General features: G+C 41.6%; 8 protein-coding genes across 8 annotated transcripts in view; 2 read left to right on the plus strand and 6 right to left on the minus strand.

The window, feature by feature from the left end:
• Positions 1 to 25,882: 25,882 nt before the first annotated feature.
• On the minus strand, positions 25,883 to 27,273 carry LOC136678570 (protein FEV-like). The gene is made up of 4 exons (XM_066656612.1): positions 27,176 to 27,273; positions 26,953 to 27,067; positions 26,418 to 26,496; positions 25,883 to 26,172 (listed from the first exon to the last, which is right to left on the minus strand). Exons 1-4 carry the CDS (start codon positions 27,205 to 27,207, stop codon positions 25,883 to 25,885), a joined length of 516 nt encoding a protein of 171 aa, XP_066512709.1. The 5' UTR covers positions 27,208 to 27,273.
• A 13,315-nt stretch (positions 27,274 to 40,588) lies between these two features.
• On the minus strand, positions 40,589 to 50,824 carry LOC136679632 (type I phosphatidylinositol 4,5-bisphosphate 4-phosphatase-A). The gene is made up of 7 exons (XM_066658274.1): positions 50,587 to 50,824; positions 48,465 to 48,658; positions 44,279 to 44,385; positions 43,302 to 43,407; positions 42,465 to 42,517; positions 42,162 to 42,252; positions 40,589 to 40,732 (listed from the first exon to the last, which is right to left on the minus strand). The coding sequence occupies exons 1-7, from the start codon at positions 50,705 to 50,707 to the stop codon at positions 40,589 to 40,591; spliced, it is 816 nt and encodes a 271-aa protein (XP_066514371.1). The 5' UTR covers positions 50,708 to 50,824.
• Positions 50,825 to 52,700: 1,876 nt separating this feature from the next.
• LOC136679295 (dynein axonemal assembly factor 6-like) lies at positions 52,701 to 57,850 on the minus strand. Its single transcript, XM_066657742.1, has 6 exons — positions 57,677 to 57,850; positions 56,158 to 56,236; positions 55,876 to 55,981; positions 53,630 to 53,726; positions 53,435 to 53,520; positions 52,701 to 53,246 (listed from the first exon to the last, which is right to left on the minus strand). The coding sequence occupies exons 1-6, from the start codon at positions 57,767 to 57,769 to the stop codon at positions 53,117 to 53,119; spliced, it is 591 nt and encodes a 196-aa protein (XP_066513839.1). The 5' UTR covers positions 57,770 to 57,850; the 3' UTR covers positions 52,701 to 53,116.
• A 1,566-nt stretch (positions 57,851 to 59,416) lies between these two features.
• LOC136678609 (EEIG family member 2-like) lies at positions 59,417 to 73,499 on the plus strand. The gene is made up of 11 exons (XM_066656660.1): positions 59,417 to 59,677; positions 63,306 to 63,426; positions 63,687 to 63,716; positions 65,860 to 65,976; positions 66,863 to 66,909; positions 68,366 to 68,460; positions 69,070 to 69,171; positions 69,408 to 69,621; positions 69,971 to 70,104; positions 72,625 to 72,688; positions 72,924 to 73,499. Exons 1-11 carry the CDS (start codon positions 59,532 to 59,534, stop codon positions 72,964 to 72,966), a joined length of 1,113 nt encoding a protein of 370 aa, XP_066512757.1. The 5' UTR covers positions 59,417 to 59,531; the 3' UTR covers positions 72,967 to 73,499.
• Positions 73,500 to 74,959: 1,460 nt separating this feature from the next.
• On the plus strand, positions 74,960 to 84,758 carry LOC136677652 (pre-mRNA-splicing factor 38B-like). Its single transcript, XM_066655241.1, has 6 exons — positions 74,960 to 75,442; positions 77,319 to 77,387; positions 78,204 to 78,355; positions 79,206 to 79,266; positions 82,965 to 83,179; positions 83,540 to 84,758. The coding sequence occupies exons 1-6, from the start codon at positions 75,239 to 75,241 to the stop codon at positions 84,303 to 84,305; spliced, it is 1,467 nt and encodes a 488-aa protein (XP_066511338.1). The 5' UTR covers positions 74,960 to 75,238; the 3' UTR covers positions 84,306 to 84,758.
• A 2,091-nt stretch (positions 84,759 to 86,849) lies between these two features.
• Positions 86,850 to 98,567, minus strand: LOC136678571 (fibronectin type III domain-containing protein 7-like). The gene is made up of 13 exons (XM_066656613.1): positions 98,510 to 98,567; positions 98,099 to 98,362; positions 97,012 to 97,272; positions 96,510 to 96,770; positions 94,398 to 94,655; positions 93,822 to 94,085; positions 92,613 to 92,873; positions 92,052 to 92,309; positions 91,022 to 91,282; positions 89,411 to 89,701; positions 88,812 to 89,048; positions 88,450 to 88,494; positions 86,850 to 87,274 (listed from the first exon to the last, which is right to left on the minus strand). The coding sequence occupies exons 1-13, from the start codon at positions 98,565 to 98,567 to the stop codon at positions 86,994 to 86,996; spliced, it is 3,000 nt and encodes a 999-aa protein (XP_066512710.1). The 3' UTR covers positions 86,850 to 86,993.
• A 3,816-nt stretch (positions 98,568 to 102,383) lies between these two features.
• Positions 102,384 to 121,221, minus strand: LOC136678572 (mucin-22-like). The gene is made up of 28 exons (XM_066656614.1): positions 121,152 to 121,221; positions 120,682 to 121,007; positions 120,024 to 120,249; positions 119,539 to 119,796; positions 118,908 to 119,165; positions 118,271 to 118,531; positions 117,639 to 117,896; positions 115,997 to 116,257; positions 114,337 to 114,600; positions 113,412 to 113,675; positions 112,985 to 113,248; positions 112,130 to 112,396; positions 111,568 to 111,831; positions 111,011 to 111,271; positions 110,621 to 110,881; positions 110,210 to 110,473; positions 109,625 to 109,885; positions 109,130 to 109,390; positions 108,719 to 108,982; positions 107,661 to 107,921; positions 107,159 to 107,419; positions 106,748 to 107,011; positions 105,309 to 105,569; positions 104,807 to 105,067; positions 104,396 to 104,659; positions 103,338 to 103,598; positions 102,836 to 103,096; positions 102,384 to 102,688 (listed from the first exon to the last, which is right to left on the minus strand). Exons 1-28 carry the CDS (start codon positions 121,219 to 121,221, stop codon positions 102,384 to 102,386), a joined length of 7,212 nt encoding a protein of 2,403 aa, XP_066512711.1.
• A 16,970-nt stretch (positions 121,222 to 138,191) lies between these two features.
• LOC136677591 (fibronectin type III domain-containing protein 7-like) overlaps positions 138,192 to 143,267 on the minus strand; it is a 23,488-nt gene continuing 18,412 nt past the window's right edge. Inside the window, exons 10-13 of the mRNA XM_066655153.1 lie at positions 141,773 to 142,027; positions 140,189 to 140,449; positions 138,388 to 138,417; positions 138,192 to 138,223 (exon numbers count right to left, since the gene is read on the minus strand). Coding sequence (XP_066511250.1) covers positions 138,192 to 138,223; positions 138,388 to 138,417; positions 140,189 to 140,449; positions 141,773 to 142,027 — 578 coding nt within the window. The remainder of the gene's footprint in view (positions 138,224 to 138,387; positions 138,418 to 140,188; positions 140,450 to 141,772; positions 142,028 to 143,267) is intronic.

A 143,267-nucleotide genomic window follows, 5' to 3' on the forward strand; every position in this document is an offset into this window, starting at 1 on the left:
AGGCTAAAAGCCCCTAACCTTAACCCCCCCAAAAAAATTTCCCCGGACCTGAGGGGGTAATCGACCATCGAGGGGGTGACTCCAGCATGTTTCTTTCGGCGATTCCTTCGACTCGCGCTGGCGCAATCACTCGATTCACGAGCTGCCTCTTCTTGTAGGCACTGAGTGACACTGGTGTGTATCTGCCTGAGCCGGCTACTCCATATCACGGCCCTGTCAAACATTTTTTCTGTGCTAGCTGCGTCCAGATATGGGTCGTACATTCTGTCACGGATCACGGAGCGGACTGATTGAGGCGGACGCACTCGCTAAAACACAGGATATTTTAATAAACTGAAGTAGACTAGACAGACAGACTTGGACAGAGATAATCAAACGGAAACCTAGACTAAAGAGACAGATACTAACTAAATATAAACAGAGGGAACTAGACAGACAGAGATAAACCTAGACATAGTAAGCAAAACAACGAGACAGGGAACTGGAATCTAACGAGAACGAGAATGACACAAAATGACAGGACCTGACAGAGAACACGACAAAACAAAGGTGAAATGAGAAACTAACACATAGACAGACTAGACTGGGGAACGAAACGGTGAAAGGAAACGAAACAACTGGATTTGAAACAACTAAAGTCAAACTGCAGAGACAGACAGACAAACTAAATAACACGACTGATACGACTAAGGACAAAGGAGAAATGTACGACAAACAGGACGTGAAACAAGAGGGCTTAAATACTGACACAAACGAGACACACCTGGACAGATAACGAGGAGGACGGGTTAACACATGACACGGACGAGGAGGCGGAACAAAGGCGGGACGAGGGCGGAGACAAGGACATAAACAAAACATAGCCATGTGCTAAAAAGAGCACATGACCAGGGACAACAGACTTGACAGGACGACGGCGTGACAGATGCCCCCCCCATGAACGCGCAACTCCCAGGGCGCGTACTCCTAAACCTCCCAGGAGTTGGCACAGGAGAGGGCACGGAAAACAAGAATCAAGACTAGACAGGAACAGACACAGGAACTGGGGGCACGACAGGACCGGATAAATGAGATGGGACATGGGACATGACAGGAGACTGACAAAGGGGGGCAACAAGAGACTGAAAAAGAGACGAGAACGGACTGGACAGGACGGGAGTGGACACATGAAACTTGACGGGAGACTGGGGTTGCACATTAGACAGGAACTGTGACAAGACAGGGGACTGAACAGGTTTGGGGACAGAAGACTGGACATGGACAGGTGACAGGACATGGGACTGGAGTGGGGACAAGACATGTGAGTGAACATTGGACTGATACGGGGACTGGACAGATGACAGGACTGGGTACTGGGAATGGACAGGAGCAGAGACTGGTGACAAGACACTGGACCGGACAGAAACGTTAGACTGTAAAGGGGTCTGTGACTGGACAGAAGACAGGACAGGTGACTGCAACGGGGACTGGACTGGAGACGGGACAGAGGGTTGAAACAGGGACTGGACAGAAGACAGGACAGGTGACTGCAACGGGGACTGGACTGGAGACGGGACAGAGGGTTGAAACAGGGACTGGACAGGACTAACAGGGGACTGGACATGAGACAAGACAGAGGGTTGAAACGGGGACTTGACCGGAAACGGGACTTGAGACTGGACAGGGGTTTGAAACAGAGACTGGACAGGGTTGACAGGGGACTGGACAGGACTCACAGGAGACTGGACTGGACTTGACAGGGGAACAGGGACCAAGACATTCACAGGGACTGACACAAACACAGTGACCGGGACTGGGACAGAGACAAAAGCAGACACGGGCACAGGGACAAGGATAGAGACAGGAACCAAGACAGGGACAGACAGGGGAACCAATATAACAGGGGGATGCCCAGGACTGACAAATGTTTGAGGGGAAGTCTGAGAAGCCAGCCTGGGCATAGTTCTAGGGATCGACCCCGAGGTCCTTGGGGCCGTCCCACGGACACGACCAGGAGCGGCCGTAGCCACAGTCACAGGGGCAGAAACGGCCGGAGCCACAGTCACGGGGGCAGAAACGGCCGGAGCCACAGTCACGGGGACAGGAGCGGCCGGAGCCACAGTCACGGGGACAGGAGCGGCCGTAGCCACAGTCACGGGGACAGGAGCGGCCATAGCCACAGTCACGGGGACAGGAGCGGCTGAAGGAGCCGCCATCACGGAGACAGGAGCGGCGGGTGCCGCCCTCACGGAGACAGGAGCGGCGGGTGCCGCCCTCACGGAGACAGGAGCGGCGGGTGCCGCCCTCACGGAGACAGGAGGCCCTGCAGTGACGTCCACGGAGACAGGGGAACCTGCAGTGACGTCGTCCACGGAGACAGGGGAACCTGCAGTGACGTCGTCCACGGAGACAGGGGAACCTGCAGTGACGTCGTCCACGGAGACAGGGGAACCTGCAGTGACGTCGTCCACGGAGACAGGGGAACCTGCAGTGACGTCGTCCACGGAGACAGGGGAACCTGCAGTGACGTCGTCCACGGAGGCAGGAGAAACTGCGATGACGTCCACGGAGGCAGAGGAATCTGCGACGTCGTCCACGGAGACAGGAAAAACTGCGACGACGTCCACGGAGGCAGAGGAATCTGCGAAGTCCACGGAGACAGGGGAAATTGCGACGTCGTCCACGGAGACAGGAGAAGCGGGCGCCGCGCTATCGGAGACAGTAGCGGCCGTAGGCGCTGCTTTCACGGAGACATGAGAGGCGCACGCAGTGCTCACGAAGACAGGACAGGCGCGCGCCGCGCTCACGAAGACAGGACAGGCGCGCGCCGCGCTCACGAAGACAGGCGCGGCTGGAGGCGCCGCGCTCACGAAGACAGGCGTGGCCGGAAGTGCCGCGCTCACGGAAACTGAAGCGGCAGGAGGCGCCGTGTTCACGAAGACAGGAGCGGCCGTTGGCGCCGCACTCTCGGAGAAAGGGGCGGCCGTTGGCGCCGCTCTCACAGAGACTGGAGCAGAGGCTTCCACCGAGGCAGGGGCTCGTGCTGCTCGTCGGGCTCGCGCTGGAGCTGTAGAGGGTTTAGGGGGTTTCACAGGCGCACCCATTAGATCCCTCAGAGGTGCGCCCCTGTTAGCCCCACCTCCGTAGTCCTGAGGTTGGAGGCTAAAAGCCCCTAACCTTAACCCCCCCAAAAAAATTTCCCCGGACCTGAGGGGGTAATCGACCATCGAGGGGGTGACTCCAGCATGTTTCTTTCGGCGATTCCTTCGACTCGCGCTGGCGCAATCACTCGATTCACGAGCTGCCTCTTCTTGTAGGCACTGAGTGACACTGGTGTGTATCTGCCTGAGCCGGCTACTCCATATCACGGCCCTGTCAAACATTTTTTCTGTGCTAGCTGCGTCCAGATATGGGTCGTACATTCTGTCACGGATCACGGAGCGGACTGATTGAGGCGGACGCACTCGCTAAAACACAGGATATTTTAATAAACTGAAGTAGACTAGACAGACAGACTTGGACAGAGATAATCAAACGGAAACCTAGACTAAAGAGACAGATACTAACTAAATATAAACAGAGGGAACTAGACAGACAGAGATAAACCTAGACATAGTAAGCAAAACAACGAGACAGGGAACTGGAATCTAACGAGAACGAGAATGACACAAAATGACAGGACCTGACAGAGAACACGACAAAACAAAGGTGAAATGAGAAACTAACACATAGACAGACTAGACTGGGGAACGAAACGGTGAAAGGAAACGAAACAACTGGATTTGAAACAACTAAAGTCAAACTGCAGAGACAGACAGACAAACTAAATAACACGACTGATACGACTAAGGACAAAGGAGAAATGTACGACAAACAGGACGTGAAACAAGAGGGCTTAAATACTGACACAAACGAGACACACCTGGACAGATAACGAGGAGGACGGGTTAACACATGACACGGACGAGGAGGCGGAACAAAGGCGGGACGAGGGCGGAGACAAGGACATAAACAAAACATAGCCATGTGCTAAAAAGAGCACATGACCAGGGACAACAGACTTGACAGGACGAAGGCGTGACAGATTTAAAGAATGTCAGAGCCCAGTGGGAGGATAAATGTGCTGAGAGAAATAAGACGTTCTGAAACCTTTCACTGATGCTTAGACCAGTGATAACACTCTGTAGTCGGTTCTGTGCTAAATGTAAATATAAACAGAACACAATGATGAGAAAATCATTTAAACCCTATATTTAATAGAAAATAAAATAAAAACAATATTTCACACATTGAGAAATTTCATTGTTTTATTTTTTTTAAACATTTACCTATTTTTAGTTACCAGCATCACGGTCCGAAAAGGTTGTGATGGGGAACAAAAGACTGGTAAAGCTGTGTAATGCTAAAATAAATTAGGTTAAATGTCAACAGGTCAGAGATGTGACTGCACTGTAAGCCCAGATAAGTTGATTGTACTTAAATAGTTTGAAAGTGATTGCCATAAAATATTTAAGTAAGAAATTTATGGAGAAAATTAATTGATTTGAGTAAAATTAACTTTAATTACAAATGAATTTGAAGTGAATATTTGAGTTGAATAAAGAAAAATCTGAAAAGTTTATACTGAAATCTGCTGTATAATCAACAAAACTGGCAGGTTCATTCAGATACATATATTACATTTTCTGTAATTAAACTTATTTAAACAAGTTTTTTAAAAACAATGACCTGTATATAACATTTTCAAAGATGAACTCAAAGTGCATTAAAAATGTTTTATTTAAAATTACATCACAGAAACAAAACAGTATTTTGCATAAAATAACTAACCACATCTAAAATGTGACAAATGTATGAAATCAACACAATTTAAATATCTACAATTATAATAAAATAACTTACAATTATGTTCCCGAACTAAAGGGAAGTGAACATATACCCTTGAGAGTACCATTACAGTGACAGCAAAAGTTAGCACCATGTTGAGTTTACCAACAGTGTAGCAGCAGAACAGTCTAAAAGTGATACAAAATAAAACAAGCACTTTACGTGCACTTTTGCAATGTTCAGAAATGTTTCCTACACAAGAACATTCTTCAGCTTTTGAAACTTGGGTGTATCTCATGCTCTATATTTCAGACCAAACAAAGGGCACCTTGCCTGAGGTAGGTTGGTAAGTTCATCCATTTCAAGACTGCCTTCTAGGATGATCGTGACACTTGAAGGGTTCAGTAGAGGTGATGCCTGGTTTTGGACCAATGACCTGGAAATCTGCATCATCCAGATTCTATAGAGAGCGAGAGACAAACAACAGTGTTGAGTGTCAATTACAAGTTATCTAAATATAGACAGAAAGACAGAGAACTACAGATAAATAGTTAGCTGTAGAGGAACAGATAGATAGACAGGTGTATCTAGACAGTCAGGTGAAAAGAAACAGACAGATAAAGAAAAGATACTCACAGAGCTACTTATGAAGAGCCTTGAGGGGACTTCCAATGATGTATCTATGGCTGTTAGCTCAGGGTTCTGGAAGAGCATGACATGCATGAGATAATTTGTGATTTATTTCTCCAGGTTTTAAGAAATTTGTCTCTGACATTTTTGCCTTAAGTTATGGTCATATTTCAATATTTTTTTCACAAACAGTATAATGTACAAAGTTTAAATAATTTAATATTAATATTTAATGTTCCTGATGCTACCAAGGACAAGGCTCAATCCTTGTGCTCTCTTCACACAGAGAAAAGGACAGTATTTGCATTTCCAATAACTTCATCTGTGAGGCTGGTAATGTCTGATATTAACTCTGAGGCCCAGAACATTTAACGAAGTAAAGGAAACTGTTAACCTCAGCCAAACCATTAGGACCAGCACAGATTAAGAATATAAAAGTTCATTTGTCTAGTTAGAAAACTGTGTTTGGTTTACAGTTGAACACAAACCACCTTTACACTTTGTAACGACTCTAAAATTCACACACTGTAATTAATTTTCTAACATAAGATAAGCATAAAATCATTTTTCTTTTCAGTCACTTATTTATGGAAAACAACTCACCAATTTCCAGAATGTGAAAAAGAGCTTGAGGGAAAAAAGACATCTAGTCAACTGTAATTTGTAACTGTAATTAGCTCTTCTCTGAAGAAAAGAAGAAATGAAAACTATGTCCTAAAAAGGTATTTGCCCAAGGAAAGAAGTAAAATGCAGAAAACACCAAATCTTATTGTGTAAAAATGAGAAAAAGACTTCTAAACTTGTACAGGGTCTTCCACAAAACAAGCCAAGACTAGGCTCATTGGAACTGACCAATGGAAATCTGACAAAGTGCTATAGGGTGTGGTCCCGGCTACAAATTGATATTTTAAGTTCGTTCAAATTAAAAATTCTAGTGCACTCAGTCATTCTCTCAAAATAGGAAGACATAATTAAAACATTTTAATTAATGCAATAAAATATTTTCTTTGGAGTAGTGGTTACTCAAACTGTTTCCATAGAAACAAACTACGGGTTAATAGTGTGGATTTAAAAAGAGTGTCACAGAGAGGCAGAGTCTTGCTGGGCTTTTGCTCCACTGTAGGTTCTTGAAGCTGTTCCTTTCTTTCCACTCTGTGGTCCATCAGTGTCCCTGAGATTACACACTCACTTTTTTATTTTTTATTACCATCCAACAAATATTATAAATATGATTTTTTATAAATTCAAAGATAACATGTATATATTTAAACATTACTTTAAAATGGATCATTTCAATCTATTCAAGGTCTCAGGACAATGTAAATTAGTCTCATCAGCAAACTACACACACACACACAGCAAAGATTTTAAAGATGTTTCTTTTCCTCTGAAAATAAAAATAAAGAAATCTTTTCTGCACAGAAATTATTTAAAATGAAGAAATCAAGTATTTTTCCAAACATCTGGAGGAACAGGTTTCACAGGAAAATGAGGCAAGGCTCTTATTATTGCCTCAGGGAGTGGTTTAATTTCTGATTGGTTCCTGTGCTGAGAGATGAAGGTGATAGTGATGAAGATGCAGGTAGAAATACAGCAGCTTTACAGCAGTTTGAACTCACTCTCAGAACTATACTCCACTCACTCAGAGGTGTCAATTCTCCTGAAAGACTCTCCTCAGCACCATGGCGTCTCGCTTCTGTCTCCTGCTCGTGGTTGTCTTGTTCGCGATCGCAGAGTCTGCTCCAACAACTCCACAACTTGGAGGATGGTCAGAGTGGAAGAACACTGACAACAGCGTGAATGAGATCTGCAGGAAGGTGAATATTGTTCTTCTCTGTAATTTATTCTTCTGTAAGTGCTCCGTCCTGCTCAGGGTCAGAATTAAAACCCACTGCTGTGTTCCAGTGTGTTATTCATTTCACTGACGGAAAACTGTTCATACCTTGTGTCTAATAACACTTCTTCTAAAGCTCATGAGAGTTTATAAACAGCTTACAGCACAATATCTGGTTGTTTATAAACTGTTGTAATTGCATGAAAAACCTTCTTAATGCACAGTTCATAAGCTGGATTAGGTCAAAACAGTTCCACATAGACCCCTCCAGCCCACACTTGGCATTGAGAACAGTGACTTTAAGCTGAAGCTGTATCATCATCATCATCAGTACTATTATTATAGTGAAGGTGGTCTGTTAGTATTATTATTATTAAAAGTGAAGACAGTCTGTGGAGATATTATTCTGATTTACTGTTGTTTGTGCTGTAGTTGTAAAATGTTTTTTTTTTTTATCATTTCAGCTACAGCCTGAAGTCCAAAAGCAGCTTGGAGAGGAGTTTTCTGGTTTCGAGGCTCTGACGTACCAAACCCAAGTTGCTGGAGGAGTGAACTACAGAATCAAGGTACATTTAACTTTTTATACGTGACTATGGTTTGTCTGTTGGTAATAAATGTGTAATCCCCAGAAAAACATGAACAAGCTGAAAGGAGGTTCTAGATAAAGGTTCTAGTTAAGATTGTGCTGTTTGAGTGGGAATAATAAAGTTATATTTAAGAAACACAAACCCAAACTGAACATGAACACAAACGCCCCCTTGTGGAAGCTTTACATTACGCTGTAACCCAGACTATAGTTACCCCAGCTGCTGCAGTACTCACTTTAGGGTGAATCCCATTCCTCATTCCCCCCTCCCCCTTGTTTCTGAGTGTCCTCTCTCCCCTTGGGGTTGAGTTACAGGGTGCAGTGGTTAAATCTCCCCCTACGACGACCCTTCAAGACCCTGATACATCATCAGAACAGAGCAGTGCTTCATTCTCCTTCAGAAGACTTCCACAATCAGATATTATCACTAAATGTATTGGGTGTCGCCTCAAAACCCAGTCTCTAGCAGGAACAGTGGGCTTTGGAGAACACAGCAATGGCAGCAGTGACCATAAACGTTGTTTACTCGTTGTGTTTACTCGTTGAATAAGGTCCATACAGTGGAAAAGTGCCATATGTGGTAGGGGCAAGTGGGGAATACTGCATTCACCCTAATTCTGAACATTATTAACAGTGGTGTTGAGAAACAAAGAGGCCAGAGTTCATTATGTTTAATTAAATAATGTAGTAAATGTTCAGTGTGTGTTTCCTGAGTTGAGATATGAATCAAGGAATAATATGTGGGTCTCCTGAGAATAGCACACTCAATTAGCACAGACACAGAAACACAAAAATAAATGTAGAAATGTGGAAATATATAAAAATGAATAAATAATGGAAATTTACATTTATTCATATCCTTCTCATTTTATGAATATATTTATTAATTTCTTACAGCATTTATTTGGAAATTCATTTATTTTCAATCGTTGATTTCTTTATTACACCATATATTTATGTATGTAATATTTTTTATTTATTTGCAGTAATGACATATTTATTCCTCCACAGTAAACAGATGTAGAGTAAAACACTTCTCTAACACTGTACCATCCTTCTCCCTCTCTCTCCCTCTCTCTATCTGTCTCTCTCTCTCTCAGGTTGATGTAGGAGTGAATAAGCTTGTCATCATAGAGGTGCATCAGGTCGACACTCTAACGAAGGTTGAAGAGGTTTCCTCAAAGAATTTTGGAGTTGTTCCTGTGAATTATGCTATAATTCGTCCAGCGTCCTAAACATTCTAAAATTAACCCTGTGTGTGTGTGTGTGTGTGTGTGTGTGTGTGTGTGTGTGTGTGTCCCTGATCAGATGAAGGTTGGGTTGATGTTGTAGAGGTAGTGAACCCCTCCTCTACACAGAGTGTGTATTAAAGTTTCTGATGAAAAAGTCTGTGTTTTGTTAAATTTGTCAGTAATTAGGAGACATTAGTAGGTTTCTATGGACTTGAACATGGCAGTGTTTTGAAGGCTGAAAACAGGAGAACTCCACTGCCTTTTCTGAACACTGCTTCTGATTGTATCCACTTGTTGGTACTAAGTTACAGTAGATTCAGCCCTGTCCTACAGCTGGGGGGTAGCCTGCTGTTCTTTTAATAATGTATTTGCAGTAAGCTCCAGGACTTCTCTTTACAAAGTGATGCATAAACCCCATTTCCAGAAAAGTTGTGGTGCTGTGCAAAATGTAAATTAATACAGAACGCAGTGGTGTTAATTATTAATCCTCTAATATAAAGTAGTACAGATTTCAGACGTTGAAACAAACATTTATTAATAGTTTTAGTTTCAGAGGCCTACTACACTACCTTTCTACATAAACACCCTGTTCCCTTATTGAGAATATAGTAATTCTGATTAATACAGTGTAAAGGCCCTGGATCACTGTCAAATGCCTGTAACATGCTCAGAATCCTTAGATCATGTCCCAGAATGAAGTTTCTATGTCAATGAACATGTCAGTGTCATCAGAACAAGACCTTGTGTGGTTGATTATGAACAGGACGGTCAACACGTTTAGCCACGTTGTCAGTACATCAGTAATTCTGTAAGTCATTTCTGAATGTCTTTGATGGCATTGAAAATGCACAGGTTGCATTTTTACTGTGAGGGGCATATAAACAATACACACTTTCATTACTGTGTGTGGGAGATTTACTGAAAGAGACTGGACCAAATTCACATTCATGCTCTTTCCTGTTGGTCAATGACAGAGCCTGTCGTTATGATACAGAGGAGAAAGACAAGACCGTTTAGCACTAATTCATTCATTCATTGTCTGTAACCGCTTTTCCAGGTCAGGGTTGTGTAGCACAAATGATTACAGTTTTTCTCAGTGAATTTGGCTCATTTCTCAGATCAGAATTGAAATTCTCAAAATTGTTCATTCAATCTTCACATCTCCTTGTCACTTGTGCACATCATAATAGCATTTCTCATTGTGTTTCTCATTTTGCAAATGCTTTTGTACATTCATGCATATGGTCATGTTCAATTGTCGGCTGTGTTTATCAATTGCTTATGTCATGTTCATCAAAATGTGTTCTACTGATTGTCTGTTGAATTGTCTTACCCTCCAACACATTTAGGCTTTAGGTCATTGCCTGGGTCATTACCTGCAAAAGTGCTGAACATCTCTCTTAGGCATTATTTGTACATTTCTATGAAACCTTTTTGGTAAGTTTTTCCTAAACTGATTAAATTGCTCTCAGGTGAATCTTGGCTTTCATTGAAGAAGGGGAATTTGTGAAGGTTTAGATCAAACAAAGATCAAACAGCTCTCAACAATAGCTCAGAGGTGCATCTCATGAACCTTCAATTGACAAATACATATAGACACCAAACACTGCAGTGTCTCAAAGACTCACAGTGGAAAGACAAGGCCGTGAACAGGATGAACAGTTGAGAAGAGGGGTAAGGCTGGGTGGTGGAAGACTGAGGGGACAAGACAGAGGAAGAGGTAGGAGAGTCCATGCCCATAGGTTTGTCCCAGATGAAATGAGGGCAACAATTGTGGACATTCTTATGATCACAGTCTTATGATGGCTGAAGCTGGTCTCCGGGGGCAGCTGAATATTGGAAGAACAACTTCAATCGTCTTCAATCGTTCAAACGTTTCGTAGAGAGAACAGGTGTGTAATTCAGAAAAGTGCACTCTGCTGTAATGCTGAACATTGACATCAATTCTGAAATGTTATTCAATCCTATGTTTTTTTAAAGAGATGTAGCTGTTTTGTTAATCACTGAACTAAAATTTGATTGTTTTACCTTTATTCCTGATAACTGTCTGTTTGCCTGTTGGTAGTCAATTAACATCTGACACCTTCAAACTGATATTCCAGCCCAACCTGATTAGAATACATTATACAGTTCTCCATTCTTCACATCAAAAAAGTAATGGATATTACACTCTCAATCATTGTATCTACGTAAGGTTTTCACAGTACGTACTGAATTAGAAAAACAAGCTTTTGGTTAGGCTGCACCATCAGACTTATATTTGGTAAAGAAAGTATTTAAATTACATGACTTAGTGCCAATGTTTTAAAAAGCATTCTTCAGACATTAGAATTGATTAAAATGGTTTGTAAAAGTCTTAAATATCTTATTAGAGATTTTGTGGTTTGTGGAAACATTGTATGTGCTGCTGCCTGTCTTGGTCAGGACTCTCCTGTAAGAGAGATTCTTAATCTCAGTGAGATTCTTTCCTGGTTAAATGAAGGAAAATGAATGAAATTCTTCAGCATTTTTTGATGTCACTCCATAAGTGATCAATTGGATTTAACGATCTCAAAGCTCTTTAAACACCCTATCAGCATTGTAGCCCCTTCTTGAACTCTGTGACTCTTTTCGTAAGTTCTTTGAACATAAAATAACTCAAATTAATGACTCACTCACCACTCCTGCATCCTATACATTCTCTTTCTGGTAGTCAGCCCTTCTCCCTCTGGAACCCCCTCTTTTCTTCTCTGCTTTTGAGCCGGTTACTGATTCAGTCATTCTTGAAATTATTTCTAAATCTAAAACCACAACCTATTTTCTTGTTCCCCTCCCTACACCCCTAACCAAAGCCTGTATACTTACTCTGGCCCCCCACCTCACAGCCATTATTAATCAGTCATTGCTCAATAGCCACGTCCCCTCAATCTACAAAGTTGCAGCAGTAACTCCAATTCTCAAAAAACCTGGTCTTGATCAGAATAACAAACAATTTTCGCCCTATCTCTAAGCTCCCATTCCTTTCAAAAGTTCTAGAAAGAGTAGTGGCTAATCAACTTAAAACCTTTCTTGAATCAAATAACCGTTTTGATCTACTTCAGTCTGCTTTCCGTCCATGTCACAGTACCGAAACTGCACTGGTTAAAGTAGTCAGTTACTTGCTGGTAACTGCAGATAATGGCGGCTTTAGTGTACTCGATCTATTAGATCTAAGTGCTGCCTTTGATACAGTAAGCCACTCTATCCTCCTCCAGAATGAGTGCTCCCCAGCAACCCCTCTAGGGTCCCCAAGAAGGCCTGGTACTCTGAACTGCTGTTCGGTGCATAAGCACAAACAACAACCAGAGCCCTTTCCCCAGCCCGAAGGCGCAGGGAGAGAACACACTCCTACACGGTTTAAAAACATTGGTAAATGATTTAATTCATTAAACATTAATTAAATTAATTAAACATGCCCACCCATGTTATTCCTCTTCTTCTTTTTTTAAACCGCTATTTTACAGAGAAGGTCCTACCTTAAAGCCCAAATAAAATCACTCGAGATTAAATCCTTATAATAATTTTCCAGAGGAAATAAATAGGTTTTGTTTGTTTTATGATGTTCAGTAATATTTGTACGTGTTCTAATGTTAGACAGTGTTTTTCCAGGCGATAAAGCAGTTATGCCCAGAGAAAGGGTTTCAAACCATGCGTTAGGCTCCAATAAAAACCTCAGTAAAAGCCCGGGTTCACACTGAACCTGTTTCTGAAATAAACTGCCGCTCTCTAGTGACAATTCACTGTAATGTAGATTTATTCCCACATCTTTACAGGAAAATAAATGTGTTCTCAGTATCTAGAGCCCGTGTTCTCCTGCAGGGGAACACAGAGTGTGTTGTGTGTGATTATTACAATTAAGAGTAACACAGTCATTGTGTGTTCTACAAACCCGTTTTATTAATGCATTCATTCTACTGAAGCTTTATTTAAGAACAGAATCAAAACAATTAAGAATAAAATCAAATGAAATAAGAGTTTATAGAATGTTCCAGTTCCTCCGTTTAGAAGAATCCACAAAAGAATATCAGAGGGGGGTGGCACGGTGGAGCAGCAGGTGGTGTCTCTGTCACAGCTCCAGGGACAGGTTGTGGGTTTGAGTCCCGCTCCGGGAAATCTCCCCGTGTTCTCCCCGTGTCTGCATGGGTTTCCTCCGGGTGACTGTCTGTGAGGAGTGTGGTGTGTTCTCCCTGTGTCTGCGTGGGTTTCCTCCGGGTGACTGTCTGTGAGGAGTGTGGTGTGTTCTCCATGTGTCTGCGTGGGTTTCCTCCGGGTGACTGTCTGTGAGGAGTGTGGTGTGTTCTCCCTGTGTCTGCGTGGGTTTCCTCCGGGTGACTGTCTGTGAGGAGTGTGGTGTGTTCTCCCTGTGTCTGCGTGGGTTTCCTCCGGGTGACTGTCTGTGAGGAGTGTGGTGTGTTCTCCCAGTGTCTGCGTGGGTTTCCTCCGGGTGACTGTCTGTGAGGAGTGTGGTGTGTTCTCCCTGTGTCTGTGTGGGTTTCCTCCGGGTGACTGTCTGTGAGGAGTGTGGTGTGTTCTCCCTCCCTACAACAAAGTCCTCATACGTAATCAAAGTGCACACTTCACGAAAGGGATTAGGGATTTTTCTAAGAACTGGGACGGTTGGAAGACTGTGGACGGCAGTATCCCAGACAGTTTTGGAATCCCGCCTGGACGCTTGTTTTAGGTCCCGAAAAGAGGACATGTCCGGCGAAAAGAGGATGTCTGGTCACCCTAGTTTTATCCACTGTTAACTATACGCTTATATACTGTTTAAACTACTGACTCTGAACATCGTGTTAGCCCAGAATCTGAAAGCTGCATTGCAGCTTCCTTCCAACTGATGGAGAAATATTGGCAGGGCCCCTGTTGGCAGATTTTTCAAGGCTGTATTTCTCTTTTTGGACAGTAGGTGTCGCAAAGGTTCGCTTGCTGTAATGTTCTGTTATCCAGACATGGGATCATTTTGACACCTACTGTTAGAAAAGAGAAATACATCCTTGAAATATCTGCCGAAAGTAGCCCTGCCATTATTTCTCCATCTCTAATGTCCATGTGTTTCATTTTAATGTGCATTAAAACTTCTATATATATATGTGTGTGTGTGTGTGTGTGTGTGTGTGTGTGTGTGTGTGTTTCTGAGTCTATGTTTGTGTGCATCAGTTCTCTGTTCTTGATCATCCAGAAAATGTTTGGGATTCAGTCACAATCTTCAAATCTAGGCTGAAAACTAGTTTATCTTTTGGTAGTTAATGCTCCCCCATAGATAAAGGCGGCAGATCCGGGGTTCCATGGACTCAGGGAGTTATAGTAAACTGAGACGCTGGTGTTTTCCTCCGTATCACGCGATCACTCAGGTTTGTTGATGGTGGAGCGGACCTTTTAGTTAAAACTGTCATAGTCATTAGCCACACTCTGGAAATGTTCACATCTTCTGCTTCACAAACACCAAACAGATTCCTACCTACATTTTCCAGAGTAAATGACCGCCCACCTGTCCATCTGGACACTAATGGATGACTGTCGAGATCCTGCTCCATGCTTCAGACCAGCTGCCCAGGCTCCAGCCACCACCACTGACCTCGGAGCTGCCCCTACACTGAAGTTCTCACTGACTCCTAACTGTTATCAAAATTACTATTACCAGTATTATTATTATTATTATTATTGTTATTATTATTATTACCACCACCATCATTACTTTCATTATTTACTATTAATACTGCTATGATTGTATCAGGACACATGAGCATAACAGCAGACCTATGTGATGGTACTGTGACCTTTTGTAAGTAATGTGTAAGTAGATTGACCAGAGGAGGGTACGTCCCCCGTGTGAGCCTTGGTTCCTCCCAAGGTTTCTTCCTCAGCTCTGAAGGAGATTCTCTGTGTCACTGTTGCCCCTGGCTTCTCTCTCCTGGGAGGTTTATTATTATTAATAGTTACACTTATATAGTGCCTTTTACATACCCAAGGACACTTTATAATTGAGAGGGAAAAATCATAGGGAGATAAATTGTTCTGAGAAAAGACAGGATTTGAGCTGACTTTTGAAAATGGACAGAGAAGAGGAAAAGCAAATGGAAGTAGTTCCAAAGTGTGAGGGCAGTAAACAGTGAAACACCTGTCGCCTATAGGAGAGTGTATTAGAAGGTAAGCCAAAGAATAGAGAATTACAGTAGTCTAGCTGTGATGTAATGAAACTGAGAGCTTTACAGAAAAGCAGAGGGCGGAGTCTAGCTATACCATGCAGATGGAAAATGCAGACTTAGAGATTTGATATGTGAATCAAAGCTGAGAGTACAATCAAACAGGACCCAGAGGGTTTGTAAAGAGGATGATTGGCTGACAGGGATATCATCGGTAATGAGGGAACAATCTGAATAAGAAGAAATGGCTGACTTGGTACCAACAAACAGAAATTCAACTATTTAGGGTTAGCTTTAACCAGTATGTTAACTCCTGAATAAATGGTAACAGTGGGGATGGAGGGGATGATGGAGGGCAGGTGAAAGCCTGTTCTCCATTTATCTGTCCTCTTATCACCAAGGTAATCAATGCTTCACTTAGTTCAGGAATGGTCCCAGCTTCTTTGAAACTGACAGCTATTTCTCCAGTTCTCAAGAGGCCTGGGTTAGATCTTGAGAATCTCATAAATTATAGGCCCATCTCTAATCTCCCATTCCTTGCTAAACTGTTGGAGTGAACAACTGCTGTAAGTGTAGTGTTTCAGGTCATAGGTCATGTATAAATACTGCACTTGAATTATTAGTTAATATTTGCAGGGGCTGCTGCAAGATATACTGCTATGTAAATCTCTGTTACTGCTCACAGGGCAACTACTCACATTTATTTTGTGTGTTTGTGTGTGTGTGTGTGTGTGTGTGTGTGTGTGTGTGTGTGTGTTCAGCCACCATCATGGAAAACTGAAGTAAATATGATGTCTACCTTTGCATGCAATCAGACAGAAACTGCTTTAGAGCTTGGCATCTTTTGCAGAATAGACTCATACATATATACACACAAGGACATATAGTACGACTATCTTTACATGTGAGTTCAGTGAAAGCTTTCATTTATGCCAGATATTTTTGTTGATTTTGCTTGTTTAGATATGTTTTGTTCATTTTTTTTCCCAATAAACTGTGATGAGACGACTTCTGCCTCTGGTCTCTTCTCTTTTGACAGCTAGTGGGGGGATGACAGGTAATGGGACTTTACCTTGACAGTGGGGAGGGGACCTCTCACCTGAGTTTTCACACTTATCTCATGCATACTCAATGTTGGAACCAGTGACTGAGAAAAACATTGTAGTAATTCGGGTGTGTAGGAGTGGTCAAGGAGCAAGGGGATGAGGTATATGCAGGAGACTTTAATAACAATAAACAAAAGGTAACTAGACAGAGGTAAGCTAACACTAAACAAGACTAGATACTAAATACAAAACACAGGTAAACACAAAACAAAGCAAAACTCCAAACAAAGCTAAAGCTAAAATTCGGTGAAAGCGTATTCGCGGTAAACGTGGCGGTCGGCTAGTGAAACTAAAGGTCTAATCGTCATCCATTTCTCGGCCAGGACGTGGATTATCCCCTCAATTCCTTGTGTCCTGGCATTTCCTGGAGCCCATCGGCATCTCCCTGTCATCGGCCTGGATGAGGGATCCCGTCCCCGCCGCCCCTGCTTTTCCCGGCGAGCGTGGGGTGAATCCCCGCAACCTGAGGATGCCGCTTCGTACTCCTAATTTGACTAAAGCACAGGCCTCAACTCCTGCCAGGATCGGCCTTGTGAACGGCAGATCACTGGCAAATGAAACTTTTATCCTGAGGGACTTCTCCTGTTCCCAAAGCCTGGATTTTGTTTTTGTGACAGAGACTTGGATTGGTGCTGGTGAGTACAGTGCTCTCGTTGAACTTCTGCCAGCTGGCTGTGGTTATTTTAATACCCCGCGGACGTCAGGCCGGGGAGGAGGAACGGCGACTGTATTTGAAAATAATTTTAAATGTAAATAGCGTGCTGTATCAACCTCATTTTCCAGTTTTAAAGTCACTTTATTTGAGGTGGGCCGCTCTGACCCGGTGCTGTGAGCTGTCATCTATCGACCCCCTAAATACAGTGAGGGTGGGTAAACACATGAGTAGTGTTTACATGAGTAGTGACTGTGGTTTCCTCCCACAGTCCAAACAACACACGTTAGTAGGTGGATTGGTGACTCAAAAGTGTCTGTAGATGTGAGTGAATGTGTGTGTGTGTGTGTGTGTGTGTGTGTGATTAAACTTTTGATCTGTCATCTATGTTCTATTACGAATAAATTATTGACTTTTGCCATCTCCACATCATTGCATTCAGTTTTTATTCACAATTCCAGTGTCCCAACTTTTTTGGAATCCGGTTTGTACATGTCATGAAGAATTCCTATGTTTCCTGTTATCCCTCCACATCTCATATATTCCCACTATGTCTGGTAAGTCTTTGTTCATGTCCTAAAAACTACCTATGTCTCATATGTCATCACTACTTTTATGTTACCTCTACATCTCCTATCATCCCACTATGTCTGCAAGGTTTTCCTTCATATCCAAAAGACACCTTATGTCTCAAATGTCCTCACTTATTCACCTTTGTTGCCTGTAAATGTCATATCTTCCCTCTATGTCTATAAGATCTTCCTACATGTCCCAATGACTGCCTGAATGCCACACATCACACATTGGAACCCTATTGCCCCCTCAGGCCGCTGCCGAAGGCCCTGTGACCTTGTGAAATTTAAAAAGAATAAAATGAATTAAAAAAAAATAAAAACACCTCAGAGGTATCACATCACTCTTACAGACACACAAATAATTTGACTAGCCACTCTTGGCCAGAGAGCAACCTCTATTGGCCATTTGAATTCGGTGTCTTAAAAAGGACCACACGTGTCTGTTCTCTTCATTCATGGCGAATAAAAAAAAAGGCAGGATTTAGAGCTTACACCTTTTCTTCACCATCTTTGAGAACTTTAGTCTTCTGATAGGAAATGTTATCATATTAAACCTGGCTGAAATACAATCTGCCTCTTTCTCTGATTGTGGCTTGGGAGAGTTTTCTAACTTGAATGGTTTAAGCTCCAGTGTGGGCACAACCCACTGTTGACACGTTCTGTTCTTCTGAGCGGGTGAGGCAAACTGGACAGCCCTATTTTATCTAGTTCTCTGCTGCTTTGAGGCCAGAGTGCATTGCACCAATCCCCTGAAAGAAGAGTCACCATTTTTAAGAAACCTAGTTGGTTCTTCGAAGCCAAGAGCACCCTGAGCGAGCCAAAGGCAAGTGGAGTGAAGTCAGACTAGGAGTGGCACTGCTGAAGACCCACTTAAATAGGACCACAGATGTCTATACTCCTCATTTATGGTGACTTTATTAAAAAAAAAAAAAACTTTGTTTTCGGTCAGCGCGAGGCAGACGAGACCACCTCTGTAGGCCATTTGCATTCAGTGTCTTAAACAGGACCACAGATGTCTATACTCTCCATCCATGGTGACTTTAAAAACCATGCAGCTGTTATCAAAACTGTTTATATTACGATATAAATTCATACTGAATTATTGTCAAGCCCTACAGTAAGATAATACAATACCTCTAAAGGAGAAAACGACCGCTGTGTCCTTATTAGATTGTGCCGCCATCTTGCAGGTGATTCACAAGTCATTCATAGTCCTTCATTTGTCCTTCAAGTGTGCCCTGAAAAATATCAGCCTCAAGGGGTGTATAGCCCTAGCAATAATATTTTTGTTATTATTGTGGTGGAAAAATATGACAGAAATAAGAAAGCTGAGTCTCAGAGTCGGCATCAAATAAAAGAACAATTTATTAACTTGAGAGAGGACGCTGCGCGCAACACTGTTCCTCTCTGTCTGACCTTTCCTCAGCTAGCGTCTCTTATACCTGGGACTCCTTTTGAAGTTGCTCTTTTACATTTCAATCACCTTTCAATGTATCCTGCTCCCATGACTCCAAGTCTCCCACCATTTGTTTTCCACTCTCTCCTGTATTTCTAGTGGTGTTTTTAACTTTTTCCAAGGGAAGGGGTTTCCTACGGAGCCCCTAAAGGGACTGGGGGAAAAATAAAAAGGACCATTGATTTTGCGTTTCCTCGCAAATACATTGCGCTCCTTTGCAAATGTTTTATGATACACAATTGTCTTTGAGGCTCAGTCAACACATCAGGACACTGCAGTTTCCAGGGAAATCCAGCCACTTGAAACAGAGATTATATATTTATTTATTTATCTCTACTAACACACAGTTTCGTTGCCAGTGCAAATCGTTCATACATCTCTGTAAGGAACTGCCTAACATCAGAGGAAGTTGTGAACAACAAGTTTATATACGTTCGGTAGCATCCTGATAGTGCAAGTCAGAACGCCGTAGCTCCACGTATCTCCATAGTAACAGGTGTATGAGACGTAGGCGGCTTCGTGAAAGAAAGTAAAAGTGTGGACGGCTGGGTTTTTTTATTGTTATTGACTGGGGTAGGGGTCAAGCTGAGAATCTTAATGAAAAACCTTTAAAAGGCAAAGTCTCTCACAAGAATCCGGTCATTCAGTAACAAGATGGAGGGTGTAAGGCAGTGGCGCAACACACAGAGATCTCAGGGCACGCTGCGGACTGATTTTTACAGAGACATGGCTCAGCGCGCTGACTCCAGACACGGCTGTGGAGCTAGAGCCGGTCGCTACACCATGCACTTCATTTTATCTGGGAATTTTATCTGGAAAACAGTATACCATTTTCTGCCAGAAGTGACTTTTACACACATTACTCCAATACACTACCAATAGCTACACATTTATTCAGGTGTTCACTCTCCATTCTCTCCCACTGATTGGAAACTGTGTTCATTGTCTGTATCTCTGAACTGTTCACATAACCTTTGTCCATGCGCTTGCACTTTAAATTCTCTCATCCTCATTTCATAGCAATTAACAACACAGCAACAAACGTTTCAGTTGGCGCTCCCCAGTAACACATCCATGTTTTCTGCTCAGAAGAGATGCTATGTCTTTATATTTCAGTCCAAGATCAAAGTAAAATTTAACGAGCTGCTCCATAGTTCACCTGACACGCACAGCAAGCACATAATCAACAGCAAGCACAGTACTACGGAGCCCAAAAAGTATTTGCAAGGGAACGCCAAACTATTTGCGAGGGAATGCAAAATCAATAGTCGACTTGGCTTGGGATTGGGAATCGTCACAGGTACGTCACTTCCGGCTGACTACTCGCGTGCTTGATTTGAAATTGTTTGCTGTTTGTCGCTGTTTTAGTCCTCTAGACGTTTATTTACAATCTCTATTGCATATTCTTTGGCATTGCTTATCCTAGTGTGCTGTCTTCATCATTCCTAACCCACCGTGCTTCTTAACTTCATTTTTTTCGTACATATTATTTCTCATTGTTTATTTTTCTCTCTTCATGGCGCCTGCCGAGGAACGAGCCCTTTCTGAGCTCGGCGCGGAGCTCGAGCAGCTCGGTCGCCGGATTCAGCGTCTCTTGGAGAAGCAGACGGAGCTCCAGCGGGAGAAGACGAGACTCGAGGCAGCCCGCGACGCCTCCTACGTGGCCGTCGCCTCTCCGGCTCCTCTGCCGCGGCGGTTTGCGGGGGTACCCATCTACACGCCTGCACCGGGATGGGAGCGCCAGCGTGGGCGTGGGAAGCCGAGGCCGTCCCCCCCTCCACCGCAGCCAGTCTTCACTTCTGCCAACCGGTTTGAGGTGCTCAGCTCCTGGCCTTCACCTGCTCCAGCGCCGAAGACTAAACAGGACGGTGTTCTTATTATTGGTGACTCAATAGTTAGACATTTAAAAGTGCCGGGGATAAAGAGTAATGCAACCGTGTCTTGTCTCCCAGGCGCACGTGTCCTGGACGTTGCCAGGCGTCTTCCGTCGGCGCTTCGGCAGCGCGAGGACTTCGGCACCGTCGTTCTCCACGTGGGAACGAACGACATCTCCGCCCGCCGCAGCGAGGTCCTGAAGGAGCACTACCGTTCGCTTCTGGATACCGCTCGGAAGAAGACGGATGCTAGGATCATCGTCTCTGGCCCCCTGCCCACCTACCGTCGAGGATGCGAGGCGTTTAGCAGGCTCTTCGGGCTCCACTCCTGGCTCCTGGATTGGTGCGGCACTGTCGGCGTGGACTACGTCGACAACTGGGAGTGCTTTCGTGAGCGTCCGGCCCTGTATCGTTGGGATGGGCTTCATCCGAGCCGTCTAGGATCCGCAGTTCTCTCTGAGAACATTGAGGTGGTTCTGCGCCGGAACTGACTGGTCATTCCCAGTCACATCAGTCAGGTAGGTGGAATGGATAGCGAGCAGGTAAGTAATATTAAAATTCCTAATGTTCCTCCTGACCATCTCTCTACTGCTAGTATGATGAGTAGCATGTCCATGTCACCCACTCTGATTAACGCTAATAAATTTTTCAGCATTGAGACTGTGTCGGTTCCCCGCAAAGCTTGTTATCACAAACGCCCAAAAATCAGTTTTAACAACCTAATTAGAATTAACACCAAGGCACTGCAGCGAACGCAATATTTCAGCACTTCCAGCATTAAATTAGGGCTTTTAAATATACGATCTCTAACATCCAAAGCACTCACTGTCTGTGATATTATTACTGATAACAAACTCTATGCATTATGTCTCTGCGAAACATGGGCTAAAGCCAATGAATACATTGCCCTAAATGAGTCCACTCCCCCTGGCTTCAGCTATTACAGTTGCCCACGAACATCTGGTCGTGGTGGTGGTGTAGCCACAATTTATGACCCTACCATTGACACAACACAAAAATCTAGTTATGATACTAAATCCTTTGAAGTACTTACTCTTAAAGTCACTGCATCAAAAAGGCAGCACTCGTTTATGCTCATCACAATCTATCGTCCTCCTGGCCCTTATACAGAATTTCTTTGTGAATTTGCTGATTTCCTCTCAAGTGTAGTTATCGTATCAGAAAAGGCCTTAATTGTTGGTGATTTCAATATTCACTTTGAGAAGGACCATGATCCACTTAAAATTGCATTTGAATCAATTTTGGATGCGCTAGGGTTCACTCAGAATGTTACTGGGCCCACTCATCAATGCAAACACACATTGGACCTAGTGTTAACACGGGGCATTGAGATAAAGAATCTATCCAATCTCTCGCTACATGAGACCATCTCTGATCACCATCTAATCACATATGAAATTGCGTTAAACTTTGATATTTGTCCACAACCACGCTATATTAGAAAGCGCACTATAACATCCTCAACAGTTAGTGATTTTATCAACAACCTTCCAGACCTTACCACCATTTCTTTTCCAACTCACCCAAATGACCTGGAGCTCATTACAAACAAACTACACCACTTATTGTGTACAAACCTAGATAGTGTTGCACCAGTCAAGACCAAACAATTTAGAGAGAAAAGGCTTGCTCCATGGTACAGTGACAGCACGCGTGCATTAAAACTGGCTGCTCGTAACCATGAACGTAAATGGAGACACACAAAACTAGAATGTTTCCGAATTGCATGGCAGCACAGCCTCACCGACTACAAACATGCCTTATCTAAAGCCAAATCACAGTACATCTCTTCCCTTATAGAAAACAACAAAGACAACCCTAGATTCCTTTTTAGCACTGTATCAAATCTAATTGGAAACAAAAAGGAAATCAACCCCATTGTTCCCTCTGATTTCTGTAGCAATGACTTTATGAGGTTTTTTAATGATAAAATTGCTTGCATTCGCCTCAAAATCCAAAATCAGTCCAAAGTCACATCGGCTCTCGTAGATGAACCCCCTGCCAGCTCTGAGGTGCACTTAGACTACTTGAATTCTGTCGATGAAAATGACTTGCTTAGTTTAATTAGCTCATCTAAATCAACTACATGCTTACTGGATCCTGTACCAACACAATTATTTAAACAAATTTTACCTAAAGTCATTAGACCATTGCTCACAATAATAAACTCATCCCTCAACATTGGATATGTACCAAAACCTCTGAAACTAGCGGTAATCAAACCAATTATTAAAAAACCCAATCTTGACCCTCTTGTACTCGCAAACTACAGGCCAATATCAAACCTCCCTTTTATTGCTAAGATTCTAGAAAAAGTCGTGTCACAGCAGTTGTGCTCTTACCTACAAAACAATGACATTCATGACATTTTTCAATCTGGATTTAGACCAAATCACAGCACAGAAACGGCTCTAACAAGAGTAACTAATGACTTACTCCTTTCACATGATAAGGGCTATATCTCTATTCTGGTGCTGCTTGACCTTAGTGCAGCATTTGATACCATAGATCATGTGATGCTTCTTGATAGGCTGGAAAATCTGGTAGGAATAAAAGGATCTGCCCTCTCTTGGTTCAGATCTTATTTATCCGATCGTTACCAATTTGTTTATCTGAATAATAAATCCTCTAATCATACTTTAGTTAAATATGGTGTCCCACAAGGATCAGTGCTTGGCCCTGTATTGTTCACACTCTACATGCTGCCACTGGGTAGACTAATCCGTAAGCATGGGATTCAATTCCACTGTTATGCTGATGACACACAACTGTATATATCAGCCAAACCCAATGATGTTGCTTGTCTACGTAAAATAACAGAATGTCTAACTGAAATTAAAGACTGGATGATGCAAAACTTTCTCATGTTAAATTCTGATAAAACTGAGGTCTTGTTACTAGGTACAGATACTCAGATACATTCACTCAGAAATGCTGCTATTAATCTTGATAATTCAACAGTAAAACACAATGCCATCATTAAAAACTTAGGTGTAGCCTTTGATTCGACTCTCACATTTGATACCCACATATCCAATACAGTCAAAACCGCCTTCTTCCACCTACGCAATATTGCCAAAATTCGGCATATTTTATCATTAAAAGATGCAGAGAAACTAGTGCATGCTTTTATAACTTCACGTCTAGACTACTGCAATGCGCTCCTGGCAGGGAGCTCGTGCAAAGCGTTACACAAGCTTCAGTTAGTTCAAAATGCAGCAGCCAGGGTGCTCACTAGAGCTAGAAAATTTGAACATATCACCCCAGTTCTCTCGTCCCTACACTGGCTACCTGTAAAATTTCGCATTGACTATAAAATACTCCTCTTAGCTTATAAATCTCTAAACAGTTTAGGCCCGCAGTATCTTACTGAACTTCTCATACCTTATCGCCCGTCACGTACACTTCGTTCACAGGATGCCCATCTACTCTTTGTTCCTCGCATTAAGAAAAACACAGCAGGAGGAAGAGCCTTTTCTCACAAAGCTCCTCAACTCTGGAATAGCCTTCCGGTTACTGTTCGGGGCTCAGACACACTCTCAATCTTTAAATCTAGATTAAAAACCTACCTTTTCAAACAAGCTTTTGGTTAATCACTCACCTTCAGGTTACTCCTTCTATATTGGTGTTCGGGCTGGTTTTCATATTATCACTGTTCTGTATTAATCCTGTCATATCACCATAGCTACAGCATTCTTAGTTAGCTTTGTAGTACCTGCCAACAACGCTGTCTGTCGCTGGGTTCTCTTGCCTGACCAGTGGAAGCTTTTTTCGCAGGACAAATTTCCCCGTTCTTTACCATGACCCTACTAACCTTTTGTATTTTTATTTGTTCCCTTTGTCTGGCTTTCTTTCTCCTGTCTCTCTCTCATGCTTTGAGATGTCCTGCTGCTCTCCAGGTTTTGCCCTGATCCAGCCCGTGTCCTGTACAAGATCCTGGCCTTGCTAAGACTCATACATCACTAATATCATCATCCTCACCATTTTCATTTCTACTTCTCCATCATCACTAATATACTACATTTATATTACTATAACCCCTTCACTTTTACTTCTGTTCTCTATTGTGTCTCCGGTGTCGACCCGAGGAGGATGGGTTCCCCGTATGAGTCTTGGTTCCTTCCAAGGTTTCTTCCTCGTGTGCTGAGGGAGTTTTTCCTTGCCACTGTTGCCCCTGGCTTGCTCATAGGAGGCTTGGACCCGGATCTCTGTAAAGCTGCTTTGTGACGACTTTTTGTTGTGAAAAGCGCTATATAAATAAAATTTGATTGATTGATTGATCTTTTTTTATTTTCCCCCCAGTCCCTTTAGGGCTCCGTAGTTTCCTACCTTCCTCCAAAAGTTACACAGAGAAACTGGAGAGCACAGAGAATATGAAGAAGAGAAACAAAGCAATTCAACAACAACAAATTCATGCACACACACACACACACACACACACAATATTGAATAAACAAAGCATTAATAAAAAGCTAAATCCTCTGAAATGTCTTTATTAAAGCACCTTCCATCCATTTATCTGTTTGAATCAGAGGGGAACAAACTTCAGCTTCAGTTTGTGGTGAAAGGAATGAAATCATTCTAAAACCAACAAGTTTAACACACTGCGGGGGGTCATTCTTTACACACTGAGGTATAAGTTTATTCATCAGCTCTGCAGACACACAGATTTGTCCCTGCTTTCTCGTGTTGTCACACTGGTCTTAAGGTTTTAATGATGGATTTCCTGTTTCTTCCTCCTGTTTAGTGTAGCCCCAAAATATTCTAATCTACATGCGCATCCGTTCACTTCAGGTGAATTTAACATTTGTCATATCACATAAACTCACTGTATCTTTTGTAGCTATACCTTCCAGAAAGAGTGCTACTGTCGCTTTAAAGCCTCTGTTGTGAAACTAGCAACTGCCCTATGAACTGTAACAATCAATTAAATGGGTAGAGCTTTTCTTTCAGTCAGTCATTTTTTCTTGCTCTCTGTTGGTCTCCCTCTCTCGTGGAGTCATGGCTCTGTTCAAACCCCAGTCGGTGCTGCTCTTTGATGCCCAGCCATGTAAAGTCTGTCCGAGGTGCAGAGCGGTGCTGAAGGGAGGCAGGTGGGACAGCTCTGATAGTTTAGTCACTAAAGAGGGTGGTGCAGAAAAGAGAGGGAGTTGTCCTTGGATGGGATGGGCTTGTGGAAAGGGTAAGGGCTTTGGAAAGCAGTAAGGGAGAAGCAGCGGGTGAGAGAAGGAAGACAGCGCTGTGGAGAGGGAAAAAAAACATTAGCCATAACATTATAACCACATCCTTGTTTCTACACTCATTGTTCATTCTCTCAGCTCCACTGACTACACAGGAACACTTTGTAGATCTACAATTACACACTGTAGTCCTCCTGTTGCTCTGCATACTTTCTTTCTCTACTTTCTACTGCACAGGAAAGATCATTTAAGTTGAAAATCTTGGTGTGTAATTTTAGTTGTTATATAGGACTTGTTTTAATACCCTTATCCAGAGATGAGGTGTAGAGAGAACGCTCAGAAGAAAGGAGAGGGAATGGAAGTGAGGATCCAGACTGGATTATCTGGTGATGAGAGACATAGAGTGAGAGAGAGAGAGAGAGAATGAGAGAATATGAAAATTGTCCTATGCTTTTCCCAGGTACATGTTTGAAGGGTTTTGTAAAGAAGAACCAAAAATTATGTATAAAACTACCGGCATGGTGAAATGATTCATAAAGAATATAGTGTATATGGTTCTATACAGCACTAAAAATGTCAGTCTTCACAACAGTGGAACACTTTTTAGTGCGATACAGAATCATCTTCAAAAAGGTGAGGTGCTACACCAAACCATATTCACATTTTTTCTTCAATCTTCATTCTGAAGAACCATTTCATCAGGAAAAGATCCTTTTCGGGTCTGTATAGAACACCTGGTTCTAACTAAAACAATCACATTTACTAAAGGACACTACAAGAACCCTCTTTTTTAAGAGTGTATACTTAAAAATGATGTGGTAATAATGGCATACACACACCTGCTGGCAGGTAGGAAGACTGGGGTAGTTCACCAGGATCAGTTTGCTGAAGTTAAACTTGTACGTGAATCTTTTTCCTTTGGTCTTATGCAGAATCCGCTTATTATAGTAATACCTGTAAAAATACAATGTACTGTAACATTTATAATGTAGTGTAATTATGTTCCATTAGTGGGTAGCATTTTCTCCCCTACTACATTAAGCACTATGTGTATTAATGTACCTCAGTGCTCTGCTGAGTTTGTCGTAGTTCATATGAGGCTTGCCCTTCCTCTCCCCCCACAGCTTGGCCAACCTCTCAGGGTCTCTGATCACAAATTCTCCCCACTCTCCACCCCAGCTGATTGCCCCACCCTCATCTTGCCCCAACAACTCCAACAGGAAGTGCCACAGCTGCACTTGCCGAGATCCAGGTGACCAGGCGGGTTTGTAGGCCCAGTCTGGATACAACACTGCTGGAGAAAGAAAGAGATGTAGCCTGAATCTCCAGCACACCCATTCCCTAAATAATGCAATATATTATATAGTATATACAATAAAGGCTTAATGGCTTCTACACCAAAACAAGGTTTTATATATGTAAAATATGTATATTAAATAAATAAATCTATATTCACCCATACCCAGTAGAACATTGTTTCATGACCTACAGGTACATAGTGCAGTTCATAAATAATAAGGAATCATTTCAGATTTTCCAAAGACAGAAATCAAAGCCAGTTTATGCTGTACTTTCTTGAGTGACTGTAAATATGCACAAAAAAATGTGTATGATCAGAAATGTAGACAATCTAGTGCATGCACAGCCTGGTATAGGAAACAGATCTGTCCCAGACTCACAGAAGTATGACTTTAAATATAGCAATGTCAAAATAAAAAAAACACCATGACCCAGAACAGGACGAAATTAATGAATTAATTTTAAAGTTAATCTTAAATTATGAATAAAATAAACTTGGTCTAAGGATCAAGAAAGACTTTTTTTTCCAATTCAAAATGGTTTTTGTAGCCCTCTTTTATATACCGCATGGAACTATTCATCTAATTCACAAAGAACTGGTGGCACTGAGCTTACATTAACGGTGCCAGTGGGGTCCAGTAAGGTCTTATTCACCAGGGAGGCCATTGTGAATTTTACAGTCATTGATATAATGCAGACGGCTGATGTAGTGAATAAAATTCACGTAGAACTGGTAACACAGCGAATGCATAAACAGTACCAGTAGGGCTAGGGGCAGCCATAGTCACCGGGGGAGGCTGATGTGGACATACATTCAAGAGGCTGGTTAAATGATTTTGTAAATGGTTTTGTAAAGCTGGCTTAGAGGGGGGTGTTGAGCCTTATGGTGGTGTCACTTATAATCAACGGCTGCATAAACCACATCACCTTCAAAAATAAACACACACACACACACTTACTTACATCTGCTCCAGTAAGGTGAACTGAGAGTTCCCATAGTGGAAGTGCAGCCACAGTGCATCTATAAAACATTATAATCTCTGTTTAAATGCAGTCTACATACAAAAAGCTCATTACAAAAACAGAAATCAGTGATTACCAAAAACAAACACACAGAGAGAGAGAGAGTGAGAGGCAGAAGTAGTGCTGCCAACCGTCTTGAAAAAAATCCCGTATTCGGACTCTACAAGTGGTGTTCCATTTTGAATCGATACGCTATGCATTTTGCTCTGTATTTTTGAGAAAGAAACATGCAGCTCTGCTTCAGCCAGACTTTTTTTTTTATCCAATCAGCAGACAGAGTCATCTGTCCATCATTTAGGGCTGCAGCCAATGGAGTCACAGTCCCTCCTACAGGGGGCGCTGAGAGCAGCAGGTTAGCGCTGAAACACTGGGAACTACAGCTCTGCTTTCACAGAACTAGCGTTAGCACCGTGTCTTGGAGAAACTGCTGTTCATTCTCCCTCAGCACATTACAGATTTTTTTTTTAATTAATTCTTTAAACAAAAATCACATTAGATATTTTAATATAGATTAACAATAACAAAATCAACAAACTATTATAAAAGTGTAAGACAAATATGAGTCCTAAATAAGCAATAAATTCTATGATATTTTGACTGAGCGTATGCCTTTTAAATTCTTAGACCAATAAGAATGGTTAATGAATAATTTCAAATATTTAGTTATTTTAAGCTGCTTTACAGTATTTGCCAAATTAATAGACAGATTCTGTTTTGCCATTGTTCAAAAGGCTACTGACAGACACTGACCGTCCTGATTGGCTTAATACATTTCTGACAACAAAAATGTTTCATCTGAGTGACAACAATCGAAAATGATTTACAACTTCATACTGGTCCCTGGGCCCTGTGTTACTTATTTTGATTTCAGAAAGTTACAAATGGTTTAAAATGTAAAATACAAATAGCTATGTGCATGATTGACCTCCAGCCAGTGTCACTCAAAAGGCATCAGTGAATTTCTCTACAGTAAATCAATTCACATCAAAACACTGAAAGATTACAAAACAAACACTAGGTTATGAAGCAATTATGACAAAAAATGTAATTGTTCATTGTTGTCTGACTGTTTATCTCCATCGTCTACTGATATCTATCCTGTGCTAAATCATCTGACTGAAAAACCTTGATATACTGAAGAACTAATTTGGTAAGATTTTTTCTTGTATTTCAGAGAATATTTAGCAAATTTGTGGTAATAATTATATTGTGAATAAATGTAAAATCAATCAAACTAACTGTGTTACCAATATTTTGAGTATTATTAATTACCAATGTTTCATATTAAAAATCTTGCTGCCATTTTAAAACAATACATAAGCAAGTAAATACAAGCCTATAGCACAATATGAGCATTTGAACACATTAGTTTATACAGTAGAATTCCATCTGTAAACAGTGTGTATAAAACAACAGGTTTGTTGTTATATATTTGACTCAGAAGCAGTGAATCATCTCTTTCTTTACCCAAATAGTGATGGAGTGAGCGAACACCTCTGATGAAATGATAACGTGAGAGAGTGAGTGGTGGAGTGATGGAGTGAGTGAGTGAGTACCTCAGAGGAATGATGCGCTGCTCCAGCTTTCTTCAACAACAGTGAAAAGACTGATGAAGAGACAGGAGAAGGACACCTGTCATCCCTCCCTCTCCCAATCTCTCTCTCTCTCTCTCTCTCTCTCAACTACAGCTATAGGGCCCAAAATAAACCAAATGTAATTAATGAAAAGTGGCAGTAGTAAAGAGGACTCCACAGGAGTTTTTAAATGTATAAAAGTAGAATCAGATTTCTGTTACATAATATGAAATTATTATGTTTTATTTCTTACTAATTAATGCAAATGAACACAGTGTTCTCACTGACCAAATATCCATCATTAAAGAACTTCTCTAAATATTAGAGTTAATCATAAGCTTTTCTTCATTATGGAAAACACCATAAATCATGATGGTGATGATGAATATGATAATAATTACTATTAATAGTATTATACTGATGTCTTGTAGTACTATCTTTACTATTATTATTATTATTATTATTATTATTCATAGAATAAAGTTTTTTATTTAATGTGATACAGAGGAATCATTTACCATTTCTAAACTTACTGTGGACAGTAATAATAGCAAGAGTCTCTTCTGATGAAGTTATAACTCTCTCTCTCTCTGTGTGTGTGTGTGTGTGTGTGTGTATGAGAGAGAGAGAGAGAGAGAGAGAGAGAGAGAGAGAGAGATAAGTGACACCGGAGGCTTTTAATTCCAGTATAAAAACAAGTTCAGCTCCAGACAGATATCAATAATTCATGCTCCTAATTGAGTTGAACGTGTGCTTTTAGCAATGCTGAGACCATACAGACACACACACACACACACACACACCACATGCATGCACTGGGTAGTGACAATATACGTAAAATAACCCTCTTCAGTCTGAAAGCTTTTGCTTAAGCACTGACACAATTTCTAAACAGTTTTTCACACAGAAAGTGTTTCTTTGTCCCCTGCATGTGCAGTGTTTTGATTAATTACACAATAACAGAAAATGAAAGACACACAAATGTTATACTACTCAGTGAGCACCTACTTGTGACTTTTGATTTTTAATTGAACTGGCACCCGTCAAAAGACGTTTTGTAGATTTTAATAAATCTATTTCCATAGAAAACATTTAAATGTAGAATTATTGTGTACGTGCTTGGTTTAACACACTGGGAAAATATATAAATGTAAAAAAAGTGGCCTGTAACACATTTACATTTTTTATTTTTGTCCTTTATTTTTTAAATTAACAAGAAAGTAGAGAGAAATCTTTCATTTGTGTTTGTTCTTTTCTAAAATGTGTGTTAACTTAATTTCACATTAAATTTAATTTGTGTATCCAAGTTAGCTCATGACTGTAAGTGCTAATAACACGTATTTCATTCACTAAGAAAGTCAAGAAAAATATTGATCTGATAAATTTATTGTGTGCAACAAGAAATTCAATTAATAAAGTGGAATTCTATTAAAATGCATTTGAAGATATTTATACAAAGCTGTACTTTATTAAACCAGGATTAAAACCTGTGTTTACAAGGAGATCAATTGCTATAAAAGATCTGTTTGTTTTGAGGCTGAGCTACTTAACCCTCCACCTCATTCTCTCTCCTCTGCCCTCATGCTTCAGCAGATCTGTCCATCCCTTTTTCTCTGCACTGCTCTCATCCTCTTTCCGTCCTCCATCCTCTACATCTGCTAATTCTTCTTCACGCTGAGAACACATAGCAGATTTAAAGATTGGGCAATGTGTGTGTGTGTTTCTAAAAGTTGATTAATAAAAGTAGTGTTACTTTTATTATTATTTATTAGAACTTAATATTACAAAAAAAGGTACATGCATATTTATAATAGAAGTAGGAAATACTAGAAATAGATATCTACATACGGCATTTCTATAAAAGAAACCCGGTGTAAATGAAATCAGCTGAATTCAGTTCCGTTAAAGTGCTCTCAGTGTGGACACATTCCAACAGCGCATGCAGATTTTAATGGAGACACATTATAGCCATTTTCCAAAGGTGAAAACAGTTCTGGAGACTTAAAGAAATGTGACACAATTTGGACAAATCACCACAAGGACCCAACAACACAGCATCTTTCTCACCCTGTTCCACAGCTCATTTCAACACAAGAGTCCAGGAGTGAGGAGCAATCGAACACAAGCTCAGCATTTTTTTTTATCCATTTTAGTTTGTTTTTCTTTCTTCTCTGTTCTTGCTTTTGTCATATTTCACATTCACCCTTACTTCTCAGTCTTTGCACTCTCACATAAACACAGATTCAGCGCTGGGATTGGAGAGGCTCAAACAACAAGGAAGGACAATTCGAGACTGTCTGCACTCTACATGAGACGCAGCACAAAATCATAATTTAATTTCTCTGATTTAGACAGAACACACTAATGGAATGAGTCTCATTTCAAAACCTTTAATTTAAGCTTTGGGCTTTGCCACAACAATGACAGTGGTAACATTTAGCGCTGCTTGTTCATTGGGATTGAAAACAACTCCATCATCAGTTCAGACAGATCCGTAGAGATTATTCATTCCATCTTGCACTGTCCAGCTCTCGCTGGAATCTTTTGTCAGCCACCGATACAAGGAATGCTTGCAACTTTTTAGAGGACCACGGCGTAGTTCTACGAGCAGCTGTTGTGAGTCGGATAAAAACAAGTGCGGTTGCCACTGAAGCTTGGAGATTTTACAGATGGTGAGTTGGTGCTGGATGTCTGCATTTTGTAGTGATCAAAAAGTCTCTTTGGCCAAACAGTCCCTTGGAACCACGTGCGAGCAGGTACCAAATAGTACCCAGTTCCAGGTACAAAATTTACCAGATGGAAAAGCCAAAAAGCTGACACTCCTCGTCTGGTTTCATTGCATCAAGATAATGTTTTTCACTGCAGTTGTCAATGGTTTTAATGTTGTATCTGATCAGTGGAAATAAAATACATATGAGGCATATTATCACCACATTTAGGCAAGATATGTAATATGGTACATGTATGTGACACTGGGTTCCAACGTTATATGCCAACAAGAGCGTGTGTGTGTGCGTGTGAGGTCACACTGCTCGTCTTAAGCATGGAATCCGGTTAGTGATGAAGAGGATAAAGTGGTCAGTGTGTTTGTGCATGGTCAGTAATCCTTCACTGGGATTGCAGTGGGAACCAACTTGTTCCCTGATATGAGAGAGAGAGAGAGAGAGAGTTTGTAGGGCACATAAAGCTTTGAAAGGTTTATGTGAGAGATTTTGAGTTGAAGAAGGATATAGGGATGTGATACTAATCACCATCTCTCTTCTCTTTGTGTGTTTAGGGCAGTGATATTAGCACTGGTTCAACCAAAGCCACCTAAACACACACACACACACACACACACACACATACAGACAGAGAGAGAATAAGTATTCTGAAACATATATCCACTTTTCATTTTAGAGCAGGAGAAACACAGAGAACAATGAGCACTGAATTCCACTGTGATCATCACTGTTTGTCACTCAACACACAACTCCACTGCTAAAATAAATAGGCACAGAAATGCTCAGACAATTCAAAACTTTTGGAAAAATAATGTTCTCTGTTCATTGCTGGTGAAAAAAGGGCTCTCATGGGGAGGTTGGGGCACAGTGATATAGAGCAGTTAGGGGCAGCCGTGGCCTGATGGTGAGGAACTGGGCGTGTAACAGGAAGGTCGCTGGTTCCATCCCCAGAGTCGGCAGGTCATGACTGAAGTGCCCTTGAACAAGGCACCTAACCCCCAACTGCACCCCGCACTGCTTCGGGCACCGCACACTGCCCCCTAGTGTTCACTAATGTGTGTGTAAATGTGTGTTTCACTGCACGGATTGGGTTAAATGCGGAGAACAAATTCCTCTGTGTGCAGCTCAGTGGCCAATAACATGATTCTAATTCTTATTTAAATTGTTAAATAAGGACAGGGACAGGGACAAGTAGAAATAAGTAAATATGATGAAAGAAATAACATTTTAGGAAAGTATTGTAGCAGTTAATGTTTCCTCACTTAGAAAATCAACAGAAGACGTATTGCATAAGTGTTCAAATGTTTACAGGCTCTATGTATTTGCTCTTATTAATACAAACCTGAAGTTGATTCAAGTCTGAAAACATGTATCTGTAACATTCTCCCTTTCTCCTTACTGTCCTTTTACTTCCCTCCTTCCCCTTCTTTCCCCCCCCCCAAAGTTGTTTCTTTTTCTCCCATCTTTACTAATTTCTTCTCTTTTTTCTACCATTCCACCTTCGTCTTTTGTTCGCTCTTTCTCAGGGGGATTGTGGTTTCTGAAAGCTTTTTGTATGTTTCCCATTCCATCTTACTCTCTTTGTCCAGGAAAAAATACATCCGCATGAAACAAGAGACAGATGGAGAGAGTCAGCAGGAATTTGTGTGAGAGAGAGATCTGAGAGAAAAAGAGAGAAAGAGAAAGCAAAGAAGATAATAGAGGAAGAAAGAAGGAAAAAGAGGAGAAAAGTGAGAGAAAAAGGAAGAAAATAGAGAAAAGAATAAGATGGAAGAGAAAAAATAGAGAGAGGGAGAGAAAGGAACAGAGAGAAAAGAGAGTTTGTGATCAATTCGTCCCCAAATGGTAAGTGTGAAAATGGACAACTCTGTGTGTGTGTGTTAAAAAAAAGTCATCAACAATTTTGTTTTGCATTTTGTTTTCTTCTTTATCGCTATCGCCATCATCATCATGCCTTCATTTGTAAACAATTTCAGAGAAAAGCTTCATCCTGGCCGTTTTGTTCTTGGCGGATATAGGATCAGTATCAGGTGCTCGAGACCTAAAAGCAGCATAGTTCAGGACACTAGGTGCCTCTTGGCCTGCGTTCACGTGAATCAACACCAATCTGCTCAGCTAGGGACTGTTTGTTCGGTCTAAATTTATAGAAACTCATTTTAAATCAACACTGCGTATTTAAAATGCACACTTTTACCATTTGACTCAGTACTCTCTCATCAATCAATCAGAATGAGTCCAAAAGTCTGTGTGTCTCTGGCTTGACCACTTATTTAACCATGTCAGCTCAACAAAAGACAAGAAATAATGATTCAAGCGATTCAGTCATCGTAATAAAATGATAAAATCTTATTCCACACAGTTACAAACAGACCTTTTAAAGGTTTCCTGTTTTAAATTGTTTGTTATTCTTCCACTAAGTCTAAATTAATGTTGGATTAGTAAAATATGTAGAGAACTCCTTTACTAATCTAATAATCAGTAACAGTGCTGGAGTCAAAAAAACAGCATTCTGAATTTTTAATTTCTAGCTCATAAGTCTTTCTCAGGTACGAGGTTCTAGCTAACAAAGCATTCATTCATTGTCTGTAACCCTTATCCAGTTCAGGGCGGCGGTGGGTCCGGAGCCTACCTGGAATCATTGAGCACAAGGAACCAACCCTGGAGGGGGGCGCCAGTCTTCACAGAGCAACACACACTCACACCTACGGACACTTTTGAGTCTCCAAACCACCTACCAACGTGTTTTTGGTGCGTGGGATGAAACCAGAGCACCTGGAGGAAACCCACGGAGCCACAGGGAGAACACACCACACTCCTCACAGACAGTCACCCGGAGGAAACCCACGCAGACACAGGGAGAACACACCACACTCCTCACAGACAGTCACCCGGAGGAAACCCACGCAGACATAGGGAGAACACACCACACTCCTCACAGACAGTCACCCGGAGGAAACCAGTGGTCAAGCCAGAACCTTAGCTACTTTGTGTCCTGTTCATAAGCAGAAACATGTTGGGATCAAATAAAGGCAATTTTCCACTGCATGGAACCTACTCAGCTCTGCTTTTTTTTTGCTTTTCCACCAGGCAAATCTGGCACCTGGTACACAGAACTGGGGAATGTTTAAGTCCCTGCTCGCTCACCGTTACAACTGAGCTGAGTAGGGACTAAACTGTGACGTTTAAACATTGTAGAGCGCTGACTGGCTAGAGACACTTCAATCAACACAAAAAAGCAGACCTCCACAAACTAACTAACTCTGTAAAATTACAGCAGAGATCACATTTGTTTTTATCCGATTCCCAAAGGCAGCTCGTAAAATTACACTGTGATCTTTAGAAGAGGTTCAAATGACCTTTGGATCAGTGCCTAAAGGAAAAACTCCAGTGAGAGCTGGATGTGCAACAAGGGACAAAAAAATGTCTACTAATCTGTGAGAACTGGGGTAAAAAATAAATAATCTAAGTCAAATACACGACGTGTAACTTAACATTACTGTCAGATCTGTGATGGTTTTCCAAGCCTGCAATTCCCGTCAGGGATGGGTTTTTGCGACATCACTAACTACATATTGCGAGGGAGCTGTGTTAACGGAAAAGCACCAGTGACCAGGACCATAAAGTGTGTAGAGCCGTGCAGAGCCAAGTAAGTATTATGCAATGGAAAGTGGCAGAAACCTTCGTTACTCATGTCAGCCCTGTAAATGTGTTACAGCACCAGTCAGAGGCTAGAATAAGACGTCCACCATGGCTCCTTCATTTACTTAATGTTAATTGTATTGCATAAACTTTTAACAACAAAAGGAAGCCTGCAAATAATGTAGTGGATTTCAACTGATTCAGTTACACAAGTTAGACAGGCTCCAACATATGGAACAGTGCTTTTAAGCCCCAAGCCCTGGACATTTTCATCTCCTCCACTTCAGCAGACCCGAATCCTGAATGAATAATGCAATCTAAACACCTTGATAACACAACAAAACAGGTTTAAGGAGACTGAATGCAGCACAATCATGCTTATTGATTACATCAGGGTTTTAAGTGGAATACAGAGAGAGAAAGAGATGAAAATGTTCCAGTTTGTCAGTGTATTATCAAGGCCTTGTTCAGCTGAAGGTTTGCTGAAGCACAAACTATTAAAGGAATATTCCAGCAGTTTTCAGCTTAATCAGTATTTATCACGTCTATATTGTAATGATTACCGCAAACAATAACAGGCACACGTCCTTGTACTGTGAATGAGAACCACTGACAAAAGCCTCTGTATAATGAACATTCACAGATTACAGTAACAATGTACTGTGTAAGAATGAAGCCAAATATTTAGGGCTTTAATAGTTTTTAAAACCCAAGAGCAGAGTCCGAAATCAAGGAAATACAATTTGTAAATAATAGTGCTGTCGCTCAGCTGAACTTTAACCAACTGTAATTAACAAATGCATATATTTAAACTATTGACTGGTTCAGATAAACTGGATAACAGCTTATTGCAATAACTTCATTTCAACAGGTTTGTTTGAGACGAACTGCGCCTCCTGTTGGTAGTCAGCAATAAAAGTAGCCGGAGTCTTTAAGAGAAATCATTCTGATATAAATTTTAGACCTAAAAGAATCAAACGTCATTGGTTTCAGCGGAGCTTCTAGCCAATGAGAATCTCTCGTCTCACGCAGCTCCTGAGGAGCAACTGCAGTGGCTGGTTCTGGAGCCTGCATCCATCACGCACTTGCGAGCTAACAATGCCATGTGTCATTGTGATGTATAGCAGGCACAGACGCAAGTCGGACAAAAAAAAAAAAAAAAACTAACCGGCATGCACCGCGCCGAACCAGACGGCGATAGGTCTGTGCAGCCTGAAGTTAACAAGTCTATAGTCTGTGTTACGAACTCAAGAATTTACAACCGCTCCAGATGAGCATTATGAAGAACAAGCTATACGCAGCTTTCAGTACCTCTCCAACAGCTGCTATGACAGTGCATTTGGAGTCAGCAGGAAAGGCACATGGAGTGGTAAATTAGTGCCTACGGGAATCGATGGTACCACATAGGTGTCAGAATGTACACTGAAAATCACTGGGGTATTCCCTTTATCTGTCCAGCATTTGGAAATCTGAGAATGATAAACTAGAAAGAAATTGCATCCTGTTTTTTCACATCAACACTGGAACGCAGGCAAGAGTGAGGTGCCTAGGGACCTGAACTAAGCTTTCAACACATAGCAGTTAAACACAGAAACCCATACACCTGTGAATAGCACATTTCATTTATCGCAACTCTTTACAGGTTGAAGTTAATAACATGGCAAATTTCATATAATCATAAATAAAACATTAAGATCATCCTTCGGGTCATAAATAGTAAGAGGATCCCTCTGACAGTCACCCTAACGCAGCTTTTTCCTTTCGTCAGTCATGATGAGGGAGTGTGTGTGTGTGTGTGTGTGTGTGTCACCTCGATGCTTCACCTTGTTAGTACAAGTAAATAAATCAAAATCCATTACACAGTAGTGATTTCACATTCAAAATTAAGAGAAAACATTAAAAACAAATAAATCTTCAGGAATAAATGTGTTAGATCTCAATAGTGCAACAGAGCAGTCAGTATTCTTTAAAATAATAATTATTTACATACGGAAACAAAAAAAAAAAAATGAAAACACTTCCTCAGAACAGAAAGCCGAACTGGAATGAACGCTGTGTGTTTGATTCATGAAGCTGGACATCAACATACTGCAGATTAATGCATTAACTGAGAGGGTGTTCTGCTGTTAATGTGACTTTATTGTGCTGCACAGAGAGCGACATATAAATTAAAGATCAGTAACAGCACCTCCTAGCGGACGAAATGTATGATTGTATGTGTGTAGTTGTGTGTGTGTGTGTGTGTACACATGTTTTACCCTAAGGACTGGAGTATGATCATTTGTTCACACTGATGATCATATGTTTACAAATGATCTCACAATTTTAACCGACACACACCTGAAGATAATTCCAAACAAATAAGCTTCTGAATACAATCAAAAACAAAGACATACTTTCCTTTTTCAAACTTGATTAATTATCAAGATTCAACGGCCCAATCTGTCATAATGTATGACAAAAATATATTTATATATATTTGGATTTAACACTATCCATGCCATCATTTAATATAACAATATATATTTGCGCCAATATTCAGTCACAGCCCTAGTGTGTGTGTGTGTGTGGGAGTATTCTGCAGTAAATCAAGCTGTCAGTTACTTCATTGCAAATTTTCAGTCAAAATGTCCATGTGCACATGATTACTTCGTCAGAGGACATTGGATACTAGATAAAGACAGGGAAAAATGAAGGCAATTTCTTTCCCTATTTTTTAAACAACAGAGACAATGGAACCCCTACTAACTGTGAAAGACCTGGTAGATCAAGTAAACTTCACTTTCAACCTTTAACTTGCCCCAGAGGTGTTTTAGGTAGTCAGTGGAAAGCTTAGTGTTGTGGGTCTGAAAGGATGTGGCTGTGAAGACACTGTTACTGAGAATGAGAATGTATTTAAGTAAACGAATGGTGGTCTATTACTTTTACAGGGTTCAGGACGCAGTCTTATGAAAGTGGAACTGAAGTGTGTGTGTGTGTGTGTGTGTGTGTGTGTGTGTGTGTGAAGCAGAGCCCCCTTGTGGTGAAGAGACTGCATCGTCTCTCTGTAAGGCCTCTTTACACTTTGGACAGCAGATGTGCGGATTAATGGCTGCATTCACAACAACGCTTCTACCAACATTGTTGACTGTACATTACTTTACATAAATGATCAAAACACAACTAACTGATCGAGACTACACGCTACTCAACACCTCCAGTCTGCTCCTGACCATCCACCTCCAGTTCTGAGCGAAAGGGTTATAAAGGTTTGAGGGTGTTTGTTTGTCTGTCTGCATTGTGGAAAGGTTTGGGGACACTTTGCCTTCTTTTGAAAAAATCACCGTTAGGTTTAAATAACAAAGTAAGAAAGAAGTCTGCAAAATCTTTGCAAAACAACCGTTTCTTCCTTGGTGTGAAGATCAGGTTTTGTTAAACTTTTAGAAAAAGCCCTTGTGGAAATTCTTTTGGCCCACAGGGGCATTCCAGCCTAGAACACTCATTATGTACGTTAATGTGAGAAAAAGATGCATCCCTTTGTCCAGTGTCCCTTAGAAATGACAGAACTGACATCACAACAAAGGGGAAAAACGTGGGCTTTGTCAGTATCTTATTAAGATGTCACTGTTGTCAGATGCGCCTGGTCTAAACAGATGTTTTATTTAAAATGACCAAGACCAATCAGGGCTGACCAATCATCTCTGGAATTGGAGAGATGCTTTGTTCTTAGCAATGAATGTAACAGGTGTTTTTATTTTAAATAGAAATAAAATCTCTAAATCTGTGCCAAAACAGCTAATTAACTACTGCAACCACAAACGTCATAAAAATGTATTTGGGTTTTGGACTATTAGTGTGTGTGTGTGTGTGTGTATTTTTGAATTCAGGGGATTAAAATGCTTGGGGCGACTGGAGATTAGTTGCGTAACGTGTCAGTAAATTTGGGCACAGTCATCGGTAACACCGCACAATGCTCGAAAACATTTCAACTAAATAAATAATTCTTTAAAACTGCTGCCTAGATTCATCAGACCCCATCCATCCATCAACTCATCTGTCCCCTTCTTCAGCCAAATTTTCCCTCGCTTCCACCTCTCCAAAGATTTCCTTTCTCTTTCCCCTCACAAACATATCTCTTTCTCCCACACACACCCCACCACTGCTCTCCAATCCCTCTCATACCTTGGTCTCTATCCACCCCCCGTCATTCTCCCTCCCCCCCTTCTCTTTCTTTGTCTCTATGTGAAATTCTGTAGGGGCTGGCTGACCCGAAGGCAGCTCCAGTAGAGTGCTCTGGCCAGCGTCGCCACGACCAGCAGCAGTACAACCGCCCAGGCAGCGTAGATCCCTCCATACACCTGCGCCTGAGACCACGTCCCCGCCTAGAGACAGACAGAGAGGAATGTCAAGAGAGGACAAACATCAATTCGCTTGATAACAAGTAGTTATTTACCCCTTAAATTCTAATGACCCTACATGAAAAGCCTGCGCTTCCTTTCATACGGTGTCCAGGAAAGGCCAAACACACTGCAAATTACAAAAAACACATTCATCAATGACAATGACACCTAGACTTTGTTTCAAAAACTCGATGCAGGTTCAGAAATGCTGCAAATCCAGTCACAACACAACTGAGGTTTATTGGAGGACCCTGAAAGCTGCTGTGATGTTTGTACACAGGACAAAAAAATTACAGGAACGTTTGTAGCCTGACAACTTTTTAAACTGTTGTTAAAAAATATTGTCCCTGAGATTTTTAGGAATCCCCTTCATCTTTAAGCATCAAATCTCCCACCGAATGGCAACAGCTTTTAGAATGTCATCAGGTGCAATCTGAAGCACTTCAAACCACTAGAATTAACAGTTCCCATCCTGTAACTATAATGAAACTAAAACACCACTTCTACAGGCTTTTAAAGGGGAATTCTTGGATGTTACACACAGTCATGCCCATTAGTCCACCCAATCATTAGCCATATCCAATATAGACTCCATTGCTGGCACCATGTAATGCGTGGAGGGGACACAGGGGGTCATCCTACCCACTAAAAAAGAACAAGGCCAACTGTGCTCTCTCAGGACTCCCATCCTCAGATGGCTGAGGTATTACAGTGTATAGATGGGATGGTCCAAACTTAGACAGCTGGACCACATGAGACATTGCTTCATGCATGTGTAAATAAAGTACTTAATGACTTGTCTTGTAGTTGCAGTTAACTTTACTACTTTTCCATGAGCACCGTTCTTATTGGCTCTTAATGCTGGAGGGCGGGACTTTATCCGTAAACAGAATCCATGTTCAGCTTTATGAGAATTTTAACCCGTAATCATTCCCTTCTTATTAAAGTTTCTGGTTTTAACTCACACAACACCGTGGTCCTGAAAGTGTCCCAAAAGGGGTTTTATCTCGTCCTTCGGGCTGTTTTTACTGGCCCCAGGACAGCAGTGTCTGGACCCTGCCCTGTGCGTGTCACTCAGATCTGATTGGCTGAGGAGCCTCCCGTGGGATATGGAGAAACACATGTGATTGGTCTGTGAGTTTCCTGGAGCGCTAAACCTGAACCGTAACGACTAGAAGAGTCACACCACTTCAAACACACACTCTGTTCACAATTAAACAGCTCTGAATAGTTTATCAGTTACAGGTCTAGGTCCGGATCGGACAGCGTCTGGACCGGGACCGTGGTCCGCATATTCTTGACCCCTGCTCTACAGTTTGTGTAAAAGTGTAGGAATAGTACAGAAAAACGCGTGCATAATATTTCAGCTGCCTCTTTAGCACTGCCTTCATTTCTGTCTGTTCACACTTACGATCAGTCCAGCCGCTGAGATGCTGAAGAGCAGGCAGAGCAAGAAACACCACAGGCTACGCCTCCTAGGGTACCTCTGGCCAATAGAAGAGCTGCAGAGGGAGGAAATAGGTTTTAGAACAGGATAAGATGTTTCCAATGATAAATGGAGATTTTCCACATAGATATGTATTATGAAGATGTCATAAAAACTAACAAAAACTTTTCAGAGACATCTGTTCTCCCTCGTAAACAGACACGAAGAACAAAGAAAGACAAATAATAATGAGAGGTTGTCCGACTTTGCGGTTGATTGAACACTCACACTTTTCTGCAGTGGGGACATCTGGCCAGTGTCCTGTCGGTGAACTCTGTCCACTGAAATGTTAAGAAATAAATAACAGTGTTAGCAGGAAAGCAGGCTAAATCAGTCTCAGTTAATTCACCAATGACATAACCGTCCACAGACGCACCATTTCAAATATCAAACGGGTGATTTGTTTATTGAAAAGTTTATGAATAACGGATCCCCCCTGTACTGCTTCTCTACAGTACTGAATGACAGTGGGTCTTCGTTGCATGATACAAAATAATAATTGCATCCGCGTGTAAAGTCGTATTGTAAGACTTATTGACCTTGTGAAACGTCACATCCGGGTCACAACCGCTGCTCAGTGTCCAGTGATTTTGCTGCTAGATTTAGCCACTTTTCAGACCTTCTGATGAGTTAGTAAACGACAAAAACAGACTAGCAACAAATCTAGCTTTCTGTAGAAACCTTAGCTACATTCTCTCTCTCTCTCTCTATTCAGCTGTCAGAGAAAGTTAAAGATCTCAATCAATTCAGATCTCAGTTCAGAACAAACAATAAATTACACGTAAAAGAAGCCAACAGTAAACACAGGTCTTATGAATGTATGACAAGGGACCAAAGGCGCCACGGGACCCGGAAATGTCGAAACCTAATGTACGATCAAACTGGAGCTTCCACCACACCATACAGGCAGAAGCATTTAATACATTGCATTTTTTGTAAATATTAAGTGTGGGCATGTATAAGCTAATAAAGGCATTACTGAAGAAGCTTTGCAATCACATATAACAGGTATCTGTGTTTCTGCATATTGTAGGATGATTACAATTGTAACAACAAAGACAGTACCAAGAAGGTGTTGCTGCAGTGGCCACATGACACCCGTGCTCCAGTAGGCTGTGGGTCTGGACTTGCAGGACCAGGGTGTACTGGCCCCAAGTTGATAATCCTCTTACTGCAAAACACACAAAGCAAATTTGTTAAGCTGTGCACTTGTGCTGGTTCAAACAGTTCTGCAATTGCCATAATTTCCATATAAACTTTCCTATATATTTTAAAAACCTTCCTTTAAAGTATGATTTGATATGATTTGTTATTTTTGCCAGGCTCCCCCTACAGACACAGAGTGTAATTCACATTTACGGCACTGTCCTGAAATTAGGGTGGAGGGGGAAGGTTGGCTGCAGTTTTCTACCCTCCTCCAAAAGTTACACAGTGCCGTTTCTGCAGTGTTGAGCCTGGCAAAGGCTCTATTCTCCCTGTTACCGGTCACTGAAGCATCACAATGATATTGAAGCTGCAATTGTAAAGTAAAAATACCACCTACTGGTACTTTCAATTGTTTATAACTCTCCTTCCATTTCTTAGAAAGACAAGGCTTCTTTTTTGAGTTTGATCTCTCCCTAGATTTTCTAAGAACTGTTGTTATACTGGGGAACATCTTTAGGGCAACATAGGTTTGGGATTTCAGATCATAAGCAACTCTTAGAGCTATGAGAGCCAAGACTCCTACATTTCCTTCTCTAAATGTGGTTGATAATCCTAGACACGTTGCTAGCTGCAGTTTGCTGCTTTAATCTTACAACAGAACTATGAGGCTAATGTTAGTTAAACAACAGGTAGAATGCTCTGAATTGTTATGTCATCGCAAACCAATTTTCTGGTTAGTATTTTCTGCAAATGCAAATGTATGTCTAAATTTCTTCACAAAAACAGTAACAGCAGCTTTTCTAAAGCCTGTATTTTGACAGCACAACCGTCCAGTTGTGCTGCACTAGTCCTTCGATGTTATCCAAATTGGACACATGTTTTTATCCCTGTCTCACCAGTATGGCCGCGGGCAGGCGATCCGCTGAGACGTGACCTTGCAGATGAGCAGACAGTTACAGGGACAGCGTACATACTTCTTCCCTGCTGGGGCATTCTTTATGGGCTACAAGGAGAGAATAAGAGAAAGAACAAGAGTAAGAGAAGAAAGGCAATATAAGTTGAGGGGAGTGGAAAGAAAGAATGACTAACAGATTGAGGCATTAGACGAGAGGCAGTGTGTGGGACCAGTGCAGAGAGAGAAAGAGAAACTTGGAGTAATTTTAGCTGCTCTACAATAAAGATGCCGTTTGATTCCTATCTGCGGCGCTCCTATTCTGTTTCACCACAACCGAAAGTCACATGACTCAGATAATTCATTTTTAAGATGACACACTGTTATGGCAAGTCTGGCACTGAAAGGAGAAACAAAGCATGACTCGCTGCATTTTCACTTCTTTCACTTCTGTTTTATTACAGTAGCATCTCTAAAATGGCCAGCACTGCCACATGCGTGTGACTCATACCCAAGTTTATTCTGTGGTATTCTGTTCTTGGACCCATCTTACAGTTGTGGGTAATAATGTGCACCCATGACTAGCTAAACAGCAGAGAAGTGTAAGGGGCCGCCTGCACCGTGGTCCTCCCACCAACAGGGGACGACCACACCTCAGGACTCAATTGTTAATCAGCCGGATTGACAACAGCTGGGGCTTACCCTTTATTAAGCCTTCAGTCTGTGCCTTCAGCTCAGAGTCTTAAGTTTGTAAAAGCCAGACCTTGCTGGTAATTGGTATTTCCTTCTGCTTTGCTTACTTTTGTGCTGTTTAAACATTGGGTTTAATCTCCTGCGATACACTTTTCTCTGTTCTCCCGTTGTCTGCAGATCACTGCCCTGTTGGGACTTCTATATCCCACTGTACCCCCTTTTTCTCTTTAATAATAATAAAAAAATCCTATTTTTCTCTCTTCTCTCCTTTTGATTTACACATGTAATCCTTCTCTTTTGGTCCCCTGGTAGTCACAAGCACTTTCACTTCCTGATAGCTCTTTGTGAAAATATATTACCTCTCACCACATCAAACCTGGTTAAGCCCCAATAAGTTAAGTTAAGTTAATTTATTTGTGTTTGGGTTTATCACAATCAGTGCAACAACAGATATGTCCCATTACAGCAAGTCTCTAGAAGTATTATTTTAGCATTTTCTATTTTTTGGCTCAGATTTCTCCACCAATTTAGATGCTGCCAATAGAGTGAAGTGAAGACTAGTACATGTTTCCTCAAAGAATGTGAAACCAGTCATCACTCCGTATCAAATTGCTGCTAACACAATGACATTTTACGGCTTAATGCATTTGGAGCAGGAAGCTAAATGCACGCTTGCATCTCTCTGTGACAGGGAAAGAGGGAGGGCCATCCACTGCCAATTCTGCTCTCTAGGACTACAAGCAATAAGTATTATAATAAGAGATGTGTTCTCTCCGTGTCCGCTTGGCTTTCCTCCAAGTGACTGTCTGTGAGGAGTGTGGTGTGTTCTCCCTGTGTCTGCGTGGGTTTCCTACGAGTGACTGTCTGTGAGGAGTGTGGTGTGTTCTCTGTGTCTGCGTGGGTTTCCTCCGAGTGACTGTCTGTGAGGAGTGTGGTGTGTTCTCCCTGTGTCTGCGTGGGTTTCCTACGGGTGACTGTCTGTGAGGAATGTGGTGTGTTCTCCCTGTGTCTGCGTGGGTTTCCTCAGGGTGCTCCGGTTACTTCCCACAGTCCAAAAACAAATGTTAGGTGGATAGGTGACTCAAATGTCTGTAGGTGTGAGTGAATATGTGTCGACCCTGTTAAGGATTAAGAATGCAGGAAAGGATGTATGAAGGTCAAATATCCCAGAGACGGGGAGGGAACACTGAATAACCCGCCACCCATAGTGCACAGCTTGAAGCTGGGGTCTGCTAGACGACCCGAGGAACTTAGTTTGGAAATGCGACATATGGATGGGGTATTCCTGACAGATAAGCAAGGGCAAGGCCATGCAGCGCTTTGATGCTTAATGGCAGAATTTTATAGTGGACATGTTTATTACCGGTCACCAGCGTAGCTGGTGAAGGATGGCGTGATGTGTGCAGAATTCTTGGTGGGTCCCAAGACTCCAACTGCAGAATTTTGGATAAGTCAGGCAGTATGAATCAAATCTGAGGTACAACTATAAAGCAAGGGATTACAGTACTCTAACCAAAAGGCATGTAGCAGGATCTCAGCATAAGGGCAGAGTTCAGCAATACTGTGCTGATGCTTCAACGTGAACACAAAGGTCTCGTGTAGTGAAAGAAGGTGTACCAAGATTGTTCTCAAAAACGAGTATGAAAATAGAACAGGCAGAGATATCTGAAGAGTTTTCTTAGTATTTAGACTATGTGAATTCATTTGAGATCATGACAAGGAATAACAACTCCAAGGGGCAAGATTCAGATGATAAAAAGCAGGGGGCCAAAATCAGAGCCCTGGGGAATACCCAGAGTAACAGCAGCAGTATTTGATTTATGCCTCCCTAAAGAAATAAATTGGCAACCATCTGTTTAGTAGAATTTGAACCAGGACAGGACAGTGCTGTTACCATTCAAGTGTCCACAAGTGTGAGTGCCCTATGATGGACTGGCATGCTGTCCTGGATGTGGTGTTGCCTTGTGCCCAGGGATCCTGAGTAGGATGTGGATCCAAAACGACTCCTGAATAAGTGGTTACAGACAATGAATGAATAGTCAAAATCTAGTTTCTTGATAATGGGTGACAGCAGCTGCTTTCACAGTAGGGGGCATACAACCAGATAAAAGTGAAACATTGATAAGACAGCAGATAGGAATGACGATGTCAGAGAAACCGACAGTGCATTCACAGAGAGGTGGGGGCAGGGTCAAGCTGACATTACAAAGATTTAGATTTGAATATTATGTCAGAGGTGGGATCAGTCTAAATGACTGAATTCGTTCGAGCAGATTAACTGTTTTTTGAAGATTTTTATGGAGATGGTGGACTCATTCGGACTTGAGTTTGTGAAGAGTTTACACTACGTGATTATGTCCAGTCGGGTCTAAAGAAATGGAATGTTTGGTATTCTACAACTGCTCTACAACACAATCTTGAGGCCCATTACACACTACGCTACTTTCCCTCCAACTGCACCAGAGTCTACAGACTAGATCCAACTAGCCCAAATGGAAACTGGACTTAAAAATCTGTCTAAAAGTTTGCTAGTTTAACCCTGACTTTAGAAAAGAGTAAGAAGGAGGAATATTAAGACAATTATGATGAAAAGTGTCAAGTTTGTCTAGAAGAAGGTTGAGAAAAGCAGTGGATTTGTCAGTGGTGCTAGCAAGTGCTTCAGTGGGAAGTTGAAGGAGTTTGCCAATAGTGAAAAAATCCAAGACTTTTTAGGAAAAGGCATCACCATTGGTTAAACTCGTTATTTCCCAAGAATATTGTAAATACTTGGACTGTAGAGCCACAGATTAAAACAAATTACTTTTAATCATTTTATATTCCGTTATAAACAGTTGCTTACTGTTTATAAAATTATTCTTCCTGAAAGCAGAGAGAGCGGTTAACCTGACAATCACAAGAGGTCTCCCGATTTTAGGGTGATCGCAACAATTATCTTCTTTAATCCAGTCTTTCTCCCAGAGCAGTCAGGGCCCAGATTTTGAATCGTAAATATGAAACATGTTCAATATTTACAACTAAGAGTCCTGTACTGTGAAGTTTTGAGGAGCAGAGCTGTCTGTTGGTGTGTGTGATCGGAAAGTGTGTGGTGGTTCATTCAGGGTGGATGGTGTAGTGTGGAGACTTTGAGGACTAACAACTATCAAGCACTGAAAAATCTGTTAGGATTATTAAAATCCTGTAGTGTGGGCCAGACTTTTTCACAGAATAGCAATGAGGAAAATGTGCATTTCAAGATGTTCCACTGATCAAATAACTGCTTTTTACACAGGCATCTTGGATTATTTTCAATTTCAGTAATTTTATGTTACTGTAAACTTAGTCTGAATGTGGTAGAAGCTACAGAACTTGGATTGTTTTCATTCCACCCTTATATTGAACACACATGCCAAACCCTCACTTATTAAACTTAGGGTAAGAGAGAGTTGGTAATGGACGTTAGGTCATCTGCGAAAGTGCACTGACACTCTGAGTAGGTGTATTTTGGCTCTCAAACTTACTGTAGCTTCATTGCAGACCCCACACTTCACCACATGCTGATGGATCTTGCCCTCGACGCTGATGAGCGACTGGCAAACCCGGCAGCTGATCACAGGAGCACTGCCACTCTCAGGAGATGTCAGAGGGGAGTAAGGTGGAGGATCCTCACCCAACAGCACAGAGGGCTGAGAGGGACTTGGAAAAGGAGGAAAACCTGAGAGGGAGAGCAAGAGCAGAAAAGAGAAAGAGAGATAAGAGGAATGCACTCACTGTTAAAAGCTTTTTATTCAATCCCATTTGGCTGAAAGAAGACCACTAGCATGATGATAAGCAAATCAATCATTATATAAAACCCAAACACAGCACTGTGTACTGTGTTTCTCTACTCAACTAAAACAAAAAAGTAGTATTCCCACACTTCTCCATTTTCAAAAGCTGGTTAAACTCAATATAAATGTGATAAAAAAGTAAAGGAAAAATCAAACACGCTGATATTATGGTCAAAATCACAAAGCCATTTTCAAATTGACGTCTACAAGCCTTTCAGGATCAATTACAATTTGTTCTGAAAGGCCTACCTTGTTAAATGTTAAAAATTATTATATTTTAAGACATGTAAATCACTAACAAAGTCTGCAAAGCTTCTCGTTTGTCTTTGACACTAGTACAATATTAAATAACACTGAATTTTTTCTTCAACTCCAGCTGCAGCTCACAATTTATTAATTGAATTATGGCTTTCACAAAGCATTGAATTCAACTTTATCTGAAAGTACATTTTACAGCAAAGCAGATCAAAATGTGTTGCTCTGGTGTATGTACAGAATCATACTTTATCCGACTGACGAGACCAGCATAGGCAATACTTTGGGAAAGTCTGAACAGGCCATTGTTCCCAAAGTCATTTTGCTAAACTCTTGAATTAGAATCAGAAAATGAGATTTGGTCTTGGGTTTAGCTGAAAGGCGCCTTATGAGGTGACTACTGGAATGCAGCCATTTGTTCCAGCGTGTGTAATGAGTTAAGGCCAACTTGACGTGTTTTGTGCTGCATTTAACTATAAATTTACCCTCACATAAATACAACACACGAGAACTACATTAACCGTCTTTTTCAAAGCAACACCACTCACTTTAACCCTAAATACATCCGCCGAGTATCATTCCGAGATAACCCCGCCCCCAAGGACAGGGATTGGTCGACTGTAATCATCCGGCTGTGACTCGACGCCTCAGGAGTGGCCGGACCCACCTGTCGATCAAATTAGCATGTGATGTTTGTGAACGTCATCCCCATAAACACTGATACAGCGTCTCAAACGGCTCCCTACTCCCTACCTAGTGCACTACCTAGCACATAAAACTGTGATTCGTATATTGAAACTAGGTGCTAAATTGGGTTTCCCAACCTAGGACCGAACACAAATGCCGTTAATTGGGAACTTTAAGGCACAAATTCATTCTTTAGCATACTACATTGTCTCTTATGAAAGGGAACTACATGAATACTGTAGGGAGGAGGGAGCCGCTTAAGTTTTAATTCAATTAAATGTTTTATTTCTATCGCTACCTAGCATGACAAAAATGTATAACGAGTCTACAATTTCTTTCAGATACGTTTTGACAAACGTAGAATAAACACACAACCTCCGTCAGTTGTATCTGTAAAGAGGAGGATATGTTAGCTGTCTCCTGAATAATTAACCTTAAATCAGGCGCGTATTCAGCATCAAGGAAACGTTAGTTGGCCGCTGAAAACAATGAGTGTGCACTTGGCTGGCGAAAGCAGTAAGGGCTCACACACTGAGTAGTATCTAAACAAATAGGATACAATTAATTATCCTCTTATATTTGTTAAATCAGTTAATCCATCAGGGCAGATAATCGCTGCGAGAGCGCCAGCTATAACAGCGTAGAGACCGGCTCTAAAGCCGGATTCCTCCCTCTTGCCTGCCTCCCCTGTGCTGAGCGAGAAATATCCGAGTCACCGCTCGCCCAACAAAACCACGCGTGACCACCGCATCACTGCACAAGCAGCTAAATGCAAACAGCATGACACTAACGCGTGGCCCTTATCTGTAGCGCTGTACCGCGGTCGGTCCGGAGCTGCAGAGCACTCTCATTTTCTCTAGCCGTTACTCACTCTGCGGTTTGTTGTGCTGATTGTATGGGCCTGGGCCCGGAGACACGCCGCTGTTTCCGCCGTTGCCTGGGGCTCCGTCGCTGAGCTCAGAGAGCAGCGGGGAGCGCTCTCCGTCCGCCATACCGATCAGCGCCCGATCAAACCTACAAACGCAGCACGAAGCGCCGCGCTATTGTCCTGTGGACGGGCGGCCGCAGCCGAAGAGCCGAGTGAGCCAGCTGCGCCTGCGTCACATGCTCTCTCCGGCTGCTGTGGCAACGTATGCAACGCGTGCGCGCGTGCACGACTCAGTGCCCGCGCAGGGGAAAAGATCTCTGTTTATAATTATTACACTCAAATGTGTAACGGTTACTTTTTATTATTCCGTTGACATTGAGAGCCCTCTCAACCATTTAAGACAATTTTTAGTTATTTCCACACACTTTACAATGACCTCATTATAAATATTTCAATATTTATGCAACATTTCTGCATAATTATATATTTAAACATGTAAACAAAATACTGTATGAGGGGAAGAAACACCTTTATTGATCCCCTTGGGGAAATTACTTAGACCCATCCGTACCAGTGAGCACACAGGAATTTGTTCTCCGCATTTAACCCAATATGTGTAGTGAAACACACATTTACACACACTAGTGAACACTAGGGGGCAGGAGCACACACTCTGTGAGACACTCCTCCCTCGTTGGTCCACCTTGTAGATGTAGAGTCAGAGACGGTAGCTCATCTGTCGCTGCACAGTGTGTGTCGCTCGTCCTCTAGTCCTTCATCAGTGACACAGGACGCTGTCGGCTGGACGTTAATGGTTGTTAGTGACACAGAGGGGTTTAAAAACTCCAACACGGCACCAGGGCAACACATACAAACATGGCACTGCCACATCATCAGAGCAACAGATGAACTACAATCTGTAGTTATGACTCAGGATACATTTCCCTCCTTGCAACCCATATGACTTCAAAAATCTAAATCTGAGCAAAATACAGACACAATGTACATATTGCCTCTGAAAAATTAGCATGAGTTTGCTTGTAGAGATGCAGACTCCACTGCTGAAATGTCAACTGTAACTCACTATGAAACTTAAGTGGTGGGTGAAAAATGTTCTTGGGTGATCTTTAAAGCCTTGTGCTTCTGTTTGTATGACATGTTTGAAATTAACTTTGCTATGAAATACAATGAGTGTGACATTTTTAAATGTTTAAAAAATTCAGCTAATTGTAAGGGCTGGTCAGGGTGCTGGTCCAGCTGCAGCCACCAGGGGCAGGCAAACCACCAATCAGCCCTGACACCTTGCACCTGTGGAGCCACCTATAAAGGCTCCAGGAACACAGCAGAATTTGCTGGTTCTTTTGTGTGCTATTGGCATGTATTAGATATCAGCTGGTATTGGGACATATCTACTCATCTTTTCCTTGTTCCTTTTTCAGAAGGCTGAGAGGTCTTGCCCTCCCCTTCTCTCTTTGTTTGGTCTCAAATTGCTGAGGTCTCACACTCCTTCCTCTGTTTTTGAGTTCTTTTCAGTAGGGAGTTACTCACCAAACCTCAGCTTTTTGAAGGTAGCCAGTCTCCCCTGGTATCCATTGATTTGTTTACCCTTTCCCACTGCTACTCAGGTTTTCAGCAGGTTGCTGTTGGTAGAGTGGTAGTGTGTTGGGCTCTCAGCGTGGTGATCTGGGTACAAATCTCACCTGGGATGAGATCACAAAACCCTTTTAGGAGAGGTTTCCTCCCATGGTCCAAATGGCTTGGTGACTGTAAAGTGTCCATCAGTGTGAGTGAATGTGTCACCCTCCAGGGTGCGTTCCACTGATTCTGGGTAGGCTCCGCACCCACCATGACCCTGAACTGGATAAGGTTTACAGATAAATGACTGAATTAATGTTTACAGTTTGACAAGAGATGTAGTGGAAGTGTTTAAAGCAGACAAATCTTTGCATGTAACCAACAGATACACATCTTTATTGTGAAGACACCTCTGCCCTACAAAAAGCACTAATTGCAGAAAGCTGTTGGACACTGGAGGTTGGAGGTTTGACCTTCATTTATTAACTTAAAATATCATATCCTTAAAATAAATCTGCATCACGAACAACACATTATCTCACTTTATACCCATCCGTGTGCTTTGTGAGGTGTTTCTCATTAAGCTCATGCCAAAAGCTGCTCAGGTCGGGGGGAAAGGAGAACATGGCCATATCACTGCCTCGGTCTGTGCACCTCAAGGCTTGGCTTTGACCTACAGGGCATGGCAGGCAGTGAGGTTGTGTCGGACTCGGGAGACATTCTTTATAAAGAAAAGCTATTTATTAAATGAACCAAAAATATACTTAAAACAACCTGCACACTTTACAGGTCCAAACAGAATACCTGTGATTCCAAATAACTATGAGCTGCTCGTGAATGCACCATGGATAAGTTTCTGTTCCTCAATCTGAACCTCACTCTCTGTTGCTGCTGTAAATGAACTCTTTTCATCTTTTCCATTCCTATCTAATGCTTCTGGATTCTCCCGTCCCTCTTTTCACACCAGATTGATGACATCCAGGGGTCTGTTCATAGGGAGTGTGATCTCAAGTTCCGACTTCTCTGTAACGAACCGGGCTGTCCCTTCCCCACTATGCACAGGGTGAGGAAGATGCAGGCCTAGCTTGCTGCAGAGAAAGAGAGGGAGCTCATATACATTACAATCATTTTGTACGAGATGCATTTAGATTCAAGTAATTTATACTTATTTTAATGATTGCTAAAAAATGTCTGGACAATAGTGTAACTGCATTGTAAAGCTAAAGAGCCTATTCAGTCTTCCCTGTGTAGATATTAAGAACAGTTAGAAACATACTACTTCGGTGTTCTGAGATCAAGAAACGTTTCCCTCACGTCCAGCATTACATCAGAGGTTTTAGTGTCTGGAAGCTTCACCTTAATCTATGGGAGAAAGAGAGCGGTGGAGAGAGAATACACACTTCACTACTACAAATAAATATTATATTTGAGGCACGTTGTTGAGAGTCTGAAAGGGAAGAAGAGAATTTACCAGCATGCTTTCGCAGCACATGGAGGATGGATCCTTTCTGCTCATTCCCAGAAACAGATCCTCAGTACCCACACTCTGTTTCAAAATAATGTCATACCTACACACACAGAGAGAGAATATAACTAGTCATGGCTCAAGGAACAGATACAAATGCTCATGTTGAGTATCATTATTTAGTAACATTTTTCTGATCCCTCTCTGATTAAATTTAATGGAACTCTTGTATTTAAAAACCATACATGAAATTTTGTATACACCACTTTAGCTGGAAATGCCCTCTATTTTAAATGAAGCTGTCGCTAAACTATCTCTTCTCTTTATTTATAACGCTGAGGGAGTTACGAAGAAACAAGGAGGCGGATTCACCTCTCGAGATGGTTTTTAATAAAACAAAATAAAACTGGATCTAACACTTAGAAAGAAAATGGAACAGATAATTGCAATGCAAACACTCAACGAATGTCATTTTAATTAATGCTTGTACAGTATGTGCCCACTGATTTGGAGTGAAATAAATGTATATGATCTTATTAAGTTTAAGTTCACCACTCATACATTCCATGACTTTGATGACCTTATGATAAAGACCAACTATAAAATTTAGCTGAAAATGATAACAGAACTTATATTTGGAAGGTGTTTTCCTCCCTTCTGTTTGAGTAAAACTGAGTGCTCACTCGCTGCTGAAGGGTTTCATATCCCACTCCCCATCAGACTAATCAATTTGGGACAGCCCTCAGTATGGGGAGCCTTCCAAAGGACTGAAATGGAGTAGGACTGAGACGGAGGGAGATCGAAAACAAAAATATGTGACCACACAGAAAAAGTGCACATGACAGAAACAGAGCGAGACTAAATGCTACAAACACATGACAGGAACACACTCTGAAACCTGATTATCTTCACTGACAAAACAAGTGAGGAGTACTAAAAAATGGAAATGCTGTTATGGTTATTTGTTGGAAGGAATCATTTAATGAAGCCTTAGTTTAATGAGCTAGTAATTAGATTGAAAATATAAATTTATACCTCAGTGACACTTAAGCTGCACAAAAAAAATGGTCAAAGGCATGATGGCATGTGACAGTTCATTGCTTTTTCTGAAGAGCTCATTGACTCTCAGGTGGCATCCATCAAAAGGGCCAGACTTTTTCCAACAAATCAGAAAATCAAATATTTACTAGAGCTGCATCACTGAACTGTAAGTGCTATTTTTTGAGAAGTGGAAATGTCAAGGAGAAGCGACTGCTCAGCTGAAAAGCAGCAGGTCACACTTCCTCTAGAATCTCTGTCAGGACATGGAGCGCTGGGTGGGTTTCCTTTTCTGTGCAGTGGCACAACTGTGAACATTACACCAGTGGTAATGCCAAGTCTTGGCTCTAGCTGTGTAAATACCAGATACACACACACACACACACACACACACACACACACACAACCAGACTTAATGTGCATGATTTAAAAAAAAAAAGTTCAGGAATGTCTATAATGTATAATAATGTGCTTTGACAAAGAAATTAAAGGCTAATTCAAAGCATAAGTTGTGATTAACAGCTTTAAATTAAATGTTTTTAAATAAAATAGACTTTCTGAACATCAAGTCTGATGTTTCCTCATTATTTGCTGCTCTCCAGTCTGTTTGTGTGCTCAAAACCAGTCCCCAGTCTCTCGCGCGCTCCCTCTCTCGCCTCACTGCAGAGAGAAGGCATCCGGAGTTGTTTAGATGGCCAAGAGACCTCCAAACATTGAAAAACATGACACTGACTGCTGTTACAGTTACATTACTTAAGGTGGAACTGACTCTAAATTCAGGAGAGCGCTAACTGCATGAAAGTAAACACAGAGCGAAAGTGCTACAAAACTAAACAGCTCGAGTTACACATGAGTTTCTGTGGGAATTCAAACAGTGAATAAACACCTACAGATAAATTACTTTTGTGTACTACTCTACCTCAAAACATTGAGCTTCTGTATGTAAACAAACCAGAGAGCTGTGTTTCTCCACATAGATGTTCCCTGTTTAAATGTAGTTGGATTTCCATATGTTAACATGACCATTGTTACACACAGGTTCTTGAAATGTTTTTAAACTAATAGACAGTACAATTTTATAGCACAAATGATGGACAACACCTTTTACTTTTCACTATGTAGTCTATGACCATTGTTACACATACAGTATGTTTGTATCCCTCTAATGTTTTTGAAATGATTTAAGACTAATATATGGACAGTACAGGACTTACTCAGGCTGAGGACGAGGGTCTGTGAGGTCATCAAGGTGCGTCCCTTCTGTCACCTCCTCCACATCCCATATGTCTGTTGTGTTCTTCTTCAAATATACACTGCTGACTTTACGTGTGTGTGTGTGTGTGTGGTGGAGGGGTGATAGAAAGAGAGGTATTCAAATTTGGTCTTTCATATGGACCTGAAGTCCCATTCAGTCTTTATTATTTGGACTGTTAGTATGTCGTTGAATTACTGATCTCTGTAAAATACTGATTTGTAAATATGGTGGAGGAATTCACCTGCTTTCTTCTCTTTTCCAGAAGTAGAAGATGAAGCACCAATGTGACCTGGGCCCATTTTTGCCATGGGTTTCACATTCTGCAAAGAGAATGGGGGAGGCATTCTCAAAACTTGTTAAGTCTATGTCCCCTGTTTTAAAAACAGATACTCATTTAGTTGCTGGCTCTGGCCCCCACCCCCACCCTGAACTGTATAAGCGCCTATAGACAATGAATGAAGAATGTAAAAGGTCATTTTGTAATTGTCCGCGTGGGTTTCCTCCGAGTGCTCCGGTTTCCTCCCACAGTCCAAAAACACACGTTGCAGGTGGATTGGCACCTTAAGTGTCCGAAGGTGTGAGTGAATGTGAGTGTGTGTGTTGCCCTGTGAAGGACTGGCGTCCCCTCCAGGGTGTATTCCCGCCTTGCGCCCAATGATTCCAGGTAGGCTCTGGAACCCCCCGCGACCCTAAATTGGATAAGTGGTTACAGATAATGGATGGATGGATGGATGGATTTTGTAATTGTTTAATGAGCAAACCTTTTTTAAATACTTGTGGAAAGTGTGATTACAATATTAATACTCCAAGCAATGTTTTACTGAGGTCCATTGCGTGAGCAGTTGGTGGCCATTTTGTGGGTGACCTACAAATGATATTGATGACACCTGTGTATATACCTCCTTGTATCTATACTCTGTCCAATTTAAAGAAACACTAGTTAGGATTTGGTATTTTGGGCTCCCCCCCTAAAGCTGCAGAGTGTAATACACTTTTACAGCACTGTCTTGAAATCATTGTGAAGGGGGTGGTTTCCTACCTTCCTCCAAAGTTACATAGTGCAATTTCTACAGTGCTGAGCCTGGAATAACGACAACCGAGGTTCTATTCTCCCTATTACAGGTCAGCAGAGCATCACAATGATTGTGAAGCGGTAATTTGTAAATAAATGATCTGGTGTTCCTTTAAGAGGTTCTGTCTAAATCCCAGCAACCGGCCCAAAAAGATTCAACCCCTACTGCACTGGACAGGGCACCGGTATCAGTGATTTATATATAATCCAGGACTAGAAACTACAGTCTAGCTGTGGATCTGAAGCCAACTAAACTGTTTACTAATTCAGTTTGCTCTTTAACAGAAGTAGAATTTAACATGGATACTGTCTCAGATTTAACTGCCACTATTTAAACTAAAAAACAGGTACAGTTTCATTAAGTAATTAGACCTCAAACTAAATTAAAAACATGACCAAGTCTGCACTTTGAGTCATATTCTCCGGGCTGAAGTAACTGTACATTGTTACCATGTTTAAGTGTTATTTTGAAAGATTTTTACTGTAGTAATGTTGAAACTGAATATTTACTTTGCTTAATTAGACAAGCAGTAGTTCAAGAATTTATACGAATCAATGTATAGAAGTACTTTAGCCAACTAAGTGGAGAGACGTTTTCTGGGGAGGTAAAGACGCTATGCTAGTAGCTTGTGTACGTTTGAGTGGTGTGTGTGTGTGTGTGTGTGTGTGTTGTTCTGGCTGGTTTTACCTTGGTGTCCTCCTCGTCGCTTTCCTCGTCCGCTGCTGTGGAGAGCAAAGCGGAAAGCGCCTGCAGACTCTGAAAGGAAGAAAGTTCCTCCATCTCTGTAACAGAAATATGAAACTCTTCAGTGTGATTCAGTGACGGTGTGTGTCTTCCTACGGGACGTGTTTACGGTTTCCATGGAGGTCATGGCGTCTAAGTTGCCTTAGCAACTGCTACTGGTGGGCGGTTCTGTGAATACCAGAGCCGTAGAGTGGTAATTCAATTATTGAATTAATTAATTAAAATATAATTATAAAATAATATGGATTATAAAAAATAAGGATAAAATAGTTAATAATTACTCACTCTGGTAAATAAAAACAAAACAAAAAAATGTAGAGTGTGTATAAAAAAAAAGGCAACGATTTAATTCAGCTAGCTACATGTTTTGTTTTTAAGAGAAAATTGGCTGTTCTATGTTCATATGTGCCGAAGTGCGGCTTTGTGTAGAGTGTGAACTAAAGTCATTCGTTTATTTTCTGTAACTACTTCATTCGGTTCCGGGTCACGGTTCGTCCAGAGCCCACAAAGAATCACCCATTCACCCAAGTGGACAAATTCACACAGACAACTGACCCACCAACATGTGTATTTCGACTGTGCGAGGAAACCAAAACACCTGGGGAAACCCAAGCGCACACAGGGAAAACACACGTTACTCTTCAGTGTTTTACATGTTGTCACTTATTCTCAATTGATACAAATTAAAATAGGAATAAGGCAACAGAAAATAATGTTGACCTCCACAAGTCTGGTTCCTCCTTGGGAGCAATGTCCATCAACTAAATTTAACACAACCCACTGTGCAAACAATTGTATGTGTATATAAAAAAAAAAACAGTGATGACAAAAACAGTACATCATTCAGGAAGGTTGTGCAAATAATGTCCAAATTCGAATGGTTCAAATGAAAATAAAGAGAACAACAAATAACTTGAAAGAACTGGAGGCTTAAAGTACCAAAGCCAGCAGTAAATCCAGCGCAAAACTGCTCAATACAGAGATATACCAACATTTTTCGGATTATAATACTTAGGACCTTTTAGACTACTTTAGTGAGATTTTTATACTTTGGCATGAGGTAATTAAAGCTATTTCTGATTTTACTTTCTCCACAGTTACAGTATAGAGAGGTCTATCTCTAAAAATATTACATTTACATTCCACAAGATGGCGCTATCAGTAGCCGAAAATCCCAAATCCCTCCACAAAAAATAGTCTAGTGATAGTCCTGGGTGCTATTCCACAACGAATGGTTTGAGTTAGCCTGCTAACCTAAGCCCAAAGTCAGGCTTCTCAGAGCTGAGGCTGGTACCTATTGGACAGTCCTCAACTTTGGGCTTAAGTTTGCTGGCTAACTGAGAAATCCTGCTCTGTGGAATACCCCACCCCAAAATTCACTAAGAACTGTCGGAATGTCCGATATGTCCCATTTTATATATAACACCTTGAACGTAATTTATTATCTGAGAGGAATTAAAATATATTCACTCAAAATCAACAAAACATGACCAGAGATGTCCATTTTGCACAGTGGCAAATTAGTGTATTTATTCGTTTATTTATTTGCTATTTTTCGCAGCTAAAGGATAGTGAAGAGATTGAGTCCAACACAAAGTTCAAGCTTCAAGCAGGACTTTTATTTTGAAGAGTAGTGTGCTTAAGCCTCATTCGCTGGGCAGTCCGCTTGAAAAGACGCTGGGACAGTTCAGTTTAACGGAGTTCTCTCAGTCCGGCGACTGGCTCCTTCAGCTCTCGGACGGGACAGAACAGAACAGGAGCGGTGTACCGCTGTATTAACCAGCGTTAGAGCAGTTCAATGTCTTTCAAAATGATGAAGAAAAAGAAGTTCAAGTTTCGAGTAGATTTGGAGCTGGAGGAACTGTCTTCGGTGCCGTTTGTGAACGGGGTTCTGTTTTGTAAAGTGCGGCTGACTGAGGGGGGGTTCACAGAGGAGTCGAACAGGTAAGATATCTCCAGTGTGGGGCGCAGGGAAAAGACGCTGACTTTGTCTTTGTTTAAAAATCTCAGTTCAAAGTGGAAAAGATTCATTTGATAACTTTGTTCTGAACAGAGTTAGAAGGCAGACATCGATTAAACTCTTAAAAACTCCTGTGTTCATTCAAAACTGCACGTTTATTAGTGATTTAAAAAGAAATTCTCTAATGCATCTGTACCACATGCAGATCTATAAAAATACAAGTGGTGCCCCGCCCCCAACAACTCTACAGACCCCACTTCCAAGTTGTTGCAATTGGTTCTTTGCGTAAATGACGTCAGAGATCCTGGCAGTCTGAATCTGTGTTTTTGAGACTCTCTCTGAGACTGCAGTTTTTAAACTAAAGTTCTCAGCCCTGGCACCGACTGCTGGTTTATTCACGAGCATTAATCATAAACATAAAATAGGACATAGAAAGTAAAGAAGAAAGGTTTATTGAAAACACAGTAAAATAAAGACTTTTAAAAACCCAGGCAAGTGGAGGAATGTTTCTGTTCCAGTTCGGGAATATTAAAATTAACACTGAAATGGAAATCAGAAGAGATTGTGCTTAAATTTAATGCATTTCCAAATGTAATAGACTAAGTGTGAAGAAATATAGATCAGAAATAATGTTATCCATTGCAGTTTGATTGGTGAAAAGCATGCGTTTCTGTATAGATCATGAAGAAGCTATATATAGTGTAACTATGTTAAATATGAACTGGGTTTATTTATTTTTGCTTTTATTGACTTTAAACTGAAGTAAATAAATGAAGCATTAGAAAGTTTAAAGGTCATTATAAACTGTACCAGGTTGTGTTTTCAGATAAACAAGTACGATTAAGTTACCGCTCTAATTCCTTTAAAGGCTAGGTTTAATTATACACGCTGTGTAAATACTGAGAGCTCCATAACAATATTCTCAACCACACGAGTTTATTTGCCATTATACAACGTATGGAGATTTAAGTAACTCATAAACCACATGAACACAGTGCGTTGACAGAATAAGAAGCAACAGTACTGTGAAATACAGTGTAACAATAAGGAGCTGTTCAAACTCATTCAAGAACATTAGTGCAAAATGTAATGGCAGTTTAAAGTTGTGTGTGTGAGAGAGAGATAGAGAGGGTGATTAAATCTGCAGTGTGAAAATTAGCAGCTGCATTGTTCTAATGTTAATGAAGAGCACTTCAGAGTAGTTTTACTTATTTTACAACATTCGTACAGCTATTAACACTGAGCACATGGTGCTTTGTATCTACAAACTACTGTCACTGGCATATTGTATTTATTTGTTTATTTTTAAAGTTCAGTTTTATGTTGGATAAAGACCATTAGTAAAAGGTTTGATCAATGGGGCAGAAGCTTGTCGTCTTAAATCAATCAAATGATCTGATAGACGTGGCCCAAATTGGGATCCTGATGAATTTTAAGTTTCTTTGAGTGATTAAGAGTGACACTGTAGTTCACTTTTAATAACCATTAAAACGTTTTTATTTTTAAATTTTACTAATGTAAAACACACAGTTTGTGTAGGTTCCTTGAACTTTAAAAAAAAAAAAAAAAATCAATATGTATTGCAATATAAAATGTTTTTAATAACGATATGATTTTTAAACGCTAAATATTTCAATACACCATTTACAGCATCTGTCACTGATTGGTCATTAGAGGGAGCTGTGGTCACGATGTTAAAGTTAGTTTAAAAATATTAATACTGACAAAGCCAAGAGCTTTGTTTCATGGTGATGTCATTGTGTTTCTTGGATGTTTATTGGATGTTTTTCAGTGGATTTAATAGTGTTTATATCGATATTGGAATTATATCGTATCGAACAAAATTAAGAAATATATTGTGATATAAATTGTGGCCGTATCGTCCAGCCCTATCTTACTCATATCTCACAGCAACTGTTTATTAAAGAACCATCAGATACAAACACTTTTAGTGAAATACACAGTGAAACTCGAGGAATGTGGCTGGTAGAGCCTTTTCCAACTGTAACCTCAGCCTCCTTTTTTCCCCAGTGGAGTTTTGCTTGTTTAAGAAATGCTGCTCGTGCTCCTCGTCAGTGAGGAAGAGAGATGTGTGATAATGTTTGGGAGTGTATGAGTCAGCGGCAGTCACCGGCAGAACTAACTACTCCGAGAGATCCAGTCACTGCCTGCGTCCGGCTGTTGTTCTCCATGGCAACCATGAGCTTTTTCCAAATGTACGAGCTTTCCTGCTGCCGGCGGTCCCCACTCCCTGGGGCCTGGACTTCATCATCCACATCACGTGTAGTTTACTCCAAACCCGTGGAACTAGAGGAATGTTTCTGTACCAGTTTAGAATATTCAAGTATATTAAAGTTCACACTGAAATGGAAATCAGAACACATTTTACTTCTTAGATTTAACGTAATAGACAATTTAACGTTATCCGTTGCAGTGTGTTTGGTAAAAAGCAGTAACATTATTGGTTCATATAGTTTTTTCTCACTGATGCATTCCCCTGTCATAAAGCATTTTATTTTTTTTAAACACTACACTTTATTTAAAGATCATGGAGAAGAAACATTTTTTTTGTATTTTTTAAAATATATGGCACATTTTGATGAATTATGCTTAATGTGAACTAGGTTAATTTTGGCTTTTAACTGAAGAACATAAATGAAACATGGGAAACCTACAAGTCTTTAGAAAGAATTCCACAAGAGGAACCAGGTTTTGTTTACAGTTAAATTAGTATGATTTAATGATTTACCACTCAAATTTCTGAAGAAAGGCAAGGTGTAATTGTACACACTGTAAATATTGAGTGCTCCATGCCCACGGTGTTCTGTTTTAAAAATATATTTAAAAAAAAAAAGGCAAATGTTTACAGATTTATTTAAAAATTATATTGATTCAATAGTGTGTTCTTGAAATCAATAAGTCTTTTTCAGTGTTTTGTTCAAATCAACAAAAATATCGTTATCTCAGAATACCCTAAAACATCGTGAAATTATTTATATATCGCCCACCCCAATCCGGAGGCAAAAATATCCTTCAGGAATTGATACTGAAATTAAGATATCAGTGTCTTAAACAAAAAAATTAAAAGTAAGCGGTCTTTTTTTTCCCTCCCCTCTCTTCATTTGTTATGGTTCAGTAACAAGGATCAAGATCTTGACAATGTGGTGATATCCTTATATTCTCTGACTGTATGCAGTAGTGTAAATCTCTATATACTCTGCCACAATTACACAGATTTGTAGAATGTAGTGTTTAGATTAGTCACTGTTTTACAGGTTAACAAGCTGTGCCTGTGGGTCTTATTCAGTCAACTATGCAGCAGATTACACAAGACATCTGTGTTTTTATTCAGGAGAGCCGGGTCAGTCCCTTGCTCGGGGTGTGTGTGTGTGTGTGTGAGAGAAAGTTCTTAATGCTACATACCCTCCAACGTGTGTGTTTTTATACTGGTCTGTCAAAGCATTTAGAAACACCCAGTAAAATCATAAAACTCCTACTTTAATACGATTAAAACCACATTCCTCTTCTGTTGTGGAGCGCCAGTGCCAGTCGACTGCTACCGCACCATTAAATCAAACTTCATTTGTTGTAACATTTTGTGTTCTTTATTAGGGAACCAGTTCTAGCTAACTGTGTGAGGTGGAGAAAGAAGTTCTCCTTCCCATGTAAGATGAGTGCAAGCGCTGGGACTGGAGTCTTGGACCCGTGTGTGTGCAGAGTGTCTGTGAGAAAGGTGAGTGAAAGGAAGCGTAGGATTTCCTAACCTTCATTGTAATGATACAGAGAACGTACGGCTGCTATTTAAGTATGATTTCCAACCGCTGACATCTAAGGGACTCTGTGGTTTTGGTCAAAACAGAAACAGACTGTATCTGCTTTAGTTGGTCTGTGGAAAACAAAGTTAATTGTTGCTGGTAGGGGAAGATTGTCAGAGTTTACATGGTTTTTGTCTGAAAAAAGTGTTTTATGGTGTTTGTTTTTGTGATTTTACAGGAGCTTAAAGGTGGCAAGACCTTTGCTAAGGTAATGGTTCTTTTTTTATTGAATAAAATATTTTTATATTGGCTTCCATTTAAAATAAAAAAAAAAAGGATTTATCCTTCTCCTTTTAAAGTTATTATTTTTCGAAGTCTTAGAATCACACACACACACACACACTTCTTTACAGTTGTGCAAATACAAACCTGAAGTTACAACATGTGGGAAATGAATGTAACAGTGGCAGCAATGACAAGCTTTTAGAAGTGTTTAATGTTTCAGTGTCTGGTTTTTCTCTTAGAGTGGAGCACTTCATATTAAACACGTGTAAAACCTTAAGAATTAAATGAAAGCTATGTTTAGGGAAAATATTTATCCTTTATTGTTGCTGCTCAGTACAGGAGTGTATGACCCAGTTAAAAGCCTATAATTCAGTTATGGCCTGTTTATAGCATCTGATTTAAACTAGTTTACAACTGCTGTCTGCATCTGAACACAGAGGAGATTTCCTCTTTTACAGTATTTCTGTCACACCCTGCTTTACTGCTAAGGTCTCTTAAGGTAACACAAATATAGTAGCTGGCCTAACATAACCTAACATAAACACACGTAGCTGGCCACATGCAGAAATATAAGCAAATTTGGGCTACACTGTGTTATCAGAATCAGGAGTTCTTTATTGATCTTAGAGGGAAATTGCGGGCGGTACGGTGGTGCAGCAGGTAGGTGTCGCAGTCACACAGCTCCAGGGTCCTGGAGGTTGTGGGTTCGAGTCCCGCTCCGGGTGACTGTCTGTGAGGAGTGTGGTGTATTCTCCCTGTGTCTGCGTGGGTTTCCTCCGGGTGACTGTCTGTGAGGAGTGTGGTGTGTTCTCTCTGTGTCTGCGTGGGTTTCCTCCGGGTGACTGTCTGTGAGGAGTGTGGTGTGTTCTCCCTGTGTCTGTGTGGGTTTCCTCCGGGTGACTGTCTGTGAGGAGTGTGGTGTGTTCTCCCTGTGTCTGTGTGGGTTTCCTCCGGGTGACTGTCTGTGAGGAGTGTGGTGTGTTCTCCCTGTGTCTGCGTGGGTTTCCTCCGGGTGACTGTCTGTGAGGAGTGTGGTGTGTTCTCTCTGTGTCTGCGTGGGTTTCCTCCGGGTGACTGTCTGTAAGGAGTGTGGTGTGTTCTCCCTGTGTCTGTGTGGGTTTCCTCCGGGTGACTGTCTGTGAGGAGTGTGGTGTGTTCTCCCTGTGTCTGCGTGGGTTTCCTCCGGGTGACTGTCTGTGAGGAGTGTGGTGTGTTCTCCCTGTGTCTGCGTGGGTTTCCTCCGGGTGACTGTCTGTGAGGAGTGTGGTGTGTTCTCTCTGTGTCTGCGTGGGTTTCCTCCGGGTGACTGTCTGTGAGGAGTGTGGTGTGTTCTCCCTGTGTCCGCGTGGGTTTCCTCCGGGTGACTGTCTGTGAGGAGTGTGGTGTGTTCTCTCTGTGTCTGCGTGGGTTTCCTCCGGGTGCTCCGGCGACTCAAGTGTCCGTAGGTGTGAGTGAATGTGTGTGTTGCCCTGTGAAGGACTGGCGCCCCCTCCAGGGTGTATTCCCGCCTTGTGCCCAATGATTCCAGGTAGACTCTGGACCCACTGCGACCCTGAACTGGATAAGGGTTACAGATAATGAATGAATGATAGAATAAACACTAATAATTGAAAACAAAAAATAGAAATTTGCAAAAAGTACACTTTAAACTCTTACAGATAAAGTGGTTGTGATAATATGGAATATACTGTATAAAGCAGTTCAAAATACCCCACCCTCACCCTGCTGCCCCAGCATGCAACAGCACAGAGGACAGCAGTGTTCTAGCCCTGTCCTGTTTATTGTCAATGTGCACTCCCAGATATTTATAGCCCTCCACACTGACCCCCTTTGATAAACACAGTGGTCATCGGTGCCATGTCCCTCCTCAGGTCCACCACCAGTTTTTTTTGTCTTTGTCACATTCAGCTGCAGATGGTTCAACTCGCACCATGCCACAACGTCCATCTCCAGTTATAATTACTCTGGATATTTTTTTTGGATTCCATATTTACTGAGGAAGAAATGTCTATGTCTTATTGGAAACTCTAGATGTTGTTGCGGTTCAGCAAACCTTCTTAAACTGAGTGTGATTGATAATGTTCTTGTGTCTGTATTTTTTGTGTGTGCACGTGTGTCTGTGGCAGCTTGGCTTTGCAGATTTGAATCTGGCGGAGTTTGCTGGTTCAGGGAGCACAACACGGCGCTGTTTGCTGGAGGGTTACGACACCAAGCACACGCGCCAGGACAACTCGATACTCAAGGTATATACTGCACAGACAATCGCAAAATGTGCACAATTTATTTGAAGTGAAACCTGACTTAAAACACTCCCTTCAAGCTTAATAGGTCATTTTAATGCAAACTCTAGCACAACGTTTCTGTTTATTAGCTGAGTTTATAATGCTGAGGGGAAAAAACATAAAAACAAATATTTGAAGTACACTGTACCATTTGCAAAATGTTATTTTTACCTAATGTTAGCTTTTGCCGATGAACAGTGCTTGTGTATTAATTGTTACCTATTGATTTCATATGTGAAAATTAGGGTACCCAAATATTTGCATGCCACTGTCCACTCCCGCGCATAGATTTCTCTCTCTCTCACTCAAATGAAAGATGTGTGTTAAAGGAACACTAGGAGAGGAGAGAAGGGGTATGGTTTCCTAACCTCCTCCAAAAGTTACATGGTGCTGTTTCTGCAGTGCTGAGTGCAGAGTAGCAATGACAGAGGCTCTGTTCTGTTACAGCTCAGTGAATCAGATTTTGAAGCTGTAATTTTAAGGTAAAAATATTACATAGTGTTTCTTTAACTAGAGAATAAACCAAAGGTATGTCATTAAATAAAAGGTGTGGCACTACTCCTTTTTTTGAGTGAGATATGGAAGGCATTCAGAGGAGAGTGATAAAAGTAGCCCGTTCCATCTGCGCAGAATCTCTGAAAATGAAATTGCAAGCAACTTATGCTCTTAATCAATGTCAACTACCATTAATGTAAACTTCGGGGAAAGCCAGTGATCTGTATCCAACACTCCTCCTCATCTGTGAGTGAGTGAGCTTTATGTGGATGATGTTGCAGGCACGCATATTACACACTATATAATTAGTCAAATAACTGGATTAATCTCTGTTTTGTCTCTTTTCAAACAGGTGATTATAAGTATGCAGCTGATGTCTGGTGATCCCTGCTTCAAAACGTAAGATCATATTTAATTTCTTTTGTGACCTGTATCCGTAGTAATAACTGCTGCAGCAGCATAATGTAGTTTGTGTGTGTGGTGGGTTTCTGCAACACCGCAGAATTTTTTGGTTGGTGTCTGACCGCAGTGTCTGAAGGCTCACAGGAAGTTTGGCTCACATACATCCTGCTGTCTCTGATGCAGTGGTTACAGACGGTCCCAAAGCAGTAGAGCTTTAACACGATGCTTTATTAAATTTGGAGCTGTCTCTTTGTGTAATCAGCTGTGCTTTGATTACATATTGCTTTGTGTAATTATACAGTATTGAACTGCCTGTTTATTTTATCACTCCTTGGGCATGAACAGGTTTGTGGACAATGTCTCATGCAAAGACTCTCCAGAAGTGGAGGGTATTGACATGTCATTTGTTGCCCTTTTGCAGCATGCACTGCTGCTATATTTGAGAAGGCTTTACGCTAGATTTTGTGAAGATAACCATGTGAGCACTGATGTGGTCATGTACTGATGGTGGGTGATTAGTTCTGAGTCGCAAAAGAAACTCCAACTCCTTCCAAATGGAATGGAGCTCTAACACTTACTTTACTCAAGTGTTTTATGCACCTTTAGCAAACCTTGGTGTGTTGTTGGGCTGTGCAATATCAAATTGTTTGCAATAATATCATAAATTTATTTTTAATTACGTCATGATAATGGTGATATTCTGACTTATTTAATGTTTATTTTGTTGCATTGGTATTTTGCTGAAGTTAATAAGTGTTTTTTCCTGTCGCCAAAGAATATCGTCGTCTAGAATATACCCTAAAATATTGTGATATAATTTTAGGGCCACATCGCCCACCCCTAGTGTTGAGCATGAGCCCTTAAGCTCATTTGCAGCTGCTCCAGATCATCGTGTTTTATTCCATGATGAAATATTGTTTGAGGAAACATTTTCTGATGAAGATGCACAGAACTAAATGTATTCTGAACAAAATCAGTATGCCTTTAAATAGTGATTGTTTCTAAGCGAGGTCTACAGATGTTTTACTGTATGTTGGTAACTGAGAAATTATGACATTAAAAAAGCAATTGGTGTTTAAATAATAAGCTGTAAATTATCTATTTGTAATAACTTCTTTCCACGCATTACTTTGGAAAACCTGGTTACTGCTTTTTGAATATGAGGCATTCAGGATATTATTTTTACCCTTCAATTAACTAATATTCTATGTGTTATGTAATATTCAGTTATGTTTCTCAGACATTTGTTGCATTTAAACTGTTGGAACGTAATATATCATTAAATGTATACGTGTCTCTGCAGATTAATTTGTATATTAGTGAAGGCATAGATTTCAAGCATTTCATCTTAAAATAATGTGTGTTATTCACTACTGATTTGTTTACTTGTAGCATAAATTAATGTTAATTGTCTATTTTTTTGCTTAAATAGTTTTTTTAAATGACCCTTTAGACCTCCATCCACTGCAATGACCATTGGTTTTCCTGGAGAAGCTGAGCGTCTGCTTGAAGACAGGAAAGGAGGAGAAATATCAAAAACAGAACAAGGTATAATGGATGGTGTAACCTTATGGTAAAACTGTCGTGAAATACAATACAATAAATTCCACTTTGCCACAGGTTATGGGTTTGAGCCCCGCTCTTGGTGACTGTCTTTGAGGAGTGTGGTGTGTTCTCCCTGTGTCTGCATGGGTTTCCTCCGGGTGACTGTCTGTGAGGAGTGTGGTGTGCTCTCCCTGTGTCTGCATGGGTTTCCTCCGGGTGACTGTCTGTGAGGAGTGTGGTGTGTTCTCCCTGTGTCTGCATGGGTTTCCTCCGGGTGACTGTCTGTGAGGAGTGTGGTGTGCTCTCCCTGTGTCTGCATGGGTTTCCTCCGGGTGACTGTCTGTGAGGAGTGTGGTGTGTTCTCCCTGTGTCTGCATGGGTTTCCTCCGGGTGACTGTCTGTGAGGAGTGTGGTGTGTTCTCCCTGTGTCTGCGTGGGTTTCCTCCGGGTGTTTCGGTTTCCTCCCACGCTCCAAAAACACACATTGGCTCAGACAGACAATGAATGAATATTATGGGCATGTGTCCCAGCCTTGGTATTGACTTTAGGATGAAGTGTTTTTAACCCAATTAATATTTCTTAAACACTTTCCTCCTCTGTCATACTCTGTAGACACCCCAGGGAAGAACCGTTCTATCTGTGTTCTTGACGAGCATCTGCGACATGGTCACTCTAGAACCTCCAGCTATGCAAGCCAGCAGTCAAAGCTATCAGGTTTGATCATTTTCATGGTTTGTGGAGGGAGACCTTGGCAAAACTTAATGCCACAATGCGTCTAGAACTTCTCAGTATCAAATTAATGTTGAAAAACTTAATATTGTTGTATTTATTTTCACCATTGTCACCCACATTTTAATATACAAAAGTGTCAGGTGGTAACACAGTAATTATTTGTACTGAGTAAAGTATTTGCACTAAAATGTTTTTTAATTCTATATGGTGTCCTTTAGGCTACAGCACAAGTCACTCTCGCTCCTCGAGTCTGTCAGAACTGTCCCACAAGAGGAATGTGTCAGTCGGCAGTGCTTCTTTAGGAGTGGGCAGCTTACCAGAGGCCAGTGATGACAGACAGTCTGTACTTTCACATCCCACTACTTCTGCAGTCAGCGATCCTCAACATCTTAACTGCTCCTCTCACTGCACCAGCACAGACAGAGCCAACAGGTACAGGAATTTGTAACTATGTATGTACGTCTGTGCTTTATACAGTGCGGGGCTGGACAATAATTCAATACTTACATATTTATTTCAGTACACCTTTACAGCATCGGTCATTAGAGGGCGCTGTCCTCAGTGCAGCCCTCTGTTTTAAAGTTAGTTTTAAAATATTATTATTGACAAAGCCAAGAGTTTGTTGTTTGATGCTGATGTTGCTTTCAGTTCCTTGCAGTTTTTCTGTATATTTTTTGTTGTTATTTTCAATACAGGAATTATGTGGCATTGACCAGGTCATATGTAGCCTTCACATATAATTGTTTGTTCAATGAAACCAAGGTGTGTCTGTGTGTCTCAGGCATGTCTTAAAGCAGGATTCAGTGGAAGCCCAGAAAAGAATGGATGCTACAAGAGTAGATCCTGATGACATCATAGAGAAAATCTTACAGAGCCAGGACTTCAGCCGCAGTTTACTGGACTCCAGTGCTGAAGGTATGTTCACGCCAGGACACGGGACTCTTCACAAAAACTCCAGACACATGAAGTCATACAAATCAGAAACGGGCAAAAACACAGCACACAAACGTCTTTAACTAGAGGGAAAAAGTTGCTCAGAACTTTGGTTAGCACACAACTTTTTACATGTCTAGAAAAGCACACTGACTTTTTTCAGTGCTAATACAGAAGTAGTAGTTGTTGTTGTTGTTGTTGTTGTTGTAGTAACAATAATAGCCTTGAGAGTCTAAAAATGCATGTAACCACTGGCATTTAGAAACTGGCTTCTTTCCCAAAGTTACCCTCAAGTTTACTCAAGTGACGCATTTGTGTTTTTGTTACATCACTGTTCGTTGCACATGTTGGAAGCGTCTGCGGTGCTGTGGCTTAGTGAAAATAACAGTTACCCTGGTTACTCCTCTACCAAATACAAATACATGAAACACACACACACTTGGTGGCTTAATGTACTTGCTCTAGTTATAGACTCAGACAGACGGAGACCCACCAGTAACTAATTCTGTAATACAATTTCAGGTGTGTTTTTATACACACACACACACACACACATTCAGTGAATCTCTCAGTTTCTCATCTGAAAAGTTCTCATCTGAGCCTGCTATTGTGTCGTGCTATTGCTAGTTACAGCAGAATGACAGTTTGAGTTTTGGTGCTCTTTTCTTTTTCATCTTTTTCTCTGCAGTGTGTATTTCACAGCTTTTCAAAATGCTTAAGGCGTAGTTCACGACTGTAGTCAAAAGACACTTTTTATAAAATTCCAATCTCTCTCTCTCTCTCTCTCTCATATATGGCAGAGGCATCTAGATTTGTTTTAAACCACAAACAGAACTCCACACATTGAAAAGCACAAACCTAAATGAGGACGTTGCTCTATTCCTGCTCCACAGGTGGTTAATATTGACCTATTTTTGTTGTTTCGGATCTCTTAAGGTGGAAATGTCTCCAAACTCAGGAGAAGTCTAACTGCATTACTGACAGTGCTACACTGTCTGTGGTCATTTAAACAGTAAATAAAAACTTACAGACAACTACAAACAACAGTTGTTATACTCCCTCAAACACACCATTCCACCTTAAAGACACAGGGCTGACGTTCCCTTTAGCTGTTGTCTTCACGTTGGAATGACGGACAGAAACACATTTTTCTTACTTTGATTTTCTTTGCATTTTGAAGTTTATTGTGTGAATGCCTCTTTAGTCATTGTAGACACACACAAGAAAGAAATGTACCAGGCAGCTAATTTGTTTAGTTGTTGGTGTCTCTATGGAGTTATTGCTTTTATTAGCAATAACAAAACGAGGAGTCTTAACTTTGGAGTAGGTGTTCGTGTGTGTGCATGCATTTGTGCAACTTCCTTTTGACACAGATTGTACAGGACTTTTTGTGCAGGAATTTCCCTGTTTAAAGTGTGTGTGTGGGTGCGTGTGCGTGTGTGTTCAGGTTCCATCACAAGGTCAGCCCAAAGGAAGTGTGCCATCTAATAAATTAAGGCAAACGTGAAGGTCATGCAGCTTGAATATGTTCATTTTCAAACCTGTCCCAGTGCTCGGCTCCAAACAAATGTGTCTTGTGTAAAACCCTGTTTCTAAAAAAAAAATATATTTTTAAAAGTTGGGAAGGGTGCAAAATGTAAATAAAAACAATGCAAGGAAATGCAGAGCATTTAAACCAGGGGTGGGCGGTGTTATCCACAAAGGGCCGGTGCGCTGCTGGTTATTGTTCCAAACAACCAGGAGGTCACATGATCAGTTGTTGTACTGAGACTAAATAATTAAAGGAGTGAAATCAGGGGTGCTCTGGCCCGAATGGACCACACCGGCCCTTTGCAAAGATAAGACTGCCCACCCCTGGTTTAAACTCTGTAATGCTCATGTAATGTAAATGTAGGGTGCTTAGCTGGTCTCTGTTAATTTGATTGGCAGCCTTGCACCGTCAGTGTTGCTGTAACGAAACACACAGAGGAATCAAATTGAATTAAACCTGTCAAATGTAACTAGGTTGTTTTTAGAGGTAATAAATTCCACACTTTGGATGTCTGCTTCCCATTGTCACCAGTGTGAACGACTCTGACGTGGCTATCGTTAATGACACTGATTGTGTTTTAGTGATTTTAACAAATGCAGTAAAATGTTTTGAATCCCTGTTTGTTTAGTTTTAACTGTATGTTGTTTTATGCTTGTACTCTGGGAAGTGTTTTTTGCTTAAGTAGCTTAAGAGGAAACCACACGGCTTCTGTCTTGTTTAAATGAACACTATGTAACATTCACCTTTTTAAAACACCTTCAAAATCCTTGATGCTTCACTGACCTGTTTTAGGGAGAACAGAGCTTTTGTTGCTACTCAAGGCTCAGCATCTCAGAAACTGAGCTATGTCATTTGTTGAGGAGGGTAGGAAACCCCCACCCTCCCCATTTATTTTAGTACAGTGCTGTAAATATTAATTTTACTAGGGGAAACCCCAGGATTAAAAAATGAAAACTGTGTGTCTTCTACAGAGGAAGGTCTGCGGCTTTTTGTAGGTCCTGATGGGAGCACAGCTTTGGGCACACAACACACCAGGTATGTATTCTTAGGTTCTTACATGCCATGGTGACTGGTGTCCCTGGTGCGTCATGGCACCTGTGTGATATGGTTGGCAATGTTTGTAAAGTGCAAGGTGTGTCAGATTAGAGTAACTGTAATCCACAGATATCTTATGAAAACATTTGTTTTGTGTTTTTGACTTTGCAAGGTCACTGATGGGTGTGAGCTTATAAAACATGTTGTTTCTTCAATCTCTTTTTGTTTTTTTCAGGGTTGGTACTGGAGCCTTTGAACAGGTGGTTATTAAGCGATAAATTAAATCAGCTGGACACATGATGCAACACCCTGTTTGGACAGGTTGTGCTGGACTAAATGGTGAAAGTCCCCACCATGTTATACTGTACAGCAGTCAAATGCAGGAACACGCTTCCCTCTAGTGGTTAAACTTAAACATGTTGTGTCCCACTAATAATGTTTATGGCGGTCTGTTTTAGCTTTTCCCACAGTGATTTTTTTACATTTAAATTTGAACAAATAAAAGTAATTTCTAGCAAGAAAAAACTATCTGATCCAAAACAAAAAAAAAAGAATATCCAGTTCTATGAACTGCAGTCAGTTTAACTACAGAAAATGCAATGGTTGCATTAAAAAAATGACTGATTTCTCAAGTGGAATAAAAGCTAAAACAGTTTGCCGGATCTTACAGCTGGTCTGTAATCGCTCAGATTCATTCAAATGGTTTTATATGCTTCACCAAACTATAAAGCATTTTCACTACACTTTAAAGTTGTGCTGCAGATATGAACTGTAATCGATATCAGAAATATGAGAATAAATATCACTTTATACAAAGGCTTTGTTGAAGCAGTATGTGTCCTTTTATGCGTTTTTTTTAAGTGGAAGTTGGAAGCAAATGGAATATGGTGTGATGAATGCCTTCTTTTTATAATTCTGGGAAGGTTTATGGCACAGATGTTTAATGCAAACAGTGTATCACACAACACAAACACAGTAATGCACACATTTGGGTTAAACATTATTTTGAAATATGTTTTGGGAAATAGACAAAAATATAGTAATCTTAGCAGAAGAATTCCAGTCTGAATGTTTGATGTAAGACAGACCACCTTCTTAACACCCCTTGCATTGAGTAATGCCAGCTATGGCCTGGTATGTGTTCTGAATGAAACTGAAACAGGTGCACTACACAGTGTCACTGCCACACGTTTCCAGGGTCTTGGAGTTGACCGTTCAGTCCCTGCCTCAGTCATTGTCTGTGTGGTGTTCTCTCTGTGTCTGTGTGGGTTTCCTAGAGATCTTTAATTGTTTTACAGGTTACAAAGTGTTTATATGCACTTTATTATTAGTTCTCACAATCTTCTGAAGCCGTTTCTTAAACCATTTTAAGGCATTTGGAAGATACCTGGTCAACCACTTTATTGTTTCAGAGATTGGTTAATGTTTCAGTAAATGTATTGCCCAAGGACTTTTATTTGTAAAACCTGGTGCTGTAGTCTGAGGTGGTCATGAAACCCTTGTTTACTGATTGGAGGGCAGTGTGTTACCCACCAACTAAAGCACTCTGGAAATTTGAGTATAGTGTAAACAGTATTAATTTAATATTTTTGGAGTTTTAAAAAATGGAATGTTATGTCACAATTCTGTATTTGCTGGCTTGAATAAATCTAGGTCAATTTTTTTTCCCCCAATTTAAAAAAATAAAAAATAAAATTAGGCCTATCTGCACTATTCAATTTACACCAGCTTTTTGCTATTAAATAGCACTGATAGGTTTAGCGTGTGTGTGATCAGCCTAAAATATCAGCTGAAACAGTGTTTGAGGTATAGCATTGTGTCTGATCTATTGTTTTTGTAACTGATATTTATACACTAAGTCTTGTTCACTAGCTCGTGCCCTGTGTTTCTGAAATTGTGGCTCTTTTCACAAGCAGTGCACTGTGTGTGCAGGAGGGACAAAGACAAAATTACTTATTTATACATATAGTGCACAATTTATATACTGGAGCCAGTATTTTTAATGTAATTTAGCTCCCTGTTCCCTACCTAGTGCACTTAGAAGGGAGTATAGAGCGATTTGGATCGGCCCTGCGATTTTTAAGTTGAGACGTTATATCAACCTGCTTTATTGAGACTCTTCACAAAAAAACGGTATTATGTCCACGTTGTGTTACTCGATTTTAATTAAATGAGATAAACGTTTGATGTTTGGGCTAGTGAAGTGTACTAAAGGAGGAATGTAAATAGCTGCATTGCACCAAAACAAACTGATTTTAAATCAAGGGATACGTAATTTCCGGTTCCTCCGGGCCATCTTGTTCTGCGGCGGAGAGAGGAGCTTAGTTTTAACGAGAGAAACGCACTTTTACCGCCTAAATGAACTGAACTCGCGTTCTTTTAAATCTCACAACAGTGTGGATACAATCTGGGTTTAATTCGGACGAGAGCGCGTCTTTGATGGGGCTGTAGTCCTCAGCATTGAATAGTTAGTCTAGAGGCGGCTAGTCTCCCGCTCTCTCTCTCTCTCCCTCCTTTTTTGCAGTGTCTCTCTCTTTCTGCGGGAGCGACATGGCGGGGACTCAGCTACAGCAGCAGGCCGTGAGTAAACCTTCCAGCGGCAAACACGGCAACGTCCTGCCGCTGTGGGGCAACGAGAAAACAATGAACTTAAACCCAATGATCCTCACAAACGTGCTGTCGTCTCCGTACTTCAAGGTTCAGCTGTACGAGCTCAAGACTTACCACGAGGTCGTGGACGAAATCTATTTCAAGGTAAAAAAAAAAAAACACTAAGGGGATGACGTTAACGCGGCTAACGGTTTTCAGTGAAACCGAGTGTTGTTCAGAAACAAATAGCTTTTTAAGTGATTTGATGGAGATGTTGGATTGAATGTTTTATTTTATCATTGTTATTTTAGCTTATCGCTAGCATTAGCTTCCTGTGGCAAAGCTAGTCGGACTCAACGTAATATGAACGTTTAAAATGAAACGAGGCCAGTATCCTGCAGAATTAAAATAAGTATAAACCCACAATTAAAGATGTTTCTTTACCAAAATACATCCAGTTATCGACACACCAAGTTTTCCGTATTGAAGACGCAGGAGCTGAAATGATTTAATCGGAAATATCAGGTCTCGGCGACGGTACCGAGCTGCTAACGTTAGCTAGCCTGCTAATCTTAGTTTAGTCCTGTTTCACAGCCTAGAATATTTTTACTAATTCTAAAGGAGACCTGAAGCCGTTTGGTTGACAAACAAAGGACTTATATTTTACAAAATGGAGACAGATTTCTGTTTTGTAAAATGAATTTTATTTTTGTTCTTTGGTTGTAAAACAAACGTTTTGAAGTCTCGTTAGGGGTTGTAAAAACATTCTAGGCTCTGTTAAATAGGACTGGGCGGTTTAGTAAAAATATACCACGATATATAACTTGTTTTCTGCTAAAACGACACGCACCAGCAGGTGGTCACAAGTAACTGATATCACCGAAGGGTTCAGTAAATCAGAAGAAAATGTTAGCTCCCTTGTCCCCGATGGCGATACTTTACACCACACTAAATGTTTATGCCCCTCTTTATTAATAGAAGCGAACAATTGAAGTACATTTTAGTTATAAAACACTCTTTGACCAAGGTGCTGTAAATACAGATGAGCATGAACAAGACAACACAGCTGAGGGAATTATAAAGCAAAGCTTGAAGTAAAACGTTGAGTTATTAATAATAATAATAATAAATATATATTGCCTGTCTTTATAATAAATAGCCAGTGTTATTTTGATTTTAAAAACTGGACAAAAACAAGCTGTACATGAATATTATAAATGGGCACATTACGCTTTAATTAAGTGGTTTCCTCAGTGGCATTGTTTTGAAATATTAATGTAATCTTATAACATTAAAATACACCCAGATTGTATTCAGTTCGGGGCCGTCGAGCCTCCTCTAGCACATCTCAGAGCCTTGTGGTTGGGGTTATGGTCGTGCCCTCGGGGATTATGCCTTTGTCATCGGTGAAGGAAAATAATAATGGAAGGTGTTGATCTGGTCATTCATTTCATTGAGGTACTCTGCAGACTTCAGTTTGCCACTTAAAGTTGCTGTGCCTAGACGTGACAAACTGAGACACCCCCAGTGGGCACTGTGTGTGATGGATGTATTGTCGTCTTGCTCTTTTCCTTCGTTTCGTGATGCTTCCATTGCTGTGGAGTGCAGTAAATCTGGGTTCATCTGCACAGCGTTGTGTGGAAATGCTCATACTGGCACTACACTTCTTTAAGGAATGAGTTGCCATATAAATTAGTTGCTGCAGTAATTATCCATTCACAGGCCCCTAAGTGTTTACTTAAAATACAAACAGCGACTTGTTTGTCATATTGTTGTAGCCTAATAATAATAAACCTTATTATAATAAATCAAGAAAAGAAAAATATAATGCTGCAAAATTATTTATTCATTTAAAAAAATATTGTCAGTTTGTCTAAGGAACAATGGGCTACTACTAATACATTTGTAAAATAACTTGTTCCCATTATGTACTGTAGGTTTCCCACTGATGAGAGAAAGGAATGCTGATAAACAAAGTGGCTGTACTCTATATTGTTTCTTTAAGGTGTGTTTGAGAGTGAGCTATGGTCTTTCTCCTCAGGTAACTCATGCAGAGCCATGGGAGAAAGGCAGCCGAAAGACTGCAGGACAGACTGGAATGTGCGGAGGGGTAAGTAGATGTACGTGCCTTTCCACCTCTTTTTTCTCTCTTCTAAAGAGAAACATCAGAGGCCCCTGACTGAGAGAACATTGTACTATGCTATAGTTCAAAAGTGATACATTAAAGCCTCTATATTTACGCGCAAACAATAAACTGAGTTCCTTTCAGTTCTTAAGAATCGGGACCAAAGTAAGACTTTTAGATTTAGACGTAACACAAGCCTCGTGTCCATAAAGTGTGCAGTGTAATGAAGTGCTTCGTGGCAAGCGTAGATGTGGTGAAGAGATGGATTGGAGCCAGTGGACGTGTTATTATCTAAAACTAAAGATCTAACACCAGGAACTGCCCACGCTCGTGCTCTTGTGGCTGAAAGCCATTGTAAGTACGATCTTAGTCAGATTCTGACAGTCAGTCGACGCTGTTTATTTGATCACATTGTCCCTGTCCAAAAAAAACACGCATCTCCAATGTGGCAACTTTACAAGAGAAAGCAAATCAATGTTACTTTTCAGTGTAAAGAGACTTTATTCAGAGTATTTTTGGAGCATTTCCATTCTTTGCAGTCCATCTCTTTGACGTTTTATGAAAATACATCACTAATATTGAACCTCGTACATATAAACATTGATATTCATATCTGTGCCAGGTTCATAGCATTCTTTGACACTTAATTAACTTTGCCACCTGTGAATTGAAGTGAATTAAGAAGTAAATTTGGACCGTGGGTGTTGTAGACTGTTGTAGACCCTTTAAAGTAGCTTCAGCATAAGGCACTGGGTAATGTTCACATTGCATATGATCTGACTCGGTTTGTTTGTGTTGCAGGTGCGTGGTGTAGGCACAGGAGGTATCGTGTCCACGGCGTTCTGTCTACTGTATAAACTTTTCACACTTAAACTGACCCGCAAGCAGGTGATGGGTCTCATCACGCACACAGACTCCCCTTACATCAGAGCACTCGGCTTCATGTACATACGGTAAGAAGCAGCTCAGGGCTGGAACAATTTACTTGATGAATGCAACAAATTGAAAATTTTTAGATTCAGAAAAACAATGCTACTTTGTATAGAAATATATTGTCAATTGTAATAAGAACTAGGGCTGCACTGAACTTCTCAACTACATGTCATGTGCAATTATTAGTCAATGTACAATGAAATGTGTCGTTCGTATTGTACCCGTCTGTGGCTGTGAACGCACACACGCTAGTGCACTAGGGGCTGTGAACGCACACCCAGAGCAGGGGGCAGTCATCCCCGGCACCAGGGAGCAGTTGTGGGTTCGATGCCTTGCTCAAGGGCCCCTCAGCTGTGGATTGAGGAGGAGGACAGTGCTGTTCCTTCACTCCCACTGCCCCCAGTTTTCCTGCTGCTCTTGGGAATCAAACCAACAACCTTTCAGCCCTCAGCTCTCTGCTCAACCTCTAGCCAACAAACTTAAAAAGATTTCTATTTACTCTAAAAGTAGTAAAGAAAATATTTGGAATTAAATACATATATACACACGCACACATTCCGCATCCATAAATGGGTCAAAGTGTAGAATGCTCTAGAACAGTTTTCCTGAAATATAGTCCTGGGAACTCTAATTTTGACTGAATATATTATTACTTTGGCGTTGAATTCTTCAGAGTATTATAAAATACCTGGAAGGTCCTGTTGACTGTTTTTAAGCAGATGTATTAATCTGATGTGTTATCAGATATCAGTCACTCATACATGATCATTAATTTATATGTAGCGATTTGTTTGAGGTCTTGGGTTTCTTGTTTTGTTTGTGCAGATGCTATAGCTACTAATATACACCCGTTTTATTTTTGATTTCCAGATACACACAGCCACCTGCAGACCTGATTGAATGGTATGAGCCCTTCCTAGATGATGAGGAGGTATGTCGCCACGGGTAATGCTTTCATTTTTCTTTTACATTTAATTCAGGAATACAGATTTCTTTCCATGTAAAATCACTGGGGTTCAGTACCACCTGTCACTGAGCTCAGAGCCGCTGATGATAGAAGATAATCCTCTATTAATTCCAAAGCAGTGGCATTTGCAGTTTTACAGCAGCAAAGAGGACAGAGCAGATGTATCAGGAGTCTGCATTAGGCCTCATATAAATATCTAATTAACAGAAACACCATTTCACAGGGCTGACCTATACATTTATCATAATAGGAAGTGTTTAAAGCAACCTAAAAAAATAAAAATGGCTACTCGTTGATTGTTTTCCCTTCTCTAATGTTGTGAATACATTGTTTGAGCAGAAACAGGTGACGGCATGAGGCTAATAGGTTTCCTTTTTGTTTTGTTTTTTTAAAACAATCTGTGTTTCTATTCTTAATGTAGTGTCTGGCTCTAGATTTGTGACGGGTGATCCTGAAACCACACTTCTTTTAGATGCTTCTATATGGAATGACCTTTTAATGTGTTCTGAGGAAATAAAACAAGCATGTGATGATGTGATAAACATTACGGATGTTTCACCTTTGCCTTCATTTGGCTTAATGTTCGTTTGCTTGTGTGTCCTTTTTTTTTATGTTGAGTGCCCAAGTACCTACTTGGGTGTTTATTAAAGGTTCGGGGTTGACTCTGGTTCTGTAGACACTGCGAAAACGAACATGTTCCCTGAACAACAGTTATCTCCCAGTAATTACTAGACCTGTTATAAGTTGTACGTATTGCCACAAGTGTTTTATTTTGATGAGCAGAGTAATATATAGTTTACAACAGGCTCTTAGTTCAGAAACTGGTTATAGACTTCTCCAGCCAGTCATTTTCACTTACGGCCGTACCGCTGTGAGAATACCTCATCTCTTATGTAGGAAGCTAAGCAGTGCCGGGTCTGTTTAATACGTGAATGGAAGACCACCTGGGAATACCAAGTGCTGTAGTACAGTGCGGCTCAGTCCTGGTCCTGGAGATCTCAGATCCAACACACACAGCTCTAATGTTCTAATATTCTTCTGAAGGCCTTCATTACCTGGATCAGGTGTGTTTGATTACAGCTGGAGTTAAACTGTGCAGTGTGGTAGATCTCCAGGACCAGGATTGGACGTTTTCTTTAAAGGAGCAGAGCATTTTAAAATCTACAGGCAGCTCTAAATGAGCTGTGGCTCTCAGTTCAGAAATTAGAAATAGACTTCTCTAGTCAAATGTACGTTTTGAAAATGTGATGTTTGACTGTTTATTTTTGGGTTTTAATAGTTTTTTTCTTAATAAATCAAAGATTCCCTGCAAATGTCCTAGGAATCTAAAACACCAGAACTAATCAGTGCAGTAATCGTATCTCGGAGGCTTTAAATGTTTAAAAATATATCCACATTTTTATTGTAGTCTGTTACAGTTTTAAATGGAAGGGACACTAAAGTAGTTTTTTTTTTTTCTAAATACGGGGAGCAGTCTGTGCCTTTTTGGTTTGGTATTAAACTGAATTAGACTTGGAACTTCTGCAGGAGGAAATTTTAATATTTAAGGCATAAAATTAACAGAAGAACCTGAAGGCGTTATAAGATTGTAATAAGAGAATTGTAACTAAAAAAATAATCATAAGAAATGAAGTAATAGGGAATGTTCCTTTAGACTTCTGAGATTGCTGACAGTGTTCCTGAACAGTTCTGAAAAAGCTTGTCTGGAGCCCTGATAAAAACAGCAGGGAGAGGAGGTGGTGCATAAGTAAATGTCTTTCGCTTGCACCTTCTGCACCTTAATGTTACAAAAAAAACACATTTCCTCCACCTGTCCGCTTCGCTCCGTGTGTGAAGCCCTGGTTCTGTATGAATGGGGAGGTGTGTTTGGGAGTGTGCGCGCGAGAGCCACGGTTACGGCTAACTGCACTGTTTTCTTTCTCAGATGGCCTTATGCAGCAGGTGAATGACAGTAATGTATCTCAGCGCTGCAGGTTTGCGTGTAAGAGTGCAGAGTGCTCTACCTGTTTCCTCTAAAGTCTGCCTGCTGTATACTGCACCTGTGCTGTAGCTCCCCACCAAGCGCAGGAACGTTAACAGTAGATGTTTGACCAATCAAAATATTAATAGTATTTAGGGTAATCTCAAAGAATAACTGAACACATCCAAACGTACAAAGATCAGATGTTAGGTCTGTCCCAAATCCCAGTGAGCTCCCTAAGTAGGCAGTGACTTCGTGACAGTTCTGACATCTGTCCTCACGAGGCAGATTATTGTGACACTAGTGAGAGAGTGATTATGTCACGGCTTGTTCCCGCCCACAGCACACAGCTGGTGTTTACTTCCCTCAGTGGCTAGCGTCGCCTCAGAGTTGTGGATGCTATTCCCTTTTTTTTACCACTATTTTATTTTTTCCTCTGGGAGAAGAGTGAAATAGACGGGAGTTGTGCTTATGTTGCATCATGGGATTGCCTTTGTGACTGAGTAATAATTCAGTGTCGCCTAAAGTATGCCAGATAAAGATATCTCAGTAGGTCGCCTAAGGAGGTGTCTAAAAATTGGGATTGTTGGAGCACACACACACATTATGACACAATGCTCTCGATGTAGACAGCTCACTAGGTTTTGGGACAGACCTGTTATTTCAGTTCAGGCCATTTCTATATTTTCAGTTTTCATAAATCTGTTTTGGTGCCTGACGAGTAGCAACCAGAAGAACTTTTCTCACAAAAATGTAATGCCAGAAATGTAATGCTTTATGACTCAAGAATTTGGTATGTTTTGGGGTCCTTCTCTATTCTTAGCAGTAAAATAGAAACACAAATGTATGTTTAAATCTAAACTACAGACAGTTCAGTCATTGGCTAAAATCCTACCCCTAAAATGGACAAAGAAATAAAGCTTCCTCCTGATTCTTGTTTCCGAAATGGAAGAATGGACATGGGTTGAACAGAAGATACAGTAGTTATTGGGGTAGGATCATTTTAAGAAGGAACTGGAAAGATCTAATAATGTGACGTAATTCATAATGATTGTCGTACTGACAGCTATTTTTCACAGTAGCCCATGACTTTATATCGTTATCAATAAATACTGGGAGGATATTGTTATAATACACAAGATAATTACAAGGCATAGATTGCATTGATCTTTTTGCCAGTCATCTACTGTCCTTAGGAAATACATGAGGATCTACAGTACTGGGACTGAGAGATTAGTTAAGACTCAGATTCTCTTAATACAACGGTAACTATCCTTCAGGCAGTTTCTCATTCTCTGAACTGAATGTGTGGATATTGAGTTTGATGAAAACAGAGGTGAAGTTTCAGTGTTTATCACCAACAGGATTTTACTCTGAAATCAGAGAATTCCCTAGTTCAGGATTTGGAATCCTCCTGTACGGCACTTTCTTTTTGCACATCTTATTCAGCGTGATACTAAGTTACCACACTCAGTGCAGTGCAGTAGCCCTGGTGCGGATGATGTTTCTCACTAAAACCGTGAACAAAATTGGACTAAAGTGCCTTCACTGTTTAAAATGACCGAGGAGTTAAATAATCTGTGCTGAAGCAGGGAAATCTCTAATGCTGCTTCAATACTGAACTCTAGAACATTAGTGGACGTTGATGAAGGCCTGAGTCCGTGCGTGTCATTAATTCCCCTGCCTGTGTTTGTGTGATCAGGAGCTGGACGTGAAAGCAGGCGGCGGATGTGTGATGACAGTCGGAGAAATGCTGCGTTCTTTCCTCACGAAGCTCGAGTGGTTCTCCACACTGTTCCCACGGATACCCGTGCCTGTGCAGAAGATGATTGATCAGCAGATGAAGAACCGCCCACGCAAACTCCCGCAGAAGGACGGAAAGGAAGAAGAGGAGGATGGAGAGCGGCACCGCTCCAGGTACACAGCAGGGTTTGGAGGTTTTTTTTCTTCTTCCCCATTGGGGACAGTGTTACTGTTTACTGAGCTACTTTTTCAGGAGCAGGAAAAGACTATTTCTCTGAGGTTCACGGTAAAATAAACCACAGATAACGCCTTTTATACCCAGCACAGCTCAGAAATGTGAAAACATCTTTATTGGGAGCATGTCCAAAGGGTTCATATGAAAAAATGAAGGGGGGGCAGGACCCTGGAGTAGTTTTTTGTGTCTTTTATAAATAGGTTTTTATTTTGACCTCTATCCAAAAGCATTAGAGAAAATGATCAAGACTAAATCTAGTGATTCTTTATTTATGTTTCCATGTGTGTTTGTATTGCCAGGACACCACGGAGAACCCCAAGCCCCCGGAGATCACCTGAACGGTCGCGCAGTCGCAGCCATCAGCGAGAGAGACGTGGAGCCAGCTTTGAACGTGAGCTGGAGAGAGAGAAAGACCGCCAACGCAAAGAAAAAGAAGGCAGAGACAAAGACAGGGAAAGAGACAGAGGAGAGCGGGAGAGGGACAGGGAAAGGGAACGCCGGCGTTCCAGAACTCCAGACCGAGTTACAGAGCGCCGCAGAAGCCGCAGCAAGGAACGACGTAGGAGCCACAGCTCCACCCGCGAGAGGAAGAACGAGAGGAAGGAGAAGGAGAGGGAGGGTGAAAGCGAGAGAGAGCGTACTCGTCGGAAGGAGCGTGACCACAAAGATCGGGGCGGCGGAGTAGAGAAAGAGAGGGAGCGCTCAAAAGACAAGAGGAGCAAAGGGGAGGCAGAGGAGCGGCGGCACAAAGAGGAGAGAGAAGAGAGGAGACACAGAGAGGAGAGGAAGAACAAACGCTCCAGCCGGAGCCGCAGCAGGGAGAAGCGGCACAAAGCAGAGCGCACCAGCAGAAAGCGCTCCCGTTCCAAGAGCCGGCAGGATGCGGGAGAGGAGAAGGGCAGGAAGAGCGAAGCTAGCCACAGCAAAGAGCGGTCGCACAAGCGCAGTCGCAGCAAAGAGCGGGCTCACCGGCGAGAGTCCAGCAACGGCAAAGACCCTCGGCCTCGGAGCGTCAGCCCAGACACGAGAGACGGAACGCACGGCAGCCGGGCCGAATCTCCCTGAGCTTCACACACCCACTACTCCCTCCTCCAACCTGGTTCTGTATCTGTCCTCTAGGACCTCGCCAAACAGGAATGTAAAATAGCACCCTGGAATATTCTTTTCCCTAATATTCTGTGTGTTAAAGTCACTTCTTGTAGATATTACACAAACTTCTTCTGCAGAAGAATAATCCCCGACCTTTTTTTTTTCTTTTTCCTCCGTGTCACAGACACGATGAGAAATTTAAAAATACTTTTTAAATGTTTGACCATTTTGTTTTGTTTTTGTTTCATTTCCAAGAAATACTCCCAAAACTGTTTTGTACATAGAGTGCAGGAGAATGTTTTAAATTGTACAAAGGACACACACAAAGTGAAGCTGGTGGAACAGCAGCAGCGTGGACCTACTGAAATTGTGCTGTGTTCAGGTCATTTCTCTGTTGCATCTCATTTTCTAATAAAAATCTTGTATGAAAAGGGATGAAGGTTTGTACAAGAGCTTTTTTGTTTAAAACGACATACCAAATACATTCTGAGGAACAAGTTTTTTCTTAAACAGTGCTGTTACTTTTTCGTTCTTAATTTATTCACATAACTCATTTGCACATAATATATTGCACATAGTATATTCTCTTGCTGTTTATTTTATGATCCTTGGGCATATTAAATACAGATTATACAGATAAATATAAACTAACAGTGCCCCTATAGAGTAGAAAGCATTTTTCAGTACAGTAGACAGAGCATAAGTCGTGTTTTTTCCTCCTCCTACAGCTGTAAAACCTGGCCCAGGAGGTTATGTGTAGAACCTAACTCTCCAGCAGCACAGTTTATTACCTCTCCCTTTACGTTCACTAGATTGATTCAGAAGCATAAAACATGTATCCATATTCCCCATGATAGAGCCTAATATACAGCCTCTGCCTGTAGCGCTACAGCTCGTGTGTAACCACAGCTAGATTACTGAGGGCAGTCTGAATCCACTAAATAAATTGAGGATTATATTTTGGGAGCTCTGGTTCACTACTGGAGTTGCTGAATGTGTACATTCCTTGGGAAAATGTTACATAATTTGGCACTTGTTCAGGGTATAAATAAGACTGGTGCCAATCTTAACTACAAAACTAAACAAAGTGAATTTGGCTCTTGCTTGTAGTGAATACTTGTTTTTTAAATCCATCCACTACATGCTTTAGATGTGAAGCACCTCATGGAATTGTCTCCTTGTCTCATATTTAGGGACTGCTCCACAAGGGGGTGCTGTTTTGCTTGGCATCAATGACACTTGAATGGCTGCGTTCACATCACACCTCATTAATTCAGTTTTTATAAAATCATTTTAACTTATGTGGGTTTTGACCGTTCACATCCATGAATGTAAATGACCCGTGATTTTCACATCACGTGTGCCCATGTTTTTCATGGGCTTTGTACCAAAATGGCTCCCTAAGCCCAGTGTAGTGCGCAACGTTGGCTCTTAAATAAAGGCTTCCACACCTAAGTACTGTGCAATATGTCAGAAATCCATTCATCTCCAGCTATCACCTGCACAACTCCATTCTACTACATTCAGTGCCTTATTTTTGTGCAGAAGCCATAAATTTATCGCCCGCGCAGTGCACTGTGTAGAAAGCATAGATCCATTTTGGGACAGCACTAAAGTAGAGGCGACATCTGATCTGTGTTCACACTTGTGTCACATATGAAAGTGACTTAAATCTGATTTAAAAAGTTGAGAATTGTCCTGTTCACAAAACCCTAAAAAAATCAGATCCAGATCAGTGTCATATAAAGGCTAAAAAAAATCTGATCTGAATCTGATTAAACCCGGTAATGTGAACGCAGCCTTTTGTGCCCGTTTTTTTCTACTGCTATTTTCTTTTTACATATTTACTCATCAAAACATCAGGTGATATTCTAGAAATGTTTTAAAGTGCAGTGCTTACTGTCACAAGGACTGGGATTAAGGGGAATTCTACCTCTGCGTTATTCACTTTTGGAAATAGAAATACCTTTATTCAGAGCAGTTTGATGTCAGTGGAACTGATGGTTGCTGTATTGGTGACAACACAAATTTAGCCAAATTATTTTCTTCCCAAAACAAGCTTTTTGTAAAGTTGCTAATAATAAAATAGAATGTCGTTATAAAACTATTGTATGATTTGGATGTAGTTTTTAGAGGAATGAAACTCTTCAGACGCCTTCTTCCTATAACTACCACAGTGAACAATTCAGACTTTGTGAATTTCACATCAAACCGCTCTGAAAGACTCTTCAGATTTTAATTTAATCATGTGGGCGTTTGGAAGAATGGGTAGTATTTCATTTTAATGTACTCTGATGTTACCAGACCCCATTTTGTTCTAAATTTAACAGAAATGAGTATTTGTTGTAAAATATTCTGAGGGAATTATAAGGAAACGTAACCACTTGAACCATATATAAAGAGGTTTTTCTTGAATAAATGATAAAGCTTGAGTTTAATCTGTTGAAAAGTGGAAAGCTCGTATATAATAAGTCTTCTCCCCGTGTTAGACATGAACAGACTCATCTCTCCAGACCCAGTCCTTCAGGATGTGCAGTGTCTCATGTTTCTCACAGTAAAAATGCTGATCTACAACCAGTTTCCCCTAATTTAATATTATCAATATCTCTATTCTGATCCTAGGTCAGTAAAGTCACTCTGAGAGACACGACTGAGACACTGCTCTTATCTCAAAGCCTTGGTCTGGACACACTGGGGTTCTGAGTAGTTCCCGGGGCTGTAGAAGGAACGGGCCGAGATAGAGATGCAGTACGTCGTGGCTGGCTTGAGTTTAGAGATGACCGACACCTCTCCGCGCACGGTCAGGGTGATAGGTTCAGATGAGCTGGACTGTTCCTGGATCAGTAAAGAGTAAAACTCCGCCCCCTCCACCCGAGCCCACTCCAGTCTCAGAGTGTCTGACGTCGCCTCGACTGTGAACTGGGGCCAGGGGCTGCTCCACTCACCTGCAGTGGGAAATCTGGGTAAGTTTCATGTGTGAGGTATTTACATTTTCTGTTTAGTTCTTCCTCTCCCCTTTTCTTCCTCCTGTAATTGATCCTTTTTCTTGGGTTCTTTTATTTTCTTTTTATCATCATTCATTTTCTCACACAGGGCCCTTCACAGAGTGACACACACTCACACATACGGATACTTTTGAGTCGCCCATCCACCTGCCAACGTGTGTTTTTGGAGCGTGGGAGGAAACCGGAGCACCCGGAGGAAATCCACGCAGACACAGGGAGAACACACCACACTCCTCACAGACAGTCACCCGGAGGAAACCCACGCGGACACAGGGAGAACACACCACACTCCTCACAGACAGTCACCCGGAGGAAACCCTCGCAGACACAGGGAGAACACACCACACTCCTCACAGACAGTCACCCGGAGGAAACCCATGCAGACACAGTGAGAACACACCACACTCCTCACAGACAGTCACCCGGAGGAAACCCTCGCAGACACAGGGAGAACACACCACACTCCTCACAGACAGTCACCCGGAGGAAACCCACGCGGACACAGGGAGAACACACCACACTCCTCACAGACAGTCACCCGGAGGAAACCCTCGCAGACACAGGGAGAACACACCACACTCCTCACAGGCAGTCACCCGGAGGAAACCCATGCAGACACAGTGAGAACACACCACACTCCTCACAGACAGTCACCCGGAGGAAACCCATGCAGACACGGAGAACACACCTGGAGGAAACCCACGCAGACACAGAGAGAACACACCACACTCCTCACAGACAGTCACCCGGAGGGAACCCATGCAGACACAAAGAGAACACACCACACTCCTCACAGTCACCCGGAGCGGGACTCGAACCCACAACCTCCAGGTCCCTGGAGCTGTGACAGACACTACCTGCTGCGCCACTTTGCTGCTCTACTGTCATTTAACAATAACTATCTGCATTGCAACTTAGAAAAGCAGATCTAGCTTCCATTATTTCGATGTCTAAATAAAACAAATAATGTAAATTATTTGTAATAATAATGTAAACAATTCTCATTATTCATAATCCTGAATATACATTATTATATGTGAAATGTTAAATAATTATTGGATGCTCTAAGGTGTTTCTATTACAGGAATTCAATAGCTGCAGTGTGACAAACTCACCCATCTCTATCTCACTCAAGTCTCTCTTTCTGCGAGCTGATAACACTGAAAAAACAAAACAAAATAAAACAGGTTAGAACAATGTCTCTGATGTAAAAAGGTGAGTAACAGCACTTTTGCTTTTGAATATAGTGATTGTTTACTAGAAATCTCTTGGTATTTAATCTTCACTGATCCAGGTCTTAAACAGGGCACGCTCGTTTATATTAAGGCACAGCTGAGCAGGAAATCTCTGCTGAAAACTGGAGACTAGCTTATCATCCTCGAGGCCTAGACTGGGGTTTTCTACATTATACTCCATCACAAATGTTTAAATTAAAATGAATGCATAAGTTTATTTGTATTCAGAGGTCTAGTCCTACCATAGACGTCCATGGTTCCTGCACCCTCCCCGGCTGAGTTACTGGCGGTAACCATGATGGAGCTGCTGCTGACGTTGGTGACGGAGCAGAAGAGTTGAGAAGTGTTGCACAGCTGTATCCAGCCATGAGAGCTGTTCTGGTAAACGTGATACGCTGTGGCGAACAGTGAGGAGTTCCAGGACACCACAGCGGAGAAGTTAGAGCCGGTGAAGGTGACGGACAGAGGAGGACAGGGAACTGAGGAAGGGAGGTGTGTGTGTGAGAGAGAGAGAGAGAGAGAGGTTCAACCTGTTTCTGCAGTGTAAAGAGATAATGAATATACACTAGAACTATTTATTATTTTCATATTTAGCAAAGCTCCTCCATGTCTTGCTTTGTTTTATATGTTTGCACTTGTGCACTTTACGTAGTCTCTTGAGTAACTGTAGTTCTGTAGAAACGCTGTTGCTTTTATGGTTGAAATTACAATAAAATCCACTTGACCTAGGTTCCTGTTTATCTGTGAGGATGTACAAATACTGCCGTTTGAATTAAGATAAACTGCTCAGAATGGACAGAAGGATTGACCGTTATGGTGGATTTTTTCAGGTGTTACATACCCGAGGTCCCTGTGACCATGGTGGATGGAGTGCTGGTTCCACCGGAGTTCTGAGCTCTCACACTGGCGCTGTAGGTGCTGCTACAGGGGACAGGGGTCTCAAAGTACGTGCGGTTTATCCAGTATGAGGTAATTTCAAAGAGGGACTGGGAGTCCCCTTGAATGCTTCCAGAAACGTCCAGTAAGTAGCTGGAGTCAGGGCAGTTCACAGGAGACCAGTACGCCCTCAGCAGCTGACTCTGGCCTATCAGCACACTTGGGACCACACGGAAGCTCGCCGGAGGACATGGCACTGAGAGCAGGAAGGAAAGAGTGAGATGAGATAAAAGTAACAAGGCTTAAGCTGGACCCATATGTGTAAACTGAATGATCACTAGATCAGGAACACCTTGCATCTCATTGTCCGTTTTATCAGCTCCACTGACCACACAGGAGCACCTTGTACGTCTACAGTTACAGAGTTTAGTTCATCTGTTGCTCTGCATACTTTATTAGCCTCTTACCACACTGTTCTTCAGTGCTCAGGACCCCCACAGAGCAGGTGTGATGTGGTGGTGGATCATTCTCAGCGCTGCAGTGACACTGACGTGGTGGTGGTGTGTTAGTGTGTGTTGTGTTGGAGCGAGCGGTGTCCCTAATCCAGTGATCATACAGTGTACAGCAGAATGACTCTGTTCAACAACAGAGGAAAGGCTGGAAATGACTGCTGTGTAACTGCATCCACAGATGTGCTAATTAAACAGCTGATGATAGCTAATTTGAAAGTGATAATTATGCCTCTTATCTGGATGGGATTATATTTCCTTGGGGTCCAGGGGTTAATTCTCTCTTTTACAGGGGCTTAGATTTATTTCAGGCCGAAGTCAAACATATGTGTTTTTCTGTGACGTCCTCTGGGAAAAGTACAGGCTGAGTTACCTGTTGTAACAGGCAGATCTCATGTCACACTGGATAAAATAGGAGCTTGGGCTGTGCACTGTGTTTAGACTCTGAGCGCGCATTTTCAAAGATACGCCCTGAAAATATTTTTCAAGCAGTGAACAAATATGAAAATGGAACAGTTACTATATGTAGGTCTCCAGAAGAATAAAATAAAATAATAAAATAAAAAAATAAATGAGAAAAGCAGATAATGCAGGCTGAGAAAAGGAGCGATTATAATGTCAGCTGCAGGTGTATAGTTTTACTTTTATATTCATATAATATGACTGGAGAACTTCCCTCATGATTATATCACTGCACAATAATATTTGGGAAATGAGAAACTTGGATGCAAGGGTTACCACAGGACACTCTGGTATCACAGAGGAGGCATGTAATATTTTATTACAGACATCTCCTTGAGAAACTAATCCAATCCATAAGGGGCTTTAGTGAAGGCAAAGTTCATTACTAGGCCTTTCCATTTGATTTTAAGTTCAACAATTAATCTTGTTATAAGAAAGGTGTAGATGCCCAGAATATAATATAATGTTTTCATGAGAAACCAGAACATTTATAATCAGTGCTAACAATAAAGGAAATCTGGGCGAGGCAAACACTCTTTTTTTATGGCACTTTATCACAAACAGCATTTTGTTAGTGCGGTGGGTGTTGGTGCAGCTGTTCATACCTCCTCCACCAGTGACTGTGCTGCTGTAGGAGCTGTCGCAGGCTCCATTAGAGGTCTGCACAGTGAAGTTGTAAACGGTGTTGCACTGCAGGCCCTGCAGCGTACAGGTCGTCCTGTTGGTCTGACAGTAGAATGGTCCAGAGGTGTAGGACAGGGCAGTGGCTAAATACTGCACAACTCCTGTCTGTGGTGCCCATGACAACACAGCAGTACCATTCGCACACTGCACATTTACTGACACATTGGTTGGCTGGCAGGGAACTGTGGGGCAAGCACAAAAGAGCAGAAGCTGACATGATGACAACTGAAATCCAGTCTAAAATGCTTTGGCCTCAGTATCTACAACACACTGTGGAACAATGAGTGTTATTGTGCACAATGTGTATTAGGTTTCTGGAGCGCAGAGAAGGACTGCACCGAGTATTCAATAGGTATGTCCCAAAATCTAGTGAGCTGCCTAAGAAGGCACTGACTCTGTAGGCAGCTGTTTAAGTCGGCAGTGCTCTGACCAACATCTGCCCTACGATACTGTCACGGATTGTTCCCACTCTCTGCAACCGTCGGCTAGGTGTTGTGCTTGTGTTGCATCATGGGATTTCCTTCGCAGCTGAGGAAGGGTTTGATGCCTTAAAATTTGGCCAGATTAAGGTAAGTCAGTAGGCAGCGTATTTAAGGTGTCTAAAAGTTGGAAGAGTGCTCACTGTGATGAAAAATGCTCTCTATGGCGACACCTCACTAGGTTTTGGGACAGACCCAGTATGTTGCTACTGATAAAACATGTGGTATGTAAATGCAAAAGCTACTCAAACACACATTTGCAGATTTAATGAACCCACTCTGAACCCATCTGTGAAGAAACAAACGTGCCCTTAACATTGGATACATTGCAGTGAGTCCCAAAGTGGGGTGGAACAAAGTGAATGTCTCTTGTAATAATAAAAAGTAATAATTTATAGGCATAATAATAATAATAATAAAAAATACTAGTAAGATAAAATGTATTTGTATCATTGTATCACCAGTGTGTTACCTGAACTGATGACCACAGGTGGGCTGGGTGCACTGGAGCAGCTGTTGCCCATAGCAACTACACGGGCAGAGTAAGTGGAACCACAGGTGAGATGGGTGAGGATGCAGGAGGGTGATGTGCTCTGGCAGGAAACATTGCCATTGCTGCTCACAGCATAGACGTAATAGGAGATCGCCCCCTGGCTTTGATTCCACACCACAACAGCTGAATTATTAGCACATACTGATGTCACAGAAATATTCACAGGAACACAGGGTGCTGCAAAAGAAGCAATATAAAGAACTAGTTAATATGTACTGTTTGATTCTACTGGAGAAAATCTAAGCATTGCACGCCATGTTCATCATCTGATCTCATCATAACATCTGGGTTAAACGGTTCCAAATTTCTCCCAGTGTCAGTAAGTGAATCATTTTAATTTAGTCCTTTATCACAGACTCATAATAAAACAACAGAGGATCACAATCCCCCTTTCACTGAACATAGCTAAAGTCCGTACTCCAGGTGAAACAAAAATCTGAGCCCAGATCAGTTATGAAACAGTCTGTATGGATGTCTCACCAGTCTGCAAGCTATTGGGCAGGGTAGTGGTGAGGTTACACTGATTACTCAGCACTGACACCGAGGCGCTATAGTTCTTGCCGCAGGTTAGTCCGCTGATGTTGCACTGTGAGCCCACTCCTACACAGCTGTGTGATGACCCAGAGGAGTCCAGCAGGGAGGCTGTATAAAGTGCAGTGCCATTACTAGGCTGCCAGGACATCACTGCAAGACCGGACACACAGTCCAGCACAGCCGAGACTGCAGCAGCTGAGCAGGGCCCTGCAGAAGAAACAGTAAAATATATTAGACAAAATTATATAATACACAATGTAAAGTTGATAACATTTCACAGGTAAGATAAGTACTTTAAATTATAACTGCAGAGACACAAGTCACAGACGAGGCAAACTGTTCAGCTGTTCTTTATGATAAATATACAAATTATAAATATTAAACAACAGCTAAACAATTAGTGTAATTACTTGTGTCTCTGCAGTGGGCAGGCTATTGAGTTATACTGACTTGTGGACGCTAATTCTTAGCACTTAGCTCTTCTGAATCCCCCACCCCCTCCTCCCTTTAGCCTGGAAGGGTAAAACCAGAACAAAATCTGGTTAAAGCTGGTACAGCATGCTAATTCTTAATGCTAATGCTGTCCCCGTTCCCCCCTGAAGCCTGTAAGGGTAACCAAAATAAATAAGTAAATATATACTTCTGCTACCATCTGCTTGTCAAAACGTCTATAACATTCTAAGTGACCCTTCTGGCTTACCTCTCTACAATTGTACAAGTTGTGCTAGAAATATTTTTCCACCATTTTTTAAATAATGTAGATCTCAGGAACGCACGTTCAACTTTATGTCATGATTTTTTTCAGGGATTCAGTACCTAAGATTTAAAAAGCAATCATCTAAACTTGAAGAATTATTAAATTATTTGTAGCAGACAAATGTTCTGTCACCACTGTTACTTCTGAAAAAAGGGCATTAACATATATTTGGTCTTCTACTTTAGAAAGGCTTAACACTAGATTTTGAAACATTTTTATGAGGTCTTGATGGCATTTAGCTACGAGGGCATTAGTCAAGGTTGGAATGTGTTTGCATTCACTTCCACTGAAAGTTAGGGATGTTTTTTCCTTCTGTAAAGTTGCTATTTTGGGAGATACATATTTTTCATTGGACAGCGACGTTATATTTTGCTGATACAGTCAGGGTGGTACCCTACCTGTCTGAAGTACAGCAGGTAAACTGGGTGTGCTGTTACACTGTTGGTTGCTGGCGGAGACAGTGAGGTTGTATTCCTGGCTGCAGTAAAGTTTAGGGAGACTGATATTGGACAGACTGGTGAGGACTGAAAGAGTGTGGCCATCTCTGTTCCACCCATTTACCACATACACATCCGCCCCTGCACTGGAGGTCCAGCTCAGTACTGCTCCAGCTGAATCACAGCTTGTCTGCACTACAACCAGCCCACTGGGAACACATGGACCTGAGAAAGACACACGTAGGGCAGGAAGGCCTTAAATTAATCATAATGCACAAGAATTAACAATACACTAAACTTTCAACTGCCATGAAGTACAAATGAGACCTTCCTTCAAAATGGAAGAAGGTGAGACCGCTTTTTAAAACATAGAATACTTCAGGTGCAGAGACATCTCTATATTAGAGGCCAATGGGCCCCACCAGATGTCGCTGTGGAGCAGTGTGCATAGCAACATAATCAATAATTCCGTTTTTTATATATATATATATATATATATATATATATATAAATGAAACAAATGTGTACTGAACATACCAGCTCTGAAGAGCACAGGGGCACTCCGCTGGCTAATGCAATGCTGGTTCTGCCCCTGTACAATCACAATGTAGGACTGTCCACAGGGCAGAGAAACTGAAAGGGCAGAGGCAGTTGCACTAAAGTTCTGGAGCAAGCCCTGATCTCCTGAAACTGTCACCATGTACTGCAATGCCCCTGGGGCATCTGACCAATCCAGAGCCACCGTCTGATTGGCACACAACACCTGGGCAGTCAGGTTTTCAGGCCGGCATGAGCCTAGAAAACACACAATGGAGGGAGGTGGTCAGAAAAAGACAATTTTATAGATAATACATTGTATTTTTAATATCAAAGTCAACATGTTGTATACTGAGGGTTTTTTTTGTGACAATATTTTGTCACAAAATGAATAAAGATATAATTAAAAGAAGAATTAGTTAATTACATGTTTCATTTAATATTACATTTTGAAATAAATGCTTAAATAATTGTGTGATTTATTTAATAGTTATTTAAATGTGTATTTAAAACATTTTATTAATTATATTATTTAAATCATTTAATTATTTTTATGTTTATTTAATGCGCCTTGCACCAAAATCATTAAATCTGTCAACGTCATCTGTCACTGGGTGGGGCTAACTCCGATCCAGTCCGCCTGATAGGTTAGATTGCGCAGTAAAGGCAAGACAGATTGATTACATACGGTCAATTCATATTTCCATCTACTAATAATAGTTTAAAGAGGCCAAAATGTTGAAGAGCTGCCCTGAACTCTTAAGGGAGGCTGCAAATTTAACTGAAGAGGCATTAAGAGACACCGCTGCTGCTCCGCCTTCTTCTGCTCCATCAGTTCCACCCCAGCACTCGACAGACCGTACAAGGTAGGTAAGTTAGTGCGAGCTAGATAGAAAAAGATCCCAGTGTTAGCCAACAACAGGCTATCGATCTGATTGGATGGAGTTTTGGTGTAGTTAAAAAATATCAGATGTACAGGGTGGGCGATTTATATGGATACACCTTAATTAAATGGGAATGTTTGGTGATATTAACTTCCTGTTTGTGGCACATTAGAAGTCAGCCATTTTGGATCCAAGTTTTGTTTTTTTGTAATGGGAAGAGGGTCATGTGACACATCAAAATTACTGGGAATTTCACAAGAAAAATAACGGTGTGCTTGGTTTTAACGTAACTTTATTCTTTCATGAGAAGTTACGGTGCGGTGTTGCTATCAGTGTGTGAAGAGTGGGAGAAGAGGGTTGCATTGACAATCCAACACAATGGGCAGCACTTTGAACACATTTTATAAGTGGTCAGAAACTTGTAAATAACTCATGAAAGAATAAAGTTACGTTAAAACCAAGCACACCATTGTTTTTCTTGTGAAATTCCCAATTAGTTTGATGTGTCACATGACCCTCTTCCCATTGAAAAAACAAAAGTTGGATCCAAAATGGCCGACTTCAAAATGGCCACCATGGTCACCACCCATCCTGAAAAGTTTCCCCTTCCTCCCATATACTAATGTGCCACAAACAAGTTAATATCACCAACCATTCCCATTTTATTAAGGTGTATCCATATAAATGGCCCACTGTACGATAAACCAAGGTGTCATGTAAGAAATTAATGGTTGTGTGGTCAATTTATACGCTACATTTTTAATACAAATATCAGAATTTTGGTAAGTTACTCTTTTTTACAAAAAAAGCAAACGTTTACAGAATTGTCGCTTCTTCTAAATGTTTGAAACTGTTATATATGTTTTGTTGGCGGCACAGTGGAGCAGCAGGTAGTGTCTCTGTCACAGTTCCAAAGTCCTGGAGGTTGTAGGTTCGAGTCCCGCTCCGGGTGGCTGTCTGTAAGCGCTTACAGATAATAAATTAATATATTTTGTTGCAAAAATGTGTTTTTGAAATTAATAAACGTATCACTTAATAAATCGTTATCACCAGATATTATTTTAGAGCCATATCACCCACCCCTAGTGGATGGCACACACTTGAGAGGTGACGATGCAATACAAATATTTAAACTATTCTGTTATATAACTTAATACAAATGTATTTTCATCTAATATCAACAGTGACTCTGATCCCAGTTCTCCATGTGATCCATGTCCTCTCTTACCTGTCTGCAGATGGACAGGTGTGCTGGAGGCACTAGTGCAGTTGCTGTCCTTTGCCATCACTGTGATTGTGTAGTTCTGTCCACAGACCAGAGGTGGGAGGGAACAAGACGTGCTGGTGGAGGTACAGTTTGTTGTTTGCCCGTTGCTGCTGGTGGCCGTTACAAAGTAATATGTCGCCCCTTGGCTGCTTTGCCAGAGAACTGTTGCGCTGTTGCTGCTGCAGTTCACACTGGCTGAGACGTTTTGAGGTGCACAAGGAGCTGGACGACACACAAAACACAATTATTCACATGTATTTAAATAAAACAAAGCTAATTCATATGTATCTGAAGCAGTAAATCATGTCAGAACCAAAAAACTAAGAACAAAACTAAAGTTCTTGGATAAAGCAAATACTCCAAACTTCTACTCTTTCTTAACGTACACATATAATGTACCAAAAGGTTGCATCTACAAAAGTGGAGTTGTGATCAGTGTCCTGTTTCCAGATCTATGTCATACCTGTGCTGACTGGGGATCCTGTGCTGTTAACACTGCTGCAGCTCTGACCCAGTGCAGCCACTTTAACAGAATATATCTGTCCACAGGGCAGGTTAGTGACACTGCAGCTGGAGGTGGTGCTGTTGCAGATGTATGTGTGTCCGTCTGAACTCTGCAGCAAGGCTGAATGTGAAACAGCGCCGACACCAGGAGTCCAGGAGACAATGGCTGTGCTGTTATGGCAGTCTATTGTGGTCTGGATTGCCTGTGCAGGGCAGGGGGCTGAAGATAAAGACAGGAAATCAGTCTTGAGTAAATCAAAGCATAAATGTTGATTTATACATTTTATCTTCCTGTGGGTGCCAGAGTGGATTAAGCCTATAACGGTACACTGAAATATTCAGTTAATTGATTTACTCAGTTGCGTGTATGTGTGTGTGTGTGTTATGGCTTTTTTTAGGAAATTATTTTTATACCGCTACAGTGATTCCTCATTTTTCGTGGGGGATCCGTTCCAAGACCACCAGCGAAGAATGAATTTCCGCAAAGTAGAGGAAAGATATTTTTTTTATGTATTTATCGAGTATTTGGACTTTTAAAACCCTCCCTGTTACTGTTAACAACCCACCCTTTGAATTAAACAGTCATTCTATAATGTTTTTCAGCTGGAACTACATGTGATATCCCACCAGTTTCTTTAATAGAGTCATTCCTAAGCTGTGATTTAGCGTCAGTAAATTTGTGAAACTTAACAATGAAACTTAATAAGATTTGAGGCGTATTTAAAAAATAACTGTATTACAGACACACACACACACACACACACACACACACACACACATATATATACAGAGAGAGAGAGAGAGAGAGGAACAGAGACACAGAGAGTGAAAGAATACTGAAAAGAACGAGGAGATAATGAATACACTGGTGAACCCATGTATTGGGCAAACTTCAATATTCTCAGACTTTCATGAGTCATTAGTAAAAGTTGAACTGAACTAAGGCTAGAAATGTGAATATAAACTTCCTTGTCATTATATAATCAAATATTGACAACTGAAACTGAAATACTGAATGAATACAGAACTACTTCTGTTGTACTGACCAGTCTGAGACTGCAGGGTGTTGCTGGCTGAGCTGGTGCACTGCCCTTGTGCTGCTGTCACACTGAAAGTGTACGTTCGACCACAGTGGAGTCCCCACACTGTACATGAGAGCGTTTGTGTGTTGTTGCAGCTTAGTACTCCACCCTGACTGTCCACTGCCGACACATAGTACTGGTCTGGTCCACCTGACCCTGACCAAACCGCCAGAGCTGATCCAGAGCTACAGTCCAGACTTACACCACTTAGAGTGGGCACACAAGGAGCTGTAAAAGAGAGAGAGATGACAGTGAAGTATTAAGGAACAAGCAATGGTTTTCCCCTTTTCTCTTGAGAATAAGACCCACTGCATTAATTCATTGTTTAGAGTGACTCTGATCCCAGTTCTCCATGTGATCCCTGTCCTCTCTTACCTGTCTGCAGATGGACAGGTGTGCTGGAGGCACTAGAGCAGTTGCTGTCCTTTGCCATCACTGTGATTGTGTAGTTCTGTCCACAGACCAGAGGTGGGAGGGAACAAGACGTGCTGGTGGAGGTACAGTTTGTTGTTTGCCCGTTGCTGCTGGTGGCCGTTACAAAGTAATATGTCGCCCCTTGGCTGCTTTGCCAGAGAACTGTTGCGCTGTTGCTGCTGCAGTTCACACTGGCTGAGACGTTTTGAGGTGCACAAGGAGCTGGACGACACACAAAACACAATTATTCACATGTATTTAAATAAAACAAAGCTAATTCATATGTATCTCAAGCAGTAAATCATGTCAGAACCAAAAAACTAAGAACAAAACTAAAGTTCTTGGATAAAGCAAATACTCCAAACTTCTACTCTTTTTTAAGGTACACATATAATGTACCAAAAGGTTGCATCTACAAAAGTGGAGCTGTGATCAATGTCCTGTTTCCAGATCTATGTCATACCTGTGCTGACTGGGGATCCTGTGCTGTAAACACTGCTGCAGTTCTGACCCAGTGCAGCCACTTTAACAGAATATGTCTGTCCACACGGCAGGTTAGTGACACTGCAGCTGGAGGTGGTGCTGTTGCAGATGTATGTGTGTCCATCTGAACTCTGCAGCAAGGCTGAATGTGAAACAGCGCCGACACCAGGAGTCCAGGAGACACTGGCTGTGCTGTTATGGCAGTCTATTGTGGTCTGGATTGCCTGTGCAGGGCAGGAGGCTGAGGATAAAGACAGGAAATCAGCATGTACAGTACATACATTTGTGAGCTAGTAGTGCTGTGCAATATTAGAGCAAATCAAAATCATGGTTAATTGGAACATTTTACTCCATTTATGATAAATAAAAATGTAATGTTTGTTTTTGTTTTTTGCCTCATATTTCACTGGCAAAGCTTGTAATGTAAATGTGCTCGAACATTTAGGCTGGGATATTTTTTCTAATGTTGCTGGGAGATGTCCGTTTCTTTATTTGAGCCGTGCACAGACTGGTGGTGTTAACTTTAGTTGCTGAAACTGTTTTTTGTCAGTGTTTACGTTTGACGTCTTTATGGTCAGAGTCATCTTCACTAAAATCAAAACACGACACGGCATTTTTCTTTGGTGCAATGTGCTTATGTTGCTCCGTTGGCCTCTACGTTTAGTTTCTCCTCCATGTTGCTTCCATTTGGCAGGTTGAATGGGGCAGAATCCCATGACTAGATGCATGGTAGTGTGGTTTTAAGGGGACAGTACATGAACACACATTGAAGCACATGTTAACAGAATTTATTAAAAAGAAAATATGTCTTGTGCTGTCCAAAGACATTCTGTTAGCTACTTTCAGAAAAAAGAACAGTGGTTGAATTCACGTCTCAGGGAGAGCATGTCCTAGTCTTTAATCTCCCAGTTTCATGTCATCATGTGATTATGAGAGACCTAGCTAGAAGGTGGAACTAGACAACATCAGAGAGAAATATGAATTTTAAAGTCAACTGTGCTCAAATACTGATGAGTTCAAATCTTTTTCTGTTGTACTGACCAGTGTGAGACTGCAGGGTGTTGCTGGCGGAGCTGGTGCACTGCCCTTGTGCTGCTGTCACACTGAAGGTATATGTTCGACCACAGTGGAGTCCCCACACTGTACATGAGAGCGTTTGTGTGCTGTTGCAGCTTAGTACTCCACCCTGACTGTCCACTGCAGACACATAGTACTGGTCTGGTCCACCTGACCCTGACCAAACCGCCAGAGCTGATCCAGAGCTACAGTCCAGACTTACACCACTTAGAGTGGGCACACAAGGAGCTGTAAAAGAGAGAGAGATGACAGTGAAGTATTAAGGAACAAGCAATGGTTTTCCCCTTTTCTCTTGAGAATAAGACCCACTGCATTAATTCATTGTTTACAGTGACTCTGATCCCAGTTCTCCATGTGATCCCTGTCCTCTCTTACCTGTCTGCAGATGGACAGGTGTGCTGGAGGCACTAGAGCAGTTGCTGTCCTTTGCCATCACTGTGATTGTGTAGTTCTGTCCACAGACCAGAGGTGGGAGGGAACAAGACGTGCTGGTGGAGGTACAGTTTGTTGTTTGCCCGTTGCTGCTGGTGGCCGTTACAAAGTAATATGTCGCCCCTTGGCTGCTTTGCCAGAGAACTGTTGCGCTGTTGCTGCTGCAGTTCACACTGGCTGAGACGTTTTGAGGTGCACAAGGAGCTGGACGACACACAAAACACAATTATTCACATGTATTTAAATAAAACAAAGCTAATTCATATGTATCTCAAGCAGTAAATCATGTCAGAACCAAAAAACTAAGAACAAAACTAAAGTTCTTGGATAAAGCAAATACTCCAAACTTCTACTCTTTTTTAAGGTACACATATAATGTACCAAAAGGTTGCATCTACAAAAGTGGAGCTGTGATCAATGTCCTGTTTCCAGATCTATGTCATACCTGTGCTGACTGGGGATCCTGTGCTGTAAACACTGCTGCAGTTCTGACCCAGTGCAGCCACTTTAACAGAATATGTCTGTCCACACGGCAGGTTAGTGACACTGCAGCTGGAGGTGGTGCTGTTGCAGATGTATGTGTGTCCATCTGAACTCTGCAGCAAGGCTGAATGTGAAACAGCGCCGACACCAGGAGTCCAGGAGACACTGGCTGTGCTGTTATGGCAGTCTATTGTGGTCTGGATTGCCTGTGCAGGGCAGGAGGCTGAGGATAAAGACAGGAAATCAGCATGTACAGTACATACATTTGTGAGCTAGTAGTGCTGTGCAATATTAGAGCAAATCAAAATCATGGTTAATTGGAACATTTTACTCCATTTATGATAAATAAAAATGTAATGTTTGTTTTTGTATTTTGCCTCATATTTCACTGGCAAAGCTTGTAATGTAAATGTGCTCGAACATTTAGGCTGGGATATTTTTTCTAATGTTGCTGGGAGATGTCCGTTTCTTTATTTGAGCCGTGCACAGACTGGTGGTGTTAACTTTAGTTGCTGAAACTGTTTTTTGTCAGTGTTTACGTTTGACGTCTTTATGGTCAGAGTCATCTTCACTAAAATCAAAACACGACACGGCATTTTTCTTTGGTGCAATGTGCTTATGTTGCTCCGTTGGCCTCTACGTTTAGTTTCTCCTCCATGTTGCTTCCATTTGGCAGGTTGAATGGGGCAGAATCCCATGACTAGATGCATGGTAGTGTGGTTTTAAGGGGACAGTACATGAACACACATTGAAGCACATGTTAACAGAATTTATTAAAAAAAAAATATGTCTTGTGCTGTCCAAAGACATTCTGTTAGCTACTTTCAGAAAAAAGAACAGTGGTTGAATTCACGTCTCAGGGAGAGCATGTCCTAGCCTTTAATCTCCCAGTTTCATGTCATCATGTGATTATGAGAGACCTAGCTAGAAGGTGGAACTAGACAACATCAGAGAGAAATATGAATTTTAAAGTCAACTGTGCTCAAATAGGGGCGGCACGGTGGCGCAGCAGGTAGTGTCGCAGTCACACAGCTCCAGGGGCCTGGAGGTTGTGGGTTCGATTCCCGCTCCGGGTGACTGTCTGTGAGGAGTTGGTGTGTTCTCCCCGTGTCCGCGTGGGTTTCCTCCGGGTGCTCCGGTTTCCTCCCACGGTCCAAAAACACACGTTGCAGGTGGATTGGCGACTTGAAAGTGGCCGTAGGTGTGAATGTGTGTGTGTCTGTGTTGCCCTGTGAAGGACTGGCGTCCCCTCCAGGGTGTATTCCCGCCTTGCGCCCGATGATTCCAGGTAGGCTCTGGACCCCCCGCGACCCTAAATTGGATAAGCGGTTACAGATAATGGATGGATGGATGGATGTGCTCAAATACTGATGAGTTCAAATCTGTTTCTGTTGTACTGACCAGTGTGAGACTGCAGGGTGTTGCTGGCGGAGCTGGTGCACTGCCCTTGTGCTGCTGTCACACTGAAGGTGTATGTTCGACCACAGTGGAGTCCCCACACTGTACATGAGAGCGTTTGTGTGTTGTTGCAGCTTAGTACTCCACCCTGACTGTCCACTGCAGACACATAGTACTGGTCTGGTCCACCTGACCCTGACCAAACCGCCAGAGCTGATCCAGAGCTACAGTCCAGACTTACACCACTTAGAGTGGGCACACAAGGAGCTGTAAAAGAGAGAGAGATGACAGTGAAGTATTAAGGAACAAGCAATGGTTTTCCCCTTTTCTCTTGAGAATAAGACCCACTGCATTAATTCATTGTTTACAGTGACTCTGATCCCAGTTCTCCATGTGATCCCTGTCCTCTCTTACCTGTCTGCAGATGGACAGGTGTGCTGGAGGCACTAGAGCAGTTGCTGTCCTTTGCCATCACTGTGATTGTGTAGTTCTGTCCACAGACCAGAGGTGGGAGGGAACAAGACGTGCTGGTGGAGGTACAGTTTGTTGTTTGCCCGTTGCTGCTGGTGGCCGTTACAAAGTAATATGTCGCCCCTTGGCTGCTTTGCCAGAGAACTGTTGCGCTGTTGCTGCTGCAGTTCACACTGGCTGAGACGTTTTGAGGTGCACAAGGAGCTGGACGACACACAAAACACAATTATTCACATGTATTTAAATAAAACAAAGCTAATTCATATGTATCTGAAGCAGTAAATCATGTCAGAACCAAAAAACTAAGAACAAAACTAAAGTTCTTGGATAAAGCAAATACTCCAAACTTCTACTCTTTTTTAAGGTACACATATAATGTACCAAAAGGTTGCATCTACAAAAGTGGAGCTGTGATCAATGTCCTGTTTCCTGATCTATGTCATACCTGTGCTGACTGGGGATCCTGTGCTGTTAACACTGCTGCAGTTCTGACCCAGTGCAGCCACTTTAACAGAATATGTCTGTCCACAGGGCAGGTTAGTGACACTGCAGCTGGAGGTGGTGCTGTTGCAGATGTATGTGTGTCCATCTGAACTCTGCAGCAAGGCTGAATGTGAAACAGCGCCGACACCAGGAGTCCAGGAGACAATGGCTGTGCTGTTATGGCAGTCTATTGTGGTCTGGATTGCCTGTGCAGGGCAGGGGGCTGAAGATAAAGACAGGAAATCAGTCTTGAGTAAATCAAAGTATAAATGTTGATTTATACATTTTATCTTCCTATGGGTGCCAGAGTGGATTAAGCCTATAACGGTACACTGAAATATTCAGTTAATTGATTTACTCAGTTGCGTGTATGTGTGTGTGTGTGTTATGGCTTTTTTTAGGAAATTATTTTTATACCGCTACAGTGATTCCTCATTTTTCGTGGGGGATCCGTTCCAAGACCACCAGCGAAGAATGAATTTCCGCAAAGTAGAGGAAAGATATTTTTTTTATGTATTTAACGAGTATTTGGACTTTTAAAACCCTCCCTGTTACTGTTAACAACCCACCCTTTGAATTAAACAGTCATTCTATAATGTTTTTCAGCTGGAACTACATGTGATATCCTCCCAGTTTCTTTAATAGAGTCATTCCTAAGCTGTGATTTAGCATCAGTAAATTTGTGAAACTTAATAAGATTTGAGGCGTATTTAAAAAACAACTGTATTACAGACACACACACACACACATATATATATATATACATAGACAGAGAGAGAGAGGAACAGAGACACAGAGAGTGAAAGAATACTGAAAAGAACGAGGAGATAATGAATACACTGGTGAACCCATGTATTGGGCAAACTTCAATATTCTCAGACTTTCATGAGTCATTAGTAAAAGTTGAACTGAACTAAGGCTAGAAATGTGAATATAAACTTCCTTGTCATTATATAATCAAATATTGACAACTGAAACTGAAATACTGAATGAATACAGAACTACTTCTGTTGTACTGACCAGTCTGAGACTGCAGGGTGTTGCTGGCTGAGCTGGTGCACTGCCCTTGTGCTGCTGTCACACTGAAAGTGTACGTTCGACCACAGTGGAGTCCCCACACTGTACATGAGAGCGTTTGTGTGTTGTTGCAGCTTAGTACTCCACCCTGACTGTCCACTGCCGACACATAGTTCTGGTCTGGTCCACCTGACCCTGACCAAACCGCCAGAGCTGATCCAGAGCTACAGTCCAGACTTACACCACTTAGAGTGGGCACACAAGGAGCTGTAAAAGAGAGAGAGATGACAGTGAAGTATTAAGGAACAAGCAATGGTTTTCCCCTTTTCTCTTGAGAATAAGACCCACTGCATTAATTCATTGTTTACAGTGACTCTGATCTCAGTTCTCCATGTGATCCCTGTCCTCTCTTACCTGTCTGCAGATGGACAGGTGTGCTGGAGGCACTAGTGCAGTTGCTGTCCTTTGCCATCACTGTGATTGTGTAGTTCTGTCCACAGACCAGAGGTGGGAGGGAACAAGACGTGCTGGTGGAGGTACAGTTTGTTGTTTGCCCGTTGCTGCTGGTGGCCGTTACAAAGTAATATATCGCCCCTTGGCTGCTTTGCCAGAGAACTGTTGCGCTGTTGCTGCTGCAGTTCACACTGGCTGAGACGTTTTGAGGTGCACAAGGAGCTGGACGACACACAAAACACAATTATTCACATGTATTTAAATAAAACAAAGCTAATTCATATGTATCTCAAGCAGTAAATCATGTCAGAACCAAAAAACTAAGAACAAAACTAAAGTTCTTGGATAAAGCAAATACTCCAAACTTCTACTCTTTTTTAAGGTACACATATAATGTACCAAAAGGTTGCATCTACAAAAGTGGAGCTGTGATCAATGTCCTGTTTCCAGATCTATGTCATACCTGTGCTGACTGGGGATCCTGTGCTGTAAACACTGCTGCAGTTCTGACCCAGTGCAGCCACTTTAACAGAATATGTCTGTCCACACGGCAGGTTAGTGACACTGCAGCTGGAGGTGGTGCTGTTGCAGATGTATGTGTGTCCATCTGAACTCTGCAGCAAGGCTGAATGTGAAACAGCGCCGACACCAGGAGTCCAGGAGACACTGGCTGTGCTGTTATGGCAGTCTATTGTGGTCTGGATTGCCTGTGCAGGGCAGGAGGCTGAGGATAAAGACAGGAAATCAGCATGTACAGTACATACATTTGTGAGCTAGTAGTGCTGTGCAATATTAGAGCAAATCAAAATCATGGTTAATTGGAACATTTTACTCCATTTATGATAAATAAAAATGTAATGTTTGTTTTTGTTTTTTGCCTCATATTTCACTGGCAAAGCTTGTAATGTAAATGTGCTCGAACATTTAGGCTGGGATATTTTTTCTAATGTTGCTGGGAGATGTCCGTTTCTTTATTTGAGCCGTGCACAGACTGGTGGTGTTAACTTTAGTTGCTAAAACTGTTTTTTGTCAGTGTTTACGTTTGACGTCTTTATGGTCAGAGTCATCTTCACTAAAATCAAAACACGACACGGCATTTTTCTTTGGTGCAATGTGCTTATGTTGCTCCGTTGGCCTCTACGTTTAGTTTCTCCTCCATGTTGCTTCCATTTGGCAGGTTGAATGGGGCAGAATCCCATGACTAGATGCATGGTAGTGTGGTTTTAAGGGGACAGTACATGAACACACATTGAAGCACATGTTAACAGAATTTATTAAAAAGAAAATATGTCTTGTGCTGTCCAAAGACATTCTGTTAGCTACTTTCAGAAAAAAGAACAGTGGTTGAATTCACGTCTCAGGGAGAGCATGTCCTAGTCTTTAATCTCCCAGTTTCATGTCATCATGTGATTATGAGAGACCTAGCTAGAAGGTGGAACTAGACAACATCAGAGAGAAATATGAATTTTAAAGTCAACTGTGCTCAAATAGGGGCGGCACGGTGGCGCAGCAGGTAGTGTCGCAGTCACACAGCTCCAGGGGCCTGGAGGTTGTGGGTTCGATTCCCGCTCCGGGTGACTGTCTGTGAGGAGTTGGTGTGTTCTCCCCGTGTCCGCGTGGGTTTCCTCCGGGTGCTCCGGTTTCCTCCCACGGTCCAAAAACACACGTTGCAGGTGGATTGGCGACTTGAAAGTGGCCGTAGGTGTGAATGTGTGTGTGTCTGTGTTGCCCCGTGAAGGACTGGCGTCCCCTCCAGGGTGTATTCCCGCCTTGCGCCCGATGATTCCAGGTAGGCTCTGGACCCCCCGCGACCCTAAATTGGATAAGCGGTTACAGATAATGGATGGATGGATGGATGTGCTCAAATAATGATGAGTTCAAATCTGTTTCTGTTGTACTGACCAGTGTGAGACTGCAGGGTGTTGCTGGCGGAGCTGGTGCACTGCCCTTGTGCTGCTGTCACACTGAAGGTGTATGTTCGACCACAGTGGAGTCCCCACACTGTACATGAGAGCGTTTGTGTGTTGTTGCAGCTTAGTACTCCACCCTGACTGTCCACTGCAGACACATAGTACTGGTCTGGTCCACCTGACCCTGACCAAACCGCCAGAGCTGATCCAGAGCTACAGTCCAGACTTACACCACTTAGAGTGGGCACACAAGGAGCTGTAAAAGAGAGAGAGATGACAGTGAAGTATTAAGGAACAAGCAATGGTTTTCCCCTTTTCTCTTGAGAATAAGACCCACTGCATTAATTCATTGTTTACAGTGACTCTGATCCCAGTTCTCCATGTGATCCCTGTCCTCTCTTACCTGTCTGCAGATGGACAGGTGTGCTGGAGGCACTAGTGCAGTTGCTGTCCTTTGCCATCACTGTGATTGTGTAGTTCTGTCCACAGACCAGAGGTGGGAGGGAACAAGACGTGCTGGTGGAGGTACAGTTTGTTGTTTGCCCGTTGCTGCTGGTGGCCGTTACAAAGTAATATGTCGCCCCTTGGCTGCTTTGCCAGAGAACTGTTGCGCTGTTGCTGCTGCAGTTCACACTGGCTGAGACGTTTTGAGGTGCACAAGGAGCTGGACGACACACAAAACACAATTATTCACATGTATTTAAATAAAACAAAGCTAATTCATATGTATCTGAAGCTGTAAATCATGTCAGAACCAAAAAACTAAGAACAAAACTAAAGTTCTTGGATAAAGCAAATACTCCAAACTTCTACTCTTTCTTAACGTACACATATAATGTACCAAAAGGTTGCATCTACAAAAGTGGAGCTGTGATCAATGTCCTGTTTCCTGATCTATGTCATACCTGTGCTGACTGGGGATCCTGTGCTGTTAACACTGCTGCAGTTCTGACCCAGTGCAGCTACTTTAACAGAATATGTCTGTCCACAGGGCAGGTTAGTGACACTGCAGCTGGAGGTGGTGCTGTTGCAGATGTATGTGTGTCCATCTGAACTCTGCAGCAAGGCTGAATGTGAAACAGCGCCGACACCAGGAGTCCAGGAGACACTGGCTGTGCTGTTATGGCAGTCTATTGTGGTCTGGATTGCCTGTGCAGGGCAGGGGGCTGAAGATAAAGACAGGAAATCAGTCTTGAGTAAATCAAAGCATAAATGTTGATTTATACATTTTATCTTCCTGTGGGTGCCAGAGTGGATTAAGCCTATAACGGTACACTGAAATATTCAGTTAATTGATTTACTCAGTTGCGTGTATGTGTGTGTGTGTGTTATGGCTTTTTTTAGGAAATTATTTTTATACCGCTACAGTGATTCCTCATTTTTCGTGGGGGATCCGTTCCAAGACCACCAGCGAAGAATGAATTTCCGCAAAGTAGAGGAAAGATATTTTTTTTATGTATTTAACGAGTATTTGGACTTTTAAACCCCTCCCTGTTACTGTTAACAACCCACCCTTTGAATTAAACAGTCATTCTATAATGTTTTTCAGCTGGAACTACATGTGATATCCTCCCAGTTTCTTTAATAGAGTCATTCCTAAGCTGTGATTTAGCATCAGTAAATTTGTGAAACTTAATAAGATTTGAGGCGTATTTAAAAAACAACTGTATTACAGACACACACACACACACATATATATATATATACATAGACAGAGAGAGAGAGGAACAGAGACACAGAGAGTGAAAGAATACTGAAAAGAACGAGGAGATAATGAATACACTGGTGAACCCATGTATTGGGCAAACTTCAATATTCTCAGACTTTCATGAGTCATTAGTAAAAGTTGAACTGAACTAAGGCTAGAAATGTGAATATAAACTTCCTTGTCATTATATAATCAAATATTGACAACTGAAACTGAAATACTGAATGAATACAGAACTACTTCTGTTGTACTGACCAGTCTGAGACTGCAGGGTGTTGCTGGCCGAGCTGGTGCACTGCCCTTGTGCTGCTGTCACACTGAAAGTGTACGTTCGACCACAGTGGAGTCCCCACACTGTACATGAGAGTGTTTGTGTGTTGTTGCAGCTTAGTACTCCACCCTGACTGTCCACTGCCGACACATAGTACTGGTCTGGTCCACCTGACCCTGACCAAACCACCAGAGCTGATCCAGAGCTACAGTCCAGACTTACACCACTTAGAGTGGGCACACAAGGAGCTGTAAAAGAGAGAGAGATGACAGTGAAGTATTAAGGAACATGCAATGGTTTTCCCCTTTACTCTTGAGAATAAGACCCACTGCATTAACTCATTGTTTACAGTGACTCTGATCCCAGTTCTCCATGTGATCCATGTCCTCTCTTACCTGTCTGCAGATGGACAGGTGTGCTGGAGGCACTAGTGCAGTTGCTGTCCTTTGCCATCACTGTGATTGTGTAGTTCTGTCCACAGACCAGAGGTGGGAGGGAACAAGACGTGCTGGTGGAGGTACAGTTTGTTGTTTGCCCGTTGCTGCTGGTGGCCGTTACAAAGTAATATGTCGCCCCTTGGCTGCTTTGCCAGAGAACTGTTGCACTGTTGCTGCTGCAGTTCACACTGGCTGAGACATTTTGAGGTGCACAAGGAGCTGGACGGCACACAAAACACAATTATTCACATACATTTACCTACAACAAAATCAATTCAAAGATCCCTGAAGGCACACTGTGAGTCAGAACCAAATCTTTCAGATTAAACAAAAGACCTATTATTCAACACACACCAAACTTCCAGTTTTTCAGTAAACCAGTGAAGTAGCAAAAGGCAGTGTCTCCTGGAGTGGAGCTGTGATCAGTGTCCTGCTTCCAGATCTATGTCATACCTGTCCTGACTGGGGATCCTGTGCTGTTAGCACCGCTGTAGTTTTGACCCGTAACAGCCACTGTAACAGAATATATCTGTCCACAGGGCAGGTTAGTGACACTGCAGCTGGAGGTGGTGCTGTTGCAGATGTATGTGTGTCCGTCTGAACTCTGCAGCAAGGCTGAATGTAAAAAAGCGCCATCACCAGGAGCCCAGGAGACACTGGCTGTGCTGTTATGGCAGTCTATTGTGGTCTGGATTGCCTGTGCAGGGCAGGAGGCTGAGGATAAAGACAGTGGAAATTAGCATGTACAGTACATGCATATTTTGAGCTAACATATCCGAGCTGGGCAGTTAGTGCTCTCCTCTAAACCTCTTGTGCTGTCCAAAGACATTGTTAGCTGTATTTAGAAAAAGAATGGTGGCATAGTTCATGTCACAGAGAGATCGTGCCCTAGTCTGTATCCTGTGAGCTTGGTTTTATTGCTGATTGGGGCAAACCTACAGAGTTGGTTGAAATGGCAAAAACTAGAGAGAAATAATGGATGAAAAATCAAATATGCCTAAATACTGATGAGTTTAAATCTGTTTCTGTTGTACTGACCAGTCTGAGACTGCAGGGTGTAGCTGGCGGACCTGGTGCACTGCCCTTGTGCTGCTGTCACACTGAAGGTGTATGTTCGACCACAGTGGAGTCCCCACACTGTACATGAGAGCGTTTGTGTACTGTTGCAGCTTAGCACTCCACCCTGACTGTCCACTGCAGAGACATAGTACTGGTCTGCTCCACCTGACCCTGACCAAACCACCAGAGCTGATCCAAAGCTTGATTCCAAACTTATACCATTTAGAGTGGGCACACAAGGAGCTGTAAAAGAGAAAGAGATGACAGTGAAGTATTAAGGAACAAGCAATGGTTTTCCCCTTTTCTCTTGAGAATATGACCCACTGCATTAATTCATTGTTTACAGTGACTCTGATCCCAATTCTCCATGTGATCCATGTCCTCTCTTACCTGTCTGAAGATGGACAGGTGTGCTGGAGGCACTAGTGCAGTTGCTGTCCTTTGCCATCACTGTGATTGTGTAGTTCTGTCCACAGACCAGAGGTGGGAGGGAACAAGACGTGCTGGTGGAGGTACAGTTTGTTGTTTGCCCGTTGCTGCTGGTGGCCGTTACAAAGTAATATGTCGCCCCTTGGCTGCTTTGCCAGAGAACTGTTGCGCTGTTGCTGCTGCAGTTCACAGTGGCTGAGACGTTTTGAGGTGCACAAGGAGCTGGACGGCACACAAAACACAATTATTCATAAATTATTAATTAGAACCAAAAATGTGAGAACAGCACAATCCACGTTTCCAGTTATTAATTAAACATCAGTGGCTTGTGCCTTCTGATCTATGTCATACCTGTGCTGACTGGGGATCCTGTGCTGTAAACACTGCTGCAGTTCTGACCCAGTGCAGCCACTGTAACAGAATATGTCTGTCCACAGGGCAGATTAGTGACACTGCAGCTGGAGGTGGTGCTGTTGCAGATGTATGTGTGTCCGTCTGAACTCTGCAGCAAGACTGAATGTGAAACAGCGCCGACACCAGGAGCCCAGGAGACACTGGCGGTGCTGTTATGGCAGTCTATTGTGGTCTGGATTGCCTGTGCAGGGCAGGAGGCTGAGGATAAAGACAGGAAATCAGCATGTAAACACATACATGTCAGCGGTTATATCTGAGCCGGGCAGTTAGTGCTCTCCTCTAAGTATGTTGTATTATCTAAAGACGTTGCTTTAGCTGAATTAAGAGGAATGACTATTGGCTGAATCACATGGCTCAGAGAGCTTAGAGCCATCATTTTGATTAGATGAGACCAATCTAGTGCAGGGGAATAGACAAAAAATGAGAGAAAATGAATAGAAAAAATGGTGTGCTCAAATACTGGAAGAGTATAAAGCTGTAGCTTGTATACTGACCTGTCTTTGTCTGCAGGGTGTTGCTGGCTGAGCTGGTGCACTGCCCTTGTGCTGCTGTCACACTGAAAGTGTACGTTCGACCACAGTGGAGTCCCCACACTGTACATGAGAGCGTTTGTGTGTTGTTGCAGCTTAGTACTCCACCCTGACTGTCCACTGCAGACACATAGTACTGGTCTGCTCCACCTGACCCTGACCAAACCGCCAGAGCTGATCCAGAGCTACAGTCCAGACTTACACCACTTAGAATGGGCACACAAGGAGCTGAAACAAAAAAGATTTCTGTCTATACTTTCTAAATCACTCTATTTAATAATACAGAGGTATACAGCAAATATTTATGTTTATTTAACAAACAGGTGCAGCTCCAATAAAGCTGCACAAACCATATTTACATAATACATAAACAAACCAGTTTAGTTATATTTAAGTAAAGAAAATCAATAATATATCAAAAAATAAAATAATAAAGAAACAGGCTGGATGTGTTAAGGGATGTTACACAATGTGTTAAATAATATAATATATTAGAATAGAATATACATATAATTGGCATTCTGACCTGTAAAAAAGGAGGACATGGCGGAAGGTACAGAGCAGTTGTTTTCAGTTGCTGTGACAGTGACATTGTACATAGCTCCACACGCTAGACCTGTGAGAGTACAGCTAGAGTTGGTGCTGTTGCATCCCACTATAGAGGACGATGTCATGATGTTGACTGCAGTAGCTCTGTAAATTGCTCCTATGAAACCCGGAGGGGTCCATGACAAGGTGGCAGTGTTGGTGGAGCAATTAACCACGGTATTGACTTTGCTTGGGGAGCAGGGGTCTAAAGAGAGATGTGAAGGCAGAGAAGTGAGAAAAACGAGAGATTAAAACTGTTTAAGAAATATAGTAGGAAAAGATTTGATGAAATCTCTGCAGCAACGATTTACACTATTTTTCCTCAATTAACTGAATGAGGTTTGTAAAAGTGAAAGTGTTCATAAAACACCTACAAAACACCTAGATAATACTGACATGCTTTACATAACCAATTACAAACCCTTATTCCAATAAACATCACTTGGCAAACGAGTTGCAATAGCCACTGTGAGGTCATGGGACAACTTTTATCTGACTTTAGATTTTCATGCATATACTAGAATTAAATTACTTTGTAGCCCAGGTTACGTAACCAATTATAATACGACATAAACTGCACTGTGATGCTGGGTGAACAAAATTAAGCCATGTTACCTACCATAGGATAGGTACAGAGCAAACTGTGTGAAAGAGAACTGACGGAAAGAGTAATTCAGAGTAATTTCACAAGCAAGGTCTGTGGAAGCCTGCATTCATCTGTGGACTCTCAAAAACAAGTGCATAGCGTTTAGAAGAGGGTTCAGTTAATACTTCAGGTGGTTTTTATTAGTACCTGTTCTGACTTGCGAGCTGATGCTGTAGGAACTATTGCAAGTGTCACCCATGGCAACCACGCTGACTTCATAGATCAGCCCACAGCTAAGGCCGGGGATGACACAAGACGTATCGGTGGAGCGACAACTAAGAAGATGCCCAGGGAATGTTACAGCTTCGGCGCGGTAGCTTAGTGCTCCACTGCTGGGTTTCCAGGACACGCTCAGGTTGCTTGATGGACAGGTCACTAGCTGGAACTTCACAGCCTGAGGAGCGCAGGGTGCTGAAGACAATGAAAACAGCAATTAAAAATAAGCCATTCATTAACTTCCAGTTCTGCTTAGTCCAGTTGCCCACAAACATTATTCAGAGTTAAGGGAGAGTATGTCACATACATGCTGTATTAATTCTTCTATAAATAAAACACACACTATTAGACCAGTCACCTGTTTTGAGACTGTATGGTAAGCTTCTTCCACCCACACATCCATTTCCATAGGCCGAGACGGACACGTTGTATACCTGACCACATGTCAGGCCAGTGATGTCACAAGACGTGCTGCTTGAGTTGCAGGTCAGTGTCAGTCCACTGCCAGCATCAGCTGATGCAACATAATACGCCACGTTTCCAGTAGAGGCAGACCAGGACACTGTGGTCATATTTGAGTCACATGTCTCTGTCACTGTTATTCCAGTGGGAGCACAGGGTGCTGAGAAGTGGTGGTGTAGAAAAGAGGATACTTGTTTAGATTCCTGAGTTTGACATTGCCATTTGATATAGATTATGGGTATTTTGGTAACAAACGATTCTAAAGCATTTCTATTATCTGTCCCTTCTTAGTTTTCCTGGTTGTTTATTTATTTATTCATTCATTCATTCATTGTTTGTAACCCTTATCCATTTCAGGGTCGCGGTGGGTTCTACAAGGTATCATTGAGCTCAAGGCAGGATCACACCCTGTAGAGGGCGCCAGTCTTTCCCAGGGCGATACACACTCACACATTCACTCACACACTCACACCTACGGACACTTTTGAGTCTCCAATCCACCTACCAACGTGTGTTTTTGGACTGTGAGAGGAAACAGGAGCAACCAGAGGAAACCCACATGGATTTTATTTTTTGTATCTGCTACTAATGTAATTATTTTACAAACACAAAACCTCTCTATTATTCTGTTCTTGTTTATAAATCTGAAAACAATATCCGTGCTGCGGATGAGATCAAAAGTTAACATATATTTGCTGAAAAATAATATCTATAATGTAAAGAGCAATGATAGATTACTTAGCTTTGCTGTTCTATGAACTATGCTGTAGTGTTAAGTGTTAATTAACTATAATTATATACTATAATAACTGTATAAATACCTGTCTCTATGACGGCTACAACACCAGAGGGGGTGGAGCAGTTCTGGTTGTTTCCTGTCACAGTGACTTTGTAGAGTTGACCACATGGCAGGGTGCTGGTGCTACAGGAAGACCCATTAGAAATGCAACTGAACTGCTGTTGGTTCTGGATGGACTGAAGCATTACATTTGAAAGTTGTGTCCCACTGCCGAGTGTCCAGGAGACAAATGCAACACTGGAGCTGCAGACCAGTGAGGCTTGGAGGTTGGTGTTGGGGCAAGGTGCTAGAATTTTGTAATACATAATAGTCTGTTAATATATTAATTTATACGTAACTCAGAAACTAAATTTCAGTTTACTTCCTAAAAATATGAGGAAAATATGAGGACCTTTTTGGCTACAATTAAATGGTGATCCCAAACAATGTCACTTTTCAGTCCTATTGTGATATGAACATTTTCCAGCTTCCAGTAATAAACTAGGGCTTATGTAATGTCAGTCTCCTGGAAGAACATTTGCACAATAATGTTTTGTAATGCCAGTAATATTTAAATCAGAAATATTTCTAACAACTTAAACTAAGGCCCTGTCTGCACTTTTTAAAGTCCTCACACTGTCAGAAAAACTCTCACTGTGGTGGTACCCTCAAGGGTACATAGTCATTCATTCATTCATTGTCTGTAACCCTTATCCAGTTGAGGGCGGCGGTGGGTCCAGGGCCTACCTGGAATCACTGGGCGCAAGGCAGTAACACACCCTCAACGGGAGCACACCACACTCCTCACAGACAGCCACCCAGAGGAAACCCACGCAGACACAGGGGGAACACACCACACTCCTCACAGACAGTCACCCGGAGGAAACCCACGCAGACACAGGGAGAACACACCACACTCCTCACAGACAGTCACCCGGAGGAAACCCACGCATACACAGGGGGAACACAACACACTCCTCACAGACAGTCACCCGGAGGAAACCCACGCAGACACAGGGAGAACACACCACACTCCTCACAGACAGTCACCCAGAGGAAACCCACGCAGACACAGGGAGAACACACCACACTCCTCACAGACAGTCACCCGGAGGAAACCCACGCAGACACAGAGAGAACACACCACACTCCTCACAGACAGTCACCCGGAGGAACCCCATGCAGACACAGAGAGAAAACACCACACTCCTCACAGACAGTCACCCGGAGGAAACCCACGCAGACACAGAGAGAACACACCACACTCCTCACAGACAGTCACCCGGAGGAAACCCACGCAGACAGAGAGAACACACCACACTACTCACAGTCACCCGGAGGAAACCCACGCAGACACAGGGAGAACACACCACACTCCTCACAGACAGTCACCTGGAGGAAACCCACGCAGACACAGAGAGAACACATCACACTCCTCACAGACAGTCACCCGGAGCGGGACGCGAACCCACAACCTCCAGGTCCCTGAAGCTGTGGCAGAGACACTATCTGCACCATGCCACACAGACTGGATTGGATTATAATTTATTATATTATTATCCTACTTCGTCAATCACTAGCTACCATTATAGGACGGGATGCTGAAGTTTACTGACCACAAGTTCCATGAAGTTCCATGAGTGACACTACTTTTTAAAGTAAGAGACAATTAGGCTGTATGTCCCATAGTCTGAGACTGGTACCTGCGCTGAAGGTGATGGTTTGGCTGGCAGGACTGGAGCAGTTGTTGCTCTGAGCTGTGACACTGATGCTGTAATCCTGACCACACTGAAGGCTAGGGATAGAGCACTGTGGATTTGTGCTGCTGCAGGACGTGTTGTATCCAGAGCTGCCCACAGCATTCACCAAATATGAGGTCCCACCAAGCGATGCATTCCAGGAAATGGTGGCAGAGTTGGAGGTACAGTTTAAACTGGCTAAGGTATGAGTGGGGGAGCAAGGAGCTAAAGGGGTAGAATTGAGGGGAAAAAAGAGAGATGAGAAGAAAAAGAAACATAAGGAGAGAAAATGTCTTGTAATTTATTTTTAAAAAACATTTTTGGCAAAATGACCTCTGTATTGTCTGAGGTGTAGGTGTGAAAAGAGCTTGATTTTATGAACTTTGAGTACACTTTTGTATTTCCACAATTACAGACTGTAATCTGTAGCTCTGCATACTTTCTCACCCTGTTCCTCAGCTCTCAGGACCCCCACAGAGCAGGTGTGACACTGACGTGGTGGTGGTGTGTTAGTGTGTGTTGTGCTGGTGTAGAGTGGATCAGACACAGCAGTGCTGCTGGAGTTTTTAAACTCCCTCAGTGTCTGGACTGAGAACAGTCCACCGACCGAAAACATCCAGCCGACAGCGTCCTGTGTCACTGATGAAGGACTAGAGGACGAGCGACACAAACTGTGCAGCGACAGATGAGCTACTGTCTCTGACTCTACATCTACAAGGTGGACCAACGAGGGAGGAGTGTCTCACAGAGTGGACAGAGAGTGGACACAGGGTTTAAAAACTCCAGCAGCACTGCTGTTTCTGAAGGATAAGAAAGTATGCAGAGAAACAGGTGGACTACAATCTGTAAAAGTGCTCCTATATGGTCAGTGGTGCTAAAAAATATGGAAAATGAATGGAGATAAAAGGTAGGTGCTCCTGATCTAGTAATAGTTCAATGTATATTCAGTTTAATAACTTTAATTTGACATATGTATAATTTGTTTTATCTAATACACCATGCCCCTTGCCTCTTTTTAGGATTAATTACACCAGTTTCTTTCTGACCACTATTTATCCATCAACTGAGCACACTTCTCAGCTAGAGTTTGTCTAAACTGGGATTGATATCTGGTGTATGGACCCACTTCTTGTGTCTGTGAGGTACCTGTGATCAGCGGCTCACACAAAGTTCTATAAACTGTTTAGATTAGACACAATATAATAAATGGTTATCTAAGAATCAGTGTTACACCTTAAAAACTAGAATTTACTTTAAAGTCGTATACATTTTTTAGTGTTCAAACTAATCCCAATGATTCAGCACATCAGATAGTTATCACAATAAATCAGGCCTGACAGAGGCAGGGTCTAAACCAAAACATGCAGAACTGCCTTCCTTCAAGATTTGAAATCATAGTTTAAACCCTTTATATTTTGGCAAAATGTTACTGATTGAAAGTTGCAGAGAAACCATGTGCCCAGTTATTAAAGTAAACTGTAGGCATTTGCAATAAATTAGAGGTATGTATCACCTCAAATAAATATGACTTCTTGTTCCTAATGTTCTTCTTATCCCACTTTCCCAAACATTTCCCTCATAAAAAAGTCAGTGTCCTGTTTCTCACCAGAATGGAACTGAAGGCTGGTGGACTGTGAGCTGTTACAGGTATCTGTAGATCCTAACACCACGGCTGTGTAGATCTGCCCACAGTCCAACATGACCACACAGGAACTGGCATTTGTTGAACATGAAGTGCTATGCCCATTTCCTGCCATCAGCTGGGCAGTGTAGAGCATCGCACCAGCAGCACTGCTCCAGGAAATGTGACCAGTGTTTGTGTTGCAGTCCACAGCGGCTGATATATTTGCAGGGGGACATGGAGCTGTGGAAAGAAGATACAGAGGAAAGTAAAAGACTCATTCTCATTAATAACATAACACATCAAGTGTGTCTAATATCATCTACAAAGGGCTGGTTTAGCTGCAGGCTTTCACTCCTCTTCCCCTAGTTTATTACATTTGTCTCAGGATTGAACAACTCATCAGGTTTTCTCCTGCTTTGTTCAAATCCTGCAGCTACACGTGCACTGGCAGATAAACTTGGACAGTCCTGATGCACGTGATGCAGTTATTAAAGTGTGGAATTCCATTCTGTAGCAGTAACAAATATTGTCTAAACCTATTGAAATCTACAAAGTAAGAATAATTGCTTTAAACGCTGATAGGAGAGAAGTTACATTGTGTTTCCCTCTTTCACCTGTTCTTATCACCACCGCGATGCTGGGGTCACTTGTACAACCCTGTTTCACAGCCGCTACAGTCACTGAGTAGGATTCCCCACAGTGGAAGTCAGTGAAAACGCAGCTGGTGGAGGAGGAGTTACAGGTGTGTTTGTGTCCATCTGGGGCCGTTGCTGTGGCGACATAGGACTCAGCCCCTACAGAGGGCAGCCAGGAGGCAGTGCCTAGATTGCTCTGACACTGCAAAGCCACAGAGAGGTTAGTGGGAGCACAAGGACCTGCAGAGAGACAAGGACACACAAGTAAGAGATTTTTTTGTTACTGTATATACCATACTGTCTATGGTCAGAGACACACAGAACCACATTACACTTGCAGTGTGAACGATTAAAAATCTCAGTGCATCTCTGACAGCAATAAGGACCGCCCACATCAACCATGTCACTGTCCCCAGGGAAAATACGGCATGACAACATGATTTAAAGATCTCAAACATCTCCTATGGGAACAGGAGCCAGGATTGCTGTGCATTTTGGCAGTCATTTGTTATCATTTTTTAAATTTCTATGTGTGTGTGTATCTGTGTTATATTGATACACTTCTACACTTGTTAAAGATGTGTATTTTCATCTGTGTGACAGGTGTGAGCTGTACCTGTGTCAAAGCTAAGTGCTGCGCTGCTGACTCCTGAGTAGATTGTATACGGTGTCACAGTGATGTTGTAGGTTTGCCCACAATGCATCTGGCTGAGCTGGCAGCTGCTGGTGCTGGAGTTACACTGTTTAACATCTCCATCTCTCCCCAGTGCCATCACACTATAAAGATTCACGTTTAAAATGGGAGCCCACATCACTACTGCACTTCTGTTAGCACACTGCCATGAGGCGCTCACGTTCCCCGAGGCACAGGGCACTGCGGAAAAGACCACAGGGATTTAAATATTACATATTTTTACTAAATAAATCATATTCAAATATTATTACATTCAATCTTACTAAAATTCAACACTGTTTTATAGATGTGGCTATATTAGTTTTTAAGTATGATGCCTCTATTTTTCCGAAACCTAACCAACTGCTTTAATATTTGATTTTTGTATTAAGCAGTTTTAAAATTGTGAACTTATTGTGTACATTGTGAACATGCCCATAAAATATTCTGATTCACCAATACATTTCAGTTATTATATCATTTTTACACGTATCTACCAAAACATGTTGTACACCCCACACACAATAAAACCTATCCAGAAACCAGGCTGGATCTTCATGTGTGGCTGGAATACCTGTCTGGAATCCAGCTGACTGACTCCAGCTGCTGTTGCAGTGATTAGAAACTGCTTTCACGGTGATGTTGTAGGTCAGGCCGCATGTCAGCTTGGTAAAGGTGCAGTTTGTTCCTGTGGTGCTGCAGGAGGTACTGGACCCATTTTCCTGCAGCAGGGCAACAAACGAGACGCTCCCATCGTTGTCACTCCAGCCGACAAGAGCAGTGTTGGATATGACATCATAGTTGGTGTTCACCATAGAAGGAGGGCAAGGTACTAGGGGGAAATAACAAATATTCATCGATGTTAGTTACATACAACATTACCATTCACCAGTACATTGTAGAAGTATTCACTGGCCCCTGATATATTTGCAGGGGGACATGGAGCTTTGGAAAGAATATACAGTGGAAATACACACAATCACATATCACTGCTGTTCCAAACTGGGAACTGGGATTGGTATCTGGTGTATGGACCCACTTCACGTGTCTGTGAGGTACCTGTGATCAGCTGCACGGTGCTGCTCACTTTGCTCACACACTGGTCGTTGTGGCCGATGACAGAGATGTTGTACGTGCGGCCGCAGCTCAAGCCGCTGAGAACACAGCTGGTGTTGCTGGAGCTGCAAGTGACATTTCCACCCAGTGATGTATCCAGAGCAGTCACAATGTAGCTCTGAGCAGTTCCATAAGCCCCCCACTGCACTGTGGCAGAGTTAGAGCTGCACTGCAGATTCACAGAGACGTTCTCTGGCTTACAGGGAGCTGAAGAAAGGGGTTGTGTGTCAAGTTTGAGAAAAAAACCCAGTAAATTCAGGTTTACTGTCCAGTTTATTTAAAATAATAGAAATAATTTAATATTCAGAAAATTTGCCAGAAAACAGCTAAACTACATCACTCTATTTAATCAAAGCTTTATAATTTATTAATCCATAGTGAAAACTAGAACGAAAAAACAAAACCAAGCAAAAATGTAGAAAATCCTTTTTGCTTCTCGTGCCTCAACCCTGGGCTCTCATACTGATCTGTGCTGTGGGTCAATATCATTTAAAGAAACTGCTTCTCAAACTAGTCATTCTGAACAGAACTGTTTAGACAGGGTGAGAATGCTGCTGTGTTACTTGATCCTTGTGGTATTTTGATCACAGCCTTCTCTGACCTGATTGGATAAGGTCTGAATCTGCTCTGTCTTGAATTGGCCCAGGAATTCATGCCTCTTACCTGATTGGATGTGGCTGGCTGAGGTCTGTGTGACACTACAGTTGTTTGAGGAGCTGGCCACAGTGATGTTGTAGGTCTGGCCACATCGCAGTCCCAGGATGGAGCAGGAAAAAGAGGAGGACACGTTGCAGGAAGCGTGAAGACCGCTGCTGCTGGTCGCCAAAGCCGTGTACAGATCAGAGCCAGATGTGCCCTGCCACTGCACTGTGAGCTGATCGGTATCACAATCCAGGGCTGCAGTTACATTCTGTACCAGACAGGGGGCTATAGACAGAAAAGAAAGACTAAGATTAAAGCAAGATTTGAACTACAATGTAAACTAATACTGTACAATTTACAGCAACTTGCTCCCAGTGAAGTGAGAGTAAGTGTCACCAGTGACTTTTTTAAATTAAATCCTGCAGCTACACGTGCACTGGCAGATAAACTTGGACAGTCCTGATGCACGTGATGCAGTTATTAAATTGTGGAATTCCATTCTGTAGCAGTAACAAATATTGTCTAAACCTATTGAAATCTACAAAGTAAGAATAATTGCTTTAAACGCTGATAGGAGAAAAGGTACATTGTGTTTCCCTCTTTCACCTGTTCTTATCACCACCGCGATGCTGGGGTCACTTGTACAACCCTGTTTCACAGCCGCTACAGTCACTGAGTAGGATTCCCCACAGTGGAAGTCAGTGAAAACGCAGCTGGTGGAGGAGGAGCTACAGGTGTGTGTGTGTCCATCTGGGGCCGTTGCTGTGGCGACATAGGACTCAGCCCCTACAGAGGGCAGCCAGGAGGCAGTGCCTAGATTGCTCTGACACTGCAAAGCCACAGAGAGGTTAGTGGGAGCACAAGGACCTGCAGAGAGACAAGGACACACAAGTAAGAGATTTTTTTGTTACTGTATATACCATACTGTCTATTGTCAGAGACACACAGAACCACATTACACTTGCAGTGTGAACGATTAAAAATCTCAGTGCATCTCTGACAGCAATAAGGACCGCCCACATCAACCATGTCACTGTCCCCAGGGAAAATACGGCATGACAACATGATTTAAAGATCTCAAACATCTCCTATGGGAACAGGAGCCAGGATTGCTGTGCATTTTGGCAGTCATTTGTTATCATTTATTAATTTCTACGTGTGTGTGTGTGTGTTATATTGATACACTTCTACACTTGTTAAAGTGTATTTTCATCTGTGTGACAGGTGTGAGCTGTACCTGTGTCAAAGCTAAGTGCTGCGCTGCTGACTCCTGAGTAGATTGTATACGGTGTCACAGTGATGTTGTAGGTTTGCCCACAATGCATCTGGCTGAGCTGGCAGCTGCTGGTGCTGGAGTTACACTGTTTAACATCTCCATCTCTCCCCAGTGCCATCACACTGTACAGAGTCACATTTAAAATGGGAGCCCACATCACTACTGCACTTCTGTTAGCACACTGCCATGAGGCGCTCACGTTCCCAGAGGCACAGGGCACTGCAGAAAAGACCACAGGGATTTTTATATTATTCCATTCAGTCCTACTCAATTTCCATAATGTTTCACAGGTGGAGATTCATGCCCATAAAACATTCTAAAATTTTAAAATTTTACATTTTAAAGTTTTATTAAAGTGTGAATCTGTAACATTAGAGCGTACATAATCACATGTATCTACCCCACACACAATAAAACCTAACCAGAAACCAAGCTGGATCTTCATGTGTGGCTGGAATACCTGTCTGAAATTCAGCTGACTGACTCCAGCTGCTGTTGCAGTGATTAGAAACTGCTTTCACGGTGATGCTGTAGGTCAGGCCGCATGTCAGCTTGGTAAAGGTGCAGTTTGTTCCTGTGGTGCTGCAGGAGGTACTGGACCCATTTCCCTGCAGCAGGGCAACAAACGAGACGCTCCCATCGTTGTCACTCCAGCCGACAAGAGCAGTGTTGGATATGACATCATAGTTGGTGTTCACCATAGAAGGAGGGCAAGGTACTGGGGGAAATAACAAATATTCATTGATGTTAGTTACATACAACATTACCATTCACCAGTACATTGTAGAAGTATTCACTGAACCTTTTAGAAAATCCACCTAAACATTCTTCAGTAAAACAGGCAAATAGGGTTATTCATTCATTCATTATCTGTAACCGCTTATCCAGTTCAGGGTCGCGGTGGGTCCAGGGCCTACCTGGAATCATTGAGCTCAAGGTGGGAATACACCCTGGAGGGGGCGCCAGTCCTTCACAGGGCAACACACACACTCACACATTCAGACCTACGGACACTTTTGAGTCGCCAATCCACCTACCAACGTGTGTTTTTGGACTGTGGGAGGAAACCGGAGCACCCAGAGGAAACCCACACAGACACAGGGAGAACACAACACACTCCTCACAGACAGTCACCCAGAGCGGGAATCGAACCCACACCCTGGAGCTGTGTGACTGCGACACTACCTGCTGCGCCACCGTGCCGCCTTAAATAGAGTTAGTGGTACCCAATTTTCAATAAAGTTACATATAGTTGTACATTTTTACTTACCTGACAAAAGTAGAAAGAAAATATTTCCAGTGATGTCACTCACAAACTTGACTATGTATTGTGAACAAATTAACAAATTAATTTGATGCTTACAACACACACTGGGACAGGCAAGATAAGACTGATGTCATCTCACATTGTTTTGAAGCACTACATTATAAGCAGGTGAATACCCAGGTATAAAAGGAGCATCAACTGAAGTTTCAGTCTATGCAAGCAAACATAGGTCGTTGTCCATCAGGTTTAGGCCAAGCTTTGTCAAATATTCATTAATTCATTCATTGTCTGTAAGCCCTTATCCAGTTCAGGGTCGCAGTTGGTCCAGAGCCAATCCACCTACCAACGTGTGTTTTTGGACCGTGGGAGGAAACCCACGCGGACACGAGGAGAACACACTAACGGTCACCCAGAGTAGGACTCGAACCCCCAACCCCAGGACTCTGGAGCTGTGACAGAGACACTACCTGTTATTCCACCTTATTTGATATGAAATAAGGCGCCACCATATTGTGAAATGATTCATGAAATCTGGAGAAATACCAGTCCATGTAGGTAAAGGCTGGATGTTTAATGAATGTGATCTTCGAGCCCTCAAACGGCACTGCATAAGAAGTTGTCATGCTACACGGATGAATAAAGAATGCTGTAACTTTATAGAGTCTACCACTGCACCAAGGAATACAACCTGAAACTGTTACACAAGGACAACGATATATCAATTAAATCCCTAACCACTGACTAGGCCCAAGCTCATCTTAGATCATTCAAAAGACATCAGAAATGTGTGCTGGGGTCAGAGGAGTCCATGATTCAGCATGTTTTCTGTGCTAATGAAGAAAGGGTACCAGGGTTTGTGATCAGCAAAAGGTGCAAAAGCCAACATCTCTCGTGGTGTGAGGAGTGCATCAGTGACAACAACATGGCTGACTTGCAGATGTAAGACGTTTCCATTGTTGAAGAGGCAAACACTGGATTTTTAGAGAGACAAAAGCTGCCTTCAAAACTAATGTTGTCTTTTCTTGGGAAGTCCATGGTTATTTCAGCAAGACAATTCCAAGCCTTATTCCAGATGTGCTACAAAAGAATGGCTTTGTGAATATAGTGTGTGTGTTTAACAGGCCTGAATACAATCCAGATGTGTATCCTATGGTGCAACATAAAGAGGAGAATCAAGCCACAGCTATCACAAACTGCTGAGTAGTTCAAGTCTGGTATCCAGTGAGGATGGGGAAAAAAAAGTCCACTTGCAAGCTTTAACAATTAGTATCCTCAGTTCCCAAATCATCAAAAAGTGATTAAAAAGGAAAGGTGTTGTGAGCCTGGACAGTTTTAAGGTGTGGTGTAGGGACAAGTTATGTTCAGAATGTATATGTTTAAGGGTAGTTCATGTGCTGGGGATACAAGCAATAAAAATCCATCAATTAGACAAAATGTCTTGTGGACAGACCTGTAATGACATTGACACTGGTGCTTGGTGAGCTGCTGCACTGCTGTCCTTGTGCCTTAGCAAACGCACTGTAGATCTGACCACACTGTAGTCCAGTCAAAGTACAGCTGAAGTTTGTGGAAACACATGATGCCTCGTGCCCATCTGTAGACATGGCACTCACAAGGTAACGGATGGCACTGCTTACAGGAGTCCAGGACAATAAAGCCACATTTGTTGTACAGTCCAGAGATGAGTTCAGAATGGTGGGGATGCATGGAGCTATAAGAAGATACATAGAACACTTTGTAAGTATTGTGTTGATGGATTTATTATATAAATCTACTATAAAAGTCTACCATCATTTGTATTATTGCACATCAGGTAATTGTAGGTAATGAAAAGGCACTTTAAAGGTTTACCTGTTTGTACAGTTTGTACAGGACTTGCTTGTCCACTACAGTTGCCATGAGATGCTGTTACAGTGACATTGTACTGCTGACCACACTGAAGTCCTTGCATGTTGCAGCTGTTATTCTGTGAGCTGCAGGAAAGCACAGTCACTCCGTTCCATACGCCGATGGCAGTATAGCTCAGGGACGTGACAGCAGGGCTCCAGCTCACATTCAGAGAGTTAGTGTCACATGCAAGTACAGTGGACACATTTTGAGGGGCACATGGGGCTAAGATGAAAAGAATAAACATGTGTATTTTTCCATTTACATAGATTCATACACATGCTATATTTCACAGTTTAATAAATACATTTTTAGGGTTAGAGTTGTGCGTGTGTGACATTACCTGAATCTAACAGAACGGACGTGGAAGGCAAGCTGCTGCAGTTTGTGTCCATCTGCCTGACAGTGATGTTGTAGGTGTGCCCACAACGCAAGTTAGGGACACTGCAGATATTGCTGCTGGTGCTACAGTTGAGCACAGCTCCTTCGTTATCCACCAAACGTGCAACATAGGAGCCTCCAGGCTGCTGTCCTTGCCACTGCACTGTAGCTGTATTCCAGTGACAGTCCTTCACGGCCTGCACATTCACTGGAGCACAGGGGGCTGCATGAGGACAGGGTAAAGGAGGAGAGAATTAAGGGAAAAGACGTGGAGGGATAAAAATAACAGTAAGGAAAAAGAGCAATGAGTATTGGAGTTTATTTAAACCAGTAGGGGGCAGCCATGGTCTAAAGTCGCAAGGTTGCAGGTTCAGTCCACTGAATAGATACCTAACCCTAAAAAGCTGAAGTGGCTGCCCACCAATCTGGCTGTGTGTGTGTTCACTACCCCCTTTTGTGTGTGTGTGTTGCTAATTTGCTCATATGCATGTGAGTTTGTGTGTTTAACGGATGGGTTAAAGACAGAGTCTCAGTCAATAAAGTAGGACCTGTCAGTGTGTATCAACCATTTTCTCCAATGATTCCTCTTCACATTTGGAAACATTCAATACACATCTTCTGAAGGCCCGGATGTAACATAAATTCTGTACCAAACCTATTTTATACTTTTTTTGTCCAGTTAAATCTAACTCTGCTCCGTTTTCACCCTCTGTGCTGTTCTTCTGAGCCGGTGTGAAAGAAGCATTGAGACTTGGATGCAGACCATACCCAGACCTTCAAGAGGAGGTGGTCTCAGACCTGTCCCAAAAAAATCTGGTGCGTTTTGTCTGTGGTGAGAACATGACCCAACTATAAGGTGTAGGCGACCAGGGTTGCTTTGTGTGCTGGACGCAGCCGAGCAAGTAAATGGAACTGATTACAGCTTAGCCACTGATCAGAGAAATAGAACAGAAACACACACTAGTCTTGGATTGACCAGCCGGTTGTGAGAACATTCTCACATGGTTGGATTTGTGGAGCAATAAAGGTGACTCTTCTTCTTCTAAATGTACTATATTTAAATGATCTAGCCAATTCTGAAATCCTCCTTTGTGAAATAACCCTCTAGGTATCAGAACAGAACCTCACCGGTTTTTACAATGATGTGCTGACTGTCTGTGCTGTTGCAGATGAAGTTGGTTGACATGACAAAAGCCTCATAGGTTTGTCCACACTGGAGACCTGTGATCTCACACTGATTGTCCATGGTGCTACAGGAGCTGATTGAGGAGTCAGGAAGCACAGCTTTAGCTGTGTAGAAGATGGCATTGTTGCTGGTCAGCCAGCTGAGTGTAAGGGAGTAGGAGCCACAGGTGCTCGCCAATGAAACGTCCTGAGGAGCACAGGGAACTGGAAAACCAGAATACACAGAACATGGTCAGCAAAGACATGTTTCTTTCTGTGCAATATAACTAATAATTAATGGAAGCTTAAACTCCGTGGACAAGTAATGGAACTGAATTCAACCATTAACAGTGAATAATTAACTCACAGGGTGTTTTTCATTATTAAATTATGCACCAACAGGGAATTCTCTGTGTTTTATTTTTTATTTTTTATTTATACTGTGGAGAGTAGTAAATGATATTTCCTAATTTTGATTCAAGAAGCAAATCTATATGTGGCCCAATTGTATTGTTAAAACCTTATAAATGTGTAATGCAATTGAGGCCAAATTTTTTAACGCAGCTCCACACATTGTATGTCATCATGCGTTGATACCCTCACGTCAGTTAAACCATCTACTTTGTTTACATCAGAGATCATTTTTAAAGCATTGATTAGACAGATTTATTTCAGTTTTATCAGATATTCCCTGGGTCAAATGTTACACAATACGCTGAATAAGTTTCTTTAAATAGTCTCAGGGATTTCAGAATCTGATATAATGAATTTAAATTTTTTTTTTTTGAAAACTACACCAAAAAATTTGGCCCAAAACCTTCAATTAAAACCAGCTGAAGGATCTGAAGTTTGCACCAAGTGTAACACCTATGTCTTAAAGACAAAAAGAGGGAATGTACTGGAGCGGCCATTGTAAATCCTGCTCCGAAACCCACAGAAAATGTATGGGCTGAACTTTAAAAGACTGCCGGAGCAAGGAGGCCAACAACTTGACTGAATCATATCAGTACACAGAGAAATACTGAAGTTTTCTTGTGTGAGACCCCACTAAGCATTTGACTGAAGGTCAGCAATTAAAATAAACGACCAAATACTAAGTGTATCTAGACTTTTGATCCAGGAAAATCACTTCTTGTAGAAACAAATACCCTTATTTTACACCCTACATTTTGAGTTTAAATGTCCTATGTATATGTAAAATTTTGGCCTCAAATGTGTGTCTCTTTTTCTCTCTCACTTGTTTCAGCCACATCTGCCAGCAGGATGTTAGTAGTGCACTCGTTGTTTGAAGCGGTGATCCACACACTCAGACTCTGACCACACACCACATTCGTCATCACACAGCTTGTGCCCTGGGATGTGCAGTTGTAGACGCTGTCACGGCTACCCTGTGCCAGTACGAAGTAGCTGAGGGCTCCTGGAGCTGGGTCCCAGGTGGTGATCAAACTGTCTGACAAACAGCTTGTTGCAGAGGTGCGAACGTTCTGGGGTAAACAGGGTGCTGAGGAAGGGGAGGACACTAAAGGTTACGAAATGCAAGATATATCGCAAATAAGTGTTTCACCATTTTAAAGTGCTGCTAGCCTCAATTAATTTCATGAATGAGGTCTATTTACCTCAGCAAACAGGTACACAGCCTTTTGCCTCAACTAAGCCATTACTGGGTCTCTCACGTACTATTGGTTGTCATTTAAATGAGCTACTGAAAGCAATTCACCTGGTCTCTGATTTGTGACGTTATTTAGCAGTTACCTGATCTCTGGTCAGCTGCTACTTCATGTATTCGGTGTGCTCAGGGTTGGCAGTTATTTGGTCACTTGCTTGTGCTTGTTGTTAAAATCTGCTGGATCACTAATCTGGGCTGATGATCTATGACGATCTGCTATTTTACCTGAGTTAATAGTTAACGGTTACCTGGTACTATATATAAGGGTGACCAGGTAGTCCTTACCTGGCTGGCTCTTACCTGTGCTAACTGAAATTGGCAATGTCTCCATGGCACTGCAGGCCAAAGCACCAGAGAACACAGAGTGGACAGTGAAATTGTACGTCTGTCCGCAGTCCGTTTGAGTGAAGAAGCATGAAGTTGTCTGGGTCACACACTCGTTCACCACCCCATTCGTGTCCACAGACTTGGCAATGTAATATGATGCGTCGTTGGTAGGAGCCCATGAAAATATGATCACATTGCTGAGACACTCGCGGTAAAGCTCCAAGTTCTGGGGTGGGCAAGGGACTATGCAGGTGCACAAAAAAGACAAGAGAGGGTGGTGAGAATGCGAGAAAGAAAATGATATTTTAAATCCTACACATTAGCCACAAAGCTCATGTTCTTCTGAGCCTGGACAATAAGGTCTGGGTGTGTTCGTTTCTCTAGTAATGGAACAGCTAGTAATGGATAATCTACACCATAGGTAGATTTTCTGCTATTAGCCCTGAGGAATGGATCTGTGCTGCTTTCTCCAAAGAACAGACATCAGGCTCCAGTAACAAACACACAATGTTCAAAACAGGTCACTGCTGAATAGTCAAAATTTGAGGACCCCAAAGAAGTTTTGTTTTAAAGAACAGAACAATGACAGAAAGAGACAGTGGGAGAGACACTGACAGGGAGAGAAAATGGGAGGGTGTAGAGAAAATAGAAAGAGAATTCTTTAAGATAGGGATATAAAATGGCAGTCCATTAGTCTTGGTAATCTGGCAATGGTTTATCTGCACCAATCAAACAGTAATGAAATTGTAAATTTATGATAAATCATTCCTGAGGAATCATAATGGAATGAAACTGATGGTAATTCTGGAAAACTCTAAAGGCAGAAAGACATGCACCTGTGTCAAAAGTGTAGCTGATGTTTGAGGTCGTCTCGCAGTCGGCGATGCTGACGATTTGTACAGTGTAGGGTTGTCCACATCCAAGTCCAATAATCGGGCAGGACGTGCCATTGGAAGAACAGGTCAGGGATGTTCCATTAATGCCACTGGCCACTGCACGGTATGATCTAGCCCCTGTGACAGGACTCCAGCTTACGGTTGCCACATTGTTAGTACAGCTGTAGTCCACCGAAATGGATGTCACCGAAGCAACAGCTGTGTTGTGGCAAAAAGGAATATATTTTTTTTACATGTTAACATGTACAACCTTCATTCATTTACAGCAGAATTGAATTTTTGTGGTATATTATGATCATAATGATTGATTTTGTGTTACTCAAAGGCCCAAAATAAGGACATTTCATTTCCGTCTATTCAAGTCATTGACGAATGAATATAAAGACCACAAGACATGACTTATCATGATCAGGACCAGACAAATAATACTCACAACTGGTGGAGTAGGGGACAGTGGATGGCTCTCCAGGCTGCAGAAACATATTGATGGATGACACGCCTATTGTGTAGTTTGAACATAATTTGAGGTTAGGAATATTCAGAGCCGTAGCCGTGGTATTCCACGAAAGAGGAGAAACTCCTGACTGGTTGTTTTGTGTCAACACCACCTGGTATAGGATAACGCCGGACACACTGGACCAGGAGACACGAGCTGTGTTGAAATTTATTGTTGTCACTGTCACGTTCCATGGTGGCGGAACCACTGCAGAGCAACAGAGATTTGTGTGAGAACCTGATTTGCGATGGTATTGTAATGCTGGTACATTTTGACTTTTATTCATTCATTCATTCATTATCTGTAACCCTTATCCAGTTCAGGGTCGCGGTGGGTCCAGAGCCTACCTGGAATCATTGGGTGCAAGGTGGGAACACACCCTGGAGGGGGCGCCAGTCCTTCACAGGGCAACACACACACTCACACATTCACTCACACCTACTGACACTTTTGAGTCCATTTTGACTTTTAGATTCCTCTTAATTAGATTTATTCTCAGTTTGTTGTTTTCTTAGTTGCTGTTTGTATATTTCACTATTGATTAACAGTTTAAATCACTGATATGGTGTAAAATATAGGTGATCATTGAGATGGCATGCCACTTTGTGAATTATAATCTGTAATGTACAACACCTCCAATTCATTTTAAACATTTATTCTGAATGAAAACAACAAACTGAACTTTTTATATTCTACTGCCAAAAACATAACCATAATTTTTAACATATATTGAATTATATAAAAACTGTTCTATGTACTTCACCTAGCAGTTTTTTTTACTAGTCCTGCAAAATATTTCACTACAAACAATATTCAAAATAGTGCAGCGTAGTAAAACAGTCCCAGGAGAGTTTTCTCTTGTGTATCAGGTTATCTCCGTCAAAGCCCAAATTAGCCCAGCGAAACTGAAACTGGTTGAACATTTTAAGAAAACAATCAATGGGGGGGGGGGGGGGGGACTATTTATTTTAAACAGCTGAAAGTAAAAGATTGGACAAGCTGGAAGAAAATGGTAAAAACAGGAATACTGGGGAAAGCATTAAGAAAGCTTAAGACTCAGTCAGTTGATACAATATCCTATAAATACCTCTTTCTATACTTGAATGTAGGGGGAATTTATTTATCATTTATTTTTGTTTCTCTACCCTGAATATATTGTTTTAATCCACCTGAAAATCTAAAACAGAAGTCCAATTACATATAAGTGTAGAAAAATCTACTTCAGCCCATGAAACAGACGTTTTTATACTATTAGAATAAGAACATTCTCTCCTCTACCACAGCGTGCTAACATGCTAACACTTCTCTGAGAGGAAATGACAGGACTCTTACGTGTGGTAACGGTTTTGATGGTGCTCTTGGCGCCCAGTCCCGCGGCGTTGGAGGAGTACACGTAGCAGCTGTAAGCCTTCGCAGGCTGGAGGTCGTTCATTTGTCCACTGAGGGATGTAAAGGTGCGGTTGTGATACTCGGACTGAAATGTTCCCTCCACCACCAGCACATAGCTGTCTGCCCCAGTAACGCTGGACCACTGAAAACTTATCGACGTACTCGAAATGGCCTTGGAATACGTTAACTGCGACACGGCGGGAACTGAGGGAAAAAGAAAATAAATAAATAGAGAGCTGAAGGGCATATATATATATATATATATATAATTATTATTATTATTATTTAATTATTTTTGTTATTATTATTATTTTCATTTTCTTTTAGCCCCGGAACTACACACATTGCTAATATGGTTGTTTTGTTTCTATAGAAGTGGCCTACCTGTTAGTGCCGTCTTGGAACTGATACACATTAAGTAATAAAACTGGTACACTTTAAGCGTGACTTGGTACACACTTCCAGGCCGCAGTCCCTGCACTACTTTCTCGGTTGTACTCGCACTGAGCTGCAGCACCAACGGAGCAACGCTGCTCACATTCACCACCCGTAACTCCAAATTGTATTGGGTGGCTCCAGGGAATTTAGTCCAATTTACATACAAGTTTGAGGCTGAAGGCGACGTAATGTTCGTGATATCACAGGCTGTGGAGATGAGAGATAAAAGAGACAAAAGTCTTTCCAGAGCCACTGAAGTACAGAGTAATTGAAGTACAAGAAAACAGTTTTACTTGAGTTAGCCTAGATTCCATGGGTAAAAAGATTCACTTACTTCCTTGAGCATGCTGTACCTAATAGCAATCCAAATACAAAGGGGAAAAAATGTGGTTAGTCTGTATCACAGCTGGCTATAGGAAAAAACATGTATATAGCTAAAATACTCTTTATATCTGGGAATAATTACCTCAGTCAGTAAAGCCATTAATATGAAAAGGCAAAATATCTTCAAGAGGTGCATCTCTGCGTTTCTCTGTAGGAAATGAATAAGTTAGAATGATAAAGATATTAATACATACTGAGCAATGAAAGTGTATGCTGCGGCATCCCAGGTTTACCTGCTCCAGAGGAGCCAATCAGGGAGTGAGAAAGCAGGACAGGTGAATGCCTTTAGGCTGAGTAAGGATATTACAAGGAAAAACAATATCATGGAGGAGGGGGGCGACGGGGGGGTGGTTGGCAAATATGACTTGTTTAGACCAAGGAATGCTGGTATAAGCTCAAACTTTGACTTCATTGTCTACATAAGTTTTAAAGGTACATATATTGATATTTGGTGATCATGGATGTACCCAATTGGTTGTTAGTAAAAGACATGAAGGATATGATATGGATTCAGTGACTTCCAGTTATATTCCAACAATGGGATTCATACAAAGGAAGTTTTTGCTTCCTTCTCAAAACCATTGTTCATTCTCTTTTTCATTTTGGAGTGGGTGTTACGAGCATAATACGCACATGCCATCAGAGAAGAATGTTACTCATCCTGCTGTTTTTATGGCATCCTTCCGAATCCAATGATGGCTATGTAATAAATTACAGTACAGAATAAAACAGTATAAAATACTACATCCAAGTGTATCCAGACACTGCTACTAATTCAGTTTCTTTTAAGGTTGCAGACACAAGGGGTCTATAATGCACTTATATAAGCCAAAATATCACCATGCCTAATGCCAATTGTAGTGTTAGACGAGTATAAACCCTCCTGAACTTGGACCGTGTCGCTGTGGAGAGGTGTACTCTTTTGGGATGTTGGCCATTTCAGGTGAGTTATCTAAAGACAATCATGCACCACAAAGAAAGGCTGAAATGGCTGTTATTGAAATATGACTGATCAAGATAAAGCAGCTGACATTGCCACAGCAAAGAAATCCTTCTCAGAGACTATTACATCCACTGGAAAAATCTGACTTGAAATGATACTGGTGAGTCAAACACATCTGTCCATGCACAAAGTAAAAGTAAAAACTACTTCCATTTTGTAAACATTCATTCATTCATTCATTGTCGGTAACCGCTTATCCAGTTAGAAAATGACTAGAAGCCACTGAAACAATTAAAACATGTGTATTATGTTGCTTTAACTAATGACTGAACTGACTATATGGTGGACAAAACAAAGCTCTGACTACGGGGAACTCCTTGGACAAAACTCTTGAAATACTGGAACAGTGAGGACCAAGCAGTGCCTTGGCAAGAAGATAGGAATGTTAGAAAAAACCTTCTAAGATGTAACTGTGGTTACACTGTGCTTAATAATTTGCAGGTACATATTGAAAGAGTTCTTTTAAAGGCATAAAACTAGAATAGAATAGCAAGATCTAGCAATATCAATTTCAATCAACAGATCACAAAAATTATCCTAAACATGAACAATATCAGTCAGTAATCCACTGTGGGTTCATTTAAGTTCGTGTACTTACATAGATTTGTGTTCATCAAGAGACTCATTACACTGCACACGTACCTGAATGTCTCTGGCAAAACACTGAGTATTGTGAACTGCTCCCTTGTGTACACATGCTATTATCCTTTGCCCTTTCACTTTGTAAACAGACTCCATTTTATTGTTGCATGTAATATATAGGCATTTTTGGGAAGTTTAAAGATACACAAATTAATTGATACAATACATAATGTCATTTCTGTATCATAATGCATTTTGATACAGGAAAGAAATGGCAACATTATTTCGTTAAGTTTTTCTTTTATTCAGTCATGAGAGCATTAAATATAAGGGAATAGAACAACTGTGGCTGCCTGTGTTACAAAAGCTTGTTTGAGGATGCGTTATTTTTTGATTCATATTGATTCATCCTTATTTGATTCTGTGGTGTCATATATTGTACATTTAGTGTGCACATAAACTAAATGAAAGTAAATAAACTGTTGGCTGTATGTTTAAGCTACACCTTAGGATTGAGTAAACTGAGTAGTACAGCACTAAACAACAGCACTGTTTCTTAAGAAAATCAGTGTCTAAATCACTGGCAGATGCAACTGCTCTGTGGTCTCAGATTTTAAAATTTTGTTTTTGTTTCAGCTGGCAGCTACAGGGGCTCTCGAGAGCACAGAAAATACCTTTTACAAGCAAAAAATTCACAGTCTGAACAAATAGCACCCGTATTTAACACTGGTGTTGAGCAATGTCAGCATATTGTCACTGTCCACAGGGTTTAAAACCTCAAGTAACACTGCTGTGTCTGATCCACTCGTAACAGCACAACACACCATCACCACATCAGTGCTGGGAATGATCTGCCACCCAAAATATAGTTGCTCTGTGGTGGTCCTGTGGGGTTCCATTGAAGAACAGGGTGAAAGGGGGTAAACAAAGTATGCAGAGCAAGGGATAGACTTTAGTTTGCAATTGTATAACTACAAATAAATAAAAGGTAAAAATGAAAACAAAATCCACATAATGGCTCCAGAACAGAGGGACCACAGAAAACCAGAGAACAGAATACAGCAAGTGGCTAAAATATTGGTGACACTCATTCTTATGTAAACAAACACAGTGGGAGATACTGAGGCCAGAAAAAACGTAATGTCCATATAGTTTTGCTCCTGGTCTTAGTTTGCGGAGGATCTCCGGATGATGGGGCCGATCCTTAGACCAAGGCATCGCTCACGACCCCAAACTGTTTCCATATGGAAAATTAGGGAATTTCTCAAAATTCAGTTGATTAGAGATGAATCAAAATATGTAACGTAAGTTTTATGTAAGTGAAGCTAATATTTCCTTGCTTGTGGAATCTATAAAGAATGGGGGCATATTTCTAACAATGAACTCAAACCCCACCTACAGTTTCTCCTCCTCAGTCCTTTTTTCTAATTTATCCCTTCCAGAAGAGTCATTCACCTCTGAGCTATGATTCAGTGCCATTCTCTTTTGTGATTTTTGAGGGATAATGTCATACATTTTGCTTGTCTGGTGTCAAGTGACACTCCTTTGCGTTTCAGGCTATGAAACAGAAATATTAAATCACCAGCAATGTTTGACATTTTAATTTCAGTGACTACATTTACAAGGTGTAGTTGCGAAATACTGGGAAAAAATCACACTATTGAATAAAGCTTAAACTAAGACATGTTTAGCTCAGAGATATAAAAAAAACTTTTTGAAACTTTACATCTAAGAGCAGCAAATACAAGTAAATCAGATGGATACTGTCCTCTGAGCTAACAGCATCAACTTGCAAATTTTTACCTATAATAAATAAAAAAATTATTTGCCCAAATGAGGGCATTGTAGGTGTTTATGCAACTAGACAAGTTATAAATCTTTAGAACATTTTAAGACTACAATATTAAAGCTGGGTGGAGCAGCAGTTAGTGTCTCTGACACAGCTCCAGGGTCCTGGAGGTTGTGGGTTTGAGTCCCACTCCGGGTGACTGTCTATGAGGAGTGTGATGTGTTCTCCCTGTGTCTGCGTAGGTTTCCTCCGGGTGACTGTGAGGAGTGAGGTGTGTTCTCCCTGTGTCTGCGTGAGTTTCCTCCGGGTGACTGTGAGGAGTAAGGTGTGTTCTCCCTGTGTCTGCGTGGGTTTCCTCCGGGTGACTGTCTGTGAGGATTGTTGTGTGTTCTCCCTGTGTCTGCGTGGGTTTCCTCCGGGTGACTGTCTGTGAGGAGTGTGGTGTGTTCTCCCTGTGTCTGCGTAGGTTTCCTCCGGGTGACTGTGAGGAGTGAGTTGTGTTCTCCCTGTGTCTGCGTGAGTTTCCTCCGGGTGGCTGTCTGTGAGGAGTGTGGTGTGTTCTCTCTGTGTCTGTGTGGGTTTCCTCCGGGTGACTGTCTGTGAGGAGTGTGGTGTGTTCTCCCTGTGTCTGCGTGAGTTTCCTCCGGGTGACTGTCTGTGAGGAGTGTGGTGTGTTCTCCCTGTGTCTGCGTAGGTTTCCTCCGGGTGACTGTGAGGAGTGAGGTGTGTTCTCCCTGTGTCTGCGTGAGTTTCCTCTGGGTGACTGTCTGTGAGGAGTGTGGTGTGTTCTCCCTGTGTCTGCGTAGGTTTCCTCCGGGTGACTGTGAGGAGTGTGGTGTGTTCTCTCTGTGTCTGCGTGAGTTTCCTCTGGGTGACTGTCTGTGAGGAGTGTGGTGTGTTCTCTCTGTGTCTGTGTGGGTTTCCTCCGGGTGACTGTCTGTGAGGAGTGTGGTGTGTTCTCTCTGTGTCTGCGGGGGTTTCCTCTGGGTGCTCTGGTTTCTTCCCACAGTCCAAAAACACATGTTGGTAGGTGGATTGGCGACTCAAAAGTGTCCGTAGGTGTGAGTGTGTGAGTGAATGTGTAAGTGTGTGTTGCCCTGTGAAGGACTGGCGCCCCCAATGATTCTCGGTCAGCCCTGGATCCACCGCCCCCTGGAGAAGAGTTACAGACAATGAATGAATGAGTGAAAGATTCTGCTGCATTGGGCTTATGTATGTTGGCTGCTGTTGCTGTGGTTGTGTTGCATTGTGATAGTGTCATAAAATATATTTTGCTTTTGTCAGTTTCATCATCAGCATATGTAGCTGTATTCAGTGGGAGATGTGGGTTGAATGAATATTTGGTTGCACAGATATTTTTATCAAGGTTTTCTGATTACTTTTCATTACTGACTGATGACTGCAGTGTCCATCCTATTGCAAAAAAAAAAAAAACATTTCAAAAGAGAAACCACAATTACACTGCATTTTAATGCAAAAAAAAGTTTATTTTAAGTAATGCAGTTGACAACAAAATAAAAGCAAGAATATACTTCTGAATAATCTTATCCAGAATATCATCAAAAGGACATACATCTCTTGAGGTTAAATTTGGTTCTGATGTTTGTGTTGTCACACTTTCCATGATACACCCAAGACACTGTAATGTGCTTCTGAAGGCCTTGTACTTAGGGGAATTCATATAGTTTTTACTTTCAAATTCATCTGGAACAAGATTTCATTGTCGTTAACGTAAATGTTACACGTCCTTGGTGCTTTACAGAGCGCTAATAACAAAAATGCGTCTGTACACTTTTGAATATATAAAACTGATTTAGACTTAATTCATGAAAATAATCCATTATACAAAGATTGTACAGAGGATTACAATAATTATTTGGGGGGAAAGACTTCTAAATTTAAATTTAGATTTAAATCTAATGTCCTTAATTCAAGAGAAAATAGAACAACACTTTGAAAGAAATATCTTAATTAAGCTTGTACATTTGTAAAAAAAAAACAACAGCAAAAAAAATAAAATAAAAACGAAAGTCCCAAAATCCATTGATTACACTTTGCCAAATAATAACAAATAATTCTGTTCTGTGCATTGCATCATGCTAACAATAATGAGGTACATGGGTAACATGGTAATAATTTTTTAACTATTCCTTCAATTTCTTGTATAATATAACTTTACGAAGGTCAAAATCAAAAAAAAAATCTACTTGTTGTCTCCTCCATTTCTGTTCTGGTCCTGAAAGCACAAGCACACACACACACACACACACACACACACACACACACACACACAATCAGATTCATTAAATAGAAAATGTATAAATAAATAAAAAATGTGTCCTCAATGCCCAAAATATTTCAAACTTTTTAAATATAGTTTGCTGAAAGTGGAAATATACTATGTGCCTGTTCTTCATGGAGAACACCTTAAAAATATAGATGTACATAAGCAATGAAGGACACATTTTAAGTTTTTCACAATGTTTATGCTTTAATTCTGGAGAGTTTCTTACAATAACAGCTGCTACTCCACACTCCTCTTTCCTCGATAAAACACTGGGGATAAATATAACACACAGTTATTTAAGTCCTACACAGGCCTCAGTGATCAGAATGTCTTTGGTGTAATTTTGACTTGTATCAGTTTTCACAAACTCCGTCAGCTGTTATCATTTAAACTAAGGTTTTTTAATTAGGAATAGCCCATGAACAATACGTACCAATTCCCACGTTGTTCCCGGAGCAGGAGACTGAAAAAGCAGAGCGGCAAGTTAGTTCCAGTGTTTATAAAAGACTGTTTTACAACATCTTTTACATTATGAGTTTGAGACTTAAAGCTGGACTGGGAGATTTTGTAGAAACCCCATATTATTTTGAAAAAATACCTACGTATTACAATGGATTGTATTTGTCTTTAAAAAAAAGTCAACAGCAGAACGGAAAGGACAACATTCAGTGGCAGGGTTTTTAGGACCAGAGCATGACAATATTATATTTATAAATAAACTTAAAGGAGTAATATTCCAGCTAGGCACCTTACATTCCACAGAGACTATTTCTACTATTGTTAGTATCTGAGACACAACCTCTGCTTATGTATAAGTTTTATCTACACGCTCTCCTCTGACACTGTGCCCCTACCACTGTATAATGTCTCAGGCACTTTAACATTGAAATGATCATGCAATAGGGTCATGGACTGTTCATTTGAGATGCAGCATGGTCTTCTGCAACACGTGCAAGTCAGGTCTTTATTCTACAGGGTGGGCCATTTATATGGATACACCTTAATAAAATGGGAATGGTTGGTGATATTAACTTCCTGTTTGTGGCACATTAGTATATGGGAGGGGGGAAACGTTTCAAGATGGGTGGTGACCATGACGGTCATTTTGAAGTCGGCCATTTTGGATCCAACTTTTGTTTTTTAAATGGGAAGAGGGTCATGTGACACATCAAACTTATTGGGAATTTCACAAGAAAAACAATGGAACCCTCTTCACACACTGATAGCAACACCACAGGAGAAATGCTAGCACAGGCGTCCAGTATCCATAGTTTCAGTTGCTGGACATCTCGTTACTTCACAGCATAGACAATTGCCGTCAGACGACCCCAAAGATAAAAGTCTAAGGGGCAGATCGGGAGACCTTTGGGGCCATTCAACTGGCCCACGACGACCAATCCACTTTCCAGGATACTTTTAATCTAGGAATGCTCGGACATGACACCCAAAATGTGGTGGTGCACCATCTTGCTGAAAAAACTCAGGAAACGTGCCAGCTTCAGTGCATAAAGAGGAAAACACATCATCATGTAGCATTTTCACATATCCAGTGGCCTTGAGGTTTCCATTGATGAAGAATGGCCTCACTATCTTTGTACCCCATATACCACACCATATGTGCAGCACCTGAAACTACGGATACTGGAAGCCTGTGCTAGCATTTCTCCTGCGGTGTTGCTATCAGTGTGTGAAGAGTGGGAGAAGAGGGTTGCATTGACAATCCAACACAATGGGCAGCACTTTGAACACATTTTATAAGAGGTCAGAAACTTGTAAATAACTCATGAAAGAATAAAGTTACGTTAAAAACCAATCACACCATTGTTTTTCTTGTGAAATTCCCAATAAGTTTGATGTGTCACATAACCCTCTTCCCATTGAAAAAACAAAAGTTGGATCCAAAATGGCCGACTTCAAAACGGCCACCATGATCACCACCCATCTTGAAAAGTTTTCCCCCTCCCATATACTAATGTGCCACAAACAGGAAGTTAATATCACCAACCATTCCCATTTTATTAAGGTGTATCCATATAAATGGCCGACCCTGTACTTTACAGTTTGTTGTGCAACTTGTGAAAAACAACTAAGTTTCATAAAGAGTTTTTAAATCCAGTAAAATTGGGATTTTAAAGACAATTTCAAATTTAACCATTCTTTTTGTGTTTTATCAGATTTGTGTGTTTCCTCAGTGTTCTATAGTGTTGGGTGAATGTAAACAACAACCATCTCACCTGAGTACAGCCTCCTGGGACAGTACGAGATTTTGAGACCCTCGTGTGTTACTGGTGCAGCCACCACATTGTACACTTGCCCACACATTACTTGAGGGATGTCGCACGAGTTGGACCCCAGTGCTGGTTTGCAGGTGTAGTTGGTGCTGGTGCCATAAAGATCAACCCAGTAACCATAAAGATTGTCTGACCCTCGCCAGTAGACTCGCATGGTGTTATTGGCCACCCCATACAGCCTCACACCGGACGGACAACATGCGCCTGAAGAGGAAGACAAGAGGAAGAAAGATGTGAAGATGAGTTTGTTAAACCTTCTTGATCTAGGTTCTTGTTGTAAACTTTAAATAAGTGATACATTTATATATATATATCAGTCAAACCTTTATACGTATATCATTAATAAACTCATATATAATGCATCTAGTGTGTAGAGTGTTCACTAACACTAACACTACATTTAAAATACAAGGGAGAAATATAATTGCAGTTATTCACCGTCAGATATCTACAAGGAGAATAAAATCATACAAAGGAGAAATCATAAGGAAGTTAAAAGGTTTCAACGAACGAAATAAAAATGCAGAAGAAAGACTTTCTATGCTGCATTTTTTTAATTGATTAGTTACCAAAATATACCCATTTACTCTTAAATTTAACTGACTTTCTTAGGCTTTGTCTGTTGTCAGAAGTTTGTTTCTTTAGTTTGGCATTGAGGCTCATGACAATAAAAATGATGGGAGCTTATAACCACCAGTTTATCAAACCCTGGCATCACATTTGTATGTTATCTGACATTGATATCAGTTAAGTGGTGTTAAAAACCATTTTAATTAATGACTCAGTGGTCTAAGGCATGTATATTGACTCAGGCATTAGAGGATGACTGATATAACATACACTCTCAGTAGAACTGTCACTATCCTTATTGAACCTTAAGAGCATTTCTTCATCAGGTTAACGTAGGGAATGTTATTGCACCATATTCTGTATTAAATGGAGATTTATAAGTTGCACGGACATCATACTCCATCAACTCCATTCCAATTAAAACCATTATATTATGAAAGCTTAAAAACATTCACATTTCTTTCTGGAGAAGAGAATGCGATGCCCCTTGAGGGAACACACCTGGAATCTAAAGCCACTGGTGTATCGTTAAAGTTATATTCCGACTCTGTACTTTTAGTGAACACTAATGTACCTCTACAGTAGCTTTTGTGTTTAGACGCAGTACAGTGTGAATTTGTACCAAACTGTAAGATAAAACACACTGTACACAACCCTGCAACATTTTTTCTTTTAAACATATTATTTCCAAATATATCCTTTAAGGTTTTTAAATAAATTTCAGCCAATACCTTGTGTTGTTGGCCCCAGGATTTTCAGATTGTTTCAATCCCTTTAGGCTACATAGTTTAATTTGGAGAATGCAGAAAAATAGTTAGATTTTGTTTCTGGCCAAACCACTGCTTTATATGAGGGTAAGGAAAAGAGTCAAGTCAGTAGTTTTGCTCAGTAGACGTTCATGGAGTCTCCATGGTGTGAGTGTGTCAGACACACGGCAATTAACAGAATGTCACTCACTGGAAGCGAAGCCATGGTAGGTGCACTGGGATTTGTGTCCTGTGAGGCTTATCGCCTCCATTGAGACGCTGTAGTTGGTGCCACACGTGATACATCCCATCAGGCAGTGCCTGTCCATGGTGTGGCACTTGGCCTGACCTCGGGGTGATATCAGAGAGGTTACATAAGACCAGGCCCCCAAGGCGGATGACCATGACACGTTGGTCATAGACTGCGTCACCTGCTCCACAGTGAGATTATCAGGACAGCAGGGTCCTAGGAGGGATGGAAAACCGTAGCGTTATACACACACCACACTTAGCCATAATTACAAAACATGCTTGAAAAAAAAACAACATATTAAACAGCACACTTCTTTGATGCATGGTCATTTTGACACATTAACAAGTTTGACAAGTTTAAATCACAAAGAACTGTAGGAAGTGTTAACTACTCCATAAATAAACCTACAGAAATGTAGAGTAGGTCCTGCTACACTGAAGTCAACAAGTTCACACATATCTTTAATCAATCTCTGCCACAACACATGATCTTAGGCATAGTCCAGCTGCTACTACTATAATTATGTCTTTTACCTTAGAATAAATATTAAGTATGCAAACAAGTTATAAATCCTGTTTTGTGTAACAGAGAGATGTAATAAAAATTGTAAACAATCTCTCACTGTTTTGTCATTTAATGGTAACTGTTTATCGTATAAAATTATAAAATTTGTCACCACAATATAACCTAAAAAGCAATGTAAAAGTGTGTGCATCAATTTGTTCTGTTCTTGGGAATAATATTGTAAACAAACATACATGTGAGTTTAGTTTTAGACAAATTAAAGATTGGAATTTCAGTGTTAGTACTTAATTCAGGTACTTAGGGTCAGTTGTTCTAAATAAATTTTTTTATTCTTAATACTATACAACAATGATCATAAAATGACAAATGAGTCGGAGAATGTTTGAATTTTGAATCTTACACTAAAACACTCAAACATAATTGTATGCCTGAGAGATTAAACAACGTTCTCCATCAGAGTTTGTGCTTCCCAACAACTAGCTTCAGTGATCCCTGAGCCAAATTCTAACATTTACAACGCATTCATTCATTGTCAGTAACCCTTATCCAGTTCAGGGTCATGGGGGGTCTGGAGCCTACCCGGAATCACTGGGCGCAAGGTGGGAGCTCACCCTAGAGGGGGCACCAGTCCTTCACAGGGCAGCACACACTCACATATCCACGCAGACACAGAGAGATCACACCACACTCCTCACAGACCGTCACCCGGAGGAAACCCACACAGACACAGAGAGAACACACCACACTCCTCACAGACAGTCACCCGGAGGAAACCCACGCAGACACAGAGAGAACACACCACACTCCTCACAGACAGTCACCCGGAGGAAACCCACGCAGACACAGAGAGAACACACCACACTCCTCACAGACAGTCACAGGAGGAAACCCCCGCAGACACAGAGAGAACACAGGGAGCATTTGGTGG

The sequence above is a fragment of the Hoplias malabaricus genome, chromosome Y (genome assembly GCF_029633855.1).
Source record: "Hoplias malabaricus isolate fHopMal1 chromosome Y, fHopMal1.hap1, whole genome shotgun sequence".
NCBI classification, from domain to species: domain Eukaryota; kingdom Metazoa; phylum Chordata; class Actinopteri; order Characiformes; family Erythrinidae; genus Hoplias; species Hoplias malabaricus.

What these genes read in the sequence shown, in the direction of transcription:
- LOC136678609 (XM_066656660.1), top strand. Translation starts at nt 59,532, where the DNA reads ATGTCTTTCAAAATGATGAAGAAAAAGAAGTTCAAGTTTCGAGTAGAT. An exon ending in AGGACAACTCGATACTCAAG is followed by an intron (nt 65,977 to 66,862) that starts GTATATACTGCA and finishes CTTTTCAAACAG; the next exon opens with GTGATTATAAGTATGCAGCT. An exon ending in AGCACAGACAGAGCCAACAG is followed by an intron (nt 69,622 to 69,970) that starts GTACAGGAATTT and finishes TGTGTGTCTCAG; the next exon opens with GCATGTCTTAAAGCAGGATT.
- LOC136678571 (XM_066656613.1), bottom strand. Translation starts at nt 98,567, where the DNA reads ATGGCAAAGGACAGCAACTGCTCTAGTGCCTCCAGCACACCTGTCCAT. An exon ending in CACCCTGCAGTCTCAGACTG is followed by an intron (nt 97,273 to 98,098) that starts GTCAGTACAACA and finishes CTTTATCTTCAG; the next exon opens with CCCCCTGCCCTGCACAGGCA. An exon ending in CCCTGTGCTCTTCAGAGCTG is followed by an intron (nt 94,086 to 94,397) that starts GTATGTTCAGTA and finishes TGTCTTTCTCAG; the next exon opens with GTCCATGTGTTCCCAGTGGG.
- LOC136678572 (XM_066656614.1), bottom strand. Translation starts at nt 121,221, where the DNA reads ATGGAATTCCACAATTTAATAACTGCATCACGTGCATCAGGACTGTCC. An exon ending in AACCATCACCTTCAGCGCAG is followed by an intron (nt 114,601 to 115,996) that starts GTACCAGTCTCA and finishes ACAAAATTCTAG; the next exon opens with CACCTTGCCCCAACACCAAC. An exon ending in TGTAGCCGTCATAGAGACAG is followed by an intron (nt 113,676 to 114,336) that starts GTATTTATACAG and finishes ACCACTTCTCAG; the next exon opens with CACCCTGTGCTCCCACTGGA.
- LOC136677652 (XM_066655241.1), top strand. Translation starts at nt 75,239, where the DNA reads ATGGCGGGGACTCAGCTACAGCAGCAGGCCGTGAGTAAACCTTCCAGC. An exon ending in AGACTGGAATGTGCGGAGGG is followed by an intron (nt 77,388 to 78,203) that starts GTAAGTAGATGT and finishes TTTGTGTTGCAG; the next exon opens with GTGCGTGGTGTAGGCACAGG. An exon ending in GGAGAGCGGCACCGCTCCAG is followed by an intron (nt 83,180 to 83,539) that starts GTACACAGCAGG and finishes TTGTATTGCCAG; the next exon opens with GACACCACGGAGAACCCCAA.
- LOC136679295 (XM_066657742.1), bottom strand. Translation starts at nt 57,769, where the DNA reads ATGGAGGAACTTTCTTCCTTTCAGAGTCTGCAGGCGCTTTCCGCTTTG. An exon ending in TGGAAAAGAGAAGAAAGCAG is followed by an intron (nt 55,982 to 56,157) that starts GTGAATTCCTCC and finishes ACACACGTAAAG; the next exon opens with TCAGCAGTGTATATTTGAAG. An exon ending in GATCTCAGAACACCGAAGTA is followed by an intron (nt 53,247 to 53,434) that starts GTATGTTTCTAA and finishes CTTTCTCTGCAG; the next exon opens with CAAGCTAGGCCTGCATCTTC.
- LOC136678570 (XM_066656612.1), bottom strand. Translation starts at nt 27,207, where the DNA reads ATGAACTACGACAAACTCAGCAGAGCACTGAG. An exon ending in GTCTTCCTACCTGCCAGCAG is followed by an intron (nt 26,497 to 26,952) that starts GTGTGTGTATGC and finishes TCTCATCACCAG; the next exon opens with ATAATCCAGTCTGGATCCTC. An exon ending in CACCTCATCTCTGGATAAGG is followed by an intron (nt 26,173 to 26,417) that starts GTATTAAAACAA and finishes CCCTCTCCACAG; the next exon opens with CGCTGTCTTCCTTCTCTCAC.
- LOC136679632 (XM_066658274.1), bottom strand. Translation starts at nt 50,707, where the DNA reads ATGGCGGACGGAGAGCGCTCCCCGCTGCTCTCTGAGCTCAGCGACGGA. An exon ending in GGGTCTGCAATGAAGCTACA is followed by an intron (nt 44,386 to 48,464) that starts GTAAGTTTGAGA and finishes CTCTCCTTGTAG; the next exon opens with CCCATAAAGAATGCCCCAGC. An exon ending in TGTCCCCACTGCAGAAAAGT is followed by an intron (nt 42,253 to 42,464) that starts GTGAGTGTTCAA and finishes CTCCCTCTGCAG; the next exon opens with CTCTTCTATTGGCCAGAGGT.